General features: G+C 34.1%; 2 protein-coding genes across 3 annotated transcripts; one reads left to right on the top strand and one right to left on the bottom strand.

Annotated features, from left to right (window-relative positions):
- The first annotated feature begins 24,548 nt into the window (after window positions 1-24,548).
- Window positions 24,549-39,980, top strand: LOC142335334 (4-galactosyl-N-acetylglucosaminide 3-alpha-L-fucosyltransferase 9-like). The gene is made up of 3 exons (XM_075383785.1): window positions 24,549-25,118; window positions 35,993-36,388; window positions 39,038-39,980. The coding sequence occupies exons 1-3, from the start codon at window positions 24,964-24,966 to the stop codon at window positions 39,816-39,818; spliced, it is 1,332 nt and encodes a 443-aa protein (XP_075239900.1). The 5' UTR covers window positions 24,549-24,963; the 3' UTR covers window positions 39,819-39,980.
- A 6,984-nt stretch (window positions 39,981-46,964) lies between these two features.
- Window positions 46,965-126,170, bottom strand: LOC142335333 (uncharacterized). 2 transcript variants are annotated; one of them, XM_075383783.1, is made up of 11 exons: window positions 126,071-126,170; window positions 125,697-125,818; window positions 119,913-120,122; window positions 80,222-80,399; window positions 67,779-67,917; window positions 67,310-67,403; window positions 62,106-62,202; window positions 61,629-61,741; window positions 60,898-61,140; window positions 60,694-60,757; window positions 46,965-47,145 (listed from the first exon to the last, which is right to left on the bottom strand). In XM_075383783.1, the coding sequence occupies exons 1-11, from the start codon at window positions 126,087-126,089 to the stop codon at window positions 47,087-47,089; spliced, it is 1,338 nt and encodes a 445-aa protein (XP_075239898.1). In that variant the 5' UTR covers window positions 126,090-126,170; the 3' UTR covers window positions 46,965-47,086. The 2 variants fall into 2 exon arrangements, with proteins under 2 accessions (XP_075239898.1, XP_075239899.1); XM_075383784.1 differs by lacking the exon at window positions 126,071-126,170 and adding an exon at window positions 125,890-126,049.
- Window positions 126,171-144,179: the final 18,009 nt, after the last annotated feature.

The raw sequence follows: 144,179 nt of genomic DNA, 5'->3' as shown, positions 1-144,179 counted from the left end.
ACAATTTTGGCCGATTGATATAATCATCGTACAGAGTTGTGAGTGGAATAAAAAATTTTGGCCATTAAAAAGGCCGTCCAGCGTCGAATATGGAATAAAAAAGCTTTTGTTAAGTTTCGTTTTTTATAGGGAAATATCGAGGTTTGAACTTTTGTGAATATTAAACGTATTTCAGCTGTTTTTATTCAAATTTTTGGTACTTTTGACCTAATTGTCGTCAATTTTGCTAAAATTTGTTCAAAATGTTAACTACAGTGTTATTGATTTTATCTCTAAAGATAGAGGAGGGTTGCTGAATTGTTGGAGTCGAGTTTTTTTGGCTAGAACTTATGCTAAACTCTTCATAATTCAGATTTTCTTTGTCAGAAATTGAACCAATCATGCTTTTTAACCCACTTTCTATACTTTTGCTGGTAGTAGACACCTTACAACTGTGTTCATATTCTTTGTAAGTTAAAATCTTCTGAAATTATAAATTTACCATTTTTTTCAAATCTAAAATCTTTTTACTTTTTTTGCAAATTGAATGGGATCTTAGCCATAGTTTCCCCAGGACGTAAAAGTGTCCCTTTTTGTCTAAATTGTTTCCCCAGGACGTAAAACTCATTCTTGTTAAAGATTTCAGTTTACAGCTTTTTGTTTTAATGATTTTAACTTTAAATTTTTGAATTGTATACTTTCAGCTTTCAATTTCTGAACCATGTTACTCATTCTCACTAAGTAGAAGTCTCATTCGCTTTTTAATGGTCTAAACCTTTTTTTCGAGCTTGGTTATACGTTGTGAATGATTGCTTTGACCACTAATTTCACAAAAGTTTCCGAGACTTACTTATTGTTCTTTTTCTGAGTTTTTTGTTATCACCTCAACGTAGTCCTTTTATAAGGAAAACTCTTGGTTGTTAAAATGGGAAAAAGGTGACATGTTTTAGGTCTTGCAGGTTACATCTCATAATTATAGTGCCTTGAACAGTGTGATATCGCAAAAATGTTTGAAGTTTTGGCTTCTTTATATATTTGTTATTTTGTGGGGTCGTGACTTCCTCTCATTATTAACAGTCCCAAGTGGCTTCTTGAGGTATTGCAACTTAATGCATCGCTGTTTTTTGAAATCTCAATTCTCTTATGACTTTTGAAAATAATTGTTTTTAATAACATAACTGGTCTTTTGAGCTTCGTCATTTTTTTAAATAATTTTTTTGATCGATTTGTAGCTCAGTCTCTGTAAACACTGGTCACAACCCGATTCCAGTGAACTAAGAGTTAATCTCTATTACAGTTTTAGCATTAAACAATTTTTTCTCGGCCTTGTTACTACTGTTACTACAAGATTTTTTAAAATATTTGAGATTTTTTTATGTTTGTACATTTTATAGGATTGTTGTTTTTTTTTAATTGATAACAATAGTCGTAAGTCCGATTGGCTTGAACATTGGATGATGACATGTCTCAGTTGCCTGCTATGGAGATATAAATGAACATTTTAGGGATTTCATTGAAACAAATTGTTTTCAAAAATAGAAACGCATTTTTGAACTTCGCACTTCTTTGCTCTGTTTTGACTACCTGTTAACCGGTCGCATTGAGGACAGGTCCCAAATTTTTTCTAATGAAGTCAAGGTTAAATTGTTTCGTTTAGGTTGTATCTGAGGCGAGATTAAGTTTGTAATGGTTTTATTTTTTATAGAAATCGAATTTTGGTCGTAAATAATGTTTGTTGATTGATATTTATTATTGTCCTTTGTAGTTTTCCTATTATCAACAAAATTCATTGGCCCCCTAGGGTGGCATTATTGTATTCCATTGGTTGTTTATGGAAAAAATTTGTACGTATTTGAAAGTTTTCTATCTCTTCATCATTTAGTAGCCAATTAAGTCAAGAATGTGGATGAGCGGGGTCGTAACCTTATGTGCGTACGCACATTACCAAGCCTCCTTGTCTGATCAAAACTTAAAAAATTTTAGAAATGACAATTTTTCCGACTAAAGAATTAACAGAATAAAAATGTCATCAAAATTTTCAAAATAACGTAGTGTTGCTTGAGAAAGTTTGTTCTTATAAGTTATTGCGCATTAGTATATGCCGGGGAAATTTTCTTCTGCAACGTGCCAAGTCATGGCTAACAACTGACTGAAAACTTGCAAAATTTGCCACATTTTAATATTTAGCTGATGTTAAAAATTCTTACGACGAGTGTGACGCGCATGAAGAGTTTCAATTATGACATGATAAGTAAAAAAAACCTCTTACTTTAAGCCATGAGTTTCACTAGATTAAGACATGAAGTTCGTTCAGGGTTTCCAATTCTGATTCTCTTTATAGCCGCAAGAATAGTGTACAGTTCTTGAGTTGGCAGCAAGCGTTATTCCAAACAAATGCTGTGCTGCAATAAGCGCTGTTACGATTACAGCTTTGAGTGAAATTTTCATATTCGGTCCCAAAAAATTTTGGCATAAAAAAACGTTTAAACTATGCAGCAAAACTTGTCCACAAAAAGAGTGTTTTATCGAATGGCACTGGCGATGGCCAAAGTTATGTACACAAAAGGATAATTATCAGAAAGTAAAATATATAGCGGGGGAAATACCTGGAAATTGTCAAGCATTCAGTTATCTTAGAGTAAATATTCTGAACACACAGACCACATATCTTCAGAGCAAGTGACAAGTAATTTCAAAGTTGTAAGAGACAGTAAGGTAAATATGTTTATGATAAAACTGAAAAAAGCAGTTTCTTGATGCGATTGTCAAGCCATATAACAGACAAATACCCATCCATCTCCAAATCTGAAGAACGAAGGTCATACGTTATACCATATTTCATCTCCTTAATTTCATTTCCATTCCTCTGACTATGCGCAGCTTATCAGCCACATGAATTTTTTTTAAAAAAGTTTATTTTCACTCGAACAATACATACATATAGTCTTGGATAGGGCACCTATGAATGGTAAACTGCCGTAAAATTTTCATAACTTGTAATAACCGAACGAATAAATTTTGCCCAATATGATGCATTTTTCCTTGAATTTCATATCAGATACGTGTGATACAGAAGAAACCTTAGAGTTTTAGTTTGCACGCGTACGCCAAATACCTTTCGCACAGTTTGCTAACAGATAAAGTGTTCTTCAACCAAATTTTTAAAAAATAATTCTTCTTTTTCTGATCAATGTTAAATTCCCTTTATGGAACGATATGTCGTATCGTTGCTGAAATAGTAAACAAGTAAAAAAAAATGGGTTAGCGCATCTGCAATTTAGCAAAAATTACTGGAGAAACAGTTCAACCAAAGAATTACTGAAGAAAACTTTTTAATTACAGCTGACAAAAATTCCCACTGTTTGATAGCAATGAAGCATGCTCTAAACGCTTTCTTTTTCCCGCGAAATTCCAGCGACTATAATTATTGTAATTTGTTTTGCATAAATGAGATCCAAAAATTGTCAAATACTAATTCTGATAGAACTACATATAAAACAAGAACAGCCAACATAAGGGAAACAAACATTAATCAAATCGAAAGAATTGTCAAACAAACATTTTTTGACTGCTTTTACATTATTTTTTTTTACAAAATTAGAAATTATGTGGCAACGATGTAAAAAACAAGGGAGCTCGCTAATGTCTGATGGGACCTAATGTTCCGACTTTCCGACTTCTCTCAATTGTCTACCACGCGTCGAAAAGAAACAGAAATAGTGAAAACTTTAATTGAACTTTGATAGATTCTTGAAAAAAGGACATAGGTCTATACAAAAATGCTTAGAACAAAGGTGAGTAAATTTTAATCTGTCTAGATTGAGCACTAGAACAAACAAATGACAGACATGAAATCAACTCTATAGCAGTTCCTCAAACAGAAAAGTAACAATTTTATCAAGCTGTCTACTAGTTTTACAAAACATCCAGAAATTAGATCCAAAAATCAAAATCCATCACGTTTTGAAAACAAATCTCAGGTTTTAACGTCTTTCAGGAAACAACTAACCCCTGCATAATTTCGAATAGGTTTATAAATTGTCGATTTAGATTTATAAGTGTGCGCAGAAGTAAAAAAAAAAGACTTTTAAACGTACAATCATAAATCTAAATTGAGTAATTAAAAACCAGATCAAATACAGAGATTACTCAAGCCTTATAATCAGGAAGTAGTTCAAGATTAAAATACCACATGCTTACCCATGGAAGAACTCCTCTACCAAATTGGTTAAGGCTTCATATAACAGAACCTAAGCTGATTCATTGAGCAGAAAAAATCTTGAATAAAACAGCGGTTAATTTTAGCAAATTGAATACAAACACACAACAATTTCCAAAAGTTGAAAACACTAAGCACAGGAGGCAAATATATTTTCGCTAAAGACATGTTTAGTAGATTACTATACGAGTTGACACCACAATTACGAAAAGCCAAATTTTTTTAAACTTTATGTTCTTATTTTTGGAAAACAGACTAAGTCAAATTCGCTGTTAAAAGGAAACTTTCATGTGTTTTTTAATTTTCAAAAAACTGGGACTGGTCAACAAATAAAACAACTGATGGTTTTAATTGTAAACAAACAGCTTTAACAAAATAAACGAAAAGCAAAAATGAAAGACAAAAAAAATTACGACTCTAAAAGGCAATGATTTTAAAGCTAGTTTAGGGACCAATTGAAAAATAGATTTTATCTCAAATCCATTTCGTTTTTGAGTTATAAAAAACTAAAGAATACAGGTCAAGAAAACGAATATCAATTTGTAAACGGTCCGAAATCACTAATAAATTTGGATCAAAAATGGCATCCGTCATAACAATAACTATCAACTACCGTCATTCGTAGTTTTTTTAACGACCGCAATCAATGAGATCCTTCTGGACTCAGAATTAACAGACCTGTAACATACCTGCATAAAAAGACGTTTGAAGTGCTAAAACAAATAGTTTGACAGAATTAGACAACATTGGACTCTAAGATTAATTTCATCTTGGCTTAATAAGACCGGTTAGACTATCGAAAAATATTTGGGTATTGAAACATAGTAACGAAACCAAATAAAATAAAATGAAGAAAAATTAAAGTATTTTGAGAAAAACACAGATTTAAAGTATTTTGAGGAAAAACACAGATTTAAAGTATCTTGAGAGAAACAGATTTAAAATAAAAAATTCCTTATGTGACGGTTAAACAAATCAGGCAAGAAGATTACGCTTCATTAAGACAACAACATTGCATTTTCTATTCTCAGGAGTTCAAGTTTCAAAATTTGAACTGAGACATGTTCTTACAAAAGACAGACATGTGTAACAAATGCTAAAACGAATGAAATGTAGTTGTTTTATTTCACTGAAATGAACATTGAAATAGATGGACTCAACTCTAATACAACTTAAGATAATGAAAACTACATTTTGATCAAATAAACAACTATTTTTCTCCAAACAACGAAAAACGAGATCCAGAAATCAACTTCTCTACCGTTTTCAAACAAATGTTCTAAAAGTAAAATTTCTCAAGTATCAAGATCAATATTATTGAATTGCATTCTAGCTAGTTTTATTGTTAATTCATTTCTGTTAGACTCTATGAGCTCGATTTAAATTTATTAGTGAAAGCAGATGTAAAAAAAACTGACCTCAGCATTCACTTATTAAAATTGTTTGAGCAAGCAATTTCCAACAGTGGCCAACCAATCTATATAATCACAAGCAAGTCTAGCGTGAGCTCTGTCAGGTCTGAAAGAAGAATTTAGTAAAGGCTGACCCTAAAAAGTAAACTAGTATATGATAAAATCTGATGTATGCGAATATAACAAAAAAAATCAAAAATTAGCAATCTCAGAAGTTAAAATTTGAAAACCAAAAAATAACTCACAAAAATTTCCAATAACTGAAACTACTAATAGAAAACAAACAAATTCGAGCTTTGCACAATCAGGTTTTCTTGTTGTATGGCAAAATATAAACGTCGAAGAAACACTGAAAATTATTGTTATTATTATGAATCAAACTTTAAAACTATTGCTTTCAAAGGGACAGCTTCAGAAGTTTCAATTATTCTTCTTTTGACAAAAAAGTCAGTTAAGCAATCAGAAGAACGGATATGTCAAATTGTACACAACAGAATTTAATCAAAATAACAAAAGGAGTAACAAACCGATAACGATAATAGATAATAGACAAAAAACATTGGGAGCTCCACTGGGATGGTAAAGACAACAACAAAAAAGAACGAATCCAAGGTTGTTTCATTTTTCTTGAAATTTTTCTTTGAAAATTCTCTTGAAAGTGTCGAGTCATGGAAGCCCCGAGTTATTATCTTAAGCTATTATCACTATTGTTGAGTTTATTTTATTCAAATCAACAAGATCACTCATTTCTCAGAGCAGAGGTTGACAGAAGTTTCAAAGTAATCGATAACGTATAAAGTAAAAAAGTGACATTCTCTTGATTCATTGGACCTCGTTAGAACATCACGCGACCTCTCAGTATTGGAAATTTGTGACCAAACAAAAAAAACTAATTAATGGCTGAACTTTTACTAGAAAGAAGAGTTTGAAAGTACTCAAATCTGTAATTTTTTTTACATAACCATAAACTTATACTTTACCAGAACGTCACGAGAAAAACCAAGAAATACGTCAATTGGCCACAAAAGGCAAAAACGAAAAATGATTCTAAAAAAAACACAATGCGACAAAAATAGCCTCGATATCGCTTCGGGGTTACTAAAAATTGTAAACATAAAAAATGTAACACAATTGGGCAAAAGTGACATAAGTTATAATTTGAAAAAGGTTAAATTTATGAACAAAATCAGTCTAAAAAATAAAGAATTGGAACCTCGATTATTCATAGAAAAAAAACCAGATTTTGGAAAAAAAATTTAAATTTTGCAATCTACGCTGGACGGGCTTTCTAGTGATACCACCCACTCACAACTCTCTACTATGAATATATCGATCGGCCACACTGAACTGACTGAACAAAAGAAAACATTTGAGCATTTGGTTCCCGTCCGCACAAAATGGGGTCGGAATAATGAGCCGTTTTTACAGGACGTATGAAGAAAGAATTCAGAACACCTTAGCATTTAGTCTTCTATAATTTTTTAAAATTTGATAACAGTGTGAGTGGTAACAAACCTATACACCTGAGGCCACTTTTTGGCTGATTTTACCCAAACATGTTCGATCATGCGCGCGGATGAAAAGTTCTTGGCAATTATTCCCTTTTAGTTTAGGATTGTTGCCTGAAAATTTAAAACACTTACCTGAAATCGATTTTCAACATGGCAGATTTATAAGTTTGTAAGGGATATTTACTCAAACTCAGCGGCTTGACGGTTACCATGTCTCTTGACCGTTATTTTAAGAATCAGAGGATATGAAACTAACATATTGTTTTGAAGGACGGATTAGAACTTTTGAATTTTTGATTACTTGTAAGAGAGGAGTACAAAAGGATATTGAATTAATGAAGCAAGGTTAAGAACAAACAATAAATTATTATTAACAAACACCTAATAAAAAATATAAGACACAACATTCTGTTTTAAGTCATTGTTTAAAGTTTTTTATATGTACGCGTTTAAAACTGCTTCTCCGTCAGCATCTTCTTCAGCATCTACTTGTGTTGTCTGGACATCTGGATTTTAAAAATAGAAATGCACGATTAGAAAAAGAAGTCATTGTAATCACCTGTTAGAGCTGTTATTGTCACAAGAAGCTCCTGTGCGGAGCAGTCGCAGGTTGTTGTATCTCCTCGTCGATAATTCTTGAGACCCCAACCGGGGTGGAGTTGAGCAGCCATCCCCTATAAAAGCTGTTATTGTCACAAGAAGCTCCTGCGCGGAGCAGTCGCAGGTTTTTGTACCTCCTCGTCAATACTTCTTGAGACTCCCAACCGGGCTGGAGTTGGGCAGCTATCCCCTATATAAGCTGTTATTGTCACAAGAAGCTCCTGCGCGGAGCAGTCGCAGGTTTTTGTATCTCCTCGTCAATACTTCTTGAGACTCCCAACCGGGCTGGAGTTGGGCAGCTATCCCCTATAAAAGCTGTTATTGTCACAAGAAGCTCCTGCGCGGAGCAGTCGCAGGTTTTTGTATCTCCTCGTCAATACCTCTTGAGACTCCCAACCAGGGTGGAGTTGGGCTGCTGTCCCCTATAAAAGCTGTTGTTGTCACAAGAAGCTCCTGCGCGGAGCAGTCGCAGGTTGTTGTATCTCCTCGTCAATACTTCTTGAGACTCCCAACCGGGGTGGAGTTGGGCAGCATCATCAAAATTTAACGCTTGCTGGACAAATGTTGCTTCTTTGCGAGCGGCTCTTCCTCTGCTTCGAAATCGATATATGGACATCTTGAGAACGGCTTTTCTTTTGGAGCTGCATCAAATTCAATTATTTCTTCCTCATCAGACTCAATTTGAGAAGTTCTCCAGAACCCAGGATCAGGTGGTGAAAAGGTTTCTTCAATCTCAGTAACAAGTTGTTCAGTTAAATCTCTGGTGGTTTCACATTCACTGATCTCAATATAGGACTTGAGAGGTTTTTCCAAGGGCTGTTTCCGCTTGTGACCAATTTTGTAGTGTCCATACGCGTATGAGCTTATACCGTCACTCAGATAGTAACGCTTGTCATCAAATGCACTCAAAGCAATTTTGTTAGACTCTGTTATGTTGAGTGTGTGTTTGCCACAAGTTATAGATGTTACTAGTTTTCTCAATGGTGATTTTGTCTTGAGCACATCTTTGAACTTATCATGATGAAGTGTCTTTTTCACATGTTTGCTCACACCCTTGGCACTTTGTTTGACTGTTTGCAAAGTTTTTACAGAGTAAGCTTTTGGTTTCAGAAAAACTGCTTCCATCACAATGTCACCATTCAGCTCATCTGATAATTTAAGTGGCACTTTTTTGTTCAATTCACTATGTAAGTGATGATACTTGGGTTAATCACTCAAATCAAGTACGTGTTTCAGCTGTTTAAGATCTTCGTAAATGTCATCCGTCTCAATTTTATAAAAGAGAGAATCAGTGTCACGATACATTACTCGAGCTTTTTTGTCAAACAAAGGCCTCATTTCTTCATAATGAAACCTGTACAGGTGTAGTTTTGAAAGATCCAAAATAGCAGCACCCAGATAAGTTGGTTTATTCCACCTGATCTCTTTCTGGCTAAGAGTGATCCCAACAAGGTTCTCTCGAAATATAGTGAACTTCTCAAAATTGTACTTGTTGCAATAAAATTTTGCTTTCTCCTCATTTTCAACAAATACCATCTTGTAACGACATCTCAAATTTTCCATCGTTTTTCCGAAGCATGAATTGTTCAACAGTTTGAAAAAGTTCTTTTCAAAGGTGCTGATACCGGGTTGTTGTCGCAACTTTGTATTCTGCTCAATATAGCACTTCATAAAATCACTCTGGTTGAACTTCAGAGTCTTATGTAGTCTGGTTACTTGGAGCCCCTGTTGACAAAAAATTTCAGAACTGAATAATGACATACATAATTCTGCTTTGACTGAAGTGTTTCCAGAAGCTTTGGGATATGACTGGTCTTGTTTCCCAATTCTACTTGATACTGAGAAAGCATCTCAGCATCGATTTTTAACTTCTCAGCAGCCAGAGGGAAATCATTGTGACAGTCATGCAAGTTGCTAGGATAATTCAGATCAACCATTACAAAGTACCCAACATCACTTTCGTCAGATGTTTCCATGATCTTTTCCAAACTGATGTCTGACCATTCAAATCCTCCGGTTGGCAGTTTTTTCATCATTGTTCCACCGTATAAGTTAACGACGTCGAGAAAAAGTCCATACGTACCCGGTTTTTCATTATCAATGTCATCCAAGTATTTGTTGTTTGCTTTCATGTACCGTTTCTCACCAATTCCATTCAATCCTCCACGGATTGCTCTCTCACAAAACAACAGCATATCTATATCAGAAAGCAAGTCCAGTTTCACTTCAGTTGTTTTCAGCATTGCATCCCATGAAAAATTAGGTGCACTATAGTAATGACAGGGGTCTAATCCATATACTTGATCAAATAGTCTCCTGCATTTTTCAATCACGTCAACCAGAAGAATAACATCAGTTTTCAGATACAACATCAGATAATCACCAAAATTCTTGCATCCAAGCAAATTCCAAACTTTGTTAGCATGCTGAACATCCTCCTCAGAAACATCAATTTGACCAGACAGGGAATTTATCCACTGATCACCATAATGAGGCAACGACTTTTCAGAGAGTTTCTCAAAGCTATCGAGAAACGAATATGAAAAATTCCTTTCTTTTGCAAAATGTCGACATGTTTTGGGAAGTGTTTAGATAATTGAATGTAGTCTTTTGTTTCCAGTGTTTTAACCAACGTTTCAAGACTCCCAGATAAAAAACGAAAGCTGTCCAGAAAACGAAATTCTTCATAAAGTAGCTTTTCATCTTTCGTTTTACCAACAGGAACAAAGAACGAGAATGAGATGTATGTCTCACTGTTGCAAGGTATTACTGTCAATTTTCCTTCCGAGCGAATTTCAATGTATTTCAGTAGATGATGTGCATCGTATTCGCTTAGGTTGTGGAAGAAAATTGGTGTAAATGTCTGCGTACGAAGCTTCATATTGCAGCTGTTGTGTGCAACTCCGTATATTTCACCAGTAAAGTGATCATGATGGATTACTTTTTCATCGTTTAAACTCCTCTGACAAATAACACATCTTGTACCCTGATCAATCATTCTCATCCGTTCTTCATCAGATATTATGAGACGTCTATGCTTCTGTTTTCTCTCAGAAATAGATTTGGCGTTCTCTCTGAGCCACTGAAAAAACTCTTCGATGCATTTCTCACCTTCAAAACTGTAATAACCCTTTTCACCAGCTTTATCAACAGCACAAAAACCTATTGCACAAGGATTCTGAGTTTCTTTGTTCAAGGTGTAGCTATTCTCAGGATTCTGGCGGCAGGTGTCATGCTTAAGGCTGACAGCCTCTGTGTCGGCATAAATCACTAATGGAACTGAAAACGTTTTATGCCAGTTTGTAAATTCATTTGTTGAGTCTTCCGTTGGCATAGTAATATGAACAGCTTTATGCTCCCCACATAAATCCAAATGTTTTTCCAGTGCCGTTGAATTCCAAAATCCGTGAAGGCAACGTTCGCAGTACTTATACCGGTTATGATTCCTTTTTCCAAACTGCCGAGCCATGAAAGCGTGAAAGTTTGTGATCAAACAGTAATGACTAGTAAGTCCATCAGTCAGCAGCAACAAAGGAATAATTTTTTGTGTTTTTATTTTAGACAAATAAAGTGGTAAAATTTTGTTTTTCTCGAAACCAAAAACATTGATTCCAATATTGTTTTGTTTCTCAAACTTTGGAACATCCATCAAAGGCATGGGGAACTCGATGTTATCCAAATTGAGTTTGTGCAAATTTGGCTTGTATTTGTTTTGCCGTTGTTTATGCTCCTTCTCTGGAAACATTGCTGCAAGCACTGAGTATGCAAAACATTTGTTGTCATTGTTTCGTATATTTAGGAGAAAATGGTTTCCAATTAAAGCGGATGGTGTAGCAATGTAACTGCTTCCTCTGATAGGTTTAAATTTGTTAATGTTGATATCCAAGTGATCAATTTTCTGAACAATAAATCCACTTCCACCGGTTGAAAAAATTTGGATTGAATTGTTCATTTGATCAACCATTTCAAAAATTTCATCATCTGATAGTTCTGTTGTTAGAACTTTCGACTTTGTATTTGCATGACAGCCGACTTTGGTATCATCTGTTGGTTTCAACATCTGTACAAAAACAGAGAGTTGAATTTTCAAAGGTCCTAGCTCTGCTATTTTGTTTCTCACGAATGATTTGAGGTCTTCCATATGCTCCGTGACAAAACTGAACACATCAATTTGGTTGTTCGCTTTTAATCTGAACGACTGGAAGAATTTATCGATCTCATGTTTAGCCTTTTGTTGCTCAATCTTGCTTTTAGCTTTCTCTGGAGCCTCTGTGTGAGTACCATGAGCGTTTTCCTCATGCCTAGCACACGATGAAGTGTTGCCATAAATTTGTGTACATTGCTTGCACTTTGTGTACGTCTGACATCCATGAACTGTTTTCAAATGCTGAATCAAGTTCCTGCTCTGAGTGAACTTCTTATTACATTGTCCGCATTCATAGCTTGCTGTTTTTTCATATTTTGTGTTATGCTCCTTCTCCATATGCTGTAATAGCTTCTGCTTCTTGTTGTACTTCTTCGAGCACTCGTCACAGTTGAATGTCTTCATCTAAATCAGAAAAAGTAATATTAATATTTGAATACTGATAAAAACTTTGGAAAAACCTTCTAAAAAGACTCATCCACGGATCATATATTGTATTTTAAGCCATACAAGGAACTTAATCACTTAACCTATTCACTTAAAATTCCTAAGAGATACTATCTATGAAATCATTGATCTTGACCTTGTATAAGCTTTTTTGGTTTTTAAATTTTGGGAGCTCACAAGGAATGACTTGATTGAAATTCACTCTAACACAATTAATCATGGAAACAATAAGTGTACAATTGATTTAAAAAACTCCTGAAAAAAAGAGCCAGTTTTTTTTAGAGAAGAATCAGTAATTTAAAGAAAAGCGAATATATTTAGACGTTTTGCTTTGTATATTTCTATCTTTAAACTGCTGTTAAAAAATTTGGTTTTAGTGAGAAAAATAGAAACTTACACTTCTAATTTGTTTGAAATATTGTGCCTGCAAAAAATTAGTTTGGAAGACAATTTGCTTGACTCCAATCAAAGCGACTGGTTTTCAGTTGTCGAATGCTTTAAATTGACTTATCTAACTAGATAACGTGCTTTTATAGTTTTTGTTTGTTTTCTAATTTTTCCAATATTTTTCCAAAATTTTTCAAATATTTACATGTATCAAAAGTAGTGGTTACGCGTAAACCTCTTCAATGAAGGGAAAACTTTACCGTTTGAAAACTTTTTTACTTTAGTTTTTTACAGGTGATCCCAAATTCCGGCAAAGTAGTTGGGAATGCAGTTTTATATGGCAAATAAATTACTTTCAAAAATACTGGGCTTATACTGATGGGATAATCGGAGATTGAACCACAAAAACATGGTAGTCCTCCGTTTTGTTTTCCAAAATTTGGTGGTTTGTTTTAGTTTAGGATTAAAAAAAAGTCGGAAACTCAATATATTGCAACCACTTGCAACAACTAGATTGTATATTATAAGATTAAGCTTACTTCCATAAAATTTTTGTGCTAAGTTTTTTCAAATCAATTCTAATTCATTGAGAAAGAACGACTGATCTGTAGTTGTTGAAAGCTTCAAAATGAATATTTTTAAAGCAAGGATTGTCTTTACAGTACTCTTATCTCTCTAAAATCTATTTGTATTTTTGTGTGTTGAAATGATTTTCTTTTTGTGTGGACTTAGGCTAAATCAAGATAAGGCCTTAATGTTTTTTATGACTGACTTGCAATTTGTTTTACTATTAATGAATTTTATATCTGATTAGAAATTCGGTCTACAGTTGCTTAAAGTTTCCAACTGACTTTTTCTCCTTGATTTTTTTTGGGTTGCTTTGAAAACTGTCAAACAAATCTTTTACTCACAGACAAATATGTTATCAATAAAGTGTGACAGAATCAAATTGTTGGTAATTTGGGTTGCTTTTCAATGCTTTTGAAGTTCAATAAACATTTTGATAAAAGCAATCTCTAGATGCAATATGACAGAAAAATTGACTGAATTTTCAAAAATGATGATTGTGACCTCGGTGTTCGAATTTTCTCACAAGTCAACTGAGAACATTTTTGTGGTTGACGAACACAGTTAATTCAACAGTCAACCAAAAGTTAAGACTGAAGAGCAAATCAAGTTTTACATATCAAATATCATAGCACACTAATTTATTATTGGACCTTGCAAAGAAAGGATCACAAATTTTAGCTAAAGTTGACGAAAACCGAACACTAAGAAAACGTCGAAATCTACATAGTTGTCTAAATTTTTTTCCAAGAAACCAAATGTTTTTCTGTTTTGCTTCATCTGGTAAGTTTGTCATAAATTTCGAGTAGATTGTAAAAGAGCTGTATAGTTTCCTGAAAGAGAAAGGATTTCTGGATTGTAGTTTTGTGATTTTTCATCGCCGCTTTTTATAGCATGGGAAAAAACTTGCTTTTTTGGTAACGCAAAGCATAGTTTACCATGCTGATCCTTGTCATACCAATCAACATTCTGTTTCTGTTCATTTTATTTTGTCAGTTTAACAAAAATTTAACCTTGCAGATCCTTGCACTCAGAATGATATAATGTAAAACAGATGCGCAAATTTTCCGTTGATTACGAAATATGCAACTATTATCTAACTAAATTTTTTTCGGTTCTGTAAATTGGTTGAAAATTAATGTTACTACAGATACATATGTAGTACATATCCTTCAAAGTTCATACTGTAATTTTGACAAAATTCTTGATGTTGAATTTCTTTTTCGGTGCTGCCAATCGAATCAGCAAAATAAATGCTTCTTCAACAAAATGGTCTGAACGTTTTTAGTTTAGTTTTTCATTCAAAAACAAAGTTAGAGAAACTATGTCAAAGTTTATGACATCTAGTAAGCCCTAATTTGCATCTACTGACTTCTGGAAACGTTTATTACAAATTTTAGGATTATTTTGAAGAACAATCTCAACAAACATTAATAAATCGTTTCATAATGACAAGAAACTTTTGCTAATTGTCACAAATTTTTATCTTAATTTTCTTTAATTTTAAGTTTTAAATAGATGAACTCTTTGGTACGTTTTTATTCTCATAGAAATTTCACAATTGTACAGCCTCTAGGAAAAAATTTAGTTTTGATTGAATATAAGTGAAAGTTTCTAGAAATGCCCATAGCAGATTTACGGAGTTTTGGACATTTTTTCTAATAAATTTCCTAGTTTATTTATAGTTTGTAGCTACAAAATATGTTTTTAAAAATAGACCTTTAACCTCTGATGACTCATAGACACGTTTTCAAACATCTCTGGACAATTTTAGGTATGTTTTATAGTACTAATGGAATTTAGTCGGAGATTTCGGCTGCAATTAATGTATGTAAACGGCCAACGATAAATATATAAATAAGACTATTAATGTAAATAAGACTATTAATGTGCTTTTTGGGACCGTTATATTAATCAAGTAGAATGACCTTTAGCCTGCAAAATAAGTTTAATCGAGAAATCTTTGCTATGGTTGAGGAAATTTGATTGAATGACAGGTTTATTTCAATATTTGCTTTAATTATCTCAAGTAGGAAAGTTTTGCTGTCAATCCATTTTTTTTTCACAGATGTGAAGTGAGAGAAAATTGAACAAAGGAGCTTTTGGAGATTTTTTTTGGCGACTTATTTTTTAAGTGGCGACCTAATTATTTTTTAAGTGGCGACTTATTTTTTAAGTATTTTTTTGGCGACCTAATTTTCAAAACTGCATAATTTTTTACCTAAGGAAAATTACAATAAATAAACTGTTTTGTATTTCTCGTACACGCAATAAAAATGTTCAGTTGACTTTTGATTTGTCATATACATTTTTAAAGACAACATATCTTTTAAAGTAATTTTGCTTCCCTATTGTGATTATTTTTAATTTAGAAATTTTTCTCTAGGAATTGTAATTTAAGAAGGAAAAATGATGTACAATTGACTTTTGATGACTCATACATATGTGATTTGAGCAAAATTGATGTTTTTTAAAGTATATTCGTGTTAGTTTTTACTAATGGAACAACTTTTACTTAAGAAACTTTTCTCTAGGACTTGTACATTAAGAGGAAAAAAGGATGTACAATTGACCTTTGTTGACTCATACATATGTTATATAAGCAAAATTGATGTTTTTTAAAGTATATTTGTTTTAGTTTTCAGTAATGGAACAACTTTTCCTTTTGAAATTTTTCTCTAGGATTTGTACATTAAGAGGAAAAAAATGATGTACATTTGACCTTTGATGACTCATACATATGTTATATAAGCAAAATTGATGTTTTTAAAGTATATTTGTGTTAGTTTTCACTAATGGAACAACTTTTCCTTTTGAAATTTTTCTCTAGGATTTGTACATTAAGAGGAAAAAAATGATGTACAATTGACCTTTGATGACTCATACATATGTTATATAAGCAAAATTGACGTTTTTGAAGTATATTTGTGTTAGTTTTCACTAATGAAACAACTTTTCCTTTTGAAATTTTTCTCTTGGACTTGTACATTAAGAGGAAAAAAATGATGTACAATTGACCTTTGATGACTCATACATATGTTATATAAGCAAAATTGATGTTTTTTAAAGTATATTTGTTTTAGTTTTTACTAATGGAACAACTTTTATATAAGAAACTTTTTTCTAGGACTTGTACATTAAGAGGAAAAAAATGATGTACAATTAACCTTTGATGACTCATACATACGTTATATGAACAAAATTGATTGTTTTTAAAGTTTATTTGTTTTAGTTTTCACTAATGGAACAACTTTTCCTTAAGAAATTTTTCTCTAGGAATTGTACATTAAGAGGAAAAAAATGATGTACAATTAACCTTTGATGACTCATACATATGTTATGTGAGCAAAATTGATGTTTTTTAAGTAGTTTTGTGTTAGTTTTCACTAATGTAACAACTTTTCCTAAAGAATTTTTCCTCGAGGACTTGTACATTAAGAGGAAAAAAGGATGTACAATTGACCTTTCATGACTCATACATATGTTATGTGAGCAAAATTGATGTTTTTTAAAGTATATTTGTGTTAGTTTTCACTAATGGAACAAATTTTCCTTTAGAAATTTTTCTCTAGGAATTGTAATTTAAGAAGGAAAAATGATGTACAATTGACTTTTGATGACTCATACATATGTGATTTGAGCAAAATTGATGTTTTTTAAAGTATATTTGTGTTAATTTTTACTAATGGAACAACTTTTATCTAAGAAACTTCTCTCTAGGACTTGTACATTAAGAGGAAAAAAAGGATGTACAATTGACCTTTGATGACTCATACATATGTTATATAAGCAAAAATGATGTTTTTTTAAAGTATATTTGTGTTAGTTTTCACTAATGGAACAACTTTTCCTTTTGAAATTTTTCTCTAGGATTTGTACATTAAGAGGAAAAAAATGGTGTACAATTGACCTTTGATGACTCATACATATGTTATATAAGCAAAATTGATGTTTTTTAAAGTTTATTTGTGTTAGTTTTCACTAATGGAACAACTTTTCCTTTTGAAATTTTTCTCTAGGATTTGTACATTAAGAGGAAAAAAATGATGTACAATTGACCTTTGATGACTCATACATAAGTTATATAAGCAAAATTGATGTTTTTTGAAGTATATTTGTGTTAGTTTTCACTAATGGAACAACTTTTCCTTTTGAAATTTTTCTCTAGGACTTGTACATTAAGAGGAAAAAAATGATGTACAATTGACCTTTGATGACTCATACATATGTTATATAAGCAAAATTGATGTTTTTTAAAGTATTTTTGTGTTAGTTTTTACTTATGGAACAACTTTTACTTAAGAAACTTTTCTCTAGGACTTGTACATTAAGAGGAAAAAAATTATGTACAATTAACCTTTGATGACTCATACATGTGTTATGTGAGCAAAATTGATGTTTTTTAAAGTAGTTTTGTGTTAGTTTTCACTAATGTAACAACTTTTCCTTAAGAATTTTTCCTCTCGGACTTGTACATTAAGAGGAAAAAAAGGATGTACAATTGACCGTTCATGACTCATACATATGTTACGTGAGCAAAATTGATGTTTTTTAAAGTATATTTGTGTTAGTTTTCACTAATGGAACAAGTTTTCCTTTAGAAATTTTTCTCTAGGACTTGTACATTAAGAGGAAAAAAATGATGTACAATTGACCTTTGATGACTCATACATATGTTATATAAGCAAAATTGATGTTTTTTAAAGTATATTTGTGGTAGTTTTCACTAATGGAACAACTTTTCCTTTTGAAATTTGTCTCTAGGATTTGTACATTAAGAGGAAAAAAAATGATGTACAATTGACCTTTGATGACTCATACATATGTTATATAAGCAAAATTGATGTTTTTTGAAGTATATTTGTGTTAGTTTTCACTAATGGAACAACTTTTCCTTTTGAAATTTTTCTCTAGGACTTGTACATTAAGAGGAAAAAAATGATGTACAATTGACCTTTGATGACTCATACATATGTTATATGAGCAAAATTGATGTTTTTTAAAGAATATTTGTGTTAGTTTTTACTAATGGATCAACTTTTACATAAGAAATTTTTCTCTAGGACTTGTACATTAAGAGGAAAAAAATGATGTACAATTGACCTTTGATGACTCATACATATGTTATGTGAGCAAAATTGATGTTTCTTAAATTAGTTTTGTGTTAGTTTTCACTAATGGAACAACTTTTCCTTTTGAAATTTTTCTCTAGGACTTGTACATTAAGAGGAAAAAAATGATGTACAATTAACCTTTGATGACTCATACATATGTTATGTGAGCAAAATTGATGTTTTTTAAAGTAGTTTTGTGTTAGTTTTCACTAATGTAACAACTTTTCCTTAAAAATTTTTCCTCTAGGACTTGTACACTAAGAGGAAAAAAAGGATGTACAATTGACCTTTGATGACTCATACATATGTTATGTGAGCAAAATTGATGTTTCTTAAATTAGTTTTGTGTTAGTTTTCACTAATGGAACAACTTTTCCTTTTGAAATTTTTCTCTAGGACTTGTACATTAAGAGGAAAAAAATGATGTACAATTAACCTTTGATGACTCATACATATGTTATGTGAGCAAAATTGATGTTTTTTAAAGTAGTTTTGTGTTAGTTTTCACTAATGTAACAACTTTTCCTTAAAAATTTTTCCTCTAGGACTTGTACACTAAGAGGAAAAAAAGGATGTACAATTGACCTTTGATGACTCATACATATGTTATGTGAGCAAAAAGTGATGTTTTTTAAAGTATGTTTGTGTTAATTTTCACTATTAGAACAACTTTTCCTTAAGAAATTTTTCTCTGGGAATTGTACAATAAGAGGAAAAAATTGATGTACAATTGACCTTTGATGACTCATATATACGTTATATGAACAAAATTGATTGTTTTTAAAGTTTATTTGTTTTAGTTTTCACTAATGGAACAACTTTTCCTTAAGAAATTTTTCTCTAGGAATTGTACATTAAGAGGAAAAAAATGATGTACAATTGACCTTTGATGACTCATACATATGTTATATGAGCAAAATTGATGTTTTTTAAAGTAGTTTTGTGTTAGTTTTTACTAATGGAACAACTTTTTCTTAAGAATTTTTTCTCTAGAACTTGTACATTAAGAGGGAAAAAATGATGCACAATTGACCTTTGACATTGAAAATGACGTTTTTTAAAGTAATTTTGTGTTGGTTTTTAAAAGGAGTTTTCATATTTCACATCCGATGGGTCATAAGTTTTGTGATGCAATCTTAACAACTAAAGTGTGTCTTAATTATTTGCTAATCGACTAATCTCAGCTCCTCGCCTTTAAAACATAGAGAAAAAATGCTTCCTGATGAATAAGGGATGCTAATCTTTAACTATGTTGGTACCTTTTCTTGATCCGTGGATGAGTTATATAGGTTGAAATGATGGCGGAGATAAATGATGATTAAAGAAGATTTTTAACTTACTTTCCAAAAGTATTCTGTTTTGAACCACTCCACTTGTCTAGGGATTCTTGATGCGCTCTGATGATAGACAAAAAATGCTGCTCCTCTGGTTTCCAGATGTTATTTTTTGCTTTCTTATGTCAATTTGTTTTTGAAGCGCTCGGAATTCAAACAAGAGTTTTTTCCGTCTTTTGTGTCTTTGTATTCTCTGCAACCAAAGTGACAAGATGTTGTTCTTCTTGACGCCACTCGTTTTTCTGATAGATCCTTCAAAACTAAAAACAAGATGTTTCTATACTTTTCGGTTTCCTCAAGGACCTAACTTCTTAGTATAACTTCAAACGGTGATTTCTTTTCAAATGATGAATTAACCTGATTTTATCTGCGAGGTAGAAGTTACTCTCAACTTGTGTTCTTTCTACTCGACGATTGTCTTCCATGTCAATTGGTCTTTGCTGGACAAAACAACAGTTGATGAGGTCAAAATTTCAGTAATTTACTATCTTTCAGAATGCTTTTTTTGTTCCTTTTTCATATAAATTCTATTGAAGAATCAATTACTTCCTTTTATCGTGTTCGAACTTGTTGTTTTCGGATACGAATTTCGTCAAAATGTAGTACGTCTGAATCATATGGCTTATTGTGTAATAAATGAAAGGGAAGTCTATTAACAGTCTGAGACAGACGAGTTCGAGTTCGAGTTTGAGTTTGTGTTCTAAAAATAGCCCTTAGGTAATAATTTCATCAGAAAGTAGAACGCTTCCAAACCGGACGTTTCACATGTAGTTAAAAAACAAAATCCTGCATACGCAATACCATTACATAGATTATTCACATTAGACACCCAGATTTCTGCTACTGCTCAAAAGTGTTCACTGGATTTATAGCCCGCAAACGTTTGTATACAAACAATCTTCTTCACAGGGTTTAAATATCCCTCATATACTTATAAACTTGTGTGCTTCAAAGTTGCGCATGCAGGAGTTAACCCTGATTACGCAATACCAATATATAGTTTATTCACATTAGAAGCCCAGATTTCTATGCAAAAGTGTTCATGACAAATATAGAGTGGATTTAAAGCCCTTCGGCATTTGCCGGGTTTACAGACAGTATTCTCCACAGTGTGTTAACTTTCCGTATAAACTTCCACACTGCCACATTGAAAATGGATTTCAGGTAAGTGTTTTAAATTTTCAGGCAACAATCCTAAACTAAAAGGGAATAATTGCCAAGAACTTTTCATGCGCGCGCATGATCGAACATGTTTGGGTAAAATCAGCCAAAAAGTGGCCTCAGGTGTATAGGTTTGTTACTACTAGTGTGAATAAAATAACTGAATGGACTCATAGATAGAGAAGATATTTTGCGTGTTTGAAGTGTTAGACACAGAAATGTGTTAGACACATTTTGGCTCCGACATTCCTTTTAGGATTGAAAATATATTAGAAATTTTTTTTGAAAAAATAAACAAACAAGACAGTTCGCATGATCCCGTGCGTGGTATAGAGTTCTCATTTCCTTTTCCCAGGTCGGGGAAAAGTCGGAAAAATATGTAAAGTAAGCGCTGGAAAGTTTTCTTCTCCACAATTTTTGTACATAATATTGCTGTGAAATGCAGTAAATGCAGTGAAATTATGTAATTTCACCGTTAGAGTAAGCGATCAACCTACAAAATTCACCACAATTCACCGCTAAAATATCTAGATCACCGTGGTATAGTTTTGCTAATATCTACTTTAGTGAATTTTTGTAAGTTCACGGCTTTCTCTAGCGGTAATATTACGTAGCTTCACCGCATTCAACACATTTCATTGCAAAACTATGTACAAAATTTCCGATGAAAAAATATCTTTTCACCGCTTATCTTACATATTTTTCCTATTTTTTTGCGTTGATCTTACAAAATCACCACTTCCTAGCGTTGCTCTTACAAAATTTCACCGCTTCCTAGCGTTGATCTTACAAAAATTCACCGCTTGTCTGACATAATTTCATCACCTTTAATACGTAAGCTTTCAAAAATTCTCCACTTTTGTTGCGTATATTTGCATTCAAAATCTTCGAAAACTGTCAATCTGTCTAAATGTACCACACGAACTGAATTTAAAACCAAGGCGACAGAGTGAGAGAACGCGAGAGAAGCGCGAGATGAACGTTGTAACTTCATCCCATTCCCTGCTTATCTCACATATTTTTAAACTATTTCTAAGCGGCGAATTTAGGTAATTTCACCACTAAATTAAGCGGTGAACTTATCGAATTTGAACGCATTTACCGTTTATCTTACAAAGATTTCCAAATTCACCTCCTATCTTTCTGCACCTCTTATCTCTCAGCAAATTTTTTGTGTTGAATCACGGTGACCCTTGACCCGAGTTCAACATCTTGTGATTTTGTTAATTAAACTGTGTCATATGCAGTGGCTTTGAACAAAAAATGAAAACAACGCCTCCTCAGGAGCTAATTTGACATTTAAATAAAAAATGTTACAAAAGCAGAGTTTTTTGTTTAATGCAGCTCGTTAATTATGAGCAATTCCTAACTGTTTTGGTTTATAATTTTTCATGAATATTTGATGCCAGACAGCCTAAACATTTACAGCCAGGCGGCTGAAATTAAATTAATCATTATTTTGAAAAACCTATTATGTTTCTCTTAACCTTGTTTTTTAAGGTACCTCACAAATATGGGAACAAACTTCGAAGCTTTAACAAAATAGAGCATCCGAAACTTTTGCTTGGTAAGGCAAGCCGAAACATTATTTGCAAAACACAAGGCAAGCCGCAGCAAATACTGCGGAGAGGATAAGTTGACAAAATGAGTCGAGAGAATACGTCGAAAAATAAGTCGCGAAAAGAGATAATTCCAGAAAATTTTTTTTGACAATATAATCGGTAAAATGTTTTTAGAAGCACCTAATAGTTGTGAAGTAGTATGAGGGATTGAAAAGCTCAAATCGGCAAATGATGCTCTAGAACTTGCAACTGCATATTGGAAACAGCTATTACTGATTTTAAATGAAGCAATCACTTTCGAACAAATTCTTTTTTTAAAAAAACGATGTTCTGATGTTTGCAAACTGGTTTTCAACTTCAAGGGTTTTGTAGTATGTTCGGAGCAAAATGAAGAAAATTTTAGAACTTGGGAATATATAACGCTTTCACAGATAATTTTCATAAAACATTCATGGGGATTGGCAGGTCGTTTTAAAATTGAATTTAATGAAATCTTTTTCTAGTTGTGCTTTTCACCTGAGTATCAAAACAATTGAAGAATGCAACAAATGGAGCTAATCATGCAAAATTTGTTAATGAGCGGTGCTAATCATTTTTTTTTCTCTGAAGAAAGCCGATTAAGAGAATCTAAGCCCAGCTCTTGACTATAGGGGCTCCACCAGAATTTATCAAAGTTATTTTTCCTGAACTGAAAAACTCTGTTCCAAAAATGGGCGAAATTTGACAACCAGTCTATATTACTATTATTGAGCTTACAGACTTATTTCACAATGATTAATAATCATGTGCTAAATGAAAACAAAGGGAAATTACTAAAAACAAAATCAAGCGTGATTGTTTAATTTTGAAGAGAAAAACGACAGAATGGGGAAAAAACTAGAAGCAACTGCCTACCGGATTTCGGCAACAATATGAGATCCCATTCTAAAACTCAAAAAAAGCTTCAAATACTTCCAAAGTTTTGAGGAAAATGAAAAAGTTTTACTTTTTCGTCTTTTTTTTACAATCCCACGATTTATCGAATAATTGCCTTATTTCGAACGGATATTTATTTATTAGTGCTCAACCAGTTTCCCCAAGGACATAGCTTAACACTGCTGTTTTTGCCCAAAAATTTTGCGCATATTTATTTTTTTTAAATTATTTATCCTTGTTCTACTTAATGCCGATGAGCGAAGACCTAAAGATCGAGATGGATTAAGAATTATATTTGGATCTACTTTGAACAGTTTGGTTCTACAGAAAAAAAATACGCGAAAGTATCAGCGAAGGACAAATTGTGGCTAACAAAGTTTTGCCAAAAATTTATGCGTCATATACATTTTTTGCAGAAATAAGAACACTTTAAAATATTTTTGTGATGAAATTTTACACAGAAAATTTTAATTTGGTACCTGACCTCAACGAACGGAAAATTGTCTGAAAAAAGGGGGGCTCGCATATAGTTCTCACTTTTTTCCGAAAAAAAGTGGGAGTAATGACAGCGTTCTAGTCCATGTTGCTCTTCAAGAAATAAGTTTTGAAAAGATAAAAATCTGAGCAACATCTGAAATTTATTGTTAGTTAAAAAAGTTTTAAGATTCAGGATGACAGTTTTATCTAACATCAAATTTTCTCAACGTTCCATTAAACTTAAACAAATTCTCAAAGATGTGTGTGAGTTTATGTGCCTGTGTATGTTTGTGTGTGTGTTGTGTGTGTATGTTTGTTTTGTGTGTGTATGTGTGTGTGTTTGTGTGTATGTGTGTTTGTGTGTCTGCCTCACGTTCGACAATAAGTAAATTAAATTTTTGAAGCATAGGTACGGCAATCTCAGTAAGTTTGTTATTCAAAGGGCAGATGTGAAATGTTGTAGGTCTAGCCTCGTATACGAGAAAATGGTCAAGTATAAGAGCATAAATAATAATTTTTAGCTACCGTATATTTTTTATAATTGCATGTAGTCAACTGGACGTCTTTTACAAAAAGGGCTTACAGTTTTTGTAAGCAGGATCAGAAATCGGCAGCTTTCTGCAGTTCAGCAGCTGACTGAGCTTATTTCAATCTCTCCCTGTAGTACCAGAAATCATATTTACTCTACACTTTATAAGCATAACCAGAAGCTGCTAAATTATTTTAATATCAATGAAATTTAAACAGCTGCATGTAGCCATTTGTGCATATGCTTCAAAAATATTGTATGAATTGCATTGAGCCCTTGTGAATTATTCAAATGGTCAATTTTTGGCAGCTCTGAGGAGAAAGAGCTCCCTCTATTAGAGACAATTTAAAGCAGCTGACTTAATTTTCACCTGCGAAAAACTCCCGGCAAAGAGGCGAAACATTATCCTCCCTATATGGTCTTATTTTGTTTTATTTTCCCAACTATAGTTACTAAAAAATGTTTTGTTTATTGTACCAAGCTGCCAATTCACTGTTAAATGTTCAGAAAACGAGTTAACTTCAAACGATAAGCTGCACTTGAAATTTTGACCAGATTTTCTGTTTAGAAGTCGTAAGATATCAAGGTCTACTGACGCACTATAAATGAATAGGTTGACCTATAAAAAATGCATATGTCGCAAAAGATGGCATTATGTTCTCATCACATTATCTTTCCTTCTTTTACTACAAATGAATGCACATCAGTGGCTATCCAAGTCGAACGACAACAGCACAACCAGTCATGAAATGCATGCGAGGTCAGTATAGTTCCCCAGGATGAGTTCTGCGAATAAAGACAGTACAGCCAATCTAGCCCATACATGTTTTGGGTCGAGAACCCTAACCTGGGTGTCGTGGTCGATAACACGGGTCAAAGAATTCAATAAGTTGAATTTTAAATTAAATTTTGAACTGAGAAAATATACAAAGATTAGCTTGTTATTATAGTAGTTATCTATGCGAAAAAATACAGAGAAAATTTAGATTAGCTAAAAATATTTTACATGATTGGCATGTGAATAGATCTTAACTCCGAATCCCGGAGGTGATTTTCTATTTTCATCAACATTTCATGAGAATCATATATGGCTTGGGTACAATCGCGTTCATTAGTTGGAGGTCGGCGGATATTAGAATCAAGTTTCTGTTGGTGGGAGAATTTACTTCTGACATATGATTGATAGGTCAATAAGATAATGATAGCGCCAAAACAAAATTAGAATTGAGTTTAGTTTTCAGGCCATTACTTATCGACACAGCAATAAAGTTCGTCAGGTAAGTTCTTCTTTCGTTCTTTGAAACTTTAATAAAGAAAACTTCTAAGTTTCGTGATGTTTCTTTGAAACCATCACATCCTCCCTCCTTTTTTAAGCAAGTTTGTGGGTATAGGTTCTCCAAATCTGTCGGGTTGTTTTCTGTTTCTTTTTGATGTCCGTGAAGGCTCTGAGGTTTCGGGTTGTTGGTGCTCTGAAGATGATGTGGCTGCAGAAACTTCATCTTGAAGTGAAAGTCCCATATCTGTGCTCTGATGTTGTTTTTCTGATTGAGATATGGTCTCCTCCACTGCTGGTTCAGTTTTCACATTGTCCTCGTCTAGTCTTGCAATTTGGTTGTCGCTCACTAGAATAGTCCGATCTGAGTTTTCGGGCTGTATGAAAGATGTGTTCAAGCCCTTCCGGATGATGAAGGTAGCAGGAACTGTCTTTGTGTTTTCGTTGGCCTTGAATAGAATGGGTTCGCACAAATTGAAATCTGCTATTGCTGGTGGTCTCACTCTGCGTCCCAACAAGAGTTCAACTGGAGTTTTGCTCCTCATCTTTGAAGTGTTGCGATGTGTCATCAGTGCCCTTTGCAGGAATGCTCCAAATGACACATTAAGGTCGGGACTACGCTTGAAGTGCTCGCTTCACTGTCTGAACTGCTCTTTCAGCTAGTCCATTAGCTCTTGAATGATAGACGGGTGATTCTATTTTCTTATTCCCAGTGGTTCACACCACTATTTAAGATCACCACTAACAAATTCAGGACCATTATCAGAAACGAAAGTTTTTGGTATTCCGAATCTTGCAAAGATTTGACTAAGATATATTTTAACTGTTTCTGATGTTCTATTTCCCGCGGGGAAGGCTTCTATCCAATCAGAACCCGCGTCAGCAATTACTAAGATATTGCCTTGTTCCTTAACATAACCCCATTCCATGTGGAGTCTTTCCCAAAAATCGGAGAAAAAATACAAAGATTAGCTTGTTCTTATATTAGTTATCTATGCGAAAAATTACAGAGAAAATTTAGATTAGCTAAAAATATTTTACATGATTGGCATGTGAATAGATCTTAACTCCGAATCCCGGAGGTGATTTTCTATTTTCATCAACATTTCATGAGAATCATATATGGCTTGGGTACAATCGCGTTCATTAGTTGGAGGTCGGCGGATATTAGAATCAAGTTTCTGTTGGTGGGAGAATTTACTTCTGACATATGATTGATAGGTCAATAAGATAATGATAGCGCCAAAACAAAATTAGAATTGAGTTTAGTTTTCAGGCCATTACTTATCGACACAGCAATAAAGTTCGTCAGGTAAGTTCTTCTTTCGTTCTTTGAAACTTTAATAAAGAAAACTTCTAAGTTTCGTGATGTTTCTTTGAAACCATCACATCCTCCCTCCTTTTTTTAAGCAAGTTTGTGGGTATAGGTTCTCCAAATCTGTCGGGTTGTTTTCTGTTTCTTTTTGATGTCCGTGAAGGCTCTGAGGTTTCGGGTTGTTGGTGCTCTGCAGATGATGTGGCTGCAGAAACTTCATCTTGAAGTGAAAGTCCCACATCTGTGCTCTGATGTTGTTTTTCTGATTGAGATATGGTTTCCTCCACTGCTGGTTCAGTTTTCACATTGTCCTCGTCTAGTCTTGCAATTTGGTTGTCGTTCACTAGAATAGTCCGATCTGAGTTTTCGGGCTGTATGAAAGATGTGTTCAAGCCCTTCCGGATGATGAAGGTAGCAGGAACTGTCTTTGTGTTTTTGTTGGCCTTGAATAGAATGGGTTCGCACAAGTTGAAATCTGCTATTGCTGGTAGTCTCACTCTGCGTCCCAACAAGAGTTCAACTGGAGTTTTGCTCCTCGTCTTTGAAGTGTTGCGATGTGTCATCAGTGCCCTTTGCAGGAATGCTCCAAATGACACATTAAGGTCGGGACTACGCTTGAAGTGCTCGCTTCACTGTCTGAACTGCCCTTTCAGCTAGTCCATTAGCTCTTGAATGATCGACGGGTGATTCTATTTTCTTATTCCCAGTGGTTCACACCACTATTTAAGATCACCACTTACAAATTCAAGACCATTATCAGAAACGAAAATTTTTGGTATTCCGAATCTTGCAAAGATTTGACTAAGATTTATTTTAACTGTTTCTGATGTTCTATTTCTCGCCGGGAAGGCTTCTATCCAATCAGAACCCGCGTCAGCAATTACTAAGATATTGCCTTGTTCCTTTACATAACCCCATTCCATGTGGAGCCTTTCCCAAAAATCGGCTTCTGGCCACGTAGAGACTGTTTTTCCCAGTCCCAGGCTAGGCTTGTTCACTTGACAATTCTTACATTTACTAACAAAGTGTTGAACGTCTTGGGTAATGCCAGGCCACAATGCTATCATTTTGACTGATGCCTCAGTTGCATGCCTCCCGGGACGTTTCTCATGCGCTTTTCCCAAAACCAAGTGTCGTAGTTTGGGTGGAATGAAAGGAACAACACCTCTGAAGATGATTCCATTATGTAAAGTAAGTGCATCTTTATGTTGTTCGAATCCTTTTTCCACTTCTGAACATTGTTTCTAATTGCAGCTTTTGATTCGTTTCAATATGTCCTGGAAAAGTCTGTTTGTTCCAATTTCAGTTTTGATTTCTGCTTGGGTCACCAATTCATTCTGGGCAAAGTAGATGTTATTGATTGCGAAGCACACTCGATCGTTGTCCGATTCGTCTTCGTCAAAATCCATTCTGCTCAAAGCATCTGCATGGGGTATCTGCTCTCGTGGCGTGTACTTCAACTCATAGTCGAAACTCATTAGAGCTATTGCCCATCTTGTGATTCTCGCTGATGCTGTCTTCGGGATCTCCTCGTCTGTTGCAAAGAGATATTTGAGTGGTTTGTGGTCAGTCTGTAGTGTAAATGGTCTTCCAAGAAGGAATTGCTTAAGTCTTGTGACCACAAACACAATTGCCAGTGCTTCCCGCTCTATGTTCGAGTAGTTTTGCTCCGCTGGGGTCAATTTTCTTGATACATATATGACTGGATGTCCTGCTTGCGAAAGAACCCCGCCAATGGCTTTTTCAGAAGCGTCAGTAGTAACTGTTGCTTCTTTTTGTAGACTATATGGCTGTACTTAGCATATAATTCATTTTTTTATGTCTTCAAAGGCTTTTTGTTGCATTTAGCCCCATGAGAAATCACTGTTTCTCATGTTATTTAAGGGTAGCATTTTTGTTGCAAAATTAGGAATCATTCTTCCGTAAAAATTGGCTAGCCCAACAAACGATTCAAGTTGTTTGTTGTTAGTTGGTGCTTTTGCATTTTTTTCAACATGTTTGGGATCTGGTTCTATTCCCTCCTTTGAAATGGAGTATCCCAAAAAGCTAACGCTATTAACTGGTTTTGAGTTAGATTTTTTCTCATTAGTAGTAAAATTTTTCTCACGTAGTCGACTCTTGACTGCAAGCATTCTCTTGTCGAACTGCTCCTTGTTAGTTCCATACACCAATACATCGTCTTGAAAGATCACAACACCTTTAATTCCTTTGAGTGTTGATTCAATGCAATTCTGGAAGATTGAAGAAGAGTTTTTCAATCCCTGAGGTAGTTGGCACATCTTGAACAGTCCCTGAGATGTGTTGATTGTGCACATATCTTTTGCTTCTTCGTCAAGTTCAATTTAATAGTAGGCATCTGAGAGGTCAATTTTGCCAAATAATGAGGCCCCATGTAGGTTGTGGAAGATCGTCTCCATGTCTGGTATTGGGTAGTCCTCATCCATGACCTTGCCATTGATGTGCAATTTCAAGTCCACGCAAAGTCTCAGTTCTCAACTCTTCTTTCTCTGCCACACCACTGGAGATGCATTAGTGACTCCTCTTGGCTATACCGGTTCATAAATGCCTTGTCTGACCATTTGTTCTAGCTTCTCTGTGACCTTGTCTTGAAGAGGTAGAGATATTTTTCTGGCTTTGCAGAACATTGGCTGTGTTCCTGGTATCAGATTCACATGAGCTTTCTAACACTTCACAGCAGGTAGGTGCTCAGCTGTGATGTTGTTCACACCGTGCTTGGGTAGAAGGTCTCTACCAAGCAGTCCAAAATCTTTATCAGACTGCACAACTGCTATTGTTTTTGCGTGAGCTTGCTTCCGTTCAACTCAACGTCACAAATAAGTGATCCCAGAAGCGTTAATTGATGACCATCATAAGCTTCGAGACGTCTTATCTTACCCTTCAACTGAGGTTTACCAAGCTCAGTCCATATTTTTGATGGTATCACTGTGCTATCTGCACCTGTGTCTACCTGCATTTTTACTTTGCAGTTTTTGATTTAGATATTTTTCCATGTCACAGACATGCTAAAGATTTCTTCTTTAGTATAAAAAATTCCCATCTCAGATGCTGGAGATGCTTGCGCTGAGGAAACATTTTCTTTTTCGCAAAAGTTATTCTGTTTATTGTACTTACCTGAATTTGGTTGGGGTTTGCTTCTACACATTTTTGAGAAGTATCCCACCTTTTCACAGTTGTTGCATTTTTTACTTAGCGCTGGACAGGGTCTACTAGAGTGTGGCTTACCTCCACACCTAGTGCACATGTTGCTGCTGTTATTAGCCGTAGTTTTTTCATTTGGTCGAAAAGGTTTTTGAGTCAACTTGTTTGTTTTAAAACACGGTCTTTCATTTTTTGTCCGTTTCAGCTCTTTTGCTCTGATGGTTAAGTGTTTCTACATTTAATCAGTTTATGTAGGCCTGAACATCTCGTTTAATTTCATCAAAACTTCAATTTGTAATTTAGGAAATTTAGCTGGTTTATTGCTATAAATTTTCTCATATGTCAGATTGAAGAATGAGTCTTTGAGTTTTTTCCGTTTAAATTGACATTTTAATTGACTGTTCAAGTTTTAGCTATAGTTGCACAAAATCTCTCTATACACATTTACGACCTTATATGCATATATTGTAGATTTGTGTTTCAATTTTAAAAAATCAAATTTTGTTTTTCAGGGAAAAATTTATGAAATCCTGCTAATCTTTGAAAGTAGAAACAAAACTCACAAATTGTTATGCTAAATAACAACTCGAATCAACCGTTTGAATGAAAATTTTTTCCACTTTCACAAAATTGCCATTCATCCTTCAATTTGCGTAAATTTGTCTAATTGTTTATTTGGTTTTAAACATTTGTTCAACTGAGTAAAACAAAACACTACAATTATTTATTCCTTTTTTTAACTCAAAAACGTTACATTTTTTGTTCTTCCATTTGCTTTGGATGCTTAAAAAGTGGCACCACAACCAAAGCATATCTTTAAACAACGATTTTGAACTACTTTGATCTAATTTATTTTTTGCTTCAAATTTGTTTTCTTTTTGAGTGACTTTGTAAATTGCAATTTGATTTATTTCGGGCGTATCGTTTTCAAATAAATTAAAAATAAAACATTTTTTTTTTTCATTTGTCTTATTTTTTGCCTTACTTTAACACTTCTTGTTTCAGATGATTGCAAAAAGAAGAAGACGTATCCAATATTAGTAAAGTATCCGTATTTCATTCGTGTAAAGAAGGGAAACAGTGAAGACCCAAAAATGTACGTATTTTTTGTGAAGAAAAACCTATTAAGGCCTGATGTTTGAGTGATTTAGTCAACAACTTGTTTTGATTTGTCTTACAACTGACGCTGCAAAAAAATTGAATTGGATTCATTGGTTTACGTGCAATAAATTTATGATCATGCCAAATTGGTTTTAAAATTGTTTTCATTAAATTTTCTTCAGAAAAACAATTTTTTGCTCTGGCAACAGCAGTTTTGATTGAGCAACTTGAGTAATTTGATTGTGAGCCATGGTTTGATTGAGCAACTATTGCTCTTTGATGTAAGGCGAGAAATGATTAACATAGGGACAACTCTCGTCTGCTGCAGAATGGTTTTTTAAATTTTACTATTTATCCGTCTGTTGAAATTGAATAAAATCAATTGAAATCTGAAAACCTCAAATTAACGAAAATTTGTTTTTTTATTCGAATTGTGTAAATTTTGTCATTGCTAGAAAAGCAGTGTGTTCAAGTTTTCTTAAACAAATAAACTTTATTTAAAGGATATGTTTTGACGAAAAGTGGTCACAAACTTCCAGTGAATCACAAACCGATAACAAACCATGGTACCAAAAAAAAACATCTATAGAAGGATTGTTCTCAATGGTGTTGTTTGTGGTTGCATGTAGCTGCTGCTCTAACACTTCACTTTCAAGACAATCGAAAACGAAGAAAGCGCTCCTTTTAAGATACAATTTGTAAAAAAAAATCCAATTAGCTTCCCATAACGCGCAAGAAAACCTGAAATTTCCTCAAAATGATGAGCTATTGTTAATAACGAAATAAAAAAACTGTGATCAAAAAAATTAATAATAAATAATATTTCAGAAAAGATTGTTATGTGACATTTCATATCTCCCAAGAAACTAATATCGTGCTCTAAAGACTATATTTTATTTCTATTTTCAAATAAAATTTTAAAAAATGAGATTCATATTGGTTTGTTTTCTGATTATCAGCAAGAGTTAGCAAAAAAGAATTACAAAAAAGAGAAAAAGCTTTCACAATTCAACTAAATTTTGGCTCGCAAACAATTATTTTTATTTTTAATACAAAATGAGCTGGCCGTTCATTTTCTTTTTGTATATTTTTTCACAAAGCGTAACAAAGTTTGAATCTATTTCGTTTTTACATCCCCCAGTACACGCAACTCATTTGGAGAAAACATAGTAATCATTAATTACATAGTACATCATTTTCCAAAAACAAGGAGCGCAATATTGCGCAAATAATAAGCACCAATAGAGTTGAAGGGTTGCACATTCAAATGGTGCAATATATTTATCGGACCTTAGGAGCCAAAATTCGTGAAATTTGTTTTCAAAAAAGATAAAACCTGCCTACTGTCATTCCCGTTCCAATTTTTTTCAATTGCTTCCTGTCTTTTAAACACTTGCCTAAGTTGAAATGCATATTGTTTTAAACTCGTTTTCAACTTCCTATTGATTGTCCATGTTGGATTCATTTTAAAAAGTTTCTGCAACGGCGCTCTTAATGACACTAGTGATTGCCTGTCTTTCCTGATGAAAGTATTGCAGTCTGTTTTTTGCAAAAAATTAACTGCAATCTCTTTGTCAAATTGCATCAATTCTTTTTTTTCAGAATTTATCAACTGGTTTTGTTGTTTCAAAAAACATTGTTGATTTTTTGTCTCGATCAATGACTAGTGTGTTGTGACGAAACAATTCTTCTTCCTTTCCAATCCGATTTATCGATATTAATGGAAAACTTTATCTCGTTTGCAAAATATGCATGCTGTTCTATATGTCACTGGATATCATTTTTGTATGAACAGACTCAGAATGAAAATTAACATCGTTTCTTTAATCTGAGTTATACCCTATCATTAGCCATTGGTTGTCATGGTGATCTTTTTTTTCTAGCAAAATATATCGTTTCTTTGATCTCACAAACGCTTATGTTTAAATAATTACTCGGATTTTATTTTAATTTTATACATTTCTGCTGCTTACTTTTCCAAATCTTTTGTTTGCTATTTTGACCCAAAGAAATTAAATTGATTTTTTTGGTCGAAATAATCCGATTTGTTTTACAACTAATTTTTTACCCACTTTTTTTGTTTGAAACAAACCGTTACCAGTTGCCTATGGTTTGTTTGTTTTTCTTCGGAACACAGTCCTGCTGATTTTCTCTTTTGATGATTGGAAGAATGCTTACTTCAACATCGATCAGCTTAAAAACATCCTAATATTTTTCGAAATTGAACCATCATGTTTTTTTTGTCATTTATCAAATCTTGCCTTTAAATTTCATCACAATTATCTAACAACCCCTCTAGGAATTTACACAAATGTTTGAAGATTATGTATTTGATTTTGCAGAAATTATCGACGCCGCAATTCGTGAAATTTGTTTTCAAAAACGATAAAACCTGCCTACTGTCATTCCCGTTCCAATTTTATTCAATCGCTTCCTGTCTTTCAAACACTTGTCTAAGTTGAAATGCATATTGTTTTCAACTCGTTAGCAACTTTCTGTTGATTGTCCATGTTGGATTCATTTTTAAAAAGTTTCTGCAACGGCGCTCTTAATGAAACTAGTGATTGCCTGTCTTTCCTGATGAATGTATTGCAGTCTGTTTTTTGCAAAAAATCAACTGCACTCTCTTTGCCAAATTGCATCATTTCTTATGTTTGTTTCAGAATTTATCAACTGGTTTTGTTGTTTCAAAAAACATTGTTGGTTTTTTGTCTCGATCAATGACTAGTGTGTTGTCACGAAATATTTCTTCTTCCTTTCTAATTCGATTTATCGATATTAATGGAAAACTTTATATCGATTGCAAAATATGCATGCTTGTTCCATATGTCACTGGATATCGTTTTCGTTTGAACAGACTCAGAATGAAAATTAACATCGTTTCTTTAATCTGAGTTGTACCCTATCATTAGCCATTGGTTTTCATGGTGATCTTTTTTTTCTAGCAAAATATTTTGTTTCTTTCATCTCACAAACGCTTATGTTTAAATAATTGCTCGGATATTATTTTAATTTAATACATTTTTGCTGCATACTTTTCCAAATCTTTTATTTGCCATTTTGACCAAAAGAAATTATATTGATTTTTTTGAGTCGAAATAATCCGATTTGTATTACAACTAATTTTTTACCCACTTTTTTTCGTTTGAAACATACCGTTACCAGTTGCCTATGGTTGGTTTGGTTTTCTTCGGAACAGTCCTGCAGATTTTCTCTTTTGATGATTGGAAAAATGCTTACTTCACCATCGCTCAGCTTAAAAACATCCTAATATTTTTTGAAATTGAACCATCATGTTTTTTTTTGTCATTTATCAAATCTTGCCTTTAAATTTCATCACAATTATCTAACAACACCTCTACGAATTTTAACAAATGTTTGAAGATTATATATTTGATTTTGCAGAAATTATCGACGCCGCAATTCGTGAAATTTGTTTTTAAAAAAGATAAAACCTGCCTACTGTCATTCCCGTTCCAATTTTATTCAATCGCTTCCTGTCTTTTAAACACTTGCCTAAGTTGAAATGCATATTGTTTTCAACTCGTTTGCAATTTTCTGTTGATTGTCCATGTTGGATTCATTTTAAAAAGTTTCTGCAACGGCACTCTTAATGAAACTAGTGCTTGCCTGTCTTTCCTGATGAAAGTATTGCAGTATGTTTTTTGCAAAAAATCAACTGCACTCTCTTTGCCAAATTGCATCATTTCTTATGTTTGTTTCAGAATTTATCAACTGGTTTTGTTGTTTCAAAAAACATTGTTGGTTTTTTGTCCCGATCAATGACTAGTGTGATGTTACGAAATGTTTCTGCTTCCTTTTTAATCCGATTTATCGATATTAAAGGAAAACTTTATATCGATTGCAAAATATGCATGCTGTTCCATATGTCACTGGATAACGTTTTTGTTTGAACAGACTCAGAATCAAAATTAACATCGTTTCTTTAATCTGAGTTATACCCTATCATTAGCCATTGGTTTTCATGATGATCTTTTTTTTCTAGCAAAATATATCGTTTCTTTCATCTCACAAACGCTTATGTTTAAATAATTGCTCGGATAATATTTTAATTTTTTACATTTTTGCTGCATACGTTTCCAAATCTTTTGTTTGCCATTTTGACCCAAGGAAATTATATTGATTTTTTTGAGTCGAAATAATCCGATTTGTTTTACAACTAATTTTTTACCCACTTTTTTTCGTTTGAAACATACGGTTACCAGTTGCCTATGGTTTGTTTGGTTTTTTTTCGGAACACAGTCCTGCAGATTTTCTCTTTTGATGATTGGAAGAATGCTTACTTCACCATCGCTCAGCTTAAAAACATCCTAATATTTTTCGAAATTGAACCATCATGTTTTTTTGTCATTTATCAAATCTTGCCTTTAAATTTCATCACAATTATCAAACAACGCCTCTAGGAATTTATACAAATGTTTGAAGCTTATATATTTGATGTTGCAGAAATTATCGACGCCACAATTTCAATTCCATCCCAATTCAATTCAAGAAAATTTTATATGAAAGTTAATGCTGCAGTCAGACAATCATATATCGGAACGATGTCCACGTTAAACATTGTTAACCTTCATTCCTCTTCTCGTCAGATATTTGTGCGTTGTTTGAAGGTGTGTATTCTCTTCAAACGCTTATGATGCGTTCTCCTCTTTACATGACATGTTTTAGACAAAAAGCAGCCAAAATTGATCAAAAATTGAGCCAAATTTTTGATAGTGAAATAATTGTTAACTCAGGTTTTATCGAGTTTATCTTTTGGTTTTAGAAGTTACAGGGACGCGAACAGACAGCCGAGAGAATCTAGCAGTGAAAATAGCAGAACTCTGTCAGGAAGCAGCGCTTCATCGTCGGTTGTTTTGCTTCAAAATAAATCGGACAATTTTAAAGAATCGAATCTATCAATTCTCATATACAGCTATGATTCCAGAAATTATCAAACTAGACTCGATAACACAGATTGTGGTTTCAACTTTCAATGCACTGTGACTTATGACGGACACAGTGATAACCTGCTTAAGGATATAAACCATTACGACGGTATTTCAGTCATGGGCCATTTGGGGCTGTCTAGATTTAGCAAAAAGTGGCAGAGATCTTCGAAGGTCAGAAGACGCGATCAGATCTGGATGGCTGTTAGTTTAGAATCATCAAGACAAAACAGGTGCAAAGTTGTTTCCTCCTGCCTTCCACAATAATGCTATGCTCTAAAATTGTTACCTGTTTGCTTTCTAACAATTTTGAGAAGTAAAACGTGAATACGTGTTTATAGGTTAGGCGACACTTATCAAGTAAATGAGAAAAACTGGCAGTTGTTGAGAACCGAGCAGCGGTTAAAGATACGAGTGAAAATTTCGAAGAAACTAGCAGAGTCAGAAGAATTTATGCCTGCCATTTCCAGAAGAAAGTTGAAGTTGGGTATTTCACGTATGTTTGTGTGCTGCTATGTTGGTTCCCGTTGTTCCGACATTTCAAAGCAAATATAATTTTCCAACTTTTTCAAAGAAATTGCAATTAAATATCTAATACAGGCCAACTTTTTTATTTAGCCAAAAACAAAAACTTCTCAACGCTTTCTGAAAAGATACCAATAGAAAGATTATTAGGTGTAGAGTTCGAATCCAAAAATAAACAAATTTAAAATTGCAACAGTTACAACTCGCTCTCTCTCTCTCTCTCTCTCTCTCTCTCTCTCTCTCTCTCTCTCTCTCTCTCTCTCTCTCTCTCTCTCTCTCTCTCTCTCTCTCTCTCTTTCTCTCTCTCTCTCTATCTCTCTATCTCTCTCTCTCTCTCTCTCTCTCTCTCTCTCTCTCTCTCTAACAAAATGCTTAAACACATCCTCAATGCAGAAAAGCCCAATGTCTACCACTGGTACCAATAAATTTTACTTGTTTTTGCTTTTTGTTAAACAAACTGCTGCACTAGATAACGTCCGCCATATTTCATTTAGAGCTGCTGGTTTGTTTGAAGAAGTTTCGAAGTTTCGAAGTTCGAGGTATAGATTTTCAGAGATGTAATACTTGTATTTGGTAACTTTACCAATAAAAATTCTCAATATTTTTTGTAAAGTTACCATATACAAGTACTTACGTCTCAAAAGACTATAAGTAGAACCTCGAAACTTCTTCAAACAAGCAAGATTTAACAAAAAAATTGTTTCTCACTTTTTCAAAAAATAAACTTCTTTTGTTTTTGAGCATAATCGGCGTCTTACCAAGCGCTAATCAATTATGCGGGCGGGCATAATTTTTTTTCTTTGATTCAAACAACACAAAAAATTCTTAGGGGCTTTGGTAGACAGTTAATTACGCACATTCGAAACAATTGCAAGTTTTTTTTGTTAGCATATACATATTTCAGCTTTTTTAAGTCTGTAGTAAAATATAATTGGTCTTGAAGAAGTTAATTTTTCTTCATTTTTGAGATTTTTTTACAACAATTGTTTGCCCATGACATAGTAACAGTTCACGAAAACAACTTAAGCAATTATAAGTTTCTCTTTGAATTCTTGTTGTAAACAACAATTTGAAAGCACTGAATTTTTCATCTATTAAAACTTATAGCTCATTTTGTGGCATCTCTTCAAATTAAGTTTTAATAATTTCTCAGGAGAAGTAATGTGTGAGATTAAGCAAAATAAATTTAAGATGATTTAAAAACTAACAATTGTCGCGTATGTTCAGAAAGCACAGTTTAAGATTTTAAAATGCCTTGTCCCCCCAACTTACTTTTTTGGTCAATATCGCCCATTGAAAACGGCTTAGTTGTGGACATGGATTAACTTTTGCTTGACTCATAAATTTTTAGTTAGAATTATTTACAATTTCCAACAAAACAAAATTTCAGAAAAAAAAACTGGAAACTTTCCCAAAAAACGTAGCATGATCGAAAGAAAATCATCTCTTTACAATTTTTTGAACCATCTTTAAGAAACATCTGCGCACTGATGGTATCATTTGCTCTTGCAGTATCTTATAAATTTTATAGTAATGCAATCAATTGATCCTATTATTGAAATTGTTATAAAATATTTTATATTGCAAGTTCAACAACTTCAGTTTTTTCTTTTAAAAACAGGCACATAGCAAGAAAACATAAGAGGAAAGAAAAAATTTAGTGAAGTAATATAAACTATGACTAGTTTCAATTAAAAGAAACAACATCGATAGGTTAGTCAAATGTGAATTCACATCAGCGGCTTATGCAGAAATGTAGAAAGATTGTTCAATAAATTAACCATGCAAAAAATACAAGATAAATTGAAGAAAAGCGGAGAAATTTTTTGAAAAGTATCTATTTTTGGGCCAAATTTTCATCCAATTTTATCAAAATTTTTCGTCAAAATCAATTGGACAATCAACTTGTTGAAATTTTTACTGAAATCCTAACTTGTCTGTTATTGGACAAATATGAAGCGAAGAGAACCAATCATGTTCCAATAGATTTAAATGGGAAAGCATACAACGCTAATCAAAATAAATCACTATATGCAAGAAAATATACTAAATTGTAAATTGGCAAACAATGAAGAAAACGGTGAGCATATTTTCCGGATGGACTATTGTTTATTATGCCTTTCTTACAATTTTCATTCATTAATTCACCTTTTTCCTGATTCCACTTTTTGTGACAATGGCTTTGATCATTTCTGGTTCATTTTGGTTGACTATGTTTAAACTTTTTGTGCAACTTATAGATTAGTACGAGCCGTCTTGTTTTCTGTGTTTTTGAGTTGCAAAGTTAAATCTATAATATTAAATAATTTTTGAAAGAAAAGGCAAGGGGAGAAACTCATTTTTTTGATTGGATTTAGTGACTTCAAATTAGAAAACATACACGTCAATCATTTGTTCAACTGGTCTGCTGGTCTATCACGCAATGCAGACATGGAACGATCCTACATAAATGTATATACACGATCCAAAGCACGACGTTATGCTACCATTAAACAGGAATATGTCGAGTGGAACAAAACGATGCCTTTTTGTTGGATGGTCAGCAATTGCGCTACAGTTAAAAACAACAGATCAGATATAGTTAAAGAGTTAATGAATTATCTAGACGAGCCGTTACATTTTTGGGGAACTGGCGTCAAGAAATGTGTTCATACCAAAAATAAAGAAGCAAAGTTTGTGGACCACAAGAAGTTTCCCTTGAGGGAGGGACAACTGAGTGGGGACTATTTACGAAGAGACAAAATCAAACAGTACAAAATTTACTTGGCTTTAGAAAACTCAGATTGTCTCGATTATCTAACTGAGAAGTTTACGAACGCAATCGAAACATATTCGGTTCCATTAGTCAATGGCTTCAGGTCAACGTACGAGCGAAAGTTGCCCAATTCGTTCATACATATCAATGATTTCGGCAGTTTATCCAAACTTGCCGAACACCTGAACATGTTGGTGAAAAACGACACAGAATTGCTAAAATATCACAAGTGGCGTCAGCGATTCTATTTAGCCGATGCGAGAAAGAACGAAACTTTGGAATGTCTCTTCTGTAGAAAAATTCAGGAGAGCAGGCGAGATAAATCTGTGTCGATTATTCCAAGCTTAGAAGATAAATTCGCCAATCTTCAACCTTGCTCCTGAAGAGTTTGTTTCTGTATACAAAAAAATTTACTATAGCATCAATGCTGTTAAACCATAACGAAACAGGCTGAATTCAAGATTTATCTTCATTCAATTTATTTGAAGAATATCATTGCTATAATGACAATATTTTTGAGAAAATTCATTTTTTGCCACACCACGTTCACACTCACGCATCAAAACTAACACCAATTAAGCAAAAACCAAGAGTAAATAGACTTATTTTTGTTAATGTTTGGACAAAATTTGTGCAGTTCCATAGCATTTCCATAGGAACTATAAAACTAGCTTTTTCTTAAAAAATCGATGTATTCATCTAAATTTTTTTGTTTTGAGTTTCAATTGCATGGTGTTTTCTAGATTAATTTCCAAATCTGGAAATTAAACGAAAACTCAGCTAAAGTTGATTCAGAAATGATGTAAAAAAAAGAATATATCCAATCATTAACTCCAGGAATTTAGCAAACCTTAGAAATGATTACGATCTAATGCAATACATGAATCAGTTTCAATCGTAAGTCAAACCTTTTTTGAGATCATATTGCAAAAAAAAGATTTGAAAAGAAATGGATCTCTCATTATTTAGGCGCCTCAATGCTCTCAGATTTAAAACAAAACAGATTAAATTTAATCTTCGAATCTGAAAACCCATTTTTAAAAAACTCAAAACTGTCTAGAAGATTAGGAAATGCTCAAAAAATCCCACTAAGGCTTTATGTTTAAAGAAGCAAATGTTTTATAGGTTGTTTTTTGGACAACGCTGTTTTTGGGATAAATTTGAAACTAAAACTGGATGAATTTCAAAATAATGTCAATTTAGTGGTGAATTAAATTACAGTAGAAGCCTATAGATAAAAATAAAGCAAGATTTCCCGGAACAAAAAAGACACAAATTTTCAAAATAAGTCATTTTAAACAAAAATATCTCTATAACCCACCTCAGTTTTTAGTGGGGTGTGAATAAGGTAGAATTTTAAAGTTTTTACTATATAGTATTAAAATAAAAGGTGCCTAAAAAAATATGAAGGTACCTTTCATCTGCTTTTGGTTTTAGGGAGAAGGATTCTGAGCGTTTCTGAAAAAGTCGAGGACGAGACATCCTTATGAAATAATAAATCTATTTTAGTACATGTGCCAAAAAAGCAGAGAATGAAAAAAATTCTTTTCCTGAATCAAATTTGCAAAATAAGGCATCCTTAAAAAAATTCAGGTTGAGTGAGTTTTTAATAATGCCATACTCATTCTAAAAGTTTTAAGCCAGGCTGGATCAAATTGTCGCTCAATTACGATTTGATGTTGTTTTCTTGATGAACAAAGTTTTACAACTATTCTTATTTTTCAGGGCACTTTTTCTACACTCATCTTCGGAACAAAGTATTTGGAAGAATAAATTTCTCGTATAGAAACTTTCTTTGAAAACACTATCACTTCAATAAAAAAAATAGGGGTCAAACTATTTCTGAAGAAAAACTTAGAAAACTGACACATTTGCAATATTTTGCAAATTTGCGCTCACACCCAATTTTTTTTCAAAAATTTTTTAAACTTGTACCAACTTGTTGAAAATTGATGGGTCTTCCAAAATTTCAAAAAGTTTTTCGATTTTTTTTCTGAGAGAAATCTGAAAAATTTATTCTTTTGCGAAAACTGAAATTTTAAAGCCAGAGGGGCAAAATTAGCTGGCGGAAGAAGAACAAAGTTGCAACAATAGTAGTTTTTCCAATTCAGAACCAGATTGTTAAATTTACTCCAAAAATTAGATGTAATTTCTTAATATTTGAAAGCCGGTCGTGATTTTGTCAATTGTTTTTAACATTTCAAATGGCCTATGGCTAGAATTAATTTCATTGAATAACCATTTTTGAAACGTATTTAAAAAAATCAAAAACTTGGACTGACCTTTTCTACCTAAAACATAACACTAAATTGCCAATTGAGGCTGCCACAGGCGGTCAAGGAAACCAAAAATTTAAAAAAAAAACCTTTTTTGATTGATTTTCTTCATTTTTGAAACAATTTTTGAGAAAAAAATTAATGAAATGCAATTACTATTAATATTGTTTTTCTCCCAAATGAGCACATGCAGTTTGCCCCAGGTTGAAAAATTGGTGATCACTCTTGTTGATGTAAGGAACGAATGAAAACAAATATTATATTTATAACAATTTTGCATTTTCCTCATAAATCTACATAAGTCAAACAAATTTTGCACGATCTCTCTAAAAGTCCAAAAGCTGTTTCTAGCAGTCTCCAAGTTATACATAATTCTGTTTATCAACACTTCCACTGAAAACCTTTTGATTCTTTTTTTCTTTTTTCTTCAAAATTAAATAAGAAGCATCAAATTTTTTCGAAACAGTTAATTTTATCTACCAAAATATTTCACTGGTAAGTTAGGTTAATTCAAGAATTCCTTGCACAGTTCAAGGATCCTTGCTTATATCCACCAATTTATGTTTAAAGTTCTGAAGTATATCTTTTTTGACATCAGTTAGCAACATCAAATTTGAGATTATAGCTAAGAAATTGTGGTTTTTAAATTGTCATTCCGTCTTTGCGTTCATTAAACTGATTAAACGTTTGCCAAAAATAAGTGGAACGTGTTATCTACTTCAGGTGGATAGAGTGTGTTACCGCCAAACTCAAAAGCTACGCAATTTTTTTTGTAAGAAATATTTCACAATATGTACGCAAAAGAATAGAGAACCTAGAGTATCTAAAACGTTTTTAAGACAGACCGTTTGACTCACTCGTGACTCTTTCAATTTGTTTGCAGTCAAAACTTTTTTGGTACATTAGCGTCTTCATTCATTCACATACAGAATGGGATTGTTTCTGAAGGAGGCGATGGAAGCTATCTAAAATCAAGCTTCTGTCGAAATGCAAGATTCCACACGAAAAATTGGGGTAAATAAAAATCTAATTTCTAAATGTAGCAAAACTAATACAATTATCTAATCTAAAATGATTAGTCTGTTTGGGTCGCAGAGTATTGGGTATCTAATCTTTGTGGATCTGTCCCATTTTGCAGTAGCTCCATCATTTGACCCTGATTCGTTACTTTGTCCTTGACACAGTACATGGTCATACTGTTGCAGCGATTCTTCTAACTCCTTTTCTGTAGTTTCTACGCCCGTGTAGTCTATATGATCGTTACTTTGGAGCGAAGATAATAAATTTGAAAAAGAGGTGTTACTTTTGTTGTGGTGATTTTGCTGATTAATTGATTGAGAATTTGATTGCCTCAGAATTTTCTTCTTAATTGCTATTTCTTTGTACCCTTGTTTCATGCTGTTCACTAATAATGGTATTTCTTTGTCATACAAATTGTTATTTAATCGCAATTCTGCTCGCTTTTCAACTTTCAATATCGGAGGCGACGCTTTTTTGGTAGCATACGCTTGCTTCAAATAAGAGATTGTATAATTTTCGTGGCCATAATCCGGCAACTTGTCAAATTTATCTAATTTATTAAAAATTTTAGTCCTCTTCGAAAGCAGAGGTTTGGGCATTGGAATTTGGTAGTCTTCTAAAATTGTGCTATCGGGGGTCAAAATTGAATCGTCAATTGTTTTCCCACAACGACTTAGCTCCTCCAAAATACCCCTCGGGAAATTCTCCTCAAAAGTAGGCTCTCGTACTTCTAGAACTTGTTCATCAAAATGCAACTCAACATTTTCAACCTGCAAAGGTGTGTGTTTAGCTTGATTGGTTACATCAGGGCTAATTTTACTGTTTAAGAAAGCCGGTTGCTCTGGTTTGTTTTTGTTCACGTTTATGATCATATCAGCACCGCTTTCATTGATTGAAATAATAGCAAAATTAGGTTCAGTTTCCAAGTCTGGCAGAAGGTCGACCTGTTCCGGTTGACCTTCAATAGTTTCCTCTACAGCGTAGTTGAAATCAAATTGGAGGTCAAAGGTCGAGTCAGGCGATCTGCAAATATCTCCAAAGCAGGCCACTACTCCATGTCCTTCTCTTGTGTAATGTGCATCTTCAGTTTTTGAATAAAACAGAACGCAATCATCGCAACATTGGTTCTGAAGTTGGTCCAAATGGGACCCGGTCAGGATTCGAACCCTTTTCTTAGCTTTCGGGATTTTCTTGATAACCTCCGGGGGCATCTTGTTAACTTCAATTATAGACGTCATAGTCGAAAACAGTTATTATATTAGCTCATTTGGAATGTAAATAATTAAAGGCAGTAATTGATAATTATCAGATAAACAAAATTCGTATTGTCAGTTCTTATAATTGAACAAGAAAAATTAAAATTTTTGATAGAGTAACACTGAAAATTTTGAAAACAAATTTGAGATAAATTCTAACGCCAGAATGATTTACTTCAAGATTTTGCTCGGATTTCAGTAAGGTCAAAAGAACGATCATTTTCGGTAACGAAAACCTTAATTGTAAATACCATCCACCTTCCGCCTACATGTTCCATGTTTATATTTTACAAAATTTTATAATTGAATTGTTGTTACCTTGGGATGGTTTTATGACTTGACTGCAGAGGATTTTATGGCGTTTGGAACGAGGGGAATTTGAATAGGACTTGACGACGCAAACAACAGAGGATTGTGTTGGTTGCCCAAGCAAATGGTAAACAAAATGAAACAAACCATCATAGAAATGGTGGCCATTTAATGATAGAATGCGTATTTGAAGACAGACGCATAAGAAGAAGAAGCCATTTTAGGCTATTTCATTTGCAACAAAGAGGACAGGCAATGTGTATTCCCACATAACAGTTCCAACACTTCATATGCAAAAAAATATTAAAATTTTATATTATAGGTTCCCCAAGACGCAAATCTAAAGATACTTATTTGAAAATAGTCTTTCTCTTACCAAGCCAGCATGTTGACCAGTAATACACCATTTTGCCAATTTCCAAGAGTTTTTCGCTATTCTGACTCTACATTTCACCATTAGCACCAATCCTTATACTTCGAGAAAGTTTAAAAGTGATGCTTTGACAATTTTTTTGTCCAATGTACACTTTGAAAGCAAACCAAAACTTCAAAAGCAAGGCAGAACATGACCCAACACAATAGGACAAGTGGCAATCAAACAATTGGTCTGAGGTGCTTTTTGTTTACTAGATTGCGCCAATCAATGAATAGAGGCATAGAAGTATGCTTAATCTCATTTTTAAACAAATAAAAAAATGATCATTTATTGTTCAATGAGAAAAGATACGAAAATTAACTGGTTTTAACATATCACGTAAAATAAGTCTTACCTTCTCGTTGAATTTGTTGCCCATGTTTTTAAACGCGTATATTCTATTGAAAAGTAGATGATGAAAAAAATAGCTAAATTGTGAAAACGAAAAGTTATAGAACATTCGAAAACTATTTTCTGGCAAGTCGCAGGAAAGTCGTGTCGTAATTCATTATGAGATTTCCTTTTTTAAATTTTTCTTTGTATGGAATAATTGTCAAAAACGTAAAATATATTCCTTGAAACCAATTCTAAATGACAAAGTTTTGATTTAAAGCTGATCCATGTTTTCCTGTTACCTACGCATATCTCTTGAAAAAAGGGGCCAGGGAAAAATATTTTACTTATTCGCTTGAGTCTTCAAGAATTACGCCTTGCCGTCATTATTTTAACCTGCAGTTTCCCTTACAAAATTTTCCGTTGATTATTTCAACTGTAGTTTTAATCGAAAGAAAATTTTTCATATCTTTTTTCTATTACTTACTCCATTCTCATCTTTTTGCTTATTCAAGATCTGCAGAGTAAAATTATTAATAATTGTGTCTATCAATAATATTTTTTCTTTCAGAAAATTAACTTCCTCAGAATATAAATAAAAATTTGTTTTAGACATTTAAAACCATGTTTCAAACGCCAATTTTTCTATGTTAGGGCAAGAAAAACTTGTTTTCGCTGTTTTTAACATATTCTGTTGGGTTAATAGGTAAATAAAAACGCAAACAAAAATGAATATGAAATTTTCAACTTTCGATATCATTATCAGATTTTTCACATGCATGTTGTATTTATTGAATCTGTTCTCCACTAGTTGTCTTTTCGTAAGTTTTAAATTTCTCATTACGATGTAACATGATATATCTTTATTTTCTTATTTGATAACTGCATATCTTTTCCTCTACTTAATGGTCTATTTGGAAGCGTCAAAAAGAGAAGAAAGCGACAAAATAATTAAAATTTTTAGACAACGCCCGTGCCGAACTGAAATTTTAAATCAGTACTGTGCCAATCTAAAAGCAAGTAATATGTTGGGTTTTCAGTACTGGGCAAGTTTGAATGCAAGTTTTTAAGTCTGGTAAGGCTTGGCCACAACTTGATAACCTTTTCAAGTTGATTCCCAAGTAAAAAAAAATTTCAAAAAATTTCTGATGGAAATTGTGAATATTGAAAAATTTTGTAACGTGCCGGGGAGTTAATGTTTAGTGACTGGCCCAGGGCCCCTGAAATCTGATATCGATTGATAACAGGGGTCCTAAGTTGGTCAAAAATGAACACGTGGAGGTCAAATGGGTACAAATTGTTTTTTTCGGCTATTTTCTACTTTTTTAAAAAAAATATATATTTTTGACGTTTTTAAGAACGTTTTTTGACTGCAAAGATTTTAATTAAGACTTTTCAGGTCTTGGCAAAGACTTGGATTCAGATTTGCAAGTCATGGCCACGACAAACAAAAGATTGACAATTGTAAAAAGTGACATGATCATAGCTCTGAAACAATACTGATATAAGACTTGCAACCAGACTTGCCCGGTACTGATATTGACTTGCCGTTATATTAGGGTAATCTTTCCTCAAGAAATAAGAAAAGGCTCAAAAAGTCTCTTCAAATATTGGTTGAGTTTTGGAGGGCTTTGCAATGGTATGACTTTTCATACTCTCTGCAAAAGATGCCCATTGGTCAATTATGTCTTGATGAAAAAGTAGGCTTGCTATAAAATTCCTAATCTCCCTACCATTGCGGCTATGTATGGGTTCATCACAAAAATCGTGGAAAGTTGAGCCATTAAATTTCTCACATATTTTTTTATTTATAGATTCCTTGATTACTCACATAAATCCCTTAAAGGTCACTTCACCGTTTTTAAAATTACCGATAGTTAAATTAGCTCTAAGCACTTAAACGGATAAAAATGAAGACAACAGTTTCTGGTAGCGTTTAATTGCAACTAAAATCTATAAGGCTATAGTGGTTATTAGATGGAGATGTTTGTTGTCTGAAAACCCGATATTCAGAACATCTGCACTCAAAATGTCTCTAGGCTTCATTTCTTCTTGCTCTTTCCCAATTTCTTTGTGAAGAAACGAGAGACTCGTTTGTGAACTAAAACAGTAGAAAATTATTATAAAATTTTTGGCTAATTATTAGATAACTAAACTGGAAGCACTTTCTGTGGGTCAGAAAATACGTGAACACTTATAAACTATACGCCTTAGGGCAATTTTGAAAAATGCAAGCTAGCGCGTTAGAAAAGAGCACAACGTAATAAAAAATACTCATAACATCGAGCTCAGGGGGTGTTTTCATTACACAAATTATACGGCCGAGAGCACTCTGATAACCAATCAACAATACACCACCAGTACAGAATGACATCATCACACAACCAAACCGCATCCCAAGGCAAACATACAAATAATATCAACTGGGATCTATAACTTGAGTCTAAAAATATTTTTATAACCTTGGCAGTGGTAATTTTTCTTTCTTTAAAGTCTTCAAAGGAGTGCCAACGTGCAATAATCCCTTCGGATTACTGCTTGGATTTTCCGAAAAAAAATTGTTAGACACCTGGCAAAAGACACCTGTCAATAGACACCTGTAAATAGACAAAGAATGTAGGGTTTTCGGAAAAATATAGCACACGTGTAATTAGTCGCAAAATGGAGGAATTTTTTGCAGTAAATTATAAGACACTTGAAAATAGACGCAGAATGCATATATTTTTCAGAAAAAATTAATAGGCACCGGTAAATAAACTGGAGGGTTTTATCCAAAAACAACTACAAGACACCTGGGAACAGACAACTGGTATTGGATACCTGCCAATAGACACCTGGTACCAGAACTTTTTGGCACATAACCAATTCTGACACAACCGCGGAATACTTTACGAAAATTCACTCTCTTAAGAACAACAGATTTTTTTGACTTTTAAACTGTCCATTTAGTTCTGTGCAATAATCAAATAGTTCTGTTTTCTGTACATTACATAGAGTATTGCAATGGCCTGGTTATCTATCAGAAATTAATACAGAAGTTTTTTTGGTTGAAATTGTTTAGGATAGCTAAAAACAAATTTTAGGTAAATACGAAATTGAAGTTTAATGAATTTAACAAATTGATTGACAATGGACTCAATAAGGATCAATTTTTTTTAAAAAAATTCACACTCAACCTTTACTAGATTATCCCACCCTTTTTTAATAATAGTCATCCTAAACAAACAAAAACATTGTGGTAAACGGGAGACCGATATTGTATTTTTCAACGTTTAGAACAATTTTAGCCGCTTTTAATTGCTATCAAATAAAAAAATTTAAATGGTTTTACATGCTCATAAACATTAAATTAGGCACAATTGCTGATTACAAATACAATGAGTGCAAAAAATTTATACATTCAACGCCGAATCGATTTTTGTTGATTGTGAAACAGAGATAACTAAATCGTGCAGCATAGTTATACAAAGCGGACACTAAGTTACACAGCTTGTATCTCAAGTTGGAGGTTAAAGTTTCGACAGTTTTGCAAAGACGGGTTGGGCAATTACCTTCAATTTTGTCCGATTATGCTAAAGTATCTATTTTTTGCAATATTGTTAGATTTTCAATGATCCCCAGTTTGCTAATGATGTGTTATATACCACCTCAGTATGATCTGAGATAATTGCAGAAGCACCTGCATACACAAAATTAATATGTAATCCAAGAGCAGGGAAAGAATGCAGCTTGAAATTGCTGAACAAATTTTAACAGCGATTGATCTAGACATCTTTCAATGAGAAGTGAAATAGGAAAAAGTCTGTTCTTCCCCAAATTTACAGGGCACCCTATTTCTTATCAATGCAACAACACTCGTGTGTTCAGCATGAAAAAATGTAACGGAGTTTTTGAAATATGAAAATAGCAGCAAGCTTGAGATCTCAGGCTGCAACTCCAATCATTCTCAAGCTATGTCACCCGGGCCGAGAATGTTCCCCAAAAGTAGCGCGGAAAACATTGTAACGAGTACAAAAAATTGTACCCCTATTTCTCCGCTAACTGAGGGTGGAAAATTGTAATTTTAAAAAATAATAGTTGGAGGAGGTAGTGAGGCTTGATCTCCTCATCATCCCCCGGATGAACATATTTCTTTCACTTTTTGCATTCACCATTGCGCCAGCTGATACTAGCAGTAGATGTTTCACTTTGTTTATAATGGTAAATGTGTAGGAGGGTAATTTTTTTATCAGTACACCCAAAGTTAAACTCTTTGCGAAGATTGTAAAAAAGAGTGTTGAATTCATTGTAAATACAGTGTAATTTTTTTTTAAGTTTACACTCTTTTCCCCGATAAACAGAAACAAACAAACTGGAATACGCATTACTTACTATTCTCCGCTAATAATAGGTTGATTCAGGGTGAAACCTCGGCCCAGGAGGGATAATCATGAGGATGACTTTTAAAACCGAATAATCATGAAGATGACAGAAAAAACTTAAATCGAAAAAAGAATTTACAAATATTGCATCACTTTGTTCAAAAGAGTAAATTTTGTTTTTTCTACATTCACTGGAGTGATGGGTTGGCAATTCTTCTCAAAAATAAAAGAAAATAAAAATTATATGAGTACGTTATTTTAAGATAAAAAAAATTCCATTTCCGCAAATTTCTATTGTGAAAAAAAGTTAGATGTGTTTTTAGAACGGGTCTTTGATCACATTTAAAAGAACTATGAAAAAAACTATTCAAAATTGACTCAACTACATTCTAATTATATATCTATATATATATATATATATATATATAAATATAAATATATATATATGTATATATAAATATAAATATATATGTATATATATATATATATATATATATATATATATATCTGTATATATATATATATATATATATATATATATATATATATATATAAAACAAGTGCTTTTGTTTGTCTGCGACTTAATTGTTTCATTATTATTAAAGTCGGAAGCAAATAGTCCGCAAGCTAAAAGCCGCAAGCTAAAAGATAATTGCGCTAAAAGCCCCCTTAAAACGGTATACCAGGACATAAGAAGAAAGCCGAAAGTTTTTGGCTGATTGCTGCTGCCACCGGTTTAATTCGGTTCTATTGTTAAATGGCTCAGCATTCACGTTAGATAATTTTTGTTGGAAAAAATTGGAAACAAGTTAATTTTAATGGACTGATTAATAGAACAAAAATGCGGTTTTTTGGGAACTGAAAAATTCAAAATAGTTCCTGCTCTGATTCTGTTTCAAAATTTAGCCGTCATTCCGTTAAAGATCTGAATTTTAAAAAAAACTTTATGTTTTCAGTACTTTTTTAACCTTCGAAAAAACTTGCTCCAAAGAATCTGTATTCAGAAAATTAACAAACATCGATTTACAGCGTCGGGTTTTGAGATCAAAACTAAGTTATACGCGGGGAAGCCTCTTAGGACGTTTTTCTTTGTTTATCTTTCAAACTATAGAAACTAAGTTTGCCTTTCTGGGTTTGGACAAAAGAATTAAGGACTTTCAGTAGAGTAAAGATTAATTTCACATGAGACGAGAAAAACAATTCTGTAAGGTCCTTTTTTATCTATTTGAAAACTGAAAATGAGTAGTTAAAACCAATAACAATGGTTTTTTGATGTCAAAATTTCATTACATCTGTTATCAAAATTTGTTGAACAAATGCGCTAAATTTCATTTAATTTTTTTAACAGATTACACAATACAGCAAAATAGAAAGCGTCATTTCTCGTCATTTTACTCACATATTCTCCAGACAACTAAAAGAGGCATTCAATTATTTCGTGTTTAAAAAATTAGTTAATCAATCATATGCTTGAAGTATCTCAGCTTAATTTATTTTTTGTTATCAAAATACAAAACAAAATTTTCCATCAGATAAAGGAACAAGCAAGTTTTGCCCCATTAGCGCACAAATATTGTTAGCATTAAATGCAAAGTACGGTTGTCTTTATAACTCAGCTTAAAAACTATATCTTAAAAACGTGTGATAGGAAATCTAAATTATTTAACGTAAAAATACATTATTTTGGTCTGCTCATTATTTTCGTCTGGTTATTTCGCCCTCCGTTGATATTCTAAAAATGGTTTTTGACTCCAAAATCGTTTTGATTCATTCATTTTGATAGGTTGTTTATTATTTTTTTACTTGCTGTTCCTTGAGTAGTAATTTAACTCAGTTTTCTGTAATAACTTTGCATATCAAGATTTTTGAAATTTGATGCATATTTGATTTTTTCAGAACAAATTATGAGTTTATTATTTTTTTCTCTTAGAACATAAACCTATTTAAGTGTTGAGGGCCTAAGATAAATATGAACTTAGACGCATATAATTGCAGAGAATTTTTTCCAAACTTTGGTTTTTGATCCGGCCGCAAGAGACTAAATTGGCCTTTATCTCTGATTAAGCTTGAGCTCCAATGTTGGTTTGATTAACAGAAACTCTAAAGAATTTACAGAATGTAGTCTCAGATCAGAGCGTACAACTCACGCCATTAACCTTCGGTTAAAAACCCAAGTTGAGGTCCCAGGCGTAAGTGACCTCTGATCAACCCAAGTCTAACGCACACGGTTTGTTTCCAGACCAAAATTAGAGTACAGGGTCTTGAAATTAGTTCGAGCGCAGATAAATCAGGATGTTGGTCTGATTTCGGTCTGATCAGAGGTCATTTCCGCCTGGGATTGTCTGATCAAGGGACATTTTCGAGCGCACTTAAGTGTGATCACAGATGATGGTCTGGATTCGGTCTGGACAATGGTAGCAAAAAAGTCTGGACAATGGTATGATTTCGGCCTGATTAGATGTCTTTTCCGTCTGGAAAGATCTGATCAGAGACAACTTTGAGCGTACACGGGGTTATGAGCGCTCTTTAGTTCTGATCAGAGGTCACTTTGTTCTGGAACGGTCACCTCCGTATGGGACCTCAACCTGGGAAGCCATGTCATCGCAGCCATATTTCGAACTTCATATTTTCGATAAGGATCGGGTAATTGTTCAGGCCCCAGCTTTGGATCATTTTCCATTTTTATAGGTCATCGAGATAAATTAATTTCACAAAGCATATATTTTTCTGGTTTATAGCATTTGTTTCAATTTTTAAGAGTTTTGATAAATAAATACTGCTTTAAATTTATTGGAGGACAAAATATTGGATATTTATTTCAAAATGTTTTTAGTTTACAGAATAATCAAACCTTGTGTTCAATTGAAGAGCTTAACTCAGGCTCAGTTGTCAAAATTAAGCAGGTTACGTACAGAACACCGATCAGATCTCGCTGATTGATTGGACTTTGGTGCCACTTATCCGCAAAGCCGTTACTAGACAGTTTATTTTGAGTAATTATGTTCACTTTACATCACTTATTTGCATTTGCAATGGCCAAAAAGAGCCTAAATTGTAAAAAATGGTTGAGGCATGAAACGCTGGAATGGTTGATGTGAGGTCAAAATCTGTAGAATTTTAATTGGCCGCTTATTCAGACAATGATCTGAACGAAGGTCACGCAGGTTTGATAGTCTAGAATAAAGTGACCCTCTTTAGCTGAACCATAATGACTTACTACTATTATATTCTTCTTCTTCTTCTTGGGCCATATCAATAGACAGCAGCAATCAAGAGTTCCGAACGCTTTGTACGTGGACTTGGAGCCCGTTCATCTCAGGATTTCATTCGTAAGCGTTTGTCTGCGCCGTTCACGAGTTCGATTCCCAATTATTATGCCTGTCTTCACCAGATGCTCTAGCTCCCCTCTTCTCATGGTATGTCCGAAAAAAATCACTTGTCAATTCCCTAGCCATTGAAGTAACAGTTTGCGCCTGATCGTCTTATTAAGGACTTCAACGTTCGTTGTTTTAATTTTCCATCCAATCCTCTCCATTCATCTTGGGAACCACTTTTCCGCGGCTTCAACTTGCGCTTGTTTCAGCTTTCATAAGCGCACCTGATTCGGAGAATTACAGAGGGATTGGAAAAACATACCATCCGAGGACGCGACAACGTAACTGGAGAGGCATCTTGATGTCGCAATAGAATCATTTTCATCTACAAGAAATCTTGTATAGCAATCGCCATTCGAGTTGAAATGTCTTTAGTGCACCGTCCATCCGAACTCATAATTTATCCTAGATTTTTATAGGAATCTACCTTCTCAAACTGGGCACCATCAAAAGAACTCCATATTTGTCATCACGCCTCTTGTCTCTGGATATTTTTATGATTTCATTTTTCTTAATGTTGATTTCTATTTCAAATTCCTTGCACTTGTCATTGACTGCGTTTATTTTGAAAACCTTCATGGGAGCTCACTTTCAAGACGAAGCCATCAGCATACCGAATCTCTGTCAGGTTTTGACCATGCATCAATACTCCGGGTAGTTGATTCAGGGAGCGCAAAATTAATTCCGGTTAAAAATTGAACAAGTCAGGTGACATCAGGCATCATTGTCTTGCCTCTTACTTGATCCGAATAGGGTCTGGGAGTTGATTATTGTATCGTGTGGTTATGTTTTGCTCAAAATAGAAATTTTGCACTTGTCTGATGTGTTTTTCCATTATTTCATGAACATCTAGTGTTTCAAAGATTATCATATGCTGAACATTACAAAAAGCTTTTCTGTGGTCTACACAACAGAAGTACATTTCCTGATTTAAATCTATCAATCATTTGCAGAGCATTCTAATGAGAAAAATGGCGTGGTGGGTTCCTCCTCCTTTGTCAGAAAAGAAACCGAATTGGTTCATGTTGATTTTTGTGCGGATTTTTGTATTCGTCGAATTAGCACTTTCAATCTTTATAACTTGGCTTTTGACGCTAATGGACCTCTAATTTTCAGATTCCATTGATTTTGGAGATTTTGGAAGAAGAATGAATTTGATTTTTTATATCTTATGGAATCTAACAAGTTAGCAATGTATTCTTCCCATCGTTTAATATTATCTTGCCGATCAAGCAGCTTTCATCCTTGGTTGGACATCACGACTCCTGATCAAGAAGTTGTTCCTCAATATTCACCTATGACTTGACTTATCTGTTGTTTTTCTAGCATTCGCTTGGATCGGTGGTGACGAATTGTTCGATTTCGTGACATTTCTGGCCAAGGTATTCACATTTCTCCTTCTGATATCTTTTAGCGTTCTTGTCGAATAGGGCATACCTAAGAGGTCTTCTAGTGCCGGTCTTCTAGTTTCCAGATCTTCATTCTTGCTTTGGCACATGTGATTTTTGTAACTGTACACAGACTTGCTTGAATGATGTCTAATTCAGTTTCTGTTTCAACTTGAGGTCTCGAAGGCTCTCTCTGCTTTCTCTTTCAACATTGTGGAGCTTTCTTTGGAGAATTGACCGTAATCAAATCTTTTTTCGAATATTTATCATAGCCTTCATCGATCATATTCTGAGCTATATTGTTGATTGTAAAAACTGATACAAAATTTGTTAGAATTTCGATCAAACTATAGTCTTAAACTTAGTGAGAATTAGAAAGAAAGTTTGACTTACCAGATTAGAAAGACAAGCAATTTGATTTTGATCAAAGAAATTATATAAATGAATCGTCAAGAAATGGTGCTGAGAATCAATATTCGGTTCAAATTGGTGAACCTAGATAACTATTATTAGAGTTAGATTAATTGATGTAAAATCTTCCCAGCATGTATTAAATGATGATGATATCTCCGGAAGTGTGAATGAATTCTCAGAAAAGTGCAAATGCATTCCATTTATGGTTCCCTTTGCGACTGATTTGCAGAAGCAAACCATATTGGGTAACCTTTGCGACCCCCACTATAAATCACGGTGCTAAGATTAGTTTTGTATCTTGACTTTTTCACACTGATAATGGATATATATACAGCTGATTTTTGAGTCCTTTTTCATCCCCAAATTCAAATCACCATCTTGATCTTATAATCAGATCTCTCCTGTAAATCTCTAAATTCTACTGTAAAATATCATTTTGTTATTCTCTCATTTTTGAGAAATTAATTCTTTTACTTAGTTAAAAACGCTTTTTATTCCGCTTGCGAAAGTCCATAACCCAACAGGTTATGGGCCCAGCAATTTTTTAAGTCATAAAATTAATTTCCAAAACAAAACTAATTTGTTGTTGACAGTCATAATCCTTTTCTGCTTAGTACCTTTTCTTTTCACAACTGTTTTGCCTGCTCAAACTTCAATGGATCAACAGACAGTGAAGCTGCTGACCTACACAGGAAAGGCACAGGACTTTCCAATCTGGAGCACAAGATTTGTGGCGATGATGCAGACGAAGGGACTCTACAAATCACTACTGGGGACAGAGGAGCAACCCAATGAGCCTGCGCCACTGGCCAATGGGGCAACCAATGATGAAAAGAAGAACCACAAGGTGCAGAAGGATGCATATGAGAAGGAAGTTGCAGACATCAAGGAGAAACGGAACAATGTGTGGTGCCATCTGGCACTGACTCTAGATGCAACAACCCTCATGCTGATGAGACATGACTGTGTGGGAGATGACGGCATTGGAGATGGAGCAAAGGCTTGGAAGCTTTTGCAAGAGAGATTTCAGAGTGTGGAGACGCCGACAGTGGTGACTTTAGTGGCACAGCTTGCTCGACTGTAGCTCGAGGATTCTGAGGATTTGGACAGCTTCTTCATCAGAGGACAGGAGTTGCTCACAAGGCTACAAGAAGCAGGGGAAGCAGTCTCAGAGACCCTCTTCAACGCCTTGGTCCTCAATGGTCTGCCAATGAGGTATGAAAGTTTTGTAATACAGGAAAGCTTCAACCCGGCAACGAACTTCACAGAGTTGAGAAAAAGGCTGCAGAACTTTCATGAGAGCACGGTGCAGAGACACAAGGGACAAAGTGGTTCAGTGGCACTGGCAGTGAAGCGTGACTTCAAGACTCACTGCTTTGTGTGTGGGATCCCTGGACACTTTGCCAAGGACTGCAGGAAGAAGGAGACAGCACAATGCAGCAAGTGTGGTGAGAAGGGTCACCTAGACAGGGCATGCAAGAGACAAAAAGATGGAGGCAAACATGAGTCAGTGGCAATGGGTCCAACATTGGCTACACCAGACGAGGAATGCTGGGCAGCTCTTACCCAGTGGAAGACAGCAGGCATGCTAGTGGACAGTGGTTGTACAGATCACATAGTGACGAACATCGATGCGTTTCTGGACTTTGTGCCCATTCAATCAGTGGTCAGAAATCCCAACGGAGAGGCTTCCAGAGTGGTGGACAGAGGCTGTGTGAGGATCAGCATACCCTCAAACAAAGGGGAATTCCAATGCGAACTCAAAAATGTTCTGTGTGTGCCGGACTATTCTTCAAACCTCCTATCAGTCTCAAGATGCACGGAGTGGGGACATAGCTTCACTTTCGAGAGAGGAAACAGCTGCATGAAACTCCAGAAGGGAACTCGGGTAAAACTAACACAAGAAAATAATTTGTTTTACTTAACCTGCAGCGTTCTAGAATTCAAGATGAGTTCCAACAGCGTAAAACTTGACACTGCAAGGAAGTGGCACAGACGATTGGGTCATTTGAATCAAGCGGATGTGGTCAGGAATGCACCAGAGACAGTGGGGGAACTCGATGATGTATGCAATGTGTGTGCATTGGCCAAGATCACAAAGACTCCAGTACCAAGAGTGGCAGAGACCCAAGCAGAAGAGAAGCTGGAGAGGGTGTTCACAGACGTGATGGGACCTTTCAGAGTAGAGTCACTGTCAGGGTTCCGGTTCTGCATAGTGTTTGCAGACCAATACACGAAGTTTTTGTTTGTGGACTTGCTTAAGGCAAAGAGTGAAGCACTGGCCAGCCTGAAGAAATTTGTTCTCAGTGTGGGGACGCCCAAAAAGCTGAGGCAAGACAATGCAAAGGAGCTTCTCTCAGAGCAGTTCAAGACGTACTGCTTGGATGCAGGCATTCTACAGGAAAAGACCATACCAGAGACGCCACAACAGAATGGGTTAGCTGAGAGGTGCAACAGGACACTGCTGGAGATGGCAAGATGTTTGCTCATTTACTCAGGACTTCCCAAGATGATGTGGGGAGCAGCAATTCTTCACGCAGCAAGGATCAGAAACTTGGTTGTGAGACGAGGAGAAGAAAAATGCCCAGCAGAGCTGATGAGAGGTGTAAAACCTAAGCTTCCAATTAGTATATTATCTATTTTTGGTTGCACAGTCTTCATGAGGAAGAGGGACAGAGAAGTCAGCAAACTTGAACCCAAGGCACTGGAAGGAAAGTTTGTGGGTTACACTGAAGGAGAAAACGGATACCTGGTGTACATACCCAACACACGCAAGGTGATGGCAGTTCGAGATGTGATCATCAAGGAGTCTGAAGTGGGCTCAATCCCTGACAACAAAGAAACGGCGGACCTACTAGATGATGGGTCGGAACTGGGAATCTGGCACCCAGATGATGGTCATCAAGATGATGACAACAGAGACAGACAGGACACATCTACTGCAATAAAGGAGGAGTGGCATGACGCAGGGAGCGTGAATACTCAAGAAACAACACTGAGACAAAAGGCGTCGGATGTTGGAGAAACAGCACTAGATGAAGGATCTACTGCAACAAGAGGGAGTCACAGAGACTCAGAGTCACTAGAAGACAGTGACACAGAAGACTTCTCACAGTTAGAGACAGTTGGCTTCAATGAAGATGCACTGGAACACGCGGACAGAGCAGAGCCCAGACGAGGGACACGAGCAAGGAATGTTCCGCAATTTTTTGGAGAAGTCAGGACCCATCTTGCTGTGACTGAGGGCGACTATGTGGAACCCAAAACAGTCTACGAAGCCAAGCAAGGTGACAATTGGGACCAGTGGCACCGGGCAATGAAGGACGAGGTCAAGGCACTCCAAGAAAACGAGACTTGGAACCTAGTGAGACCACCCACAGACAGGGACGTCATACCGGGCAAATGGGTTTACAAAGTGAAATTGGGACCCAGTGGTCAAGTGGACAAATACAAAGCGCGCTATGTGGCGAAAGGCTTCAAACAAGTGGAAGGACTGGACTACTTTGAGACTTTTGCGCCTACCTGTAAGCCAGAAACATTCAGGATTCTACTTCAGCTATCAGCGAAGCAAGGCCATGTGATGCACCAATTTGATGTCAAGACTGCTTTCCTGCACTCACCAATCGAGGAAGAAGTGTATCTGGAACAGCCACAGGAGTTTGTAAAACGCGGATCAGATGGGGAGAAGTTAGTATGTCGACTAAATAAATCAATTTATGGTTTGAAACAGGCTGCTAACAACTGGTACAAAGAGCCGGCAAACTTCCTACTGAGACAGGGGTTCACCAGAAGCAGGAACGATCACTGCTTGTTCGCAAGATCAGAAGCAGAGGATCACACCTTCATCTTGGTCTGGGTTGACGACATCATAGTAGCATCAAGAAGTATGACAGTGGTCTCTGATGTCAAGAAAGCACTAGAAGCAACCTTTCACATGGAAGACAGAGGGAGACTACACTGGTTTCTGGGTCTAAGAATCAGACGAGAAGAGGGCAAAGTCACAGTCGACCAAGAACGCTACATAGAAACAATGCTTGAGCGGTTTCAAATGGATCAATGCAAACCCTCAAGAACTCCAGCTGATTTGAATTTGAAACTTCAGACAGCACAGAACGGAGACGAAGAAGTGGACCAGAGGATCTACAGAAGCTTGGTTGGATCACTTCTGTATCTGGCCAAACAGACGAGGCCAGAAATCATGTTCACAGTCAACATTCTGTCCAGACACATGAATGCAGCTACCAATCAACACTGGATGTGCGGAAAACGACTTCTGCGATATCTTCAAGGTTCAAAAGGTTTAAAACTTACTTACACAAAAGAGGCTAGTTATGATTTAGTGGGGGAAAGTGATGCAGACTGGTCTGGAGACGTGAACGACAGAAAATCAACAACGGGCTATTACTTCAAGCTCAACGGACGTGGCGCAGCACTCAGCTGGGGTGTCAAGAAGCAGGCCACAGTTGCTCTTTCTTCATCAGAAGCAGAATATCAGGGCATGGCAGCAGCAGTTCTAGAAGCACTCTACCTGAAACAACTTCTAGAGGATTTTGGCATCCAACAGAAACGTCCAATAGCAATTGGAGAAGACAACCAAAGTTGTATCAGACTCTGCCAAAACCCAGTCATGCACAAAAGGTGCAAGCACATCGAAACAAAGTTTCACTTCATCCGGGACAAAACGGAGGATGGGACTATTTCAATTCATTACGTTCCTACAGACAAAATGGCAGCGGACATCTTCACAAAGTCCTTACCCGTTTCGAAAGTGGAAACATTCAGAGCAGTTTTGATGGGAACAGACTCTACGCAATCAGCTCAAGTCTGAGTGGGGGTGTTAGAATTTCGATCAAACTATAGTCTTAAACTTAGTGAGAATTAGAAAGAAAGTTTGACTTACCAGGTTAGAAAGACAAGCAATTTGATTTTGATCAAAGAAATTATATAAATGAATCGTCAAGAAATGGTGCTGAGAATCAATATTCGGTTCAAATTGGTGAACCTAGATAACTATTATTAGAGTTAGATTAATTGATGTAAAATCTTCCCAGCATGTATTAAATGATGATGATATCTCCGGAAGTGTGAATGAATTCTCAGAAAAGTGCAAATGCATTCCATTTATGGTTCCCTTTGCGACTGATTTGCAGAAGCAAACCATATTGGGTAACCTTTGCGACCCCCACTATAAATCACGGTGCTAAGATTAGTTTTGTATCTTGACTTTTTCACACTGATAATGGGTATATATACAGCTGATTTTTGAGTCCTTTTTCATCCCCAAATTCAAATCACCATCTTGATCTTATAATCAGATCTCTCCTGTAAATCTCTAAATTCTACTGTAAAATATCATTTTGTTATTCTCTCATTTTTGAGAAATTAATTCTTTTACTTAGTTAAAAACGCTTTTTATTCCGCTTGCGAAAGTCCATAACCCAACAAAATTTAAATTATGTATTATAAAATATTACAATATTGATTTAAAAAACGGCGGAATTTTCAAGTATCTTCTACGCTGTTACGGTTTTCGCTGTTACGCAGTTACGTTTTTCTTTATAAAAATTTTGAGCTGTTTCGTTTCAAAGGCAAGTTAAAGATATCATATAGAATTGAAGTAATTTGAGCATGTTAGATATAAATTTTAAGTTGGTCTGAGGTCAGGCTATAGTCTGTCACAAAAATCATTTGCATTGAAAATTGGTTGCAATCCCGATCGTGTCAGTTAACCTTTTGCACTTTTTGCTTATTGTTGCTTATAATTTTTTTGGTTTAGTGTTTTCTTTTCTTAGTTCTGCGCCCAACTGACCTATCATAATATTAAATGAAAGACTCACTTAGGCATTTCACAAACACAGTTTTTTTTCCTGTTCAAAAAGTTCAAACACAAAAAGTATTTTGCTGGCAAAGTTTTATTCATATCTATTTTACTCTTCAATATTTTTAATTGGAAAATAAAGAGATATTTGCATGTAATTTATCGGAATTTTGTGTGTGCAGTAAGCAATTTTGAGAAAATATTACTGGTAATTTTTTTCTTGCACTCCACTTACTTTTACACTGCGCAGCAAACTTTACATACATGTCATTTAGAGTGTAGCAGAGAACTTACAGGCTTTCTGTTTTTTAGTGTAACCATTCTCGACTCCACGCACATCGTCACCATTCACTGATTCCTGAAAATAACAGACTGCATTAATGGCAAATTTTGCTGCCCAGAGTTTTTATTTTATAGCGGCGGCCATGCCGTGATCAAGCCAGCACATTTTGTTCAAAATGTCAAATCTTTGATGCGTTTAATAACTGGTAAACTTGCCACAAAATCCCACTGGAAGTCATTGTTCATCATCTGCTGGTGTTGGATCATACATTGCCAGAGAGCATTGATGTCAGACTGGTACATGATCAGCGAGTTTTGGTACTTGACAAGCTGGTCTTGGATACTAAGCAGGTCCTCCCTTGTCTTTTTGGCCACATTCTCACGAGACATGACGTCATCGCCTGACCTTGCCCACCTGACTTTCAGGGACTCCATTAGCTCCAGATACGACTTGGTGACCTGAAAATAATTATTCTTTTTTCACCGCTAAATTCACTGGATTTCTTATTAACAATAAGGGCATTTGTCTATCACATCAACACATTATTCTCAGTCATCCAGTTTCAATGATGAGTCGAGCAATAGTTGCTAAAAAAGAAATCAAAAACCATCCGAAAACTTTCCAAAAAATTCACTGAAACATTGAGAAGAGCTGATTTTTATCTTAAAAATCTTTTAAAAAGTAATTTAGATATTCAGTTGATTCCTTATACATAATTACGCATTGAATAATCATCAAGAAAAACCATAATGGGTGTTGAAAACATCATATTTTGGTTGTATTCGATTATAAGGTATTAAAGTTATGTAAAATTAAATGGTGTCTTTTGCTCAATTTTTGTACACTTTCTTTGTGTATATTATGCTCCACAATATTAAAGATATTAATTGTTTGGCTACTTCGAATACTAAAACAGAAGATTTGAGAATTGGTTTTTTCGACAGACCTGAGCTTGCATGTGAGAAAATGTGTGTAAGAATGTGTCGACATCGTCAACTGCTGTAGCTTTCTCTGGTCTGTGTTCAAAGGATGGTCTCGCACTACTCGTCGAAGCCTCTTCTGGGAAGAAAGCACAAATTTAGTTCAACCAACAGAGGCGTCACCTTTCTCATAATATACGCAAGTTTTACAAAAAACTTTCTTTCGTTGTTGGGCTAGTATTTTACTAATAAAAATGTTGCGTCAAATTTTACATAAGATTTAACAATTTAGCAAAATTTTCAAATATTGCAAGATTTATGCGATGAGTTTTGCTGCCTTTTGTTTTTTTATTAATTTCTACTAATTTTCGACTTTCTTCGATCTTAAAGTATAAACCCAACTCTGTCCACGGATTTTTGGCAACCATTTTATCAGGAGAGAACTTTTCCAGGTATATTTTATGTCTAGCTGAAAGTTGGTTGTAAAAGGTGTCAGTACTCACGTAGGCTCTGTTTGAACTCTTCTAGTAGCTTTTTGAAGTCCTTTATTGATTCGTTTTTCTGCATCAACACTCTGAAATCAGGATCCGTGTCAAATATCTGAACAAAAACAGGGAAGTGTAGCTGAGTGCAACTAGGAGAAACCAAAATAGTGTTCTGTATACCTAAAAATTTTATAAAATATCTGATCTCTAAAATTTCATATTCCTCATTAGATTTTTGGCCTTATTTAATGTCATCTGCGAATCTGCTCTTTTACTTACAATTTCTTGGTTTTAAGATGCGCCTAGAATTTTGAAATCTTTTAAATTATTTTCCCCGAATAGCTGCTTTCAGGGAATATTAACCTTAAACGTTACAAAAGCAATTATAAATGAGCTAGTTTTGTTTCCAAAGTCTCAACTTAAATCAAAGAGCAATTTTATTCCGTTAGTTATTCTAATGAAAGCAAAAAAAATGGTCTGTTCGTTATCCAGAAGAACAAAAATCTTGTTATCTAGTCTTTTCTTTTCAACAACTAGAATAGGGTACGCAGAAATTATATCATAAATATAGAATCGTTACCGAAACTTAAAACAAATTAATCAGATTCTTTCAAAGATAGATACTTATGAAATTATCGAGTAATTAGTGTTTACAAATCTGCGTTTGTGCACATAATGATCAAACCAAAACCATCCAATTATTAACAATGTTGAAAAACAAATATCTAAAAATCCTGTTAGTTGTATCTGGATAATAACGCTACATACATATATGCATCATACAAAAATTTGCCAGTTACGCTACATACATATATGCATCATACAAAAATTTGCTAGTTTTTATACTATATAGGATGTATGATGATTTAATGAACGAACGTAGCGTCTTGCTATCGAAAAAGAGGCATGCAAAAATTGTATTCTCTATTAATTATCCAGAAAATTTATTTTGTGGTGTGATACTTTCAAGAGGCAAAAATTCATTTTAAGATTTGAGAAAAAGTGAATCACTTCTATTTCTTTCCTATAAAAGAAGAAAACCGACCAATATGATAAACATACAATAACACACTTAATAAACTTATCTGTCAATTTTTAAAACACATTTCTGGAACGAGGTGCTTTTTTGAGAAATTTTTGTTTGTTCATCTGATTAATAATTTTTTTTACAAAAAGAGACCCAAGTAACCTAAACAGTAACAATTTCATGCAAGATTTTTCAAAAAAAGATCCCTTAAAAAACAAAAATAATTAAATTTTTTAAGCGAACTTAAAGATGCAAATAATTAAAAGAGAAATGTATAATTTTAATCCCATTCATGGAATACTTTTTGGTATTAAGAATATTATACAAGCCAAATTGTTTGTCAACGTAATTTTGAGAATTTTTTTGGAAATATACAGTTTAGAAAGTTTAATAAAGTTTTTTTTGTTCAAAAAAACCTTTATAAAATTAAATGATTCTGGAAAAAAATGATTCTGGTTGCGTGAAACAAATCCGTTTAACTAATTACAGTCAGTCACTATTTCTTCAATAGCAGAAGGAGAAACAACAATTTTGCCTGAAGGATGTTTGCATCATTTTTTTCTTTTTCTGTTGTTCAGAAACCATAGTTATAATTGAATACACTATCTTGGGAGTGAAAAAATCTCTACCGTTTGCGTTCAAATACAAAGTCAAGAATAAAGTAGACAAATTAAATTCTAGGTCACGATTAAATATTTCACATTTAATTTCGCACATTAAATTTAAATACAAAAATTCATAATTGTTTAGGTTACTTGGGTCTCTTTTTGTAAAAAAATTATTAATCAGATGAACAAACAAAAATTTCTCAAAAAAGCACCTCGTTCCAGAAATGTGTTTTAAAATTTGACAGATAAGTTTATTAAGTGTGTTATTGTATGTTTATCACATTGGTCGGTTTTCTTCTTTTATAGGAAAGAAATAGAAGTGATTCACTTTTTCTCAAATCTTCAAAATGAATTTTTGCCTCTTGAAAGTATCACACCACAAAATAAACCGACCAATATGATAAACATACAATAACACAATTAATAAACTTATCTGTCAATTTTTAAAACACATTTCTGGAACGAGGTGCTTTTTTGAGAAATTTTTGTTTGTTCATCTGATTAATAATTTTTTTACAAAAAGAGGCCCAAGTAACCTAAACAATTATGAACTTTTGTATTTCAATTTAATGTGCGAAATTAAATGTGAAATTGTTGGCAAATCAAAAGGCAAAATTGTTGTTTCTCCTTCTTCTGCTATTGAAGAAATAGTGACTGACTGTAATTCGTTAAACGGATTTGTTTCACGCAACCAGAATCATTTTTTTCCAGAATCATTTAATTTTATAAAGGTTTTTTTGAACAAAAAAAACTTTATTAAACTTTCTAAACTGTATATTTCCAAAAAAATTCTCAAAATTACGTTGACAAACAGTTTGGCTTGTATAATATTCTTAATACCAAAAGTATTCCATGAATGGGACTAAAATTATACATTTCTCTTTTAATTATTTGCATCTTTGAGTTCGCTTAAAAATTTAATTATTTTTGTTTTTTAAGGGATCTTTTTTTGAAAAATCTTGCATGAAATTGTTACTTAAGAATTAATTTCCGTTAAGCTGGATATCAATATCTGTAAGACTTCAAATTTTTTTTATGCAGCCTCTCAAGGGTAAACCATACAGCTCAGATCTATCAATTCGGATTGGTTTAGTTAGATGGTTTGTCTTCTTCTGAACAATTAACTTTACGTACTGTGTACCGAGTTTCCTGCTCAATAAATCAAGCCAACTAAACAAACAACTTTGACTTTATAACAGCGACCATTCAGAGCCTCGCGCTTAATTGCTCCAGCAAAAGTGACAGAGCGAGGTTTAGTTGTTATCACATGAGCGATTGCTTTCATTAACGACCAAATTGTGCCAGAGAAACAACTATTACCACACTCACGGTTACCAATTTCTGTGCTGCGCATTTTGTGCAAGCTACCTTTATACCGAGTTGAGCAAACAAACTGTTTGCTCAAACAAGACAAAAGTCATTACGGCACAAGAAATTCAGCTCTCTCTAAACCTATTGGTTGATTCGTTAAATGCCATGGATTCCATTATCCTATTTTCAGGGCGTGTTAAAGGCCAATACATACTTGGTTTAATTTAAGGTGGCGAAATTGTTGGGCAAGACATTTTTTAAGCGAATAAAATGCAAATGCGGTGTTTTTATTTACATATGAATTTTTTTGGGGTGCGGGTCGTTTTCTGCCTAATCAAAATTCGGTTTATGGCCTAAATGCACACAGCGATAGCTGGTGTTTTTGGAAACACATAACAACCGCTTTCCGATTACACCCCAAAACTATCACTTTTCCCATATAAGTGTTTGGTACCGAGATATTGTCTTCCTAAAATCGCAGGGTGAACAAATTTTTGGTCCAACTTGTGAAAACCTTCAGATTTAAAACAAAGTTTGATATATTGCAAAATTTCATTTTCTTCCGGATGACCTGAATGTTAGCGAGCACGATCAACTAATGTGTTGCAACTTGCTATTCGCAAACCGAAGCTCATTACTATAAAATAAAGAACGCATTCTCATATAAAAAACTATAAAAAATTTTTAGGTCGGTAATTCGCTATTTTTAATTCTTCAGCGTCAGTAGCATATCAATTACCTTTCCGCTGCCCTTGTTCAACATCATTGGAGCTACATTAACATTATTTAAATGGTCCAATTCAAAGAAGTAGGTGGCTCGATCATCTCTGGATAATTTTAGTGATGACAATGTTCTCTCGATAACATTTCAAGGATAAACAATTTTTTTCCACACTTTATGATGACAAAAATGTGCTCCATCAAATCTCAATTACTACGTGCTAAATCATTCAATCCTCTATATAGTATTTGTTACTCCTACGAGGTCGGAATGAAACAGTTCCATCTAATTTCTTTCTCGCTCCTCTTTTTGTTACACGCATTAGTGAGCCTAGTCAACCTGACAGCCTGCCTTCCGTTCTACAGTCTTTTTTGCTCCTAGAAATGGCCACATGCTCGCAGCTAATAGGTTTTCCCTCCATTAGTTTAGCCATAAAATAATTTTCTTCCATGAAAATTCAATCGTGGTATTTCCAGCATTTGAGTTACGATTTAACAATATCTCTTAAATTAATCCAGTCAGTTTATGTGATTAACTGCAAACAATAAACTCTACAATTTAATTGTAAGTTTTAATCTTCGAAAAAAGCTTAATGATCGTTTAAAATTTTGCTGTTCTTTTGAAGTATGTAATGTAGCTGTGCCCTTACAGCCAAAATTAAAACCTCTAAAATTTCTGCTCAATTGCAAAATTGCGAACAAGCCTCTTTATGTTTTCTATATTTTCATTGACAGAGCAATGTTCTTATCAGTGGTTTTCTTTCTTAGCTAGTTATCTGTGACTTATTAAAAGCATTCTAGACAGTTTTTTTTCTACTTTTGGAAACAGATACCATCTTTTTTCCAAAATGAACAAAACGACCTTTACAACTTATTGTGAAATGTAAAAAAGCTGGGAGCGTCAACAGTTTTGTAAGGTTAGCAAACAATTTTTGTAACTTTGCAGTCATAAAGCAAAGATCCGACGTTTTATCTTATGTTCCAAAAAATTTAATATAACAGAAACTCGATATTTTGCTGCCTCATCCTTTTTCGATTTCGGTATTCATATAATTTAGGTATTCAAGTTCACGAAATTTATTTTATTTTACCAATACTTCTTTTGGGAAGAACGCACAAAAATTGATGATGCTTTTTGTCCTCCTCGAGTGTTTTAAACAATGATATCTTTCTTTGTCTTCTTGTGCAAAGCAAAATGCTGCTTTTTCCATTGTTTTTCGATTTGTGAAATGTCATAAATATTTTGTGGCTTTGGAGACAGAAACAAACAGAATTAATAGAAAGCATCATTTATTAACATCAGTTTTTGCTGTGACTTGTTTGATTTCGTTTTTTAATTCAAATCAAAAAATTGTTAGCCGAAATACTTTTTGTGAGCAACCACGCTCAAAAACTCAAAATAATTAACAACTAGGTCATTTACAAATATTACTAGCCTATGTTTAGCGGTATCTGGCTAATTTATATCTATAGCTTCTATAGGAGCTTAAATTATCAAAAGTGGTCCACATTTACTGAATTAGGGAGATCATATCTGTATAGTGTAGTAAACGTGCCTGCATTGCAGCTTCTGCATGTTCAACTAGGATCTCCTTCATTCGATTCCCTGATACCAATTTGCTCTCTTCACTGAATTCCTTCCATTTCTTCCTAAACGCATCAGGAACATAATATTACGAATACAATGTGTACAGCGTCACCATGTCCTTTCCTGGCCAGATTGTAGACGACTATTGAAACCGATATCAGACCTTTCAAAATGGGCAAATGTGACCTCTCAAACAGCTTTCAATCAGTACTTCATTAAAATCAACCTTCTGAGCGATTTTAAGCGACTGAAGATAACGATATCATGGATTTACAGAAAAGACCATTTTTCAATAGACAATCAGTGGTCAACTGCAAAACAACGGTGAACACATTATATTTCGGTTTTTAATGAGCCATTTGGAAGATGTCGACAATGAAACCTATGCTTTTGCTTCCTACTAAAAGTGTTTGTATGGGTGAATGGTTATTTGGTACCATATGCTTTTGGTGAGTGGGTTCATTGGTGGCTTTCCAGTACATGGACCTGATATGAAATACTTCCGCAGGGCAGCACATGCAACCAGGTGATCCTTCAGCACTGGCTTCTTGTTCACCTTCAGTTTATACTTCGTATCTAAAAATCACATATCACATTACACAAAGTTCACCAACTTTCATGTTCAATTAAGCGATTTTGATATTAATGTGTGGAACTTGATGAGACAGCAACAATGAAGGTCAAATGTCAACAAAAATAGTTGTTCATGAATCTCATGGGTGAGCGTGGATTGGCACTAATCAGCTCCAAATTGAAGGTTACCACGGCAGATAATCTTAACTACCTAATAAAATCCATATGCAGAACTTTTACTTTGAAACACTTCATTTACGCATAACTTTTTCAATTATCAATAATTTTGTTAATTTTTGATTATTATTGAAGTTTTGTTTTCAAAGATTTCACAAAAAATTCTTGAAAATAATTTTTGAAAATTTCATTTTTTCAGTTCTTTTACTCCCTATGATGTGAAAGCATGCAACAAACCGATTTTATGAAAGTTTCTGGTTTTCTTTCTCGGTAGTTTCAGTTTCCAATACCAAAAACCATTAAAAAAAACTTTCAGATAAAGTTGTTTTAATAATCGATTTATATTTTTTAACGCACAATTTCAACGGAAAATACTACAACACAGAAAACCATCACTGAAAAGTTTTTGTTTTCTCGTAGTTTCTGATTCCGAAACCTCAAACTAATTTGTTTGCTTGAAAATCTATGTTACACTAAAATTTCAGAGGATATTTTTCGAAGTGGAACTCAATGATGGTAATTTCAAGGTCAATAACAGAGTATAGTTTTGGGTTTTTTTGTTTTAGTTTCTCAAACCTCTAACTACAAAGTAATTTCTCCGAAAACAGTATTGTGTTAACAGTATATAGTTTTTTATATACAATGCATTTAATGGTGATTTGTTTAACCCTAAGAAGTTACACTTTTTGGTTTTTCCGAAGTTTCATCTTCCAAAACTTGAAACCTCAAACTATATTTTTGGAAGTGTATGTTACAGTACATCTTCATAGCGTAGTTTTTATCGCAGAATCCAATGTACATAGTTTAAAAGTCGTGAAAAGAAAACAATTTTAAATTTTTTTTTCGAAATTTTAGATTCTGAAAACTGAAACCAAAAACTCTTTTGGAGCTATATGGTCCAAATCGTCTTTATATGGTTTTTTTAACGTAATATGCGCAAAACGACAAAATAAAACTTAAGTTTTGCTTTTGTTTTAGTTATTTTAAAATTTTTTTTCCAATCTACCCAACCCTTACCAAAAAAAACAAATCTAACAAAAAATACCCAATTCCTGGCAAAAAACACAATTCTTGCAGAAATGACCCACTTCCTGGCAAAAACTACCCAATTCGTGTGAAAAATATCTAATTCTTCGCAAAAAAAACAAATTCTTACCAAAAAACCAATTCTTGACAAAAAGTACACAGTTTTTGCTAAAAAATACCCAATTCTTGCTAAAAAATACCCTATTATTTCCAAAAATTACCCCAATATTGCCAAACAATACCCAATTTTTAGCAAAATAATACCCAATCCATGAAGAAAAAACACCCCATTACTGTCAAAAATGCTCAATTATTGCAAACAAACCAATTATTGGCAAAAAATACCCAATTCTGGACACAAAACATTCAATTATTTCCCAAAAATAACCATATAACGCCAAAAATTATCAAATTCTTGCCAAAAGAACTATCTCAAAAAATACTCAATATTACGTAATATACAAAGACAACATAAAAATTGACAAAGAATACCAAGTAAATGCTTTTTTTCAGTTTTTTTCAAATCTTTTTCACAATTTACCCAGCTTTTGCCAAAAAATACAAATCTGAACAGAAAAAAAACCAATTGATGCCAAAAAAATAATCCATTATTGCCAAAAATACTCAATGCATCCAAAACATTATTGCCGAAAAACACCCATGTCATGGCAGAAAAAACCCAATTCTAAAAAAAACACACCATTAATGTCAAAAAACCCCAGTTCTTGGCAAAAACGCCCAATTCTTGACACAAAACATCCAATTATGGCCAAAAACTCAAATATTGACAAAAAATGCCAAAATTTGGCAAAAAAGAACCCACTTTAGCCCAAAAACATCAATTTCTAGCCCAGAATTAAACAATTCTTACCAAAAACATACCCAATATTCCCCAAAATCTAGTCTATTTTGCCAAACATTAGTTAATTCCTGCCCAAAAAACCAAGTTCTAGCAAAAACTGCCCAATACTGACCACACGAAGACACACAAATCATGCCATAAATAACTAGTTTCACCAAAAAGTAGCTAAATTGTGTCAAAAAACCCACATCTACCAAATTTTTGAGTGTTGTCAGAAGTAACCAAATTGTAAGCAAAATAACAAAACTTTATCAAATATTTATCTAAAATTTATCAAAAATTGGACAAACCTGCCATCATCTGTATTTATCTAAATTCTTCCTCAAAATCCAATTTTTTATTGACCTTACAAACATCAACTATTGACGTCGTATTTTGTGAAGACGAATCTTCTGAGGTTATCAATATAGGTTTAATGAGCACAAATTCGACACAATTTTTTTTATTATTGTCCAAAATTAGTCATTGAATATATCGATTTATTCATAGTAATTAAATATTTACCTCCTACTATCTGCCCAATTACGAAAAAATAGGTGATCTCATTCTTTTACGAGGGCCACTGACTTCTTTGGAACAAAGTTTACTCCAGCTAAATCATATGATTGCTACAATTACAGATAAATAAATATTTTATGAGGTCAATGACCTCATGTGAACAAAAAAGAATCCATACTGCGTACGATATGATTATTCTTACTTAAACAAAGCATTCACAGCTCACGTGTTTGAAGTCTTACTCATAATAATGTAATAATTACGTCACTATTTATTTTAGTGTGCAAATAAAAGTCCAGATCGTCGTGCTTCTTTCCCTTGTTTTTAACAACTTAATTATAGTTAGCTTTTAAATTCTTTTTCAGAGATAATTGCTCTCTGGTTTTGCGAAAAACCCAAGTTGTCAACTATAAACCTTTCAGTTAAGATTCTTCATCTCCAAGACATCTTCCTACTTCCCATTTCAGAATAGACACTTTTGTTATAAAATATGAAAACAGAACAAAAAACGAACAAATAGCCATTATAATCATCGAAATTATTCGCAAATAGCATATTATTCTTTAGAGAGAAAGATTTTGCAGTATCTTTAACAATAGTTCATCTAGGAGTTCAACCGTCTTCACCCAAAAAAAAGGTTGGAATATTGAATATCAAGCCTGTGAAATTGAACAAAAATTTCTAGGCCCACTTCTTCTTCCCCGATTTCAATGTTTATGTAAAAAATATAAAAGAGGGTAAAACGTGCTTCTGTTTTGTAGCTGATCCTCCATTCTCAATTCCGAGGCGGCTTGCGGTCTCCATTTTTACAACCGATAATTGGCCTGAAGTCTCTGTACTATGCCAGTAGACAATTTTACACTTCTACAAGAATCACAACAAAAACACAATTTCACACGTTTCAGACAACATGGATCTAAGCAGATCATTCCGTGCGCAAATCTGTGATTATGAGTTGTCTTATAGACCAATGTATGAGTAAAAACTGGAGTTTTTTGACAAAAAGAGGCAAATTGAAATCCTGCCGATTGTGTCTGACGAGTTTGAAAGTTTGCAGGAGCAGAAACCTCATCGGGATTGGGACAAGTGGGAGAATAGGCCATTGACAGTGAGTATCGTAGCAAGTATTGAAGAAAAGAACGCAATTTATACCACGTTTTGCAGAAAAAAATTGTTGGCAGGGCAGTCACCTTTTCAAGTTTTTGTGCAGAAACTGGACAAAATACAATGAGAGAAGTACAGGGAGCATCGCCTGTTGAAAATAATTCACTCAAGTCTGCCAAAACCATCCTTAGTACAGTAGTAAAAAATATGCAGATTACCATGATCATGTTTTCCCTAATGAGGCAAGTGAAAAAAAATCTGACAAAATGTCCCTCATATCTGAGCAACCAGTGTAATGTACGCAAAAGACTGTCAAGAGAAGGGCTCCTGCTGTCAATAACCCTGAGATTGTTGGAAGTAAAAATCCAGATGGTGATAAAAACGAAAACAAAATGTGTTCTCCATAGCGCAAATTGAGACGAGCTGCTGAGTTATATGGTAACAAGTATTAGCAATCTGAGAAGTTATTCCTTTGACTGTTCAAATTGTTTATTTTTTGCCTGTATAAATTCAGGTCTAAAACTAGTATATTCTTAGATGACTGACTGACTGGTTAATTCGTATTATTCTGTTTTTGCACTCAGAAAAAGCTGAGTTTCTTGTATGCTTTTGAATTGATACCTTGATACAGATATGTAATTAAATTTTTAAAATGCATTTTTGAAGTAAATTTTATTGAATGTTAAATTTTGATTTAAATTTATGACAAAAAATTCTTGTCTTTGTAATGTTTTTGTAACGTCCAAAAGGCTCGTTTTTTTTTCAATATCTGTTTTTCCAGAAAGGCGGGCTTTTTTGGCTTCTGCAATACACTCCCTGCCGCTGCTTTGAGTCGTTTGTTCAGAATTCTGTTGATGCTCGCCTCAGACGAGATCAGCACAGAGAGTCAACTGTCGTTGCAGAGACTATGGAGTTGATTCGAAATAGTTCATCTGGTTATCAGGTAAAAGACTGCAGTCGACATACGAATACAAAATATGTGAAAGGTTCTCATGTGGATAAGTTTTTTAACAACAGGTTTTTCAAGTCCCACAATGAGTTGCCAGACCCAATCAATTTTTGAGCTAAAAATGAGCAAGGCATTTCGTTTTTTATCCTCTTGCGCGCCAAACATACCATGTTGCAAATTAATTACAATTCCTTTTCCTCTTTTCGCAAACCAAACAAAAATGAGTTGATTGAAATGGATACTGATAGTTTTTACACGGCACTTAGTGAAAAAAGAACTCGATAATATCAGTCAACCAGAAATGCAAATCTTCTGGTACTGGATGATGCTAAGAGGTTGAAGTGATAATTTGCAGCAAACTCCGGCAGCAATTTTTGGCACGAGAATTATGCAATAAGCATGCTGCCGTTGATAATAGATTACCTGGTTTTTTAAAGAAATATTTTTGATAAAAACTTTTAGATTTAGATACACAAACAGACCATTAGGTATAAAATTTACCATTTTTTAAAAATAAATTGAAAACCATTTGCATCATTTTTCATTGTTTTGCTGGACTAATTATTTTTAAATGTCAATTTTTTTACATGAGTTTTTTATGAGAGACGTTTATTTTGACTTTTTTCTCGTTTTTCTTTTTGTGTGTTTTTGAAGTTTTTTAGTATGAACTATTGAAAGAAATTATTTTTTGAAAAAAATGGGCTGTTTTAGTAAACTGTTTTTTTTTCCAAAAATGTTGTCTTTGTTATAAGCTTTTTAACAAAATTTTAAATTTTGAAGATTTTGTTTTTTTCTTTCATCAGCTTTTAAAGTTTTATAAATTAAAAATTTGAATTTACGATGTTTTGATAAAAAAAATCTTGTTTTACTAAAATAATTTTTTCTCAAAATTGTCGTTTCTTAAATAAGGTTTTCAGCAAAAATGCAAATTTTATTATTTTTTGGTTTTCCAAATTTTCAGTTTTTGATTTTATTTTATGTAAAATTTTTTAACTATTTATTTTTTGAAATAAAACTTTTTTTAGTAAAAAAATTGTTTATGAAAAACGTCGTTTTTCACATAAAGTTTTTTTACAAAAAAATCTTGAATTTTTTTATTTTTCTGTTTTTCTGTTTTTCATTTTCTGAAATATTTTCATGTCAAATTCAATTTTTTAATTAATTTTTTTCTAAAAAATGTTTTAATGCAAAATTTTTTGCGTTCAAAATTCTTTTTACATAAGGTTTGCCACAAAAACTGCAGTTTTTTTGTTTTTTAATTTTCTGTTTTTAGATTTATGAGCTTTCGAAGATTTTGAAATTTTTTTAACGCAGGTGAAAATTGCAAAAATTGAATTATTAAAATTATGGAGATTTTATTGAAAAACTTCGAAGAAATCTATCACAAATCAAGCTTTTGAAGTTATAGATTTCCGCAGTTTATAATTAACTTCTCCAAAATTGTCATAAATTGATTTTTACAATTTTCGACTGCTTAAAAAATCGCAAACAACTTTAAAACTTGATAAATAAAAAGTAGAATAAGAAAAAACATCAAAATTTACATGTAAAAAAACTAAATCAACTTTTTTTGAAAAACAAATTGTTTTATTGAAACAATTTTTTTTCAATAAAGAATAATTAAATTGAAAATTTTACGTAATAAAACTTTAAAATCTGAAAAATGAAAAAACAGAAAAACAGAAAAAAATCAAAAATTAAATTTTTTTGTTCAAAACAATATATGAAAAAACGAAATTTTTCAGAAAAAGAAAATCAAAAAACGACCAAAATTTACACTTTTTGCTGAAATCCTTATGTAAAAAACTACACGCTTGAAAAAAAATCATTTAAGTAAAACAACATTTTTTCAAAAAACATCACTAAGTTCAAAACTTTACATTAAAGAACTTCAAAGGCTGATAAATACAAAAAAGAGAAAGCTAAAATCATCAAAAATTACTTTTTGTTAATAAGCTTATGTCAAAAACATTTTTGAAAAAATTTATTTTAGTGAAGCAACATTTTTTTCGAAAAATAATTAACTGCAAAAATGCACTTTGAAAAACTTCAAAAACTCACAAAATGGAAAAACATATATCAACAAATCATCAAAATGTACATCTCTTATTAAAAAAAACTTATTTAAAAAATCGACATTTAAAAGAATTTTTTCAAACCAATAAAAAATGATGCAAATCGTATTCAACTTTTTTTTTTTAAAGCATGGTAAATTTTATACTTAATGATCTGTATGTTTATCTAAATTGAAAAGTTATTTACCAAAAATTCTTCTTAAAAAAACCAGAAATTCTTTTATCAAAGGCAGCACACTTATTGCAGCATTCTCGTGGGAAAAATTGCTGCTATAGTTTGCTGCGAAATTAACACATTATTCGCTTTCCATCATCCAGTATTACAAGGGTCGCATTTCTGGCTGACTGAATTTGTCAAATTTTCCTCTCACTAAGTGCGATGTAGAAAACATCAGCGTCCATTCCAATCAACTCAATTTTGTTCGCATCGCAGAAAGAGGTGAAGAAATTGTAATTAGGTTGCAACATGGTAAGTTTGGCGAGCAAGAGGATAAAAACGAAATACCCTGCTCTTTTCTACCTCATAAAGTTGGTCTGGCAACTCTTTCGTGGACTTGAAAAATCTTGTTTTAAAAAAACTTATCCACATGAGAACCTTTCACATATTTTGCATTCGTATGTCGACTGCAGTCCATTACCTGATAACCAGATGAACTATTTCCGATCAACTTCATAGTCTCTGCAACGACAGCTGACTCTCTGTTCTGATCTCATCTGCGGCGATCATTAACAGAATTCTGAACAAGCGATTCAAAGCAGCGGCAGGGAGTGTTTTGCAGAAGTCAGAATGCTGTCCTTTTTGAAAAAACAGATGTTAAAAAAACAAGCATTTTTCGACGTTAAACGGCGTTTTTGAAAAAACATATATCATAAAAATAAGAATTTATCGACGTTAAGCGGCGTTTTTGGGAAAAGCATATAATACCAAAAGCCAGCATTTTTTACCATAATTTTATTTTCAAAATTGAACTTTTAATAAAAACTGACTTCGAAAAAGCATTTTAAAAACTCAATTACATATCAGTATCAAAGTATCAATTCAAAAGCATACATGAAACTCAACTTTTTCTGAGTGTATAAACAGAATATTACAATTTAACCAACCAATCAGTCATCTAAGAAAATACCAGTTTAAAAGACTATATCTAAAAAAATACAGGAAAAACAAACAGTTTGACCAGTCACAGGAATAACTTCTCAGATTGCTAATTTTTGTTACCATGAAACTCAGCGGCTCGTCTCAATTTGCGCTAAGGAGAACACTTTTTGTTTTCGTTTTTATCACTATCCAGTTTTCTTGGTTCCCACAATCTCAGGGTTATTGACAGCAGGAGCCCTTCTCTTGACAGTCTTTTGCGTACATTACAACGGTTCTTCATATATGTGGGAAATTTTGTCAGATTTTTTTTCACTTGCCTCATTAGGGAAAATATGATCTTGGTAATCTGCATACTTTTTACTACTGTACTAAGGATGGTTCTGGCAGTCTCGAGTGAAGTATTTTCAAAACGCGATGCTCCCTGTACTTCTTTCATTGTATCTTGTCCAGTTTCTGTACGAAAACACGAAAAAAAGGGACTGCCTTTTCAAAATTTTTAATGCCAAAATGGGATCAAGTGCGTTCTATTCTTCTCTACTTGCAATGATACTCTCTGTCAATAACCTGTTCTCCCACTCGTCCCAATCCCGATGAGGTTTCTGCTCCTGCAAATTTTCAAAGTCGTCAGACACACACCGCAGGAATTTAATTTGCCTTTCTTCCTCAAAAAACTCTACTTTTTATTCATACTTTGGTCTATAAGACAACTCGTAATCACAGAACTGCGCAGGGAATGATCTGCTTAGATCCACGTTGTCTGAAACGTGTAAAAATGTGTTTTTGCTGTGATTCTTGTAGAGGTCTAAAATTGTCTCTTTCCATGGTACAGAGACTTCAGGCCAATTTTTGATTGTAATAATGAAGACCAGAAACTGCCTTGGAAATGAGAATGGAGGATCAGCTACCAAGCCGAAGCACGTTTTCCTCTCCTCTATAATTTCTACATCATAAATGAAATCGGGGAAGAAAAAGTGGGCCTCGAGATTTTTGTTCAACTTCACAGATTTCACTGAAAAATTATTATGCCAATTGCAAACGAGTACGATGCTTGTAATAGCCGTTTATAGGTTTTTTCTTGTCTGTTTTCATAATTTGTAACAGAAGAGTACTAACTGTAATGGGAAACAGGAAGATGTACTGGAGATTAAGAGTCTTCACTGGAATGTTAATAGTTGACAACTTTGTTTTTTTGAAAATGAGATTGATATTGTTTCCCGAAAGGATTGAAAAATTTGAAAAAAACAGTTGATTTGTTGGAGACAAAGAAAAATAGCAAATTGAGCTGGACTTTTGTTTGTACACTATAATAAAAAGTGACGTAATTATAACATTATTATGTGTAAGACTTCAATCAGGTCAGCTGTGAATGATCTGATTAAGTAAGAATAATCATATTGTAAGTAGTATGTATTAATTTTTGTTCACATGAGTTCGGTGACCCCATAAAATAAACAGGTATCCGTAATTTTAGCAATCATATGATTTAGCTGGACTAAATTTCCTTCAAGAGAAGTCAGTGGCCTTCCTGTAAAGATAATGTTACCTAATTGTTCCTAATTGTGAAGATAGTAGGTCCTATTTGTTAAATTAATATGATTAAACTGTTACTTCTAATGAATAGCTTTGGACAAATGTAAACAATTCGTGACAAGTTTGTGCTCATTAAACCTAAATTGATCATCCAAGAAAATTCGTCATCACAAAATATGATGTCAAATTTTGATGTTTGTAGAGTCACTAAATCATTGCATTGTCGGGAAGAATTTAATTAAATACAAACGATGGCAAATTTGTCCAATTTTTGATATATTTTAGATAAAAAAATGATAAGATTTTGTTATTTTGATAACAGTTTGGGTATTTTTCGACAATACCAAAAAAAAATGTGTAGACTTGGGTTTTTTCTGACAAGACTTAGCTACTTTGTGATAAAAAATAGTCTGTTTTGAAAAGATTTTTGTGTTGTCGTGAGGCCAGTAATGGGCAGTTTTTGCTAGAAGTGGGTTCTTTTCGGCAGGAATTAAGTATCTTTTGGCAAAATAGAGTAAATTTCGTTAGAACTTTGGTGTGTTTTTGTCAAGAATTGTTTAATCCTGGAATAGAAATAGATGTTTTTGGGTTACAAATTATTTTTTATAGCATGAATTTGGTATTTTCTGTAATATTTGGGTATTTTTGGGTATGATTGAATGTTATTTGTCAAGAATTGTTTGTTTTTTGCCAAGAATGGGTTTTTGTGCAATTATTGGATATTTTTGACAATAATGGGTTGTTTTTTTCAAAAATTGGGTATTTTCTGCCGGGATTTGAGTTTTTGTTTGGCAATAGTGGTGTAATTTTTGGCAAAAATAGAGTATTTTAGAGCAAGAATTGGGTGTTTTTCAGCATGAATTGTGTACTTTATAACAAGAATTGGATTTTTTGTTAAGAATCGGGCTTTTTTGCAAGGAATTAGGTTTTACTGACACAATTTGGGTAATTTTTCCAAGAAGTGGGTCATTTCTGCCAAGAATTGAGCTTTTTGTCAAGAATTGTTTATTTATTGACAAGAATTGGGTGTTTTTTCGCCAGGAAATGGGTATTTTTTGTTTGATTTGTAATTTTTGGTAAGAGATGGGCAGATTGGAAAAAAAAAATTTTAAAATAACTAAAACAAAAGCAATTAGTTGGTATTCTTCTTTAAGTTTTGTCGTTTTTTCATATGACGTTAAAAAACCAGGTTTCAGGTTTCAGAATCTAAAATTTCTAAAAACAAAAACTTGTCCTTTTTTCACGACTCTTAAACTATGTCTATATGATTCTGAGTTTGAAGAATTGACGTCCATTTGATTCGGACGCTATGAGGATGTACTGAAACATATAATTCCAAAAATAGGGTTTGAGGTTTCAGGTTTCAGACGATGAAACTTTAGAACAACCAAAAAGTGTGTTTTCTTAAGGTTTAGCGAATCATCATCAAATGCTTTGTATATAAATAAAATACAGACAATTAATACTTCATACCATTCTCGGACAATTTATTTCGAATTTTGAAATTTCAGAAACTAAAACTAAATTCTATCATTGGCTTTGAAATTGCCACCATAGAATTCCACTTCGAAAAACACCCTCGAAAGTTGTACTGCAACCTTTATTACAAAAAATTTAGTTTGAGGTTTCAGAATAAAAATTTACGAAAAAACAAAAAAAATATTTCATTGGTTTTCTGTGCTGTAGTGTTTTCCACACCACCATTGAATTCCAATTCGAAAAAAAACCTATAAAGTTGTACTGTAACGTACATTACAAACAAGTTTAAATTGAGGTTTCAGAATCAAATTCTACGAAAAAACAAAGAAATTATTTCAGTAATGGTTTTCTGTGCTTTAGTGTTTTCCATTGAAATTGTGCGTTAAAAAACATTAATCGATTATTAGAACAATATTATCTGAAAAACTTTTTTATGGTTTTTGGATTTGGAAACTGAAACTACCGAGAAAAAAAAACAGAAACTTTCATAAAATCGGTTTCTTGCATGCTTTCACAACATAGGAGTAAAAAAAAAACTGGAAAAAATTGAAATTTCAAAAAAAATTTTAGGAATTTTTTGTGAAATTTTTGAAAACAAAACTTCAATAATAATCAAAAATTAACAAAATTATTGATAATTGAAAAGTTATGCGTAAATGAAGTGTTTCAAAGTAAAAGTTCTTCATATGGATTTTATTAGGTAGTTAAGATTATCTAAAGTGCATTAGAGCAGAAAAACAATTATCCCACTTTGACGCATTTCCCCCCTGGGGATAATTATGATAAGACGACATGTCTATTGTTATCCCTCTCTTTTTACGTTCGTCGTTGGAAATTGGATGAAAAGAGGCTATACCTAAAAATAATACATAAGTACATCCTTTTACCCCCTCCCCCAGCTCTGCTCACATATTACTACTCGCAACGGAATTTTCCATTAAAAACCTATAAGAAAAAAACAAGATTTCAATTTCAACACAGTAATGTAAAAGAAAATAATGGACTTGGAAAAATACGGTGAGTGACTCCGCCTGATTTACTGAGATCTTCTGGTCTATCTTGAGAACTGCAAAGAGGTTCGATTTGTTCAGCCAGAACTTCGAAGTGACTACTGCAGAGTCAAGTATACGTTGCTTAAAATGCGCAACTTGTAAGTTTGAAAACTGCCGAAAAATCAAGGAAGTTTGACTTTTGACTATGTATATAGGAACCTCTAGCATTGCAGACTTCTTCGACATTGTAAAACTGCTCGTGCCTTTTTAGAGCAAAACAAAATAAAGAAAAGAAAAGAATGAAAGAAACAGTTAATAAGTTTCTCCATTTGAAAATACTGTTGATTTTGTCATAAATTGATCTGTGATTCTAAAGAAGATTCCAGGATTTAAAAGATGTTCAGATTTGTTAAAGATGTTCAGATTTGTTAAAGCAAAACGTTGAACGAAAAGTGAGAGCTTTTCTCACATTGCTTTGTTTTGCATATGGAAATACGTATTCTCTTTGACACTTACCGATAGATCCTGCCATCTGTTTCGCCATTAGAATCAAGTTCTGCAGCAGTTCGTCACTTTTATTCGCCACTGACAAAAGTTCTACTCCTCCCTCAAAGTCAGGACTTATTGCAAATCCATTCTCTTCCTCCGTGATGTCCTCCGTGGCCGAGTATTGACTCACGCACTTCTGAGATCCCTACCACACCAACCGAGTGTTCAAATCTTTAATTGAAATGTAAAAATAACTTTTACACCAAGTGCATGCCTCAGTCTTTTGAACGGTTGCAAAATGTACCCAGTTTGAGGTCCCAGACGGAATCAAGGATGTTCAGACCGAAGATGAACACACGAGGGGGGCGTTTCCCAGGTTGAGGTGCCATCCGGAAGTGACCTCTGATCATCCGAAGTTCAACGCACACGGTGTGTTCCCAGACCATAATTACAGGGTCTGGGTTTTGGTTCCGGATGGGAATAGTCTGATCAGGGGTCAATTGCGGATGGGAATGGTATGATCAGAGGTCACTTCCGGATGGGAATTGTATGATCAGAGGTCGCTTCCGGATGGGAATGGTATGATCATAGGCCCCTTTCGAGCGCACAATAGTATGATCAGAGGTCGCTTCCGGATGGGAATAGAATGATCAGGGGTCTGTTCTGGATGATAACCGTCTGATGCTGGTAACCGTACTGTCGGAAAAGAACTCACGTCCCCACAAATGAGGTGCACAAAATCCCAGCGGGGGGGGAAACCGACTAACCGGCGTCTCAACGGGGCAGGGGGGGTGCACCTCAAGCGGGCCCGAGGCCCTCACCTTAGAATAATAGTAAGACTGAAATAGACTTTTTTGCTAGGCAAGCTATACCAAAAATTCTTTTCGTTTTACCATCTAAATACCCATGGAATACTCCATACCGAGTTTGGTTCACTTTGGACAACTCTAAGACCTAATCAAAAAGACCTATTTTTTAAAATTATTTAAAATTAACTATTCGAATTAATCGCAAATTTCCGTATGAAAAACTAATTTTTTTCCTAGGCAAGCTATGACAAAAATTCTTTTTGTTTTAGACTCTAGGTACACACGGAATACTCTATGCCCAGTTTGGTTAGATTTGAACAACTCCTTGACCCGATAAAATTTCTATATTTTTTAAAATCGAATAAGCGAATAACTGGATATTTCCGATTGAAATACGAACTTTTTTCCCAGGCAAGCTATAGCAAAAACTCTTTTTGTTCTAGACTCTAGGTACACACGGGATACTCCATAGCCAGTTTGGTTAGATTTGAACAACTCCTTGACCCGATAAAACTTCTATATTTTTGAAAATCGAATAAGCGAATAACTGGATATTTCCGATTGAAATACGAACTTTTTTTCTAGGCAAGCTATAGCAAAAATTCTTCTTGTTCTAGACTTTAGGTACACATGGGATACTCCATAACGAGTTTGGTTTGATTTGAACAACTCCTTGACCCGATAAAGTTTCTATATTTTTTAAAATAGAATAAGCGAATAACTGGATATTTCCGATTGAAATACGAACTTTTTTCCTAGGCAAGCTATAGCAAAAATTCTTTTTGTTCTAGACTCTAGGTACACATGGGATACTCCATAACGAGTTTGGTTTGATTTGAACAACTCCTTGACCCGATAAAATTTCTAAAATTTTTAAAATAGAATAAGCGAATAACTGGATATTTCCGATTGAAATACGAACTTTTTTCCTAGGCAACCTATAGCAAAAATTCTTTTTGTTCTAGACTCTAGGTACACATGGGATACTCCATGACGAGTTTGGTTTGATTTGAACAACTCCTTGACCCGATAAAATTTCTATATTTTTTAAAATAGAATAAGCGAATAACTGGATATTTCCGATTGAAATACGAACTTTTTTTCTAGACAAGCTATAGCAAAAATTCTTTTTGTTTTAGGCTCTACCTTCCCATGGTATACTCTATACCCAGTTTGGTTAGATTTGAACAACTCCTTGACTCGATGAAAAAGACCCGTTTTTGAAATTAAATATTCGAAATATTCGCAAATTTCCGATTGCAAAACTAACTTTTTTCCTAGGCAAGCTATAGCCAAAATTCTTTTTGTTTTAGACTCTACTTGCCCATGGTATACTCCATACCCAGTTTGGTTAGATTTGAACAACTCCTTGACCCGATAAAATTTCTATATTTTTTAAAATCGAATAAGCGAATAACTGGATATTTCCGATTGAAATACGAAGTTTTTTGCTAGGCAAGCTATAGCAAAAATTCTTTTTGTTCTAGACTCTAGGTACACAGGGGATACTCCATACCGGGTTTGGTTTGATTTGAACAACTCCTTGATCCGACGAAATAGACCAATTTTTAAAATTCAATAATCTCAAGTTACTCGAAATAATTGCAAAATTCCGTATGAAAAACTAACTTTTTTCCTCGGCAAGCTATAGCCAAAATTCTTTTTGTTTTAGACTCTACTTGCCCATGGTATACTCCATACCGAGTTTGGTTCACTTTGGACAACTCTAAGACCTAATCAAAAAGACCTATTTTTTAAAGTTATTTAAAATTAACTATTCGAATTAATCGCAAATTTCCGTATGAAAAACTAACTTTTTTCCTAGGCAAGCTATGACAAAAAATCTTTTTGTTTTAGACTCTAGGTACACACGGAATACTCTATACCGAGTTTGGTTTGATTTGAACAACTCCTTGACCCGATGAAAAAGACCTATTTTTAAAATTCGTTATTTGCGAAATTCGCAAATTTCCGTATGAAAAACTAACTTTTTTCCTAGGCAAGTAATAGCAAAATTCTTTTTGCTTTAGACTCTAGGTACACACGGGATACTCCATACCCAGTTTGGTTAGATTTGAACAACTCCTTGACCCGATAAAATTTCTATATTTTTTAAAATCGAATCAGCGAATAACTGATATTTCCGATTGAAATACGAACTTTTTTCCTAGGCAAGCTATAGCAAAAATTCTTTTTGTTCTAGACTCTAGGTACACACGGGATACTCTATACCGAGTTTTGTTTGATTTGAACAACTCCATGACCCGATGAAAAAGACCTATTTTTAAAATTCTTTATTCGAAATAATCGAAAATTTCCGTATGAAAAACTAACTTTTTTCCTAGGCAAGCTATGACAAAAATTCTTTTTGTTTTAGACTCTACTTGCCCATGGTATACTCCATACCGAGTTTGGTTCACTTTGGACAACTCTAAGACCTAATCAAAAAGACCTATTTTTTAAAATTATTTAAAATTAACTATTCGAATTAATCGCAAATTTCCGTATGAAAAACTAACTTTTTTCCTAGGCAAGCTATGGCAAAAAATCTTTTTGTTTTAGACTCTAGGCACACGGAATACTCTATACCGAGTTTGGTTTGATTTGAACAACTCCTTGACCCGATGAAAAAGACCTATTTTTAAAATTCGTTATTTGCGAAATTCGCAAATTTCCGTATGAAAAACTAACTTTTTTCCTAGGCAAGTAATAGCAAAATTGTTTTTGCGTTAGACTCTAGGTACACACGGGATACTCCCTACCCAGTTTGGTTAGATTTGAACAACTCCTTGACCCGATAAAATTTCTATATTTCTTAAAATCGAATAAGCGAATAACTGGATATTTCCGATTGAAATACGAACTTTTTTCCTAGGCAAGCTATAGCAAAAATTCTTTTTGTTCTAGACTCTAGGTACACACGGGATACTCTATACCGCGTTTTGTTTGATTTGAACAACTCCTTGACCCGATGAAAAAGACCTATTTTTAAAATTCTTTATTCGAAATAATCGCAAATTTCCGTATGAAAAACTAACTTTTTTCCTAGGCAAGCTATGACAAAAAATCTTTTTGTTTTTGACTCTAGGTACACACGGAATACTCTATACCGAGTTTGGTTTGATTTGAACAACTCCTTGACCCGATGAAAAAGACCTATTTTTAAAATTCGTTATTTGCGAAATTCGCAAATTTCCGTATGAAAAACTAACTTTTTTCCTAGGCAAGTAATAGCAAAATTCTTTTTGCTTTAGACTCTAGGTACACAAGGGATACTCCATACCCAGTTTGGTTAGATTTGAACAACTCCTTGACCCGATAAAATTTCTATATTTTTTAAAATCGAATAAGCGAATAACTGGATATTTCCGATTGAAATACGAACTTTTTTCCTAGGCAAGCTATAGCAAAAATTCCTTTTGTTCTAGACTCTAGGTACACACGGGATACTCTATACCGAGTTTTGTTTGATTTGAACAACTCCTTGACCCGATGAAAAAGACCTATTTTTAAAATTCTTTATTCGAAATAATCGAAAATTTCCGTATGAAAAACTAACTTTTTTCCTATGCAAGCTATGACAAATATTCTTTTTGTTCTAGACTCTAGGTACACACGGAATACTCTATACTGAGTTTGGTTTGATTTGAACAACTCCTTGACCCGATGAAAAAGACCTATTTTTAAAATTCGTTATTTGCGAAATTCGCAAATTTCCGTATGAAAAACTAACTTTCTTCCTAGGCAAGCTATGACAAAAATTCTTTTTGCTTTAGACTCTAGGTACACACGGAATACTCTATGCCGAGTTTGATTCGATTTGAACAACTCCTTGATCCGACGAAATAGACCAATTTTTAAAATTCAATAATCTCAAGTTATTCGAAATAATTGCAAAATTCCGTATGAAAAACTAACTTTTTCCTAGGCAAGCTATACCAAAAATTTCCTCTGTTTTACACTCTAAGTAGACCTAAGATACTCCACACCGAGTTTGATTCGATTTGAACAACTCCTTGACCCGATAAAATTTCTATATTTTTGAAAATAGAATAAGCGAATAACTCGATATTTCCGATTGCAAAACTAAATTTTTTCCTAGGCAAGCTATAGCAAAAATTCTTTAAGCTTTACACTCTAATTACACTGGGGATACTCCATACAGAGTTTGGTACAATTTGGACCCGATGAAAACGGCCTATTTTCCTTGACCCGATGAAAACGGCCTATTTATGAAATAAAATATTCGAAATATTCGAAAACTTCCATATAAAAAGCTAACTTTTTTCCTAGGCAAGTTATTGCAAAAATTCTTTTTTTTTACACTCTAATTAGGCAGTGGATAATCCATACCGAGTTTGGTACAATTTGGACAAGTCCTTGACCCAATGAAAACGGCCTATTTTTAAAATTTAATAATCTCAAGTTATTCGAAATAATTGCAAATTTCCGTATGAAATACTAACTTTTTTCCTAGGCAAGCTATAGCGAAAATTCTTTTTGTTTTAGATACATACATACATACATACATACATACACCTACATATACATACATACATACATACATACAGACAAAAAGAAACCATTGTTAAGTTTTCTAACATCTGCAGAACAGCTTAAAAAAATTGTATAGAAATTGTCTAAATTGTATACAAAAATGTATATGTTTATGTTATGTAACTCGAATGTAAAAAAACTTTATCAATAAGTTTCAAATTTCAGACTAATTCTTTAGGAAAACTATAGTAATTAATGTAAACAAATTCGAATGCTTTATATGAACATCAAAAACCGTACAAAAATTAAGAAAAAGGCTATAACAAATGCAAGCGGTCAAAGTCAACCTTTTTCAAGCGGTTGAATTAATTGTGCTCGTAATGTTTCAACAATGTAATCATATACACTGTATTTTTGAACTGAAAACGAAACAATTTGCTCTTTATAGCATTTATAGGAATTTCAATGGTCTCCTTCGGGTCACCAACAACAAATCCGAATGGAAGATCTGTCTCAAAATTAGTCTTCACCAATTTAATTCTCCTGACTATCTCAAATTTCTGAAGAACAAAATGTGTTGAGCTGTCTTTTTTGTAAAAGAAAAGTATTTCGCCAATAAAAACATCTCCCAATTTGGCAGCAACGTAGTTGTCGGCATCTGAGCCGCGACCATATGATGCGGAACCGAGGTAAAACTTGTGAAATGTTCGGCAAAAGAGCTCTGCATCTGGATGAACTTCCTGAAATTTTTTAGTTTCTGGGCTGTCAACAAAAGCAAAGACTTCGTCGATCTTCTTATTTCCCCGGAAATCTTTTATCGCTGAGCTCAAACAGTCCTGCCTCAACTCCATTTTCAAAACAAACTTTGCACGGATAAATCTCGAAGTCATCAATTGGCACTGATTCACAGTTCCTGTCAACGGTGCAATTAACAGGCGGTTTCCCGATTCAAACATTGAGGCCGATGTGGTGAACAGAGGTCCGATATTCTTGGCCTGCCATCCCAAGTGCCTTAAGAGATGGAAGTTTATTGATTCCATTTTCTCCGTTTTTTCAGCCATGCTACGGCAGAACTCATTCAAAAGTCTGTCGCAAAAATCGGCGTTTGCGATTGTATCGAACAAGCTGCGGGTTGCAAAGACCAGCTTTTCAAGATCAATTTCGTCACTAACTCTGTCTTCACCATGAAAGAAGGGAGGAAAAGCAACCGGTGACAAATAAAAGAGTACAAACTTGAGTTCTTTAGCTTTCAAGGTATGCAGCGCATCTATAGATCGCACAGAGTTTTTAAACTCATGTGGGAGCTTGAGCGATGAAATAAATTCGTTCAGTTCACGTTTTTCAGCAGAATGCATCTTATCGTAGAAAAAAAGAAACAATTCTTTCGAGACACCTAAAAACAGTTGATGCATCGGGTCAACTGGCGAGCTCAGCGGCTGATTTGGAATGAGTGAAAGAATTTCGCTCCTTCCTTTCACACCTTGCGTTCGCATCTCGCAATCATTTTCAGGACCATGCTTTGATTTCATCTTCTCTATGCTTCTGCTTTTTAATTCACGAATATTGATCAAATGCGAATCAGCCGACCTCATAACAATTGGTTGGTCATGAGGGTATTGATGGGCACCAGCATAGTGGGTTCCCCTTTGCGTACAGAGAGTGCAACCGTAGTAGCCGTTACATTGCTTCATTTTCAGCACCTTTGCTTTTGCTATCAAGTCAGCAATCAACAGGATCGGTTTAAAAGAAACGGCTAACTTTTGTCCTTCAAAGTCAATATACTCACTCACAGACAACTCTTTTTTAATGTGAGCAAAAATACAATCAAAATCAGGATACCCTGAGCCAACAAAGAGAGAACCGAGCATTATGTTCTCGAAAGCTTGTCTTTTTCTCGGTGGAAGGTCAGCAATAGCTAAAAATGGTGGCCAAGCGGATAAAACCGGTGACTTAGAAACAACAGCACCGTCTGTATTTACAAGCAGCCTTATTGACAATTTTCCATCAGTAATTTTCAACTCAGGTAACAGAATATCTTCATTAACATCTTTGCTCCTTGCGTACAATAACATATCGGGAAGAGACTTAATAACTATGTCCATCAACAAGGATCGAAAATTCAATAAAATTAGTTCACCATTTGGAGAAACCTTCTTGCTCGATTGGTATTGCTGACATACTTCTTGAAATTGGCTCCTTACTGACCATGGCGTAAGAGCAGAATCGCCAAAAAGGGCTTGATCGCGCTTCAGCAAATCATTAAGCAGAGCATCTGACCCATTATGTTTTGCCACCAAAGCAACCAACGACGCTGCTAAATTAACTGGAAAGACGTCCTTCACGTGATTTAACGGTTGAGAGCTTCGTTGATTAAAATTAAAGCTATATTTTTTGCTTGAACCAGAGGATGAGCTGCTGTTCCTGATGAGAGCAGCACTCGCGTCAACCTCACTTTCAAACAAATCCGTATCACACACATCAATATCTGAGAGTTGTTCAAACTCAGGTTCAGAAACGACAATTCCTGGTATTTGTTCCCCAATATTGACGGGAAAATTTATTTCAAGGCTGCTTTCCAAGGAGGTAGTGCTTAAATTTGAACATTCGTCATAAAAGTTGATGAAACCCTCTAAAACTGTAGAACGCTCTTGAAATTTGATTCGTGGTAGGACGCGTCTTCGTTTCTTGCTTTCCGAGATTTGACTGCAACACAAAGTATCAGTTTCAACATCATTAACTTTCAGGCCATGCAAATCGTTATGTCCACAGAGGCAGTCAACATTATCTTCACCAAAATAGTTTGAACTGTAAAATGCCATCAACTGGGAACCGTCTGGAATTTCCTGAAGTGCTCGAAGTCGAACACAAGGCCTTCCATTAAAACCTCCACTCATGTAATAGTCGCAATTTGGTCGACAGGAAAGGTTTACCCACCTAGCAACTCCAACCATAAGTCTTTCCCCTTCCATTATCGACCATTCATCAATTTCACGATTCGGTGGTTTTTTGGCAAGTAGTCCTACAGTGCTATCAATAACTCCAGATTTGATAGTGCGACCACTTCTATTAACCAGGCAGAACCCACCAAAGCTATCTGGTTCAATACGAAAGCCAGCCTCGTATGCTGCCGTATAAATACTTATCATATCGTTGTATAGTTTCAAGAACTGACGGTCAGATGCTTGGAGACGGCAGAAGTCTTCATCGGAAATCATTGATGTTAATGCATGTGGAACCACAACAGTATCACTGATAAAGCGCTTTAACACAGCGTCTTCGACTAGGCAAAATTTTTCACAAAAGTCCATATCTTAAAAACACTAAAATTAAAATTTGCGTTGAGTCACCCTTAATAGGAACCGTTATAAGAGAAACATTTCAGCTGAGTAACTGGCGACAAAACCAAAAGAAGAACACATTATGATTGAAAACTGCTAGAAAAACAGTCGATAAAACTCTCAATTAGATACTCGTTGATTTCTCCTATCAAAAAATCAGCACATCAACTGAAAAAGTAAATCTAATATCCAAAATTCATAAATACTTTGAACAGAAATATAAATATAAACAGCTCTCTGATTTCTTTATCCAAAAGATTAGCACATCACCTGTAGAATAACATCTAATATCCGAAACACATATACTTTAAACAATTAAATCAATATATACAACTCTGATTTCTCTATCAAAAAATCAGCACATCAACTGAAAAAGTAAATCTAATATCCAAAATTCATAAATACTTTGAACAGGTATATCAATAAACAACTCTCTGATTTCTCTATCCAGAAAATTAGCACATCGCCTGAACAGATACATCTAATATCCGAAACACATGAAGAGTTTAAACAAGTAAATCTATATAAACAACTCTCTGATTTCTCTATCAAAAATTTTGCACATCAACTGAAAAAGTACAGCTAATATCCAAAACACATAAAAACTTTAAACAAGTAAATCAAAAGATAAACAACCAGAAGGCTAAATCAAACGAAACTGTAAACCCCTATTTCATTCCACTCAAACACGAGATCAAATAACATAATGCAAGATAGATCACATCGTATCAAAATTTCATTTGAAGAGTAAAACCATTGAAACAAAATGTACAGGATTTAAGGAAATGAGGATACGTGAAATAAAGGAGCCAACAAGGTAAGAACATAAACGCTAAATGTCTACAGACAAAGTTTTTCTGCTTTAAAAATTGGAGTAGATAACGTAGTAATTAACTGCAGACGACGTCTAATTCATTATCTTCATCTTCCATCCTCTGTTCAGATTCATCTGCTACCAGATTGTCTTTTCGATTCAAAAAACTTTTTCTGTCCAAACCTGCTTGATTAGCTGCCAATTTCGCTTTCTTGTATGCCAGTCGGGGGTCAGAGGGTATTTTTGCTCCACTAGATCTAAAAAAAATTAATGTGTGACAGAATTTGCAAAAAATCTTTCAATGGTTGGAGGACATCTAATCGCGAAAACTGGATTATTGTAAAAAAAATTTAAGGGTACAAATCTTTTACCTCTGAAAAGCATGCAGAGCTCTGTTTTCGCTTCTTTGCGATTGGGGGAATTCTCACTTTCTATCATATATTCGGTCAGTCCGTCCTCTCCAAACAATGTCCTCCTCAAATTTCTACCGAGTGTCGAGGGATGTGGGCCAGCTTTGATGCTTTTGTTTAGATCGACTCCTTTATGCTCAACCGATTTGGTAGGGTATAATGCCAGCAAGGTTGGGTTTTCGTCAACACTTTGAAATCCTTTCAGAGTCAGGGATCTGGCTTCGCGGAGGTCTTCTACCTTAATGAACAATAAACCTTTCAAAAAACAGATCGAATCAGAACAAATTCCACAGAATGAAAACATATCAAAACTAGTTTATGTTACTATATATATACACCATAAAAATTTCTGATCAGAAAGAAAAAGCTATCTTACTAGTTCTTCTATCTCCTTCACAGCCTTGCGTCTCCTTTTGTCTGCGTTGTTTTTGAGGACGTCAGCAATTGCTCTAGAGCGGACCATTCTCTGCTCGTGTCCCACCAAAAACTTTTTGAAGTTGTCGCACACTTCACTGCACTGTGCCCTAGATTCTTCTTGCGTTGCAGTCGGCTCAGGTTCGTTGCTGACACCAGTTGGTGAATCGTCAAACAGAAGAGCTCTACATGGCTTCGAAGCCTTCTGTTTTCCCGAACTTTGTGTTGCCGTGGCCGTTTCACGAGCGCCATCTGCGGTATTCGAAGGCAAGGCAGCTGCACTCTTTTGAACCTGAGTCGGTACGTGAGTTGCGGGAAGCCCTCTTTTCAGTCTGTCCAATGTCTGTTTTTGGTGCTCAGACACGAGTTTTGATGGCCCCTTTCCCAAGAAGATACAATTCTGCGGCTTGGATCGATGCCACATGTCAGTCCTTTCTCCGGCCTTCAAAGACAGTTTGAAATCCGTGGTTGTCTTGGCTGGCCAGTTATCAGCGTTCAGATAGCAAGAGAATAAAGCTTGCGAATAATAGAAGAGGAACTTCGTATCTCTGTTCTCTTCTTGCAAAGGTCTTTCAACAACTGTCTCAGGATCAGTTTCGAATTGTGTGCCTTTAATAGGACGGCCAGATGATGACTTTCTGGTATTTGACTTTCTGGTCTGAGACATGGTTCTGAAAAAAAACAAATTCCGTTTTAAATTGATCGGAGAAAAAATTAATTTTGTTAACAATTTTAACACCATGAAAACTAAACATTTGACAAGAACTAAATATGTTAATCTGGAACTACTACGCCTTTGCTGTGATTTGTCATGAAATGGTTTAAGAAAGAGACAAAAACTCTGCACAAGAATCAACTACAGAAAGTTCAAAAAAAATCTGATACAAAACTTAAACAAAACTGGAATTTCAAAGACATGTTTCTAATGGAGTACTTTCACAAGTGACAATATGAATACAAAATCTAAAGCTATATAAAACAAAAACGTTCACATAATGAAGCTACAGTTTAGGCTGCAATCAGGCATCAAGCAAAGTCAAAAATCATAACATGCAAGCTAATCTTGGTTCCCTGCACTTGCATCCTTTCCTTGAGCTCTTTTTGCTTTCTGAGATTTATTTCTCTCAGCTTTACCAGCCTCACTGTATTTGCCCGTCCCCAGCACCCGCTGTCTAGCATTGAGCCCTGTTCTATTAGCAGCGTTCTTTGCTTGCAGTTTTGCTTTTGGATACTTGTCTCTTGGGAACTTTCTTTCAACAGCTCCTAAAATTTAAAATAGCATTTCAACAACATAGAGAAAATATGTAAACTATGGGTTTGTACAGGTTATATTAGGCAAATATAAAAAAACTAGTGGTCAAATTTTCCATTCATAAGTGCAAAGACATGTTGACTAATAGTTTGCATAACTTATATTTAGGATGCCTAAGATCAGGAAAAAGTAATTTTAAAATATTTGTAAAATCTCACGGAAGAACGTTAGCATGGATTCCTTTGAAGCGCATTTTTGACCTTCTTTAGTATGTTTTGCAGGCATGATCATTTCAAATGCCAGTCCATTAAATCCAAAAATCCATTTTCTAAGAGCAGTTCCATATTGTGAGGGTAAATGGCCATTGTACACCTTGTCCAAATTTTGACCATTTATTCCGTACTGAACCGGTGGATTCCTCTCTACAGCAAGAAACAAATTCGTATCATCGGCGTCTACAGCCGCAATTTCTTCATCCGAATCCTCGTTTTTGTCAGGAACACTTTCGGTTACATCAATGGAATGAAAAACGTCGTTCACCTAGTGAAAACAAAAACACTGAGAATCAGAAATGCGAACTCATACTTAAAACTTGAAATCTGCCTTACAATAGTGGCCACACTTTGCTTCAGGTTCACAAATTCCTCAGATGACTGGTTCGAGGACTTCTGCATCATATCCACGACCTCATAAAAACGTTTTTCGTTTTGTAAGAGTACTTCTGCAATTGCACGATGATCCTGGCAGCACTAAATCGATCAGAAATTGATGGTAAATAAAACAAACAAAAAATGAAAGACCTGCACTGATTAAAACATTTGCGCTCATTTTAAAACCACAATAGAACACGATAGTAACTAAATTACGACGATAATAACCAAATCTTTAGAATAATTTTAAATGACATTAAAATTACCGTTACGGAAACTGTGTCATCATTCAGGGGCAGCTGGGACGACGATGAGGACGAGTGCGGTTGCGGTAACAATTTAGCTCTCTCTTGCTGAGAAGTGGCATCATTAGATTCCATAAGATTCACGTTCGCTGAGGTAGGTTGAATAGACAGATCTTTTTTCAAATTCTCCAAATCCTTATCAAAGTTTGCCATCCCTTGCTTTAATACTATATAGGGAACTTCAGCGCCACCTATGAGAAGGTTTACTACTGTCCCTTCTGATTTCCTCAATTTCTCATAATATGATAGTGAGCCCCACAACGACGAATTTTTGTCAATTATCCTAGCATCATCTTTGTTTGCTGACATTACCAACCACACGAACGAACAATTCAGAGAAGTCATTTCAATGATCTGAAAAAGTCAAAATCAGCGTTAAACAGAATAAAACAAACTTCAGGGCGGATTATGTCGAAAAGTGAGGCCAGGAAAAACGAGTTTATATCAGAATAAAATTGATTTGAAAATTGTCTGGATGTAAGTGCTTCTGAAAAAATCTAACATAGACTAATGACTTTAGCTAAATCAACCAATGATAACAAACAACATCAAGGCAAGAATAAGCCACGTTCACAACAAAACAAAAACTATATGTCTGATCTACTTGAATTTAGAGAAATTGACCTTCAAAAGCCATTTTCCACAGGACTCATATCTTCGGAATGAACAGAGACAGTTGTGTTAAAACTGTCGTCTCCAGTAAGATCGACAGTTTCAATGGCAGCTTGCTCGAGTTGTCTTACGCGCCTCGTAAGATCTTCTACTTTAGCCTTTAGTTCTTTCACTTGCTCTTCCAAACTACTGTCCTGAACTAACCCCTCAATTTGACGCAAGTTTGATGCACGAGGTCTTTCTGCAATAATTTTTATTTTGCCTGACAACAATAGTTGTTTGTTGCAACATGTTCACTGAAAAGTATTTGAGAAAGTGTAAAAACTCTTCACCAGATAAAAAATAACTAGTTTGGAAAACAAAATAAGCAATGAGTGAAATAATAACTTTCTTCTAGGAACGCTAGGCGGATCATTCTTTGTATTATACAACTAAACACTACTGGTATTCTGGGATAACAATTCGGTTCACTTTCAACAACTCTTTGATCCAGTAAAGTTTCTCTTTGAAAAAAATAAAAGCGAAAAAGTCGAAGTCGAAATTTCCGAAAGACATATTTTTTGAAATTCAATAATCTAATTTGAAAAATTGCAAATTTCCGTATGAAAAGCTAACTTTTTTCCTAGGCAAGCTATGCCAAAAATTCTTTTTGTTTTAGACTCTATATACACAGTGGATACTCCATACCAAGTTTGGTACAATTTGGACAAGTCCTTGACCCAATGAAAACGGCCTATTTTTAAAATTCAATAATCTCAATTTATTCGAAATAATTGCAAAATTCCGTATGAATAACTAACTTTTTTCTCAGGCAGGCAATAGCAAAGACTCTAGGTACACACGGGATACTCTATACCGAGTTTGGTTTGATTTGAACAACTCCTTGACCCGATGAAAAAGACCTATTTTTAAAATTCTTTATTCGAAATAATTCCAATATTCCGTATGAAAAACTAACTTTTTTCCTAGGCAAGTAAAAGCAAAAATTTTTTTGGCTTTACACTCTAGGTACAACGGGATACTCCATACCCAGTTTGGTTAGATTTGAACAACTCCTTGACCCAATAAAATTTCTATATTTTTTAAAATCGAATAAGCGAATAACTGGATATTTCCGATTGAAATACGAACTTTTTTCCTAGGCAAGCTATAGCAAAAATTCTTTTTGTTCTAGACTCTAGGTACACACGGAATACTCTATACCGAGTTTGGTTTGATTTGAACAACTCCTTGACCCGATAAAATTTCTATGTTTTTGAAAATCGAATAAGCGAATAACTGGATATTTCCGATTGAAATACGAATTTTTTCCTAGGCAAGCTATAGCAAAAATTCTTTTTGCTTTAGACTCTAGGTACACACGGGATACTCTATACTGAGTTCGGTTTGATTTGAACAACTCCTTGACCCGATGAAAAAGACCTATTTTTAAAATTCTTTATTCGAAATAATTGCAATATTCCGTATGAAAAACTAACTTTTTTCCTAGGCAAGCTATAGCAACAATTCTTTTTGTTTTACCATCTAGATACCCATGGAAAACTCCATACCGAGTTTGGTTCACTTTGGGCAAGTCTAAGACCTAATCAAAAAGACCTATTTTTTAAAATTATTTAAAATAAAATAAGCGAAAAACTGGATATTTCCGATTGAAATACGAACTTTTTTCCTAGGCAAGCTATAGCAAAAATTCTTTTTGTTCTAGACTCTAGGTACACACGGAATACTCTATACCGAGTTTGGTTTGATTTGAACAACTCCTTCACCCGATAAAATTTCTATATTTTTGAAAATCGAATAAGCGAATAACTGGATATTTCCGATTGAAATACGAACTTTTTTCCTAGGCAAGCTATAGCAAAAACTTTTTTGGCTTTACACTCTAGGTACAAACGGGATACTCTATACCGAGTTTGGTTTGATTTGAACAACTCCTTGACCCGATGAAAAAGACCAATTTATAAAATTCAATAATCTCAAGTTATTCGAAATAATTGCAAAATTCCGTATGAAAAACTAACTTTTTTCCTAGGCAAGCTATACCAAAAATTTCTTCTGTTTTACACTCTAAGTAGACCTAAGATACTCCACGCCGGATTTGGTTTGATTTGAACAACTCCTTGGCCCGATAAAATTTCTATATTTTTGAAAATAAAATAAGCGAATAACTCGATATTTCCGATTGCAAAACTAACTTTTTTCCTAGGCAAGCTATAGCAACAATTCTTTTTGTTTTACCATCTAGATACCCATGGAAAACTCCATACCGAGTTTGATTCGATTTGAACAACTTCTTGATCCGACGAAATAGACCAATTTTTAAAATTCAATAATCTCAAGTTATTCGAAATATTTGCAAAATTGCGTATGAAAAACTAACTTTTTTCCGAGGCAAGCTATAGCCAAAATTCTTTTTGTTCTAGACTCTAGGTACACATGGGATACTCCATAACGAGTTTGGTTTGATTTGAACAACTCCTTGACCCAATAAAATTTCTATATTTTTTAAAATAGAATAAGCGAATAACTGGATATTTCCGATTGAAATACGAACTTTTTTCCTAGGCAAGCTATAGCAAAAATTCTTTTCGTTCTAGACTCTAAGTACACATGGGATACTCCATAACGAGTTTGGTTTGATTTGAACAACTCCTTGACCCAATAAAATTTCTATATTTTTTAAAATAGAATAAGCGAATAACTGGATATTTCCGATTGAAATACGAACTTTTTTCCTAGGCAAGCTATAGCAAAAATTCTTTTTGTTTTAGACCCTACCTTCCCATGGTATACTCCATACCCAGTTTGGTTAGATTTGAACAACTCCTTGACCCGATAAAATTTCTATATTTTTGAAAATATATAATAAGCGAATAACTGGATATTTCCGATTGAAATACGAACTTTTTTTCTAGACAAGCTATAGCAAAAATTCTTTTTGTTCTAGATTCTACATACACAGGGGATACTGCATACCAAGTTTGGTTTGATTTGAACAACTCCTTGACCCGATAAAATTTCTATTTTTTTAAAAATAGAATAACCGAATAACTCGATATTTCCGATTGAAATACGAACTTTTTTCCCAGGCAAGCTATAGCCAAAATTCTTTTTGTTTTAGACTCTACCTTCCCATGGTATACTCCATACCCAGTTTGGTTAGATTTGAACAACTCCTTGGCCCGATAAAATTTCTATATTTTTGAAAATAAAATAAGCGAATAACTCGATATTTCCGATTGCAAAACTAACTTTTTTCCTAGGCAAGCTATAGCAACAATTCTTTTTGTTTTACCATCTAGATACCCATGGAAAACTCCATACCGAGTTTGATTCGATTTGAACAACTTCTTGATCCGACGAAATAGACCAATTTTTAAAATTCAATAATCTCAAGTTATTCGAAATATTTGCAAAATTGCGTATGAAAAACTAACTTTTTTCCGAGGCAAGCTATAGCCAAAATTCTTTTTGTTCTAGACTCTAGGTACACATGGGATACTCCATAACGAGTTTGGTTTGATTTGAACAACTCCTTGACCCAATAAAATTTCTATATTTTTTAAAATAGAATAAGCGAATAACTGGATATTTCCGATTGAAATACGAACTTTTTTCCTAGGCAAGCTATAGCAAAAATTCTTTTCGTTCTAGACTCTAAGTACACATGGGATACTCCATAACGAGTTTGGTTTGATTTGAACAACTCCTTGACCCAATAAAATTTCTATATTTTTTAAAATAGAATAAGCGAATAACTGGATATTTCCGATTGAAATACGAACTTTTTTCCTAGGCAAGCTATAGCAAAAATTCTTTTTGTTTTAGACCCTACCTTCCCATGGTATACTCCATACCCAGTTTGGTTAGATTTGAACAACTCCTTGACCCGATAAAATTTCTATATTTTTGAAAATATATAATAAGCGAATAACTGGATATTTCCGATTGAAATACGAACTTTTTTTCTAGACAAGCTATAGCAAAAATTCTTTTTGTTCTAGATTCTACATACACAGGGGATACTGCATACCAAGTTTGGTTTGATTTGAACAACTCCTTGACCCGATAAAATTTCTATTTTTTTAAAAATAGAATAACCGAATAACTCGATATTTCCGATTGAAATACGAACTTTTTTCCCAGGCAAGCTATAGCCAAAATTCTTTTTGTTTTAGACTCTACCTTCCCATGGTATACTCCATACCCAGTTTGGTTAGATTTGAACAACTCCTTGGCCCGATAAAATTTCTATATTTTTGAAAATAAAATAAGCGAATAACTCGATATTTCCGATTGCAAAACTAACTTTTTTCCTAGGCAAGCTATAGCAACAATTCTTTTTGTTTTACCATCTAGATACCCATGGAAAACTCCATACCGAGTTTGATTCGATTTGAACAACTTCTTGATCCGACGAAATAGACCAATTTTTAAAATTCAATAATCTCAAGTTATTCGAAATATTTGCAAAATTGCGTATGAAAAACTAACTTTTTTCCGAGACAAGCTATAGCCAAAATTTTTTTTGTTCTAGACTCTAGGTACACATGGGATACTCCATTACGAGTTTGGTTTGATTTGAACAACTCCTTGACCCAATAAAATTTCTATATTTTTTAAAATAGAATAAGCGAATAACTGGATATTTCCGATTGAAATACGAACTTTTTTCCTAGGCAAGCTATAGCAAAAATTCTTTTCGTTCTAGACTCTAAGTACACATGGGATACTCCATAACGAGTTTGGTTTGATTTGAACAACTCCTTGACCCGATAAAATTTCTATATTTTTTAAAATAGAATAAGCGAATAACTGGATATTTCCGATTGAAATACGAACTTTTTTTCTAGACAAGCTATAGCAAAAATTCTTTTTGTTTTAGACTTTACCTTCCCATGGTATACTCCATACCCGGTTTGGTTAGATTTGAACAACTCCTTGACCCGATAAAATTTCTATATTTTTGAAAATATATAATAAGCGAATAACTGGATCTTTCCGATTGAAATACGAACTTTTTTTCTAGACAAGCTATAGCAAAAATTCTTTTTGTTCTAGATTCTACATACACAGGGGATACTGCATACCAAGTTTGGTTTGATTTGAACAACTCCTTGACCCGATAAAATTTCTATATTTTTTAAAATAGAATAACCGAATAACTCGATATTTCCGATTGCAAAACTAACTTTTTTTCTAGGCAAGCTATAGCAACAATTCTTTTTGTTTTACCATCTAGATACACATGGAAAACTGCATACCGAGTTTGGTTCACTTTGGACAACTTTAAGACCTAATCCAAAAGACCTATTTTTTAAAATTATTAAAAATTAACTATTCGAATTAATCGCAAATTTCCGTATGAAAAACTAACTTTTTTCCTAGGCAAGCTATGACAAAAATTCTTTTTGTTTTAGACTCTAGGTACACACGGGATACTCCATACCCAGTTTGGTTTGATTTGAACAACTCCTTGACCCGACGAAAAAGACCTATTTTTGAAATTAAAAATTTGAACTATTCGCAAATTTCCGATTGCAAAACTAACTTTTTTCCTAGGCAAGCTATAGCAAAAATTCTTTTTGTTCTAGAATCTAGGTACACAGGGGATACTCCATACCGGGTTTGGTTTGATTTGAACAACTCCTTGATCCGACGAAATAGACCTATTTTTGAAACTAAATATTCGAAATATTCGCAAATTTCCGATTGCAAAACTAACTTTTTTCCTAGGCAAGCTATAGCAAAAATTCTTTTTGTTCTAGACTCTAGGTACACATGGGATACTCCATACCGAGTTTGGTTTGATTTGAACAATTCCTTGACCCGATGAAAAAGACCTATTTTTGAAATTAAATATTCGAAATATTCGCAAATTTCCGATTGCAAAACTAACTTTTTTTCCTAGGCAAGCTATAGCAAAAACTCTTTTTGTTCTAGACTCTAGGTACACATGGGATGCTCCATACCGAGTTTGGTTTGATTTGAACAACTCCTTGACCCGATAAAATTTCTATATTTTTGAAAATAGAATAAGCGAATAATAAGCGAATATGTCGATATTTCCGATTGAAATACGAACTTTTTTCCTAGGCAAGCTATAGCCAAAATTCTTTTTGTTTCAGACTCTACTTGCCCATGGTATACTCCATACCCAGTTTGGTTAGATTTGAACAACTCCTTGACCCGATAAAATTTCTATATTTTTGAAAATAGAATAGGCGAATAACTGGATATTTCCGATTGCAAAACTAACTTTTTTCCTAGGCAAGCTATAGCCAAAATTCTTTTTGTTTTAGAATCTACCTTCCCATGGTATACTCCATACCCAAATTGGTTAGATTTGAACAACTCCTTGACCCGATAAAATTTCCAGATTTTTGAAAATATATAATAAGCGAATAACTGGATATTTCCGATTGAAATACGAACTTTTTTCCTAGGCAAGCTATAGCAAAAATTCTTTTTGTTCTAGAATCTAGGTACACAGGGATACTCCATACCGGGTTTGGTTTGATTTGAACAACTCCTTGATCCGACGAAATAGACCAATTTTTAAAATTCAATAATCTCAAGTTATTCGAAATAATTGCAAAATTCCGTATGAAAAACTAACTTTTTTCCTAGGCAAGCTATAGCCAAAATTCTTTTTGTTTTAGACTCTACTTGCCCATGGTATACTCCATACCCAGTTTGGTTAGATTTGAACAACTCCTTGACCCGATAAAATTTCTATTTTTTTGAAAATAGAATAAGCGAATAACTGGATATTTCCGATTGAAATACGAACTTTTTTTCTAGACAAGCTATAGCAAAAACTCTTTTTGTTCTAGACTCTAGGTACACAGGGGATACTCCATACCGGGTTTGGTTTGATTTGAACAACTCCTTGATCCGACGAAATAGACCAATTTTTAAAATTCAATAATCTCAAGTTACTCGAAATAATTGCAAAATTCCGTATGAAAAACTAACTTTTTTCCTAGGCAAGCTATAGCCAAAATTCTTTTTGTTTTAGACTCTACTTGCCCATGGTATACTCCATACCCAGTTTGGTTAGATTTGAACAACTCCTTGACCCGATAAAATTTCTATAATTTTTAAAATCGAATAAGCGAATAACTGGATGTTTCCGATTGAAATACGAACTTTTTTTCTAGGCAAGCTATAGCAAAAATTCTTTTTGTTCTAGACTCTAGGTACACAGGGGATACTCCATACCGGGTTTGGTTTGATTTGAACAACTCCTTGATCCGACGAAATAGACCAATTTTTTAAATTCAATAATCTCAAGTTACTCGAAATAATTGCAAAATTCCGTATGAAAAACTAACTTTTTTCCTAGGCAAGCTATAGCCAAAATTCTTTTTGTTTTAGACTCTACTTGCCCATGGTATACTCCATACCCAGTTTGGTTAGATTTGAACAACTCCTTGACCCGATAAAATTTCTATAATTTTTAAAATCGAATAAGCGAATAACTGGATGTTTCCGATTGAAATACGAACTTTTTTTCTAGGCAAGCTATAGCAAAAATTTTTTTTGTTCTAGACTCTAGGTACACAGGGGATACTGCATACCGGGTTTGGTTTGATTTGAACAACTCCTTGATCCGACGAAATAGACCAATTTTTAAAATTCAATAATCTCAAGTTACTCGAAATAATTGCAAAATTCCGTATGAAAAACTAACTTTTTTCCTAGGCAAGCTATAGCCAAAATTCTTTTTGTTTTAGACTCTACTTGCCCATGGTATACTCCATACCCAGTTTGGTTAGATTTGAACAACTCCTTGACCCGATAAAATTTCTATATTTTTTAAAATCGAATAAGCGAATAACTGGATATTTCCGTTTGAAATACGAACTTTTTTCCTAGGCAAGCTATAGCCAAAATTCTTTTTGTTTAAGACTCTACTTGCCATGGTATACTCCATACCGAGTTTGGTTTGATTTGAACAACTCCTTGACCCGATGAAAAAGACCTATTTTTGAACTTAAATATTCGAAATATTAAACTTTTTTCCTAGGCAAGCTATAGCAAAAATTATTGTTGTTTTACACTCTAATTACACTGGTAACCGTACTGTTGGAAAAAAACTCACGTCCCCACAAATGAGGTGCACAAAATCCCAGCGGGGGGGAACCGACTAACCGGCGTCTCAACGGGGCAGGGGGGGTGCACCTCAAGCGGCCCCGAGGCCCTCACCTTAGAATAATAGTAAAACTTTTTTGCTAGGCAAGCTATACCAAAAAATCTTTTTGTTTTAGACTCTACTTGCCCATGGTATACTCCATACCCAGTTTGGTTTGATTTGAACAACTCCTTGACTCGATGAAAAAGACCTATTTTTGAAATTAAATATTCGAAATATTCGCAAATTTCCGATTGCAAAACTGACTTTTTTCCTAGGCAAGCTATAGCAAAAATTCTTTTGGTTTTAGACTCTACTTGCCCATGGTATACTCCATACCCAGTTTGGTTAGATTTGAACAACTCCTTGACCCGATAAAATTTCTATATTTTTGAAAACAGAACAGGCGAATAACTGGATATTTCCGATTGCAAAACTAACTTTTTTCCTAGGCAAGCTATAGCAACAATTCTTTTTGTTTTACCATCTAGATACCCATGGAAAACTCCATACCGAGTTTGGTTCACTTTGGACAACTCTAAGACCTAATCAAAAAGACCTATTTTTTAAAATTATTTAAAATAAAATAAGCGAATAACTGGATATTTCCGATTGAAATACGAACTTTTTTCCTAGGCAAGCTATAGCAAAAATTTTTTTTGTTCTAGACTCTAGGTACACACGGGATACTCCATACCCAGTTTGGTTAGATTTGAACAACTCCTTGACCCGATAAAATTTCTATATTTTTGAAAATAAAATAAGCGAATAACTCGATATTTCCGATTGCAAAACTAACTTTTTTCCTAGGCAAGCTATAGCAACAATTCTTTTTGTTTTACCATCTAGATACCAATGGAAAACTCCATACCGAGTTTGGTTCACTTTGGACAACTCTAAGATCTAATCAAAAAGACCTATTTTTTAAAATTATTTAAAATAAAATAAGCGAATAACTCGATATTTCCGATTGCAAAACTAACTTTTTTCCTAGGCAAGCTATAGCAACATTTTTTTTTGTTTTACCATCTAGATACCCATGGAAAACTCCATACCGAGTTTGATTCGATTTGAACAACTTCTTGATCCGACGAAATAGACCAATTTTTAAAATTCAATAATCTCAAGTTATTCGAAATAATTGCAAAATTGCGTATGAAAAACTAACTTTTTTCCTAGGCAAGCTATAGCCAAAATTCTTTTTGTTTTAGACTCTACTTGCCCATGGTATACTCCATTCCCAGTTTTGTTAGATTTGAACAACTCCTTGACCCGAAGAAATTTCAATATTTTTGAAAATATAATAAGCGAATAACTGGATATTTCCGATTGAAATACGAACTTTTTTTCTAGACAAGCTATAGCAAAAACTTTTTTTGTTCTAGACTCTGGGTACACACGGGATACTCCATACCGAGTTTGGTTTGATTTGAACAACTCCTTGACCCTATAAAATTTCTATATTTTTGAAAATAGAATAAGCGAATAACTGGATATTTCCGATTGAAATACGAACTTTTTTTCTAGACAAGCTATAGCAAAAATTCTTTTTGTTCTAGACTCTAGGTACACATGGGATACTCCATACCGAGTTTGATTCGATTTGAACAACTCCTTGATCAGACGAAATAGACCAATTTTTAAAATTCAAAAATCTCAAGTTATTCGAAATAATTGCAAAATTCCGTATGAAAAACTAACTTTTTTTCTAGGCAAGCTATAGCAAAAATTCTTTTTGTTCTAAAATCTACATACACAGGGGATACTGCATACCGAGTTTGATTCCATTTGAACAACTCCTTGACCCGATAAAATTTCTATATTTTTGAAAATAGAATAAGCGAATATGTCGATATTTCCGATTGAAATACGAACTTTTTTCCTAGGCAAGCTATAGCCAAAATTCTTTTTGTTTTAGACTCTACCTTCTCATGGTATACTCCGTACCCAGTTTGGTTAGATTTGAACAACTCCTTGACCCGATAAAATTTCTATATTTTTGAAAATATAATAAGCGAATAACTGGATATTTCCGATTGAAATACGAACTTTTTTTCTAGACAATTATAGCAAAAACTCTTTTTGTTCTAGACTCTAGGTACACATGGGATACTCCATACCGAGTTTGGTTTGATTTGAACAACTCCTTGACCCGATAAAATTTCTATATTTTTGAAAATAGAATAAGCGAATAATAAGCGAATATATCGATATTTCCGATTGAAATACGAACTTTTTTCCCAGGCAAGCTATAGCCAAAATTCTTTTTGTTTTAGACTCTACCTTCCCATGGTATACTCCATACCCAGTTTGGTTAGATTTGAACAACTCCTTGACCCGATAAAATTTCTATATTTTTGAAAATATATAATAAGCGAATAACTGGATATTTCCGATTGAAATACGAACTTTTTTTCTAGACAAGCTATAGCAAAAACTTTTTTTGTTCTAGACTCTACTTGCCCATGGTATACTCCATTCCCAGTTTTGTTAGATTTGAACAGCTCCTTGACCCGAAGAATTTTCAATATTTTTGAAAATATAATAAGCGAATAACTGGATATTTCCGATTGAAATACGAACTTTTTTTCTAGACAAGCTATAGCAAAAACTCTTTTTGTTCTAGACTCTAGGTACACACGGGATACTCCATACCGAGTTTGGTTTTGATTTGAACAACTCCTTGACCCTATAAAATTTCTATATTTTTGAAATTAGAATAAGCGAATAACTGGATATTTCCGATTGAAATACGAACTTTTTTTCTAGACAAGCTATAGCAACAACTCTTTTTGTTCTAGACTCTAGGTACACATGGGATACTCCATACCGAGTTTGGTTTGATTTGAACAACTCCTTGACCCGATAAAATTTCTATATTTTTGAAAATAGAATAAGCGAATAATAAGCGAATATATCGATATTTCCGATTGAAATACGAACTTTTTTCCCAGGCAAGCTATAGCCAAAATTCTTTTTGTTTTAGACTCTACCTTCCCATGGTATACAACATACCCAGTTTGGTTAGATTTGAACAACTCCTTGACCCGATAAAATTTTCAATATTTTTGAAAATATAATAAGCGAATAACTGGATATTTCCGATTGAAATACGAACTTTTTTTCTAGACAAGCTATAGCAAAAACTCTTTTTGTTCTAGACTCTAGGTACACACGGGATACTCCATACCGAGTTTGGTTTTGATTTGAACAACTCCTTGACCCTATAAAATTTCTATATTTTTGAAATTAGAATAAGCGAATAACTGGATATTTCCGATTGAAATACGAACTTTTTTTCTAGACAAGCTATAGCAAAAATTCTTTTTCTTCTAGACTCTAGGTACACATGGGATACTCCATACCGAGTTTGATTCGATTTGAACAACTCCTTGATCAGACGAAAAAGACCAATTTTTAAAATTCAAAAATCTCAAGTTATTCGAAATAATTGCAAAATTCCGTATGAAAAACTAACTTTTTTTCTAGGGAAGCTATAGCAAAAATTCTTTTTGTTCTAAATTCTACATACACAGGGGATACTGCATTCCGAGTTTGATTCCATTTGAACAACTCCTTGACCCGATAAAATTTCTATATTTTTGAAAATAGATTAAGCGAATATGTCGATATTTCCGATTGAAATAAGAACTTTTTTCCTAGGCAAGCTATAGCCAAAATTCTTTTTTTTTTAGACTCTACCTTCTCATGGTATACTCCGTACCCAGTTTGGTTAGATTTGAGCAACTCCTTGACCCGATAAAATTTCTATATTTTTGAAAATATAATAAGCGAATAACTGGATATTTCCGATTGAAATACGAACTTTTTTTCTAGACAAGCTATAGCAAAAACTCTTTTTGTTCTAGACTCTAGGTAAACATGGGATACTCCATACCGAGTTTGGTTTGATTTGAACAACTCCTTGACCCAATAAAATTTCTATATTTTTGAAAATAGAATAAGCGAATAATAAGCGAATATATCGATATTTCCGATTGAAATACGAACTTTTTTCCCAGGCAAGCTATAGCCAAAATTCTTTTTGTTTTAGACTCTACCTTCCCATGGTATACTCCATACCCAGTTTGGTTAGATTTGAACAACTCCTTGACCCGATAAAATTTCTATATTTTTGAAAATATATAATAAGCGAATAACTGGATATTTCCGATTGAAATACGAACTTTTTTCTAGACAAGCTATAGCAAAAACTCTTTTTGTTCTAGACTCTAGGTACACATGGGATACTCCATACCGAGTTTGGTTTGATTTGAACAACTCCTTGACCCGATAAAATTTCTATATTTTTGAAAATATAATAAGCGAATAACTGGATATTTCCGATTGAAATACGAACTTTTTTTCTAGACAAGCTATAGCAAAAACTCTTTTTGTTCTAGACTCTAGGTACACACGGGATACTCCATACCGAGTTTGGTTTTGATTTGAACAACTCCTTGACCCTATAAAATTTCTATATTTTTGAAATTAGAATAAGCGAATAACTGGATATTTCCGATTGAAATACGAACTTTTTTTCTAGACAAGCTATAGCAACAACTCTTTTTGTTCTAGACTCTAGGTACACATGGGATACTCCATACCGAGTTTGGTTTGATTTGAACAACTCCTTGACCCGATAATATTTCTATATTTTTGAAAATAGAATAAGCGAATAATAAGCGAATATATCGATATTTCCGATTGAAATACGAACTTTTTTCCCAGGCAAGCTATAGCCAAAATTCTTTTTGTTTTAGACTCTACCTTCCCATGGTATACACCATACCCAGTTTGGTTAGATTTGAACAACTCCTTGACCCGATAAAATTTTCAATATTTTTGAAAATATAATAAGCGAATAACTGGATATTTCCGATTGAAATACGAACTTTTTTTCTAGACAAGCTATAGCAAAAACTCTTTTTGTTCTAGACTCTAGGTACACACGGGATACTCCATGCCGAGTTTGGTTTTGATTTGAACAACTCCTTGACCCTATAAAATTTCTATATTTTTGAAATTAGAATAAGCGAATAACTGGATATTTCCGATTGAAATACGAACTTTTTTTCTAGACAAGCTATAGCAAAAATTCTTTTTCTTCTAGACTCTAGGTACACATGGGATACTCCATACCGAGTTTGATTCGATTTGAACAACTCCTTGATCAGACGAAAAAGACCAATTTTTAAAATTCAAAAATCTCAAGTTATTCGAAATAATTGCAAAATTCCGTATGAAAAACTAACTTTTTTTCTAGGCAAGCTATAGCAAAAATTCTTTTTGTTCTAAATTCTACATACACAGGGGATACTGCATTCCGAGTTTGATTCCATTTGAACAACTCCTTGACCCGATAAAATTTCTATATTTTTGAAAATAGATTAAGCGAATATGTCGATATTTCCGATTGAAATACGAACTTTTTTCCTAGGCAAGCTATAGCCAAAATTCTTTTTTTTTAGACTCTACCTTCTCATGGTATACTCCGTACCCAGTTTGGTTAGATTTGAACAACTCCTTGACCCGATAAAATTTCTATATTTTTGAAAATATAATAAGCGAATAACTGGATATTTCCGATTGAAATACGAACTTTTTTTCTAGACAAGCTATAGCAAAAACTCTTTTTGTTCTAGACTCTAGGTAAACATGGGATACTCCATACCGAGTTTGGTTTGATTTGAACAACTCCTTGACCCAATAAAATTTCTATATTTTTGAAAATAGAATAAGCGAATAATAAGCGAATATATCGATATTTCCGATTGAAATACGAACTTTTTTCCCAGGCAAGCTATAGCCAAAATTCTTTTTGTTTTAGACTCTACCTTCCCATGGTATACTCCATACCCAGTTTGGTTAGATTTGAACAACTCCTTGACCCGATAAAATTTCTATATTTTTGAAAATATATAATAAGCGAATAACTGGATATTTCCGATTGAAATACGAACTTTTTTCTAGACAAGCTATAGCAAAAACTCTTTTTGTTCTAGACTCTAGGTACACATGGGATACTCCATACCGAGTTTGGTTTGATTTGAACAACTCCTTGACCCGATAAAATTTCTATACTTTTGAAAATATAATAAGCGAATAACTGGATATTTCCGATTGAAATACGAACTTTTTTTCTAGACAAGCTATAGCAAAAACTCTTTTTGTTCTAGACTCTAGGTACACACGGGATACTCCATACCGAGTTTGGTTTTGATTTGAACAACTCCTTGACCCTATAAAATTTCTATATTTTTGAAATTAGAATAAGCGAATAACTGGATATTTCCGATTGAAATACGAACTTTTTTTCTAGACAAGCTATAGCAAAAATTCTTTTTGTTCTACACTCTAGGTACACATGGGATACTCCATAACGAGTTTGGTTTGATTTGAACAACTCCTTGACCCGATAAAATGTCTATTTTTTTTAAAATAGAATAAGCGAATAACTGGATATTTCCGATTGAAATACGAACTTTTTTTCTAGACAAGCTATAGCAAAAATTCTTTTTGTTTTAGACTCTACCTTCCCATGGTATAATCCATACCCAGTTTGGTTAGATTTGAACAACTCCTTGACCCGATAAAATTTCTATATTTTTGAAAGTATATAGTAAGCGAATAACTGGATATTTCCGATTGAAATACGAACTTTTTTCCTAGGCAAGCTATAGCCAAAATTCTTTTTGTTCTAGACTCTACTTGCCCATGGTATACTCCATACCCAGTTTGGTTAGATTTGAACAATTCCTTGACCCGATAAAATTTCTATATTTTTGAAAATATATAATAAGCGAATAACTGGATATTTCCGATTGAAATACGAACTTTTTTCCTAGGCAAGCTATAGCCAAAATTCTTTTTGTTTTAGACTCTACTTACCCATGGTATACTCCATACCCAGTTTGGTTAGATTTGAACATCTCCTTGACCCGATAAAATTTCTATATTTTTGAAAATATAATAAGCGAATAACTGGATATTTCCGATTGAAATACGAACTTTTTTTCTAGACAAGCTATAGCAAAAACTCTTTTTGTTCTAGACTCTAGGTACACACGGGATACTCCATACCGAGTTTGGTTTGATTTGAACAACTCCTTGATCCGACGAAATAGACCAATTTTTGAAATTAAATATTCGAAATAATCGCAAAATTCCGATTGCAAAATTAACTTTTTTCCTAGGCAAGCTATAGCAACAATTCCTTTTGTTTTACCATCTAGATACCCATGGAAAACTCCATACCGAGTTTGGTTCACTTTGGACAACTCTAAGACCTAATCAAAAAGACCTATTTTTTAAAATTATTTAAAATAAAATAAGCGAATAACTGGATATTTCCGATTGAAAAACGAACTTTTTTCCTAGGCAAGCTATAGCAAAAATTCTTTTTGTTCTAGACTCTAGGTACACACGGGATACTCCATACCCAGTTTGGTTAGATTTGAACAACTCCTTGACCCGATAAAATTTCTATATTTTTGAAAATAAAATAAGCGAATAACTCGATATTTCCGATTGCAAAACTAACTTTTTTCCTAGGCAAGCTATAGCAACAATTCTTTTTGTTTTACCATCTAGATACCCATGGAAAACTCCATACCGAGTTTGGTTCACTTTGGGCAACTCTAAGACCTAATCAAAAATACCTATTTCTTAAAATTATTTAAAATAAAATAAGCGAATAACTGGATATTTCCGATTGAAATACGAACTTTTTTCTTAGGCAAGCTCTAGCAAAAATTCTTTTTGTTCTAGACTCTAGTTACACACGGGATACTCCAAATCCAGTTTGGTTAGATTTGAACAACTCCTTGACCCGATAAAATTTCTACATTTTTGAAAATATATAATAAGCGAATAACTGGATATTTCCGATTGAAATACGAACTTTTTTCCGAGGCAAGCTATAGCCAAAATTCTTTTTGTTTTAGACTCTACTTGCCCATGTTATACTCCATACCCAGTTTGGTTAGATTTGAACAACTCCTTGACCCGATAAAATTTCTATATTTTTGAAAATATAATAAGCGAATAACTGGATATTTCCGATTGAAATACGAACTTTTTTTCTAGACAAGCTATAGATAAAACTCTTTTTGTTCTAGACTCTAGGTACACACGGGATACTCCATACCGAGTTTGGTTTGATTTGAACAACTCCTTGACCCGATGAAAAAGACCTATTTTTGAAATTAAATATTCGAAATATTCGCAAATTTCCGTTTGCAAAACTAACTTTTTTCCTAGGCAAGCTATAGCAAAAATTCTTTTTGTTCTAGACTCTAGGTTTACACGGGATACTCCATACCGAGTTTGGTTTGATTTGAACATTTCCTTGACCCGATGAAAAAGACCTATTTTTGAAATTAAATATTCGAAATATTCGCAAATTTCCGATTGCAAAACTAACTTTTTTCCTAGGCAAGCTATAGCAAAAATTATTTTTGTTCTAGACTCTAGGTACAGACGGGATACTCCATGCCGAGTTTGGTTTGATTTGAACAACTCCTTGACCCGATGAAAAAGACCTATTTTTGAAAATAAATATTCGAAATATTCGCAAATTTCCGATTGCAAAACTAACTTTTTTCCTAGGCAAGCTATAGCAAAAATTCTTTTTGTTCTAGACTCTAGTTACACACGGGATACTCCATACCCAGTTTGGTTAGATTTGAACAACTCCTTGACCCGATAAAGTTTCTACATTTTTGAAAATATATAATAAGCGAATAACTGGATATTTCCGATTGAAATACGAACTTTTTTCCTAGGCAAGCTATAGCCAAAATTCTTTTTGTTTTAGACTCTACTTGCCCATGTTATACTCCATACCCAGTTTGGTTAGATTTGAACAACTCCTTGACCCGATAAAATTTCTATATTTTTGAAAATATAATAAGCGAATAACTGGATATTTCCGATTGAAATACGAACTTTTTTCTAGACAAGCTATAGCAAAAACTCTTTTTGTTTTAGACTCTACTTGCCCATGGTATACTTCATACCCAGTTTGGTTAGATTTGAACAACTCCTTGACCCGATAAAATTTCTATATTTTTGAAAATAGAATAGGCGAATAACTGGATATTTCCGATTGAAATACGAACTTTGACACATGGGATACTCCATACCGAGTTTGGTTTGATTTGAACAACTCTTTGACCCGATGAAAAAGACCTATTTTTGAAATTAAATATTCGAAATATTCGCAAATTTCCGATTGCAAAACTAACTTTTTTTCTAGACAAGCTATAGCAAAAACTCTTTTTGTTCTAGACTTTAGGTACACATGGGATACTGCATACCAAGTTTGGTTTGATTTGAACAACTCCTTGACCCGATAAAATTTCTATATTTTTGAAAAAAAAATAAGCGAATAACTCGATATTTCCGATTGCAAAACTAACTTTTTTCCTAGGCAAGCTATAGCAAAAATTCTTTCTGTTCTAAATTCTACATACACAGGGGATACTGCATACCAAATTTGGTTTGATTTGAACAATTCCTTGACCCGATAAAATTTCTATATTTTTGAAAATAGAAAAAGCGAATAAGTGGATATTTCCGATTGAAATACGAACATATGAGAAAGACGATTTGATAATTTTCCTATAGGCCAGTCTGTTGGTAATCTAGGGTTTCCCCTGCAGACTGGCCTCAAAAATTGAATATAAACATCATAAATCGTAAATCTAGCAAAAGATAAACCGTGGTGAAAGCTGTCAATTAGGGTAAATTTCAATGAATCAAATTCCAAACATCAACAAATTCCAAACATCATCAAATTCCAACTATCAAAACAAACTAACAAATTTCTGATCAAATCTAAAAATTTGGGTGCGGCTTGACAATGGGTTTGTCATTCTTCGCTGGTTTCTTTGAAAATTTAACCATTCTGACCAGTTGTTTGGTTCCATCGCCGTTATAGCAACTCGCAGGTTGCACTCTCTTCTGCTCTTTCTTCTTTTTTGAAAACTTACATACCAGTTCGCGCACTTTTCCAATCTTCACTATCTGCATCCCATTCGTTTTTTCTTCGTTGTTTCGTATAGCCTCCATAGCTCTATGACAATCACCAACAGAAAAAAAATTGATCCACCCGTTATATCGGTACTTTGTCTTGTCGTTTTGCTTATCGTTGGGCCTCAATCTACCCAATTTAACATCCGTTGTTCCCTCGAAAAGATTGAAAATTTTGTCCTGAGCCCCGCCTGGCAAGCAGTTTCCAACATACTTTTGAAACTTGAAAGATAGGGCGTACTTTTCGTCTTTGGGTTTCGGGGGAGTACGCAAGAACTTGCTAGTTGCTTTCTCTTCTTCGCGCTCTTTCATGCGTTTTAACATCAATTGCTTCTTTATGCCTCCAAGGCTTATCACTTCATCACTTCGGGTGGTTTCCTCAAACTCATATTCACGTTCTTCTGCGAATAGAACCTCCATTCTGCTCTGAAACAGGTGTATTTGACTACAAGAACCAATGCTTCTACCCTCACTGCTTCTACTGCGCGCACTAACTGGCTGCGCAACTACCCTCTGGCTGCTCAACTGCTCTTTCGCTGCTCAACTACCCTTAGCTGATGCTAATTTCCTCCAGCCCCACTAATCCGAAACTGATAAACTGATGCTATACACAATCTGAACTTCTTATTTCATTTCATGTTTATTTATACCTCCTTTGTTCGCAGTCACCAGTGTACTGTCTTCGCTGTCTTCATACCCCTCTGCTGTCCACCTAATGAGCATGTGAACTGTGGCAGACTGCGGACAGCTTCGAATATTTCACAAGGCGAACGCAGGTGATCTAGGACGAAGGAGGACCAAATTTTAAGTGGTATCAAATATATATCGTTGAAAAGCTCTTGATAAGGCGAGTTCAACTAACTGAACGGAATCTATTTTCGAGGCCGGGAACATCATTAAAAACAGCTATAAAATTTCTGTTATAAATAGTTGCGTTTCGGCAATTTCATATGTATTAGTCCACGTATAAGCCCGAATTTAAGGACACGTTACCAAAATTGTGAAACTCACAAAAAAGGCTATTTCTCCGACACTACTGATTAAAAATTGATAAAAATTAGTGTTCTGAACTCAGGATGAACAGGGCTTGGATGCCATATAAAAATATAGCACTTTAACAAGGTTTTCATCTTGACGATTTTAGCCCCAGACACCGGAATTTGGTCAAATTGACTACCCCTTGAAAAAGGTTAAAAATTCCCTTTGAAACTAGTTTTAACATATTGAATATATATATATATATATATATATATATATATTCAGAAAGACCGTTAAAAATGCAAGAAAATAAGCTATAGTACGCGTCTTAACTCACAAAAACCTAAAAGTTATTAAAGAAAGAAACTTTGAAAATGACCAAAATTTAGCAAAATTTGCAGCTCTTTGTAGCACTACAGAGGCTTCTTAGGGCACAAAAATGGAGAAAACTACATTATTTTTGTTTTGTATTGTGAGAACCAATAGAAATGCTAAATTTTGGTTATAAAAACTTTGCAAAACATTGCCTGAACAAAAAGTTATTAGTGAAAGATTCTTGAAAAAACCGTAATTTTTGTTGTCAAAAGTTACTCTTTTACAGAATATTTGGTTCAAACTGAAAAAAAATTATTTAATATACATATATTCAAAAAGTACGTTAAAAATGCAAGAAAATGAGATATAATACACGTCTCAACTCTTTCTAATTGAAAAATTATTGAAGGAAGAATTTTTAAATATGACCGAAATTTCGAAAAATTTGCATACTACAGAGGCTTTTTACGGGACAAAAATGGAGAGAACTACATTATTTTTGTGTTGCATTGTAAGAACCAATAGAAATGCTAAATTTTGGTTATAAAAACTTTGCAAAAGATTGCCTGAACAAAAAGTTATTAGTGAAAGATTCTTGAAACAACCGTACTTTTTGTTGATAAAAGTTACTCTTTACAAAATATTACGTTCAAACTAAAAAAAAGTAATTAATGTACATATGTATATATATATGTTCAAAAAGAACGTTAAAAATGCAAGAAAATGAGCTATAATACGCGTCTCATCTCTTTCTAACTGAAAAATTATTAGAGGAAGAAATTTTTATAAATGACCAAAATTTTGAAAAGTTTGCAGCTGTTATTAGCAATACAGAAGATTCTTACTACAGGAAAATTGTTAAAACTACAACGTTTTTTTTCATCGCGGGACCTATCCAAAAGGCTAAATTTTCTTTATAAAAACTCCAATAAACAAAGCTTACTTAAGAAAATATTGGTGAACGATTTAAGAAAAAGATGACTACTAATTGCCGTTATTCAAAACAATTTGCATCATAAGCTTTTCAATTCTGTTTTTACATTTTTTTTCGTTTCTTATCAAATAAAGTTTTTTTTGATTGATAGTACTTCCTCTCTTCTTAGACTTTTTCTGAAAATTGAGTAGGAGTAATTGAAACAAATTACTTTTTGAAAATTTTTGAAAAAATTTCATTATTTTGATCAATATCAGGGGCTGTTTCTGAAGCATTTTTACATCAAATCGTCAGCAAAAAGATATTTTGTTTTCGAGAAGAACTTGCTTTATATTTGATATAGTCCGATGGCGTTCGTGTCTAAAGAAGAACTACAAAAACCAAAAAGAAGTATTTACTAAAATTTTACAATGTGTCCTTTTTATGATCTGACCATCAACTCGATTTGCAGAAACAATAGAAACTTTCTGCAGAATTATTAAAAAAGTGCAATTAGTAATATTTTGTCAAAAAAAGTTTGCAATAGTCAAAGATTCATAGCAAAAGGATGCTCAAGACGTTAAAAAATGTTTAAACTTAACAAAACAAATTAGTTAACTTTTTAAAGTTATTCCGATTTAAAATTTAGTTGATTTGTGTTATATGTCTGATTTGGCGTTGAAATTAGCGTTTTGTGCGTATCAGTTAACAAGGAACACGTATATTGTTGGAAAAAATTTGGAAGCCGAAAATGCTTAAAAACTTGAATGTAGTTTTTGTTTTTTTATTCTTTTTCCGGGATGATTATTCATATATATCAGTTAGGCAGACCACTCTGATTGTTTAAAAAGTTTCATATTTATGGTAGTCTGGGGAATCAATTAGGTTTACTTTAAGCAATTCCTTGACGCGTTTTTTTTTCATTTTTGAAAGTGAAATTAGGTAAAAATAAAATAAACTTGAATACTTCTTGAGCTTTCATGAAGAAACAGTCATATGTATGAAAAAGCAGTTCACTAAAATAGATACATTGAACAATAAGCATTACGATGATTAAAATAAACTTGAAGAAACGACACAATTCACATAAAGAACATCTATTTGTGAAGAAGAAGTTAAAAGAATATAAAAAGAAAAAATGATAGTTCATTTTAAATCCATGTAACCATAGATTTTCTTAACATATATTCATTCATTAATTTTTTTTCACAATATATTCAGTATTAAATGTAAAAGAACATTCAGAACCCTTTTTTAAAATGGTAAATGAGGTAAAATATATGAATTCTCCGCATATCTCTAAATACTATTGTAAGTCTGGGTTAACAATTTGGTTCACATTAAACTTGCCCCTTGACCCGATCAAATTTCTCCTAGAAACGTGTCTGAATAGTGGCATTTTTCCTTTGGGATAGTCTGATTGGATATCATCTGACTTAACAACTGTCGGGAAAATGGTCTGGGTTTAGTGGGGGCCATGGTTGCAAAATCGTCTGGACAATGGTCTGGAGGTGGTCAGAAAATCTTTGGAAGATGGTCTGATCAATGGCACTTTTGGTCTGGGGATAGTCTGATCAGAGGTCATCTGACGCGCACAATCGTCTGGGCCATGGTTGCACAATCGTCTGGACAATCGTCTGGAGGTGGTCAGAAAATCTTTGGAAGATGGTCTGATCAATGGCACTTTTGGTCTGGGGATAGTCTGATCAGAGGTCATCTGACGCGCACAATCGTCTGGGCCATGGTTGCACAATCGTCTGGACAATGGTCTGGAGGTGGTCAGAAAATCTTGGGAAGATGGTCTGATCAATGGCATTTTTCGTCTGGGGAGAGTCTGATTAGAGGTCATCTGACGCGCACAATCGTCTGGACAATGGTCTGGGTTTCGTCTGGTCCATGGTTGCACAATCGTCTGGCAATGGTCTGAATTGGGTCTGATCAGAGATCAGTTCCGGATGGGAATGGTATGATCAGAGACCACTTTGAGCGCACATTCAGCGCACACGGTGTTTTGAGCGCACATTAGTCTGATCAGAGGTCATCTTCGTCTGGGATGGTCTGATCAGAGGTTACTTTCGTCTGGCACGGTCTGATCAGAGGTCACTTCCGGATGGCACCTCAACCTGGGTTGCGTTCAAAATTACACAGTATGGAAACATCGAAAAACGCGCGAAAGTCTGGACATGAACTAAATGGATAACACTAAATATTCACATGTGAAAGAAAAACAGACCCCGGCATTTTCTTCATACTGCGATTGCTAAGAGTATACTCTTATAGTAACCTCATTTTGAAGAAAATGCGGGAAACTTGTTTTTTTGACATGTGAATATTTAGTGTTATTGGTGTAGCCTGTTAGGAGGTGATATAAATTATTTGTATAAATAACAAATATAAGCGACAATATTCTACAAAAGCATTACTTTTGTTTCCCACATTTTCTGAGGCTAGAAAAACGAAGCTTTGTTGTCAAGTTGCCAAATACATGAGCTTTAAGAACTACAGTTATAATAGTACACAATTCGGTTCCACAATTCACGCAAGCCGATAGGAAAGCGAACGAAAGGTTAAAAAGGGGTTAAGAAAAACCAAAATTTTGTAGATAGCGTTATTTTATAAATTGTAGCTGGTGAGCAGTTGCACCGTTCCTTGTTAAATCTATCACTGGATGAGGGGAATGGCCTTGGACAGCGGTCTCTTAAGTGCAATCATCCAAAAATGACGTATATTATCTTTCTTCGGCACACTTTAATACATTGAAAAAGACACTATGCGCTATCTTGATTAAAACGGTTAACAAGGCATTATCTGTACAAGTTTTCGTAACATTTTATATCAACTAACCTTATTTTCTTCGGCTTACTTTGCATTCATTCCACAACTGATATCAACATAGAAGCACTAATAAATAGACTTTTATAAAAAAAAACAAACCAGACATTAAGGCATATCCAATGAAAGTTTCCAAAACAATTATTTTCATAACTAACTATTAAAACTAACAATTTGTTTTGGAAAATGCACATAAACAAGTTCAAAATCTTTACTGCCATTTCTGAACTTAACTCCCCCATTAGCTTTTGAGAAGTAAGAAATGGTTTCAGAGCTTACAAGAACTCATGCTTGAAGACAAAGAAGTCGTGGAAATTTAGATCAAGTGGGTGAAGTCTCGCTAGTTTTGAATAAAATTGCCCCAAAAAATACCGAAATCATTAATTGTTGCTACTGACTGTCCTTGAGTGTCTCATTTTCGATCTTTTTAGGCCTTACACACCAACACCAGAATAAAAATTTTAGTTGCAATCAGAACACTTTCAAAACTTTTTGCAAGACATGATCGCTAATGTTCAAAGTTTTCCAAATTTGCCACATCCTTTCATTACAAAGTTGCGCTAAAAACTATATATGGGGGCTAGCTGTATTGTTACAATTAATTCAGAACACGCAATCAATTCGAAAAACAGTGAAGAAACTTTTTTTGCGTCAGCTCCCCCAACCAAGTGGAAATATAACTTCACCCTTTTACCCCTAAATAAAATATTGAAAAAAAATGGGAGTAATATACAGACTGGGCTATATAATGAATTACGCAGCTCACGCGAGACTGCGGGTAGCACAGAATGTGTAAACACAAGTCCCAAATTGGTCAAAGAGATCTCTTTGTTCTAAGAGGAAAAGTCTTTTTGCCTATCAATTTTTCGGAGAACAAATTGAGAAATTTTTTACGTGCCGACATTGAGTACGACTTTTTGTTTAGAAAAATAAATAATTCAGAACCCGGACGTTAATATAATTTTACCAGATGATAAATTAATTGCGTTGTCGGCAATATTTCAATATAAAGAACATTTTCACAGACATTTAAACTTTGAAAATAAAACAATTTGAACGAAAAAAAAATAGATAACAAGTACAATGAATGGAAAAATAGAATGATATCAAATTTTGTCTGTTTAGCGGAGAGTTAATTTCCAGTCAGTTTTTCATATATCCTGCATTTTCTCAATTTTGATATTGTATAATTAAAATAAGCCAAAAATATTTTTCTTTCTTTTTAGGACTTAAGTAACAAATCAAAGAAATCTTTTGAAATTTTTTATGTTTGTCTAATTTGTAAACTAAAAACGGAATGAGAACCATGAAAACTCAACAGTAAGCAGAACAAAACCCAGTGCTCATCAATTCTCAATATTTTTTTCTCAATAGTCCAATCTAAGGTCATTCCTGTTTTTTCCAATCAATTTTGGAATATTCTATGAAATAAAAAAATGGCATAAAAGCGAGAAAAATAGACAAAACATAACTTGAAATACAGCCTCTATTTTATCAAATAGTCTACTATTTGAAAGCCGAAAGCCGTAATTTGCACAACAAGAAACAAGAAATTATTCCATACACCAGAAAAATGAGGAAAAAGATTAACAGAGTATTTGAGTTTTACTTTCTCTTTTCGTCGAACCCTATAGTTGTCCCCAAAAATTGTTTCCTAAAAATTTCTTGTACATCAGAGTTACCACATATGTTCAATTGGATTCAGTTGCCAACAATTAAACAACAGTGAACAATTATAGGGAACCATATTTTCAAAATCTTAGTTACGCTTTTCTTTAAAAAAAAGAGAAAAAAAATTTTCTCTTCTTACTTTAATAAATTTTTAAAGTCTTCTCTTTAATTAATTTTGTATCAAAGTTTCATACTTTCTTTGTTTCAACAAATCGGAACTCTACGAAAAACGTTGGAAAATTTAGGATCCTAGACTAAAAAAAGGAGGAAAAATAAAATCCTAAAATCCTTGAACAGAAGTAAAAGAAATTATTCTTTTCTCTTTTGTTTTTTGAACACTTTTTCATGAAATTTTAAACTTTATTTCACTTTTCCTTATTTTTGTTTCAAAATTTATAATGAAATATCAATGTCGTTATTTAATCAATTATCAATTTTGTGGCAACTATATTATAACTAAAAAATTTATACCAACCGCACCGCAATTCTGTTAATTTTAATGTTTTCCTTTCTTTTTTTGCGACCTTAGAGTGACCACAATTCTTTATGCCACTTTCCGGCGACCAATTGTTTAGCACAACTTTTTGTGCGACCAAGACTTTTGAGTGAAGACCGACTTTCGAAAGAAGAGAACCTGACTTTGGTGTGACTGTCGGTCGACCAAAATTAAAATCATTTAATCTGTTTTAGAAGTTGCTGATCGTTTTCGGCTTGTAACTAGTCAGACCAATGCACTCAACAATCACTGCTTGATTCTAACTCGTTCTTTAGGTTTGCCAAATGAGATTTTTTTCCTTACAAGAATACTTAATATTTTTCATTGAAAGATACAGTAAGAAACCTGCTTGGACGATGGTTCTTATGCTTTTTAAGATCATGAGTGTCCACAAAATTGGATGAAGATTTAAAATCTTCCTTCAAGGGAGGTTCAACTTTTGTCTCGAGATATTTCTGATGGTGTCTTTTCAACGTTGAGTATAAATTTGCCGTGTTTCGTGTTTTCATTTAGTTTGTTTTGTTTTTTTTGGAGATAGAGATTGAGCTTGGTTTTTTACCTAGTGCTCTCCTCAAAATCTCCTATATGTGTTTGTTTGTAACTCCGCCGTAGTCAGTCTAGCCTGGTTGAGAAAAATTGGAGGGAGCATGTCCAGAGCATACTGGGAATATCCGATAGTTGACATATATATCAACTTCTGAAAAATTCAAACAGAAGTAGCTAAAATACGTTTTCTTATGTATTGCTCACACTTTCTTGCGATGCGACCGTTTTCCAGAGAATCGTGAGACCATCATCCATGCTTTGTTCCTCTATTGGTCTCTGACCAGTCTATTATTCGACCGTTCCCCAGGTTTTCAAGCAAAAATGGCTAAGAGTTTTTTCAGACTGGTCTTTGTTGAGACTTTTGTGTGACCATTGTTCAGACTATCGTGCGACCGTAACACTTTCCCGTCCCTATTATTTGTGTCGCACAATGACCCCTGACCCCTATGTACGACCCAAGTAGCTCTGATCAGAAGTGGCTTGGTTCTGGGACCTGATCCTGGGTTCGCTTCGTTCTGACCAAGGGTGATTTTTAAAAATATCTGAACATTTAAAAATCTGAACCTAAGAGTTTTGAAATAGGTGGCGCTACATACATGGAATATTAATTGAAAAGTTAAAAACTGCAAAATAACTAAGGGGTGAAATTAATTTCTTCAAAATAGCCCAAAGGTCAATAAATTTCTATAATTACATGTAATTTCCTAGAGTTGTTGTGTCTCTTGAGGTCGTCGATGCTCTCGCCCAACGATGTCTTCCGACTGTGTACAGTGATCTGTTCTCTGTCGTGTCCCATGGTGATTGTGAGTCGCTTCTTGACCTCTGGTGACCCTTGTAGAGATGAGTCCAAGTGGAATGAGTGTCTGCCCGCAACAGGGGATGAACTTTTGCCTCGATTCTTTTCCTATAGGAACTTGTGGGAAAGATTTTCGCTCGATATTATTATCGACGCGCTCATAATTACTGGTCATGCGAAATATTCTGAAATTCTCTGTAAATTCTCTGCAAATTTCTCAGTCGCCTGGAACTGTTTCACAATATTTTTGAACTTTCGAGGCTCTTACCTTGCTAACTGTTTGCCTGATATTCCTTGACCTCCGAGATTGTAAGTTTGAAACCCGGGCAAAGCGCTCGAAACGCTCACCGGTCATTTTTGCGGAGGAATCCATGAGTTAGTGAATAATCAGGTTGACATGTTACATAACAGAGCTAATTACATAACAAAAATAATGTTGAAATGCGGGTTGTAACATTTTCACGGGTTGTACTAAATGATGTTATGTGGTGGGAATGACTGTTGATGCCACTAAACGCTGCAGATAATTTTATTGCCCAATTATGGGTATAATCATTTTCATGATAAAGCAGCAAGTAGCAATGCCATAGGTTCAATCTGTTCTTGTAAATGCAAAATGTAGCATCTGTTTTATATTAGATTAATGTTTCTAGTGAACAAAATTTTTTCTCGACAAATGCGCTTTTCAATTAATTTGACCAATTTATACGCAGCGCGTTTCATGATTAACGTAGAACAAGGAGGCTCGTTAATGTGCGTACGCAAATAAAGTTCCGCTACCGCTCATCCTAATTTTTGGGCCTAATTGTGAACCAAATAAAGTGGAGACGGGAAATTTTCAAATTATCAAGGAGTACTTCATCCTTTGTAAATTAATAGTTGATGTATTCTAAAAAGGGCAGACATTTATGACTGTGATGAGGATACCATTGAACTTCCCATCAAAAAATCCCATCAAAAAATCATTTTATAAAGAACCAACTGATTTTACAAGAAAAAAATTATCACACGAATTCAGCTGCTGAGCGGCAGAAGACATCGAGAAAGAATTTGTTCAACGTCTTGACGCCTTATTCGATGACCGTAACAAAGATTGTGGAAGGTGACATATTGAAATCATCGCAGGACAAATAAATAAACATGGTTCAATTAATTGGAAAAAATTAAACGCCTCGCTATCAGCCTTCAGCAGTTGAAAGTCAATAAAGCATCAAAACAAATACTAAAAACAAATAAAACCAAAAATTTTATTTACGCCTTATTAGAGAAGCTTTCAGACAAGTCTTTAATGAAACGGAATGACAGGTCAACCAAAACAGATTACAAAAAATCAGGCAAAAAAGAGTGCCAACGTTATGAAAAACTTTGACTGACACCATTGTAGAGATTCAATTATCTTTCAATATAAAACCTCGCTCTTAAACCGACTATGAGACAAGATAACAAAATGATAACACAAAGACAGGATAATGGGCAAAAATCATAAACTGATAAATAATTTTTTGAAAAAAAACATAGCGATGAAGTCAGGAAAACAAAACAGAATCAACTCAATGTTCAAAAAATTTTCAAATATGTTCAAAAATTTTGCTTATGTCTTATGGGAGAGCAATTAAAAACTGTAAAAATTCATATTAAGTGATAACACAATAAAAAAAACAACAAATCGGCACAAAAGCCTATAGAAAGCAAAGCCTATCAACAGGAAACGAAGGAAAGTTAAGTTGATCATGTTTGGAACACCAATAGGACCAATGTCGGCCAGTGTACTTCTGGATGATATATATTGAAAAAAATTCAGAAACGAACACCTACGCAAACCCATCTAAAATTTTTTGCTGAAAAGATATTAAAAAAATGAAGTAATCACTTCCTGACTATAGATTTTGATTCAAAACTGACAAAAGTCATCCTTTCAAATTAACTATTCAGTGATAAAGGAAAGTCGAAGCAATTTGAACAGAACTCACAAAAAACAACGCCTGAAAAAACAAATTCTTAGGCTTTTGAAAAAATAAAGAAACTCTGGACAATTCCTTGTTTCCATCCCAAACATTAAAGATCTACACAGTTGACTATTGATTTCTTAAAATACATCTATTGATAGTAAGCAACGTATATTATCCTATATATGCAAAAATAAAGATGAAAAATAAAAAAAATGAAAAAAAAGAGAACTCAGCTTTACTCAAAATTTATAGGTGCTGATTTTATCAAGCGACTTAAATGCCAATTAAACTGGCATTACTTGTCCTAACGAACTTACACTGTTTTAACTGAGAACCAATAAAAACAGAATTCTGCAACGGACAGCTGTAAAACGTTAACGTTTTTGAAAGGAACTTGTAGCCATACAAAAAACGTCCAATATAAAACTTGTTTTAGCATTTGAAAATACAGGATACGCAAAATCATTTCGCATGTCTACGAGGTAAAGAAAACCATAATATGGCGAGCCGATAACATTAATTGAATTAAACAGATCCCTAAAAATTTTTGAAATGACTGAAACAAATCTGGTGGGGTCAAAATCATTTGAAAAATTGAAACATTTAACAAGCTACATTTTGTTGCATTAGTTGGTTGAGTAATTTTTTTCGGACCTTCGACTTGGTTTTATTTTGTTACAAATTTTGATTTAAGAATGTGCTTTGAAAAAACAGCAAAAGAAGTCCTGAAATATCTATTGCAGGACTCCAAAACTTTTGAACATTAGAAGCTACGAGGACAAAAAAACTTTTTGTTTTATTTTAGAGAAACATATCAAAAATAAATTACGCACATATGATAAATTTTGATATAAATTACCGAAAACTAGCAGACTTTTAATTCTAGAGCCCTCTCTGAGGAAGTCGTAATAAAACAAATATTCTGAGCTTTTTTTACGAAGATTGTGTCAGCAGTGCTTAGGTTTCTGCTTTAGCAAATTTGAACAGAACGGTCTAAAATGCAGAATGGTGAGCAGGCTTCCTTTATTTTCAAAATTAAATTGATAGCACTTTCGCCGACAATTTAAACAATTTTGGGAGAAAAAAAAATTATCAATTTTAGAGCAAAAAAACGGAAAAACTGAATAAAAATAGTGAAAAAAAGCCTATTTTCTCTATTATTTTAAACTCACAAAGCAGTCAATTCTTTTAAGAAAAATTTGTATAACTACATCTTTCAGGTTTGACCGGTTTTCTAATTATACAACTCACAGTTCTGTACGTTAAATACATCAATCGGCTAAAATTGACTGATCAACGAAACCAGTTGAGCATGTAGATCCTAGGAAGTGGAGTTGAAACAGTAAATGAAATACTCTAAGAAGCGGTGTTTATGCAACTTGTAGTTTCTGAAATTGTACTTTATTTGTTCTCCAAATTATCAAAGTCAGTTCTCGAATATTTTTCGCAGATAGCTGATAGTTTACGCAGCATTGGATTTTTGCACAGTGCATTTGCATGTTGTCATTTGTGAGTTAGTTGTCATTTGTGGACCTAACCTCATCCGAGTCTACGCGCCACCAAAATTACCATAGGCAAATTCAGAAAATTCTAATAATTTTTTGTTTTTCTTTAGAATTCAGCACACCGAACCGCATCCTCGATGCCTCAATTTAAATTAAAAATATTTGCCCTGACATTCAATCCTCAGAGTTATTTTAACAGAAATAAGTTAATGTTTTTAAATTGAAGTTGCCATTATATTTATCATCGCCGACTGCAAAGCATACTAAAGTATAGTGGTGAAAAAATTTACTAATGTTTTTTGACTAATATTAGGTGTCCCGTTTCTTCTGCTATACATTTGAATAACAAATTTAAAAAACAAAATCCAAAAATAATACTTAATTTTTTAATTGAAAGTTTTAAATGAAATTGAAAATAATAGTTATTTGAGAGTTTGGACCATATTATTGAAAACAAATGTTTGCAACGCGTCGTAAAGATCAGTAGAAATAAAATGAACATTATAAAAATCTGTAATCTTCTTTTTTATTTCTTAACATTTTTAACGCATGTTTATAACTGAGAAACTCTCAGAATCAGCCAAAATATTCGGAAAAAACCTTCCAATGATTGGTTTAAAAATTCTTCCGTTAAGCTGGTGCAGAAATTCAAAAAAGCTAAAATAAAATTTATTTTCAAAAAATTAGGTTAGGAAGATTTGACCAAAATGTTATTATGAACTTTGAATGCATTTGGTTTGAATTTAAGTTTTGTGTTATTGGATAAATTTCAAAATATTGAAGTTCAAATTCAAACGAGTTTATAACTTTAAATTATTGAAATTCAAAATCAAATGTGTATAAATTTATTTTCGGACAAAGAGGCGAATACAAAACAGTTAAATTTTAAAACTTTTCGTTTTCCTTATTGATATTTTGCCTATTTCAGTTTTTTCTGTCCTTTTTTTCATTTTTATGTTTCCAGTCAAAGGTTTTATTTAGTTAAATCTTTTGTAATTTTTCACTCGCTGGAATTACCTGAATACGCCTTAGGTTTTTGTAATGTACTAACTAATTTTTTTTCAAACAATTTTTTTCATTTTTTCGCTTGCGACCTTTTTGCTGTTTAGTGAGCCATCCTTTTGTGGCTAAATGCTTAGAATGCTGTTAACAATTTCTGAACCTGAAGAATTTACTTTTATTTTCCTGTCTTTTCTTGGCATACCCAGTTGTTTTAGTTTTGCCTATTTCGCAGTATACTCCTGTTTATTGAAAGTGTCTTGTTGTGTTTTCTTGTTGTTTTTTGGATTTTCATTCTATGGAGCTTCTCATCGATAAAAAAGTATCTGTTTTTGGTTTCTTTTCTTCGTTTGTTTCAATTTGTATTTTAAACTTTAAAACGTTGACTAGTTTTACGAAGTGAATGGTGTTTTTTGTGGGTTTCCAGATGTAGTTTGACACAAAACTTGCTTCGGTTCAGTTCCGAGGAAAAAGATCTTTATAAATGTTCTGATTGATGAAGGCTTCATTCAAACAGATAAATTGAGAAAAAATGTAAAAATTGTTGGAAATTCTTACTTATTTAGTGGATTTTCTTTTAGGTTTATTTTTTGATTTTCTTTTATGTTTACTTAACTTTTTGTATAATTTTTGATAGATTGCATAAATCATAATAAATTTAATGCATATATGTGAAAAATTTTGAAAAAGTTAACCATCTTTTTCTCAGCAAAAAAAAATTAAGAAACAAGAAAATCTCTACAAGAATTGGTTCTTTCTTTTTCACAAGAGCTTCTCAAACTGTGTTTTTTACTTTTCATGTCTTCGCGAAAGTTATCGATCGGTCAAAAATTGACTTAACAATTGACATAACAAAAGTCAGGGTAGCGAACGAATTTCCAAACCCCCAATAAATTTGCACAAATATAGCTTAGCACACTTATATGCAGCTTTATTGAATCACGGTGTTCTTCTGTTAAGTTGAATTTCTCTTGAAATAGGTCATTGAATTTGGTTGGTCAAATTGGTTACTTTTGTGCTCAGGTTGAGGTCCCGGAACAAAATGATATGACACAACTTGAGCGCCCACTGGGTCATTCCCAAACAAAAACTCCAACACTTATTAGCACTTCAACCTCCAGACAGTGGTCTGGAAAAGGTCTGATCAGGGGTCACTTTGGTCTGGGGCAATTTGATCAAAAGACATGGGTGAGAATTCGGTTGAAAACTTGAATAAATTTGCGTCCTACCTTTTCCGACTTGCCTGCTTCTTGAGTTATGCTTCTTTCTAGAGTCTTTCTTTTCCCACTGGCTGTAGTGAAAATGGGCACAGATAGACGCTTCTCTCTTTTTGACGTCTGATTATCTTCAACTAAACATCCCACACCTACTATATAACTGACAGTTTTATGAATGGAATAAAAACAGGGAATTACTCGCTACCTCTCTCCCTTTATCGCCACAAAATGTCACAATTTATGTAAACTGTAATGCCAGACAAAATATCACGCAATACTATTATAGTTCTGTATCATAAATTGCTTCGATTTATACTTGTCACCAGTTATAATAACTAACTAGGGTGGACTCAGTAGTTAGTAAGAAGATAAGTTTGTTTGCGTACCTATGACTGCGTCTTTCATTCTTCGAGAAGCTGATTGGATGCAGTTATTCGAAGGATTTACGAGCTCAACTGAAATAATGACGAAATAATATCACTAAGAATGATCATTATGTTAACCACGGTTAGATGGTACATTAATTATGATGACATTTGAACTGTGAACTGTTTGTTATTTGGTTAGTTTCTCACAAAATCTCATCAAAATCGTGATTACTGAATTAGAATCTCAAATTCAGGACAATTCGGATAGCATATGGAATCAAAGCGTTTAAATGCTTCTCAAATTTTAATCACAAAATATGCGTAAAAGTCTTTTAAGAAGGGAAGAAAAAAGATAATTACGAGCGGTTAATTTTTGGAGGAATGTTTTAGAGGCCACAAAATTTTATAAGAAGTTTCAACTTCAACTGACACCAAAAGTTATCAAGCGTAGTCAACAACAACATGAGAACTAGTTTCAGTCACCCAAAATAAAGTAGCTGATTTGGATGACTGGATGATACATTTGAGCACCTTGAGGAACTTAAGGATGAAGTTCTATACCAGTGGTTGAACGCCTTTTCGCTGAATAAGTGTTTTTTTTTGTTTTTCAAGGGTAGTTAATATACCAGGATATGGGGGATATCAAGCGCAAACTTGATTCAGCGAAACCAGTTTTATGTGAAATTTCAGGTAAGGCACTTCAAAATTGACCTGACAATTTTAAGTAGTCGCTTGTCTCTAGGATTTGTCTTCACAAGAAAAGATGTTTCAAAGAACTTTGACATTAGTTCTTTCAAACTTATATACCTTTATCAAGTGAATTTTACAACTTAAGCGATTTTGCTTATTATACCCTGCATCCCCATAATTATCTTTTTGTTCATTGTAATTGTAAAACTACCCTAGATCTCATTGGCCGCAAGCAATTGTTTCGGCCCACTTTAGTGGGGAGAGGAACAATATACCCAACATCGTAGAGAGTTGTGACTGGTATCGTTAGAAAGCAGCAAAAAATAATAATTTATCATTTTTTTTGTTTTTTTTTCTATGTCTTCTTCAGACCAGATAAAGTTTCGATCAAAATTCCCAAATTCAACTAGTTCTCACTCTTTCTTAATACGAATGAGGCTAAATTATCGTATAGAAGTTTTTCAGAGAGAATTTCATGGTTTCTTTGACTTCAACGAGGTGTTTTCTTAAATTCGAATTGAATTCTTTTTTTCTGACCGCATTTTTTGTCTTTTTTCAGCACCATGACTGAGTAACAATAAATGAAGATCCAGAGGGCTTCCCTAAAATGTATATTTGAACCATAAACGCTTTCAGTTGACAACAAATGGCTCTGATGTTTTCAATTATAATTGTTTTAAGGAAGCTATCAGTTTTATGAATTTTACCAATCATTCAGAAATTTTGTCAACATGTTGCTTAATCTCAGCAATTCACACTTTTCTTTTATGGAGATAAAAAATAAAATTCTAAGAGTTTATTTTTTCATTTTCATACCACGGTTTCTAGATTAATTTTTACTACTTTTGGACATTTGGCAGTTTTGGAAGTTGTTTTTGAATATTTTTCAGATTATCATTTTAACAACGGGTCGAAAAACATTTGAAGGAAACGCAGGTGTAACTTATAGAAAGTTTTAATTGAATAACGTATGATTTTAACGGCTTGGAATCTATTTTCCCGAAACGTAATTGAATTTTTGGTTTCTCCTATAGATGTTTTTGATTTTTGCAGTGCTATCACACATTCCGGATATGGACTCAGTGGTCTTTTTTCTAGACATTTGAAAATTCAATTTATGATTTCAGATGACTGCTGATGGTTAATTGACTTTAAAGTTTTTTGCTTTGAAAAATTTGATCAACCTTTTGAACTCTGCGCCCTTCTGCTTTTCTTTTTCGCAATTTCTACTTTAGACCTATGAATGAGATCTCCCATCCATTCTTGGCTGCGCAAACAATAATGTATTTGAAACTTTCAAGTTGCAGCAATTTTCTTGTCGCTATGACGCTATGATAATTCAGGATTTTTTTAATGAAAATTTTGATACATTTCATTGTTTTTGTTCTTTTTTCACCATTTTTGTCATAGTTCCTTTGAAACAAGAAACCCACAATATACAAAAGTATCTGAATTGAACAGTTGCAATCTTTTCAAATGATGGCTTATCGTTTTAAAGGCTCCAACAAGGTAAAGTTTTTTGTGGAATTTTCGGTTCTGTCGATAATGTTGTTAATTCGTTGCCTTTAGAGTTAGTCTCCACTAATTTGAGATACAATTAACCTCCGTGAAATAAAAAGATGAGTTTGGCATGCTATAGTTGAAAACGCAGGATTCCGATATTTTTTTGAAAAAAACTTGGCTGAAAAAAATATATATAATTTTGGAATTTCCACAGTTTTTTCCCAATTTTGAGACACTGCAGCATAGTCTCTAATGTAAGCACCTCTTACATCTTCTTTCAGGAAATAAGTTTTTAATTTTTACCAGTTTTTGTCTATTAGTGGTGTAGTGGCTCCATTACTTTGAGACTTCACAACTCTTTTTGATTATATTAATTTGTAACACTTTTTAAAAAATATTTGATCATTTTTGTGTTTCTTATATTTTGTTTTCTTGTCTTACTATAAAACTGAGAAGGGTTTTATTAGTTTTTATGGTAAAAGCGATTAATTATAGAGAATGGTTTCACTGAATAACTCATTGTTTTAACAACTTCCACACCATTTTCTCCCAAATTTTAACTGAACACTTGACTATTAGATGAATTTGTCAGTTTCTATTGTACTATATGTAGTCCTATGAAATGTTTTGGATAAGGGAGATCTCAATAGTTCCGTGTAAGGACATATGAAATAATCTATCCGGTATTTTAAGTTGAGAGCTGATTTTTTGCTTTGATTTTGTTTTCAAAAAAATAAACGAGATGTCAGATTTCGCTTATTTTCTTATTTTTCCGTCCACTTGTTACCTAGTCTCAGTAAAGACAAAATGTTTATAGGAGACACATAAATTTTTTTGGTTGATTCGAGGCATATGTTAATTGATGTGTTAGCAGATACAATTTAGACTTTTTCTTGTGTTATCTGTTGCCATTTTGAAATTTTATTAACATTTTTTGAGAAATAACTACTGATTTTTGTTCAAATAAATAGTTTTTTTTCTTAAAAAATTTTGTTGCTTATCCGGTCTCCTAATCTCCTAAATGGCTATTACCATTGGTTCTCCAGGGTGGCTTTATTGGATTCTTTTTCTCGCTGGCAATTGCTTGCAACGGATACGATGGAGTTACATAAGTCTCTATCTAGTATTTGTAGTTGACAGCTGATTTTCAAATTTGCCTCTTTATTTTGGTTCCTCTTGGTTTGGTGCAAGGTCTTACTAGAGAAAAGTGACATCTGTTTTGAGGTGAGTTACAACTGATTTTTAGGTCTAAGCTTTAATTGATGTAATTTCACTTTGTAATTGATTTTTAAAAAAAAAATCAATTTTTTAAGGAAATTTAATGATTTATTGTTTTTCTTGGTTTCCTTGTCTCTTAATTTCAATAATATCAGGTATTATCAGAGTTCCAATGCGTTAGTAAATAATTCATTCATCTGTTTATGCTTAGGGCAGATTACTCATCAACCAAATATTTTCGAAGGGTATGTGTATTTTTGAAAGTTTTCTTTTGTTCCTCATTTGGTAGACAATTAGGTCAAAAGCGCACATTATCGAGCCTCTTTGTTTGATTCGTACAACCTTGGTAATTATTGTAGGTTTGTTTTGTGTTCAAAATTCGGTTAAATCTTTTTATTAATTAGGGAAATTTTCTCTTTGTCTATGGATTTGGAATTGCTCAATTTTAATACATTTTATTTGTAGTTGACAGCTGATTTTCAAATTTGCCTCTTTATTTTGGTTCCTCTTGGTTTGGTGCAAGGTCTTATTAGAGAAAAGTGACATCTGTTTTGAGGTGAGTTACAACTGATTTTTAGGTCTAAGCCTTAATTGATGTAATTTCACTTTGTAATTGATTTTTTTAAAAAAAAAAAGAAATCAGTTTTTTAAGGAAATTTAATGATTTATTGTTTTTCTTGGTTTCCTTGTCTCTTAATTTCAATAATATCAGGTATTATCAGAGTATGCTTAGGGCAGATTACTCATCAACCAAATATTTTCGAAGGGTATGTGTATTTTGGAAAGTTTTCTTTTGTTCCTCATTTGGTAGACAATTAGGTCAAAAGCGCACATTATCGAGCCTCTTTGTTTGATTCGTACAACCAAGGTAATTATTGTATGTTTGTTTTGTGTTCAAAATTCGGTTAAATCTTTTTAGTAATTAGGGAAATTTTCTCTTTGTCTATAGATTTGGAATTGCTCAATTTTAATACAATCTGTATTTTGAAACAACAAGAACGTCAGATGAAAACTCGTTCTTGGGAAAAAAACGGTTGTTTAAATTTTTGATTAAAGTTGGAGGAAAGTTTTGCTATTAAGAAAAATTATCAGATTTCCTTGACTTATTAGTATAAAAAATCATTTGACAACTCTATAGCCCTGACAATTTCTAATTTAATTTTGTTGGATTGTTTTGCCTGATTTTTTTTAAAGTTTCACCTAGTTAGAACAAAAAACTTTAACGGTATGACAGCGGAAAATAAATGAAGAAGCGAAGGATTTCGTTTAAAATGTGTGAAAAGGTTAGAACTTACATACTGAAGAATATACGTTTTCTGTCATTCGATGTTTTGTTTTAATTTTTTCTCTGTTTTATTTGTTTTTAGTCAGAGTTTCGTAAGATCAAGCTTTTCTGCCCTTCTTAATAGTGCTCATTACTATTTTTGAGTCTTGTTGTACTCTTTCTTGCTGTTTATCCTGTACAAAGAATGTACTACGTGTATACTGAAATGAGATTCACTTGAGATATAAAGTTAATGAAAACAGTTTTCTCCAGTGTCGTAGTTTTCTCCAGAGAAACTGGCCAAAGAATTTCGCACAGTTTCTCACTTGTTGTTGCGACCCCACTTTTGGGGGAGGAACTATATACTCAAATGGGTTTTTTTGTTCCGACAATTTTGGCCGATCGAAATATTCATCGTAGAGAAATGTGAGTGGTATATCATTCAAAAGCTCGTCCAGCCTAACATTTGAAATTAAAAGGATTTTTTTGAATTTCGTATTTTTCTAGGAGTTATCGAGGATTGAACTTTTGTGTGAACACGTGATATTTGGTATGATTTCGTTCACTTTTAGTATAATTTTTCTTCAAATTATGATCTTTTCTTTAAAAATTTTTCATTCAAAATTATATTTCACGCCACAAAAAGAACCAATTTTGTATTGCTAATACACGAAAGGCGATAAAAAGATCCAGCGTAGAATTCAAAATTACTAAGATATTTTTGAATTTCGTTTTTTTTTTTCGAGTTTTAAAAATTTGTGTGAACACAGGACATTTAGCATATTGTTCACTTTTTGGCATAATTTTCGTTCAAGTTACTATTTTTCCTGTAAAACTGTTAATTCATGATTGCAACTCATGCCACTAAATGAAGCAGTTATGCATTCCTAGTAGATGATGAGCGGAAAAAATGCTAGCTTTGAGTTCAGAAGTAAGTTTAATATAAAAAAAAACTGGTTTCTTTACAAAAATTTTGCATTTTCTTTTTTTTGAAGTCACTTTTAGACTAGCCACTTTTCATATCGAAATTCTGTTAATGCCAAACCTCACTTACAGTCAAATGAAGCTCAATGAACAAAAATATCCGTTTTCTAGGAATCGCTCTTGTTTTCTTTTGTCTTCTACTCTGGTTTTTCGCAATTTTTAAAAAAATTTTGATTTCTTTTTTGAGATTTTACTAGCTTTTTGTAGTCTCATGGCATGGAATCGTTACAATAAAAGCAACAGGCTTGCTGATGTGCAATAAATGAACCTATCTAGTGCTTTGAGTAGACAGCAAACGGTTGTTAAGACAATAAAAATAATTTTTCGAATTTTTTTTTGAAAAATAACCAACTTCAATCTTATTTTTTTGATTTGTAAGTCCTTGTTTTTCAATAATCACAGGATCTCTTTCTTTTATACTGCAAACAAATTGGCTTGGGTTGCGATTTTGATTCTAAATATTGGTTTTATGACTTCGATGTCACAATTTTTCATACATTTGTTTCAAAATTTTGGATATTATAACATTATTGTGGTTCCATCTGCATTGTTTAAACATTATCGTAAAACTGATATATTTGTTTTGAGAAGTTACTCAATGCATCGCAGAGGACGTACTCAGAGAAATATTTATGCTTTAATGGCTTCAAAACTTTCTTCGCGCTCTTTTCTGTTGAACTTTTCGTTTTTGCCTGTATTATTTGTTGTTGTTCTCGTTGGGACTTATTGAGATGGCTTATTGATAACATATGAACGACAATCACCATAGTTTTCCCCTCGAGGTATAGTTTTGCGTATTTATTGATTTCCTTTGAAAGCTACTGAAATTAACGGCGTTGATATTATGTGTTTTTTTCAGAAACTCCGTGGTTCATTTTTGTTAATTTTTTGAAGTCTTAATTTTAAAAACCAGAAAAACACCACATTGCTGTTAAAAAATAATCGATAATAGAAATTTTTCTGAAAAATTCACTTTTTAATAGCTTCGACACTTTTCTCTCTTAAAGAGAAATACTTTGCTATATTTGACAGTTTTTTAAATTTTTTTGTCCTCGTAATATGCTGAGAAGTCTCATAGGCTTCTTAATGAGGATTGAATAAATGATATTTTTCAAGGCAGTCAATTTATAGCTAATAGTTTTCAAGTTTTTGATGTTTTTGGATTCCAAAAATTCTTCAAATTTTTCAGTTTTTCTTCATTTCGTCAACTTGTAGCTTAATCTCATCACTGAGAGGTCCCATTCAGTTCCATGTAATTTGAAAATTCCATGTTAGTCTAAAAATTTTATATCGTAAATGAATTTTTGTTCTGTGGACGATATCCGTTTTCATAAAAGTTTTTATAATTGATCAGTATATGTGTTTTTTTTCTGTTTTTTAGCATATTCGCGTAATAACAGCTCCCAATGATTTCCAAATAAGTACCCAGAGAACTTAGGGATTGTTCAGTGTAATTTAAGCCGATTAAGTAAGAATAACAATTGAAATGAGAAGCAATATTCAGATAAAAGCTAATGAATTTAATAAATTCAAAAATTTGTGTTTTCGCAATTTGCTTTTTTTAGTTTTTCTTCAACTCTAGTTCGTTTCTATGGCGTAGTCTGAGCGAATACAGGTTCTTTTTTTGTAATTATTGTTTAGTAAAAATATCATGAATTGTCTGTTGATGGCTAAGATTTTTTAAGACTTTTGAATTTATGAAAAATGTTTTCTGATTTTTGAATCTTGCCTCATTATTTCTGTTTGTCGACTTTTCACCTAGTCCCATTAATGAAATTTCCCATCTGCCGTGTAGTTAAGAAAAAACATGTTTGTGTAGCTGAAGCTTTATCTGATTTTGTTTCGATGTTGTTACTAGGTGGTTTTAATTTTAGATATTGGGTTTTTGCTGGGAAATTTTTATTTTTGCTAATTTTATTGTTTATTTTTTTCTCGCACCCTTTTTAATGGCAGATTTTGTGAGCGCTGTTGTGAAGCATGGCATTATGTAATTTAATTAGGAGTTTGTAAAGATTTTCTAACTCAATTTTCTATTTTCGATTATCTTTTCATTTGGTTGACAATTAAGTCAAAAATGTGGATGAGCTCGGGTCGGAACATCATGTGCGAACGCACATTAACGATCTTTGCATTGTCTTTTTACCTAACTTTTAAGGTAATATAAACTGTTTGTTCCTTTGGTTAAGATTTGCATTACCTGTACTATACCTGAACATACTTTAACTTACTTTTACTTTCCTCCTACTCTATCTCCGAAGTACCTCAATTTAACCCTCAGAATTAAGTTCTCACTAGCTTAACAAAGATTCTCATGAAAACTGCCGGAACTTTACACTTTAACGTATAAGGTGAAAAGCTTCCTTTCCCCTGAGATTAATTTTATTATTTACCTCAAGGTTTGGGGTAAAATTACTTTAACTTCCTTAAAGTTAAGGTAAGTTTTCATTACCAGTTGAAGTCAATAAAAACGATAGTTTTGAGCAAAGTTGAAGATTTTTTTGCCTTGACCGTTAACGTAAAGTTACGGTAATATAAAAATAAGTTGAGGTGAAGTTCCGGTTTTGTTAAGTTAGCGTTTAATGTAAAATTGAAGTCAGATTAAATTTAGCGAAGGCAGATTTGCCTGAACGGTTATTTTGTAAGGTAAAATTGCCATAACTTTATTTAGTGTGTAGTTTTGGGAGCGAATTTCGTATTCGGGAAGAGTGTTGATGGAGATAAAGCGGAGTATGTAAGGGTGGAGTCGGTATTTGCAGGGTTAATAAAATGATAGTTCAGTAATTTAAAAATTCGCACAACTCAAAATAATTTTTATTTTTCTTAGTTATATCAGAGTACTAAACAAAAGCAGCAATTTATATGTTCCTTAACGATTGCTTCCCAACATATGAAATCAGATAATAATCATCACGAAAATTCAAAGTGAACAACTAACATGTTCTGGCTATCTAACAAGCATAGTGTGATAACTTCATTAAAACGAAACACAACCAAGATGACCCAAGTTCGACCTATAGTCAATCGGGAAAAACAGCCAGAGGAGAATGGATCAGGTCAATTTCAAAAACAAACGAGATAGAAGAGAGGAATTCCAGATTTAATACATAAACGCTAAGCTAAACGCCAAATGAGAGACAAATATTCCCATGCTCAAAAATAGCTGGAATTCACCAGGATATACCTTAAAAAACCAAAAACATACAAATACATGGGTCGATATGATGATTTAGAAAACATCCCCAAATGCATTATAAATCAGCAAAAAGTCAGAACTGAAATAAGAAATGAGACAAGTTGTGACTTTACTGAAATGGATCTGCGAGAAATCTACTGGAAAATATTTCATTGGGTCAGAGTGTAATTCAGTCGAGTTTTTAATAACTGATCAACTGATAAGCTTTTGAATTGAAAAAATGACAATCAATAGTGCAAAACGTTTGAAAATCTTTATATGAATTGAAAACTTTCGTCTCTCCAGATCCAAAAAAAACAAAAAACTGCAATTACTGTCAACCTGCTCACAGTTGTTTCTCGGTTTTTCGCAATGATTAAGATTTATTTATAATAATTTGAAATTAAGAAGTGGCAGGTGCCAAAATTTTTTCAAATATTTTTATGAGCAAAACAAAACTAACCAACGCAGAGCTCAGGAAGCATAGTTGTTATAAGTTACTTTTAGACAAATACTTTTGTCACCGGATAAATCTTGAATGGTAATTCACAAACAATAATTTCTACGGCAGTTGAAGCAACTTTCTTATCATGAGTTCACCCGAATTTAAATTAGATCTAGCCATTTGAACAAGCAAATAAGCCAAGGGAACAAATGAAAGCGCGAAGCCAATATTTTTGGTATTTTACTGCCACTAGAGCGTAAGAAATCTTCGAAACCTGAAAAAATTTGGCGCAAATTTGGATCAAAGAAATGAAAATCTATTTTAAAAATATTTCTTCAATATATGGTTGCTCAGACGCAGTTTTTACGCCAGATAACAAAATTGTGTTTAATTAATCATCACCTATTGGTTCCATTAAAAATTTTAAATAAACTAGCGAAAAATCATGTAGTTGTTCAAGATGCAGACATCAGCAATCGTGAAGATTTTTTGTATGGTTTGCGCTGCATTTTGTTAGGAATGTCTTAGTCAGAGTTGATCGTCAAACATTGGGAAACTTTTGGCAAATCTCTGGATGTTTTTTTATATATCAATGACCTTAAAAACAAAAAAGCATGCATGCTTCTGTTGTTTAAGCGGAGAGCGAGCGCTGCCTTATCACGGGGTACTGATATGACTATGTGGTATAAAACCATACTGAAAACCGATGCCCGGGTACTTTGGATTATCGATGTTTATTCAGAGATCTATTTTTCATACCAAGCCTCATTGTTACTGCCTACTGCAATTTTTCTATTAGCCCAAAATGTGCGGTAGATTGAATGACCTTACTCTGGTGCATTGTCGCTGAGCGTTAGCATACGAAATGGCAGGCATTCAGCCAGCAAGTGGACCGTAGGGACCTCACTGGGATTAGAGTTGCCTTTGGAACTTCTTACTCACGAATTTCAAATAACGTGGGAGAAAATAAAACAGCGGTTTTTGTTTTGAAAGATCTGCCCGCATTTCTTTGCCTCATTCTGAACGAATTTAATCTATCGTTACCCAGGTTGAGGTCCAGACCTAAATTTTCGTCTGATCAGACTTTCCAGACCAAAAATATCTCTGATCAGACTTTCCAGACAAAAATTCACCCTGATCAGACTTTCCAGGCCCAATTTACCTCTGAGCAGACTTTCCAGACACAAAAGGTCTCTGATCAGACTTTTCAGACCAGAGGTATCCTGATCAGACCATCTTCAGACCATGGTCCAGACTCAAACTCAGGTCAGTCTGGTCAGATCATTTATGATCAGACTGAAGTGCGCCTGAAACCGGTTCTGACCCGACTCAAGCGCGCTGGAAATAGTCTGATCAGAAAAAGATCTTACTTATGAAAAAATCTCCTAACTCTGCTATAATATATTCATTTCATAAAAACTGATGTTTGCAGAATTTAATTAACCGAAGGAAAAATCAATTATAAAAGTATTGCTAAAGAAAAGAAAACCCAACTGTTGACAACAAATTTTGTTTAGTGTACCGTTTAGTGTAGATTTCTGGCCCAATGGATAAGTTTCGACAGCTTTCCACAATAAACATCGTGGTCTCCAGTTGATCAAAATTTCCTCTAAAGGGGACGGGCGTCTGCTATCATTTAGACTCGTTTTTTCTGATCAGAGCTATCGGGCTTTAGATGAACCTCTGATCATAACGCTGCTCTTTGGCTGCTTTTTGGCAGAGCCAACATCTCTCGGTAAAAAAACAAAAGAAATGAAAAGAAACGCGTTCGAAAACTTTTCTGATCAGACCTAATCGCACTCGAAGTCGCCTTTGATCAGACAAAAAAGCGCTCGATGAGTTTATGATGAGACCAAATTGCGCTCGAAGTCGCCTCTGATCAGACAAAAAAGCGCTCGAAGAGTTTATAATCAGACCAAGTTGCGCTCGAAGTCGCCTCTGATCAGACCAAAGTGCGCTCGAAGAGTTTATGATCAGACCAAATTGCGCTCGAAGTCGCCTCTGATCAGACCAAAGTGCGCTCGAATCCACCTTTGATCATATTTTTCAGACCAAATCGACCTCTGATCAGACCATCTCCACACCATCGTCCAGACTGTAGTGCGCTCGAATTTCCTTTCAGACCCTGTTTTTTCGGTCTGGTAACACACGGGTGAGCGCTCGAATGGTTCCGATCATAAACCAATTTGGGTCTGGACCTCAACCTGCGTAACTCTGATGTAAAGAATTCCAATCCTTGACCGTAAGCTTTTATCAGCAAAATCCTTGACCGTAATCTTTTATCAGCAAATTCTTTTATCAGCTTTTTGTTGAAATCTAAATTTAAGATTAATCCCGAGACGAACTCCAACGTTTATCTTGTAAGATCTTGCAAGATTCTTGCGAATTAAGTTTATCTTGTAAGATCTAGCAAGACTCTTGCAAACAAGGTTTATCTTGTGAGATGCAAGATCCGGACCTTCGTCTTGCAAGAATTTTACGAGATCTTGCAAGATAACCGTCCCAAAAACTTAGAAGTTTTAAACATGAAGACAGTCAGAAACGTTGATCTAACGTTTTCCGTTGCAATAAAACAACGGTCTTACTGATTGAATATGTACATAGCGAAATAAGAATTTTTCACTGACTTCAGTCACATTGAATTAGAAATAGGGTTCAAATACCATAGAAACTTTTTAACGGTTGTACGTATGGCTTGACTATACACGTAACGGAGGCAGAAAAGGTGATGCGTGGCAATAATATAAGATTTTTGCGTGGCAATAATATAAGATTTTTTGTTGATTAAGTGTGTACATGGTGAAAGTCGTAAATGGTCAGTTTTTTTTAGATTTCCGATCCATTTAAGAAGCGTTTTATAGCTGATCCGCACTCCTACTGAGGGTAATAAACAAATAAAAATAAAAAACTTGAGTCGAAAATTTTCTTGCCTTATATCAATTTTTTTCTCGGGCTTAAAAAAATTACAAATGTACATTACTGGTGATAACGTGTCTGAAAGAACAGTTTCAATAAAAGATCACCAATAGTCAATTTTTTAACTTATTTAGCCTACAGAAAGTGAGTGTGACTAGTTTATGGGGCACCTAAAGTGGTGATAATATAGCCTCCAGGGACTTCCAGCTTGACTTTCTCTTTCTCTGCCTGTCTGTCATTTTCTCTTGCTCGCTTGCTCTTTCTTTCTACTCCTTGTCTCTTCCTGCTTTCCCTCTCTTTCTCTCTCTCTCTCGTCTTTATTTCGTTTTGCTCTCTCTCTCTCTCTCTCTCTCTCTCTCTCTCTCTCTCTCTGTCCCTCTCGCGCTCTCTCTCTCTCTCTCTCTATTTCCCTCTCGCTCTCTCTCTCTCTCTCTCTCTCTTTCTCTCTCTCTCTCTCTCTCTCTCTCTCTTTCTTTCTCATATTTTATCTCTCGCTCGCTTTAGTCTCATTTTTTCTCTGGGTTTGCCTTACGGGCAGTTTTGTTTTTGCGTCTTTGCTTTTTTTATGTTCGCTTCCCTCTTTGACGCTCTCGCTCGTTCACACGCTCCTGCTAGCGCGCTCGTGGGTTCTAGCTCGATAGTCGTCGATTGCTCGTTTCGCCTGTTCTTTCTCTCGCGCATCGCCGGTTTCTTGGTTTTGCCTGCTCGCTGGCAGCCTTTTTTTCGCTCGGTCGCCTCTTCGCTGTTTTCCCCTTTGGTTTTTTCCCGTCACCTTTCGCCTATGGCGATGTGCTTTTATTTTATTGTGTGTTCAGCGCGTGTAACCCCCACCCTTCTCTCTTTCTCTCCTTTTGTTTGGTGTTTCAGCCCCACCCTTTTCTGTGCCCCCTCTCAAGTGCTTGTGTTTTGCTGATGTTCTTATTTATAACTGTTTGCTTTTTTTTGCAGCGCAATATACCCAAACCCTTTCAGTGACCCCTTTAGAGCATCTTGATGATGTTCCTATTTATAGGTGTTAGCCTTAGCAATTTTAGGGTCTCTCTTGTTTTCTTTGGAAGCTAGAGAATATGTCTAATCCTATTCTCTAATCTTCAAAGACGACAAAGATGCCCGCGCAGCAGCTAAGGCACGTTTCCTGTGGTTCTTGCCAGACGGTTATCTCGCTAGATTCTTACAAGGTGGACGGTTATCTTGCAAGAGTCTTGCGAATCGGACGGTTATCTTGCAAGATCTTTCAATAATCTTGCAAGATCTCGCAAAATGATACGTAATCCTGCAAGATTCTTGCAAGAATCTTGCAAGATCTTGCAAGATAACCGTCCGATTTTGACTGGGGATGTCTGGAGATAAGCATTGAACACAAACTTATGAAGTTTAGTACTAATTGTTTCATACTATTAAATAATACTAAATCTAAGTAGATGTAAACGAAGTCCAAAAACTGTTCACGCGAACAAGGAAAAGGTTGAGATGCGATACCATTTGGACCTATATGAATGGACTGCCCTAAGACACGGAAAAATTAGAACAGATTGGCTTAAAAAAGGAGCTGCAGACAGATCAAAAAAGGGTTAATAGACGAAGTTAACGGTGCAGGATAAATGTTGCAGACATTTGGGGCTTAGATCACTTAGGAAGTGTTTTTATCTAGCAACTGGTGAAAACAAGTAGATTAAAAAACTGTTCCCTGCTTACTCTAAAAATAAATAAAAAAGTCGCATTTGAAAAACAAAAAAAACTGTTTAGGGATTATTTCCAAGGCAAAAACACAAAAATTGCAGAGAGTCAATTGGATCAACTACCAAATACAATTATGCTTGAAGTCGCGAAAAAATGACAGATGAAAAAACTCTTTTTTACTAATTCTAAGTAGAAGAAAAGAAGGTCATAGTAATCTGATTGAAGTTGATCCTCACGCAATCATCCAAACAATTGGGATGCAAAACCGGTCTAACCCCTCCTAATTAGCGTCCACGATACAAAATTATAGTTTCAAAATAAATTTACATTGTGGAGTCCCAAAGGGATGAATTAAGTTGATGAGCCAACTCTTTGGCTCATTTGCTTGCATTTAGGAAAAGATGCAATCTGTATCATCAATAAAATTGACATATTTGCAGCACTTCTATGAACAACGTTAATGTAAAATTGAACTAACCGTATTAGGATGACCATAAACATAAAGGCCAACGGAGTTGTTGATGAACCAACAATAACGCAAATTTGCTGAGTTGTTTACTTAACACCAAAACCCACCATAATCTGATTTGTAATATTGCTATCCAGTAAACTGCCATTGAAACGTTAAAATGAATAAAGGTGCTCGAAGAGGAGCTAAGATTATGAAGGTGTTAGTAACGAGTCGGGAAAGGAAGTTAGCAGACCGGGAACTAAAGCGGAGGATGAAATTGTTAGATATGGAAGTACATGTGCTGATCCGTATGAAGCAGATAGCACAGGGAAGGTTGTTTGCTGCGAGGGGAGAAGAATCAAATAGCGGAAATGAATCGGAAGAGGAATGGCTAAGGATAATGAGGGCGGAAGAAAAAAAAACTAAAACTGTATAGACTAAACTTAAACTATTATCATCATCATATCATCATCGCATCATCATCGTTATCGTGTTGTATATTTGTGCCTTAGAATTTAGTTTATTGTGGTTTCGGGACAACCTTCCGCACCGGGCTAACATGACCCGTTCCGTCGTCCGTGACCGAAAAAGCAAGATAGATCGCGGGAACCGATGGGCCAGCGTGCGTGCCCATGTAACATTCCCAATGACCCTCTGGTTGTCCGGGGGAACTAATATACACGTAAATATTAGCTGACAGCGACCGGGCAATCATCCGTAGGTCGGTCGAACCCAGCTCGGTAACGTCCTCGGTCGATTCACTCGAACGAACCCCATCGAGGAGATCAAACAAATAACAGTCTGGTCCTGATTTTCGCAGGCGTTTCACCCAGTCCTCGATAATTCCGCCAGAGTTGCGGCGCCCGTTAGAACTACTGATAGAGCAGAGCACACGCAGTTGTACCTATGATGACCAGTACGCAGAGTCTCGATTCGAAACTGGGTAACGTCAAGAGACTCGGAACTGAAACAATACGGTTACTTAATTATCATCGTATTTAAACGTAGTACGTGCAATATACTATAATACTCACTTTTTGAACGCTGGAGAGAGCGGGTGGGTACCGAGCGGGTGGGTACCAATCGTTTGCACAGCCGTTCTACCCGCCGCTCGTCAAGGTGAACCATAGGTCCGGTCCTACGAACGGCGACACGCTGTTGGCACTTCGGACAGCTCGCCAACACCTTCCTGCAGAATTGTCGTAACCGCTCGACGTGGTAATTCGCGCGGATAAAACTTTCCAGCTGTAAACGATCAGGGTGATCTCTATCTTGATGTTCCATAATCAAATTAGGGAGCGCGTCTTCGCTATGGAGGACTCGTCTTCCATCTCGGTAGAGTTTCCCATCGCGAATTGTGAATAGTCGAAGCTTTGTTCGGAAATGTCGTTCTTTGCGAGTAAGAAGCTTTGAAGATTTCATGGAGAGCTTTTTGTACTGTAGTAACTTGTTATATTTATTGACACCCATTATAACTGAAAGAAAACAGAGTTTTACAAAATTCGTAATTTTGGCCAAATCTGAAAATTTTTACAAGTTGGGACCGAAAATTTGTCCACCCCCCCCCCCCGATTTTTTGAAGCCGATATAGCTGAACCGAGCTGGGGCCACCATCACCCTAGGGCAGCCCTAAGCTATTTATAAACCAGGATTGGTAGTGCCAGCTTTACCCATTCCGGAGCTATTAACACTTATGAGGTGAAAAAGTGATAATTTTGAGGAAAAATCCGAAATTCGCAATTTTGGAGTTTAATGAACACGAGTCATACTAGGGTGCAATAAGGCCCTCAGCCTACGCTTGATTCGGCGGAATACGAACCGTACCCCCCAAACCACCCTAAGTAAACAAAAGACCCGGAAACACATAATTCGTAAAGCAACTAAGTATAAGTCGACTTGCCGGCCAATTTAAACTTTATGCTTGTTACGGACGTACGGCGCAACTGAACCGTTAACCTACAGCACATAAGCGGACGTGCGGACGGTACCCTAGGAATTCCCCTATGTAAACAAATTGCACGTGAGAACAGAAAAGTCCGGAGTTCGCATATATGTAAATTTGGCAGCCATCTTGACTGATATCTATTAGGTAAGTTCGGTATTCGACACATTGAAGTTTTACGGCATTGGTATGACGGAATGTAAACAAAGTAGCCAATAGCGTTATAGCAAGTGGAAACGTGGTGCAATAATGACGGTTATTTGGTTTGAGTAAACAAACTGTTTGCTCGGCTCAGTATAAAAGCGGCTTACACTATAAGCGCAGCGCAGAAGTTGCAAATCGTGAACGAGTTAATTATCGATTGTTTGGCATAGTTTGCCGGTTTTATTGAGCGAGAGGCTCTGGTTAATCGTTATTAAGCGTCGTTGCGTTTAACTTTGCCGGAGCGATTGAGCGAGAAGCTCTGAATAGTCGCTGTTACAGAATTAGAGTTATTTGGCTAAGTTTTGCCTGATTTGATTGAGCGAGAAGCTCTGAGTAGTCTTTGCGGTTCGGTTACGTTACTGATCACCGATCGCTGTGGTAAGTGAGCGAGAGGCTCTGGAACTTGCGTTATTCGATCGAGCAAGCGGCTCGGATTAGTTATAGTTGGCAGAGTTGCCTGTACCGTTGAGCATTGAGCTCGGATTGGGGTCTAGCGTGTTTAAAACCGCTAGACGGTTAGTTAGGTAATAGAGCGATCGCTCTGATAGTTTGCGGGATTACCGACGTTTATAGCGGGTAGATAAGCGTGTAGAATCGTATCGTTCCGCTGGAATTTGTTTAAACGTAGAGTTTGTTATGCTTAAGGATTACCAGTCAGTACTCTGAGTAGTTCTTAAGTGTATTCTAGTTAGTGCTGTAAACTGGTACTATAGTTGGATTACCATTGTATAGTTTGATTGTTTGTTGTTATATTTACTATTATTCCGTTAGTTACTTACGTATTTGGTTTATTAATTGAATAGTTGCACTAACTGTTTTGATCGAGCCGGAAGAGCAAATAAACGGGCAAATAACAAGAACGAACCACCAATTAAAAACCTTTTGAATTGTGAGATCTGGGCGCTAGTTCCCGTTCTAGGCTGCCTAATAAAGTTCAGAATCTTACAGTGGCGCTCCTGGGTGGGCTTTCTTGTTAGTTATTTGAGTTACTATTTACCTTGCGTTACCTTGTTATCAATTACGAATCGATTACCAGTGGTGAGTTACTACTCCAATGGCAGAAGCAGGTCATCAAAGTGCTGTCGACGAAGACGAGATCGCTAGATTTGCGGAGTTCTTCGCAGCAGCGATGAGAAGAAACAACAACACCCTGTACTCGGGTGGAGCAGTGAGACCTGAGAAATTTCCATCGAACGGTTACCCAAACTGGGAGGACTGGAAAACTCACTTTGGGCACATCGCGACAGCCAACGGGTGGGACGACGAGCAATGTCGAGTGGGACTACCGACGTGTCTCACCAGTTGGGCGTTGGACGAGTTCTCCGCGATGCCCCAATGGTACGAGACCCAGCAGGATGGACAGCCGGCCCCAACGTTGCCGAGGATGCTGGGCTACCTAGATGGTAGGATGAGCGCTTTCCACGACCGAACAACTAGCAGGTTAGAGTTTAAGCCGATGGTGCAGGGTGAGAAAGAAAGCATTAAAGACTTTGCTCGCAGACTAAGATCCATGTGCGACGTAGCCTTTGCGACGTACAATGCTGCCACTAAGGATGAATTCAACAGGGATCAGTTCATCGAGGGGTTGCTGGACGACGAACTGCACAACCTTCTGATGAGGGAGCAACCACGCACCTTCCTGGAGGCACAGAATCGAG

Source organism: Convolutriloba macropyga, chromosome 2 (genome assembly GCF_964194025.1).
Source record: "Convolutriloba macropyga chromosome 2, txConMacr16.3, whole genome shotgun sequence".
Taxonomy (NCBI): Eukaryota; Metazoa; Xenacoelomorpha; order Acoela; family Convolutidae; genus Convolutriloba; species Convolutriloba macropyga.
This window is presented reverse-complemented; position numbering and strand designations above follow the sequence as displayed.

Excerpts from the sequence above, each read along its gene's own strand:
- LOC142335334 (XM_075383785.1), top strand. The coding sequence starts at position 24,964 with ATGAATAGGTTGACCTATAAAAAATGCATATGTCGCAAAAGATGGCAT. Across the intron at positions 25,119-35,992 it reads AGTCATGAAATGCATGCGAG|AAGTTACAGGGACGCGAACA; the intron begins GTCAGTATAGTT and ends TTTTGGTTTTAG. Across the intron at positions 36,389-39,037 it reads GAATCATCAAGACAAAACAG|TGACTTCAAATTAGAAAACA; the intron begins GTGCAAAGTTGT and ends GATTGGATTTAG.
- LOC142335333 (XM_075383783.1), bottom strand. Across the intron at positions 80,400-119,912 it reads ACAACTCTAGGAAATTACAT|GGATCTCAGAAGTGCGTGAG; the intron begins GTAATTATAGAA and ends TTGGTGTGGTAG. Across the intron at positions 67,918-80,221 it reads ACAGATGGCAGGATCTATCG|ATACGAAGTATAAACTGAAG; the intron begins GTAAGTGTCAAA and ends TGTGATTTTTAG.